Genomic DNA, 144,179 nt, shown 5'->3' on the forward strand with positions numbered 1-144,179 from the left:
TTACATTATGCCCACCCAGATAATCCAGAATAATCTCCCTATGTCAAGATCCTTAATTCAGTCACATCTGCAAAATCACTTTTGCCATGTAAGGTAATATTCACAGGTTGGGGGGAGGATTAGAACATGGACATATTTGGGGCCATTATTCTACCTACCTTGTGAATATATTTGCACAGATGGGGCCATCAGTCCACAAAAATAAGGCAAAAGGAAAATATCCCTTTAATAACATCCTTTTTTACTTTTTCTTCTTAGCCCCGTAAGTCACTTTTTAAAAAACTGCAGTATATTTTGCACATTTGTCCAAATCCTTGGTAAAAGTAGATGTCATTAATCCTCCATTGGTAGGACATCAGTTTTGATTTGTCCTCCAGCAGCCGTGAAGAGCTCCTGTTCATCCATCTGTCTCTCCTCCTCCTTCGTTGTTTGTCACCAACAGCACAGATTTTACAGGATCGTACCCAGTTGTAAAAAGCAATGATCATAGTTTCCCACGATGCATTACTCTGCTGTCCAAAGACCTCAGTGTCTATAACACGTATGCACATTATTGGTTGGAAATTACATTGCCAGAGTGAAATGAAAAAAATTAAATGTTCTCTAAATACCCTTGCCTATAACTGTGTTTACTTTTTAGTTCATTTATAAAACCAAGGTTTTCCCATTCTTACTATTTTCAATGAGGTATAATAAAATTTTTGATGTAAAGTATGTTGTGTAAAAAGGTGTTTAAAGCTGTCTGTTCTAATCCTAAACTATGGATTGGTTGCATACTAAGTTGCAGGTTGGCTTCTAGGTATACATTTTTATTCTTTCTTTTTAAAGGATGGAATAGCAACAGCACCTTACACTCATTAAGCACTTACTCTTGTCCAGTGTTTTACATGTATTAAATTATTTAGTCAAATCTATGAGGCAGGTGTGTTGCTATCATCATAGCATATGCAACCTCCATATCAATAGGTAATAGTGGGAATTCCCTGGTGGTCCAGTGGTTAGGACTCCGTGCTTTCACTGTGGAGATTGAGTTTTAATTAACTTAATTCCTGGATGGGGAATTAAGATCCTGCAAGCATGTGGCTCGGCCGAAAAAAAAAAGAGAATAGTAATAGAGATGACATAGCTGCTAAGCAGTGGAGCCAAGACTTAAATCTAGGAAACAGATTATGGAGCTTTCTGTTTTAACAAATCATTTTGTACAGTATCATAGTGTTCTGTTTGTTTGTTTTTTTAAGGAAGAAAAAGTTGAATATAATGATTTCTCCAAACCCTGCTCCTAACCAGATCATTTTCTCCAAATTGGCATATAGCTGAAAAACTATAATGTCAAAAGACTGTGATACATACAGTGAACAGAAATTTTAGAAGCAGCCTAAATGCTGCACAGACTTAGTAACTCCAAGTCCTATTGAATGCACATATGATTAGAGCCCAGGACATTTCAGACTCCAGTTCATCATTGCTGCTGTTGAAATCATCCCTTTAATTTGATAGCGTGAATCAGGGAGAATGTACCAGTAGCTCCCAGCACAGTTATCTAGTTTACCATTGGCAGTTACTTTGCCATAATCGAGGACATCTGCTGTCAAGTTAGGCATTTGCTATGATTTGAACGTTAGTGTTTCCTTAACATCACGTGTTGAAATCCTAAATCCCTAAGGTGATGGAATTAGGAGGTGGCACCTTTGGAAGGTGCTTAAGTTATGAAGCTGGAACTTTCATGAATGGGATTATTTCTGTTATAAAGGAGACCCTCCAGGGTTTCCTAGTACCTCCCACCATGTAAGGACGCAGAGAGGGATGATAGTCTGCACCCTGGAAGGGGGTCTTCACCAGAACTCGACCATGCTGGCTCCTGATCCTGGACTTCCAGCCTCCAGAACTGTAAGAAATAAATTCCTGTTGTTTATAAGCTACCCCGTGTGTGGCATTTTGTTACAGCAACCCAAATAGATTAAAACAGTATTATTTCTCCAGTTCTTAGAAAAATCCTGGAAGAAAACTTGGGCAAATAAATTTTGGCTGCCTCATAACATTCTATTTACATCTAGTCAGAAAGAATGCTCTTCATGTTTACTTTATACATTTCAGTACTTACATATTTCATTTATAGAAACATGTAAATTTTTCTATTCCAGAACACTCAAATCCAAAATATTTTTATGTTGAAGTTCATAGATATTTCTCATACTTAGTTTTAGAAATCTGTAAGTCTAGACAAATTGGAAAGGGAGAAAATGAATTCACTTTATATCCATGTTTGTACAAGTCTTTGAAAATGGATACACTCAGCAAGAAAGAACATTATTCAACATAGTTGAATGTTTTGGAATAAAATAGATGAAGTATATGAAATGTGATTTATATAGTCTAATAAAATACACATAATCTAAAATTATTCAAAATGAATTTATATTATGATCTGAGAGTAAGTTTTGTCAACATATATATGACTGTTGTTGTTGAGTCGCTAAGTCGTGTCTGACTCTTGTGCAACCCCATGGACTGTAGCCGCCAGGCTCCTCTGTCCATGGGATTTCCCAGGCAAGAATGCTAGAATGCCTAGCCATTTCCTTCTCCAGGGTATCTTCCTAACCCAGAGACCTAACCCATGTCTCCTGCATTGTAGGAGTATTCTTTACCACTGAGCCACCTGGGAAGCCCATATATATGACTCAGTTCAGTTCAGTTCAGTCGCTCAGTCGTGTCCGACTCTTTGTGACCCCATGAATCACAGCACGCCAGGCCTCCCTGTCCATCACCATCTCCCGGAGTTCACTCAGACTCACGTCCATTGAGTCAGTGATGCCATCCAGCCATCTCATCCTCTGTCGTCCCCTTTTCCTCCTGCCCCCAATCCCTCCCAGCATCAGAGTCTTTTCCACTGAGTCAACTCTTCGCATGAGGTGGCCAAAGTACTGGAGTTTCAGCTTTAGCATCATTCCTTCCAAAGAAATCCCAGGGTTGATCTTCAGAATGAACTGGTTGGATCTCCTTGCAGTCCAAGGGACTCTCAAGAGTCTTCTCCAACACTACAGTTCAAAAGCATCAATATATATGACTACACATGACTAATTTCTACTAGATTGCTAATCAGTTGGAAGTGATTTTCATAAGTAGTCTTGTCTAGCAATAACTTTAAAGAAATAGAAGATAGTTTCCTGAAGGACCAATAAAAATGTTTATGTACAAGTATGATTAATACTAGGGACTTCCCTGGTGGCTCAGATGGTAAAGCGTGTGTCTACAATGTGGGAGACCTGGGTTCAATCCCTGGGTTGGGAAGATCCCCTGGAGAAGGAAATGGCAACCCACCCCAATAGTATTGCCTGGAAAATCCCATGGACAGAGGAGCCTGGAAGGCTACAGTCCATGGGGTCGCAAAGAGTCGGACATGACTGAGCGACTTCACTACAGTTAATACTACGTTATCTGTAATAGAAAAAAAATAGGAAAGCCCTAAATACCACATCAATAGGGAAGCAATATGGCATTGTGGTTAAGAATTGCCTGGATTCAAATCCCATCTCCACAATTTACTGTGTGATCATGGACACATTATCTCACTCTCCAATTAGTTTGCTTGTGCTCATTCACTAAAGTAGTGTCTGACTTTTTGTGACCCCATGGACAGTAGTCCCCAGGCTCCTCTGTCCGTGGGATTTCCCAGGCAAGAACACTGGAGTGGGTTGCCATTTCCTTTTCTAGGGGCTCTTCCCAGCTCAAGGATCGAACCCTCATCTCCTGCATTGGCAGGCAGGTTCTTTACCACTGAGCCACCAGGGAAGCCCCATTTGTAAAATGAAGCTAATAAAATTTACTCCACTGGTTTCTTATAGTACTTAGAATAGTTCCTAGTCCATAGTATATACTCAATACATTTTAGTTATCATTACTGATAGGGAATTGGGATACATCTTGGTAGAGGCACACGAGGGAATACTAGCTAACTTTTTTTAAAAAGACAGCTGTATGCATTACTTAACTAGAAGACAGTCTGTTGCCAACTCACTTTGTCTCCCTCTCTCCAGTGCCCTGCAAAAAGCTTAGCTAGAGAGGGGATGAATTTTGTGCATATATATTGAAGAACAGAGAGCAGACTTGGGGGGCCTCTGGTGGAAAATATAAATTTTTGGTGGGGGTGCGTTATAGGAGGAGAAAGGGAAGAGGCTTTGGGGCAATGTGGATTGTATAGAGAGAAAAGACCTGCCAGCTTTTTTTTCTTTCTAGGCAAAGAAAACTGATGTTTATTAAAATGTTCATTAGGTGACATGCACTTTGCTGCCAGCTTGATGTAAGTAAATAATTCCATTTAGTCTTTGAAGTAACCCTAAGAGGTGGGTGTTACTGCTGGTTGACCACAAAATTATAGAGGTGAAATGGTTTGACTGCCACACCTGGAGCTTAACTATGCTATGCGAAGCTCAAAACCTGTATTGACTTTATGACTTCAAGATACTTCTCTCAACTCAACGCCCTTCACTTCAGTGCCTCCAAGAAAAGTGTAAGGTCTTTCATGAAGCAGACCACATCATCTGGCATCCATTTTGTCAGAGCTACTTCCCATTTTCCCAAAAGGGCATCTGTCCTTGCTCGCTGTGCTCCTTCTGTCCACTTGACTTATTGCTACTCAGCCCACAGGCCTCCTCACAGTAGGCACTTCCTCTCGGAAGCCTTCCCTGATAGCTCTTGATAGCCTCCCAGTCAGGGCTGTCACAAACGTGTGTTCCCTGCTATTCCCAGGGGACCTTGTTCTGTCACAGCACTTGCACATATATGCAATCATCAGTGACTCTTCTGCCTTTGCCACTGAAGACAGGGTCAGTCTCCAACACCTGTATAGTCCCCAACCACTGGTAGTTGCTCCATTAATGTACAGGAACTAGGGATGAATATGTCCCCTCTCCTTGGGCTAATTTTTTAATTGAAGTATAGTTAACTTACAAAATTATATTATTTTCAGGTGTTCAACAAAGTGATTCAGTTATATATATGTATCAGTTCAGTTCAGTTCAGTTCAGTTCATTTGAGTCGCTCAGTTGTGTCTGACTCTTTGCAACCCCATGAACCACATGCAGCATGCCAGGCCTCCCTGCTGCTACTGCTAAGTCACTTCAGTCGTGTCCGACTCTGTGCAACCCCATAGGGCTCCGCCGTCCCTGGGATTCTCCAGGCAAGAACACTGGAGTGGGTCGCCATTTCCTTCTCCAGTGCATGAAAGTGAAAAGTGAAAGTGAAGTCGCTCAGTTGTGTCTGACTCGTCGCAACCCCATGGACTGCAGCCTACCAGGCTCCTCCATCCATGGGATTTTCCAGGCAAGAGTACCGGAGTGGGTTGCCATTACCTTCTCCCCAGGCCTCCCTAGTCATCACCAACTCCTGGAGTTTACCCAAACTCATGTCAATTGAGTCGGTGATGCCATCCAACCATCTCATCCTCTGTCATCCCCTTCTCCTGCCCTCAATCTTTCCCAGCATTAGGGTCTTTTCAGATGAGTCAGCTCTTCGCATCAGGTGGCCAAAGTATTGGAGTTTCAGCTTCAACATCAGTCCTTCCAATGAACACCCAGGACTGATCTCCTTTACGATGGACTGGTTGGATCTCCTTGCAGTCCAAGGGACTCTCAAGAGTCTTATCCAACACCACAGTTCAAAAGCATCCATTCTTCGGCACTCAGCTTTCTTTATGGTCCAACTCTCACATCCATGCATGACTACTGGAAAAACCATAGCCTTGACTAGATGGACCTTTGTTGGCAAAGTAACGTCTCTGCTTTTGAATATGCTGTCTAGATTGGTCATAACTTTCCTTCCAAGGAGTAAGCGTCTTTTAATTTCATGGCTGCAGTCACCATCTGCAGTGATTTTGGAGCCCCAAAAAATAAAGTCTGACTCTGTTTCCCCATCTACTTCCCGTGAAGTGATGGGACCATATGCCATGATATTTGTTTTCTGAATGTTGAGCTTTAAGCCAACTTTTTCACTCTCCTCTTTCACTTTCATCAGGAGGCTTTTTAGTTCCCCTTCACTTTCTGCCATAAGAGGGGTGTCATCTGCATATCTGAGGTTATTGATATTTCTCCCAGAAATCTTGATTCCAGCTTGTGCTTCTTCCAGCCCAGCGTTTCTCATGATGTACTCTGCATAGAAGTTAAATAAGCAGGGTGACGATATACAGCCTTGACGTACTCCTTTTCCTATTTGGAAACAGTCTGTTGTTCCATGTCCAGTTCTAACTGTTGCTTCCTGACTTGCATACAGATTTCTCAAGAGGCAGGTCAGGTGGTCTGGTATTCCCATCTCTTTCAGAATTTTCCACAGTTTATTGTGATCCACACAGTCAAAGGCTTTGGCATAGTCAAGAAAGCAGAAATAGATGTTTTTCTGGAACTCTCTTGCTTTTTCCGTGATCCAGCGGATGTTGGCAATTTGATCTCTGGTTCCTCTGCCTTTTCTAAAACAAGCTTAAACATCTGGAAGTTCACAGTTCACATAGTGCTAAAGCCTGGCTTGGAGAATTTTGAGCATTACTTTGCTAGTGTGTGAGATGAGTGCAATTGTGTGGTAGTTTGGGCATTCTTTGGCATTGCCTTTCTTTGGGATTGGAATGAAAACGGACCTTTTCCAGTCCTGTGGCCACTGCTGAGTTTTCCAAATTTGCTGGCATATTGAGTGCAGCACTTTCACAGCATCATCTTTTAGGATTTGAAATAGCTCAGCTGGAATTCCATCACCTCCACTAGCTTTGTTTGCAGTGATGCTTCCTAAAGCTCACTTGACTTCGCATTCCAGGATGTCTGGCTCTAGGTGAGTGATCACACCATTGGGATTATCTGGGTTGTGAAGATCTTTTTTGTATAGTTCTTCTGTGTCTTCTTGCCACTTCTTCTGTATATATCTATATTATTTTCTAAAAGTTCTTTTCCATTATTGTTTACTACAAGATATTAAATATAAAATGAATATAACATTGAATTAAAAATAACAAATGAACTTGATAAATCTAAAAATAAAATTACTCTTGAAATGAGATGAAAAGGAAATTATTCTTAAAAAGCTCAGTACTCAAACAACCACTTTTGATTTTTGGGGGGTTGTAATTGCTTTCTGTAAGAAACTTTCAAGTTGTTGTATAATTAATAAGACTGTATTTAGTGGAAACACGTTAGAAGTTGGGAGTTTGAGTCTGATATAAAGGGAGAACTGTCCCCTAACAGTAGCTTGATAGAATAAATTGTTAATGAACTATTAGAAATCAAAGCCTGTCTAATTAAAAAATAAACATTTGCTCTTAAAAAAAAAGATATTGAATATAGTTCCCTGTGCTATGAATCTTTATTGTTAATCTGTTTTACAAATAGTAGTGTGCATCTGTTAATTCCCTACGCCCAATTTATCCCTCACTGACCCCTCCCCTTTGGTAACCTTAAGTTTGTTTGCTGTGTCTGTGAGTCTGTTTCTATTTTGTAAGTAATTTTATTTGTACTATTTTTTATTTACTTGTGGCTGCACTGGGTCATCGCTCTGCTCGGGTTTCTCGAATCGTGGTGAGCTGGGCTACTCTTTATTGCGGTGTGCGGGCTGCTCCTTTTGGTGGCTTCTCTTGTTACAGAACACAGTCTCTAGGCATGCAGGCTTCAGTAGTTGTGGCACACATGCTCAGTAATTGTGGCTCAGGGGCACTAGAACTAGGGCTCAGTAGTTGTGGCACACAGGCTTAGCCGCTCCAAGGCATGTGCAGTCTTCCCAGACCAGGGATCAAACCCATGTCCCCTGCATTAGCAGGTGGATTCTTATCCACTGTGCCACCAGGTAAGTCCTGTACTGTTTTTTAGATTGCACATATCAGTGATCTCATGATGCTTGTCTTTCTCTTTTCTCTCAGAGAAAAGACAATCCTAAGTAAGTACATACTAAGTGAGTACTTCACTTAGTATGATCATCTGTAGGTCCATCCATGTTGGTGCAAATGAGCAGTCAGTGCTTTTGATGTATTACTTTGGTGGGTGAGACCAGGGAAGAATTATGGGCCCCACAGGAAACTGGGATGTGGTATCTTTTGGTTCACTAGATACATACACACATATATATGTCTGTGTGTGTGTGTGTGTGTGTGTGTGTGTGTGTGTGTGTGTGTGCTACTGCATCCAGAACTCTAGCAGACAATATTTTCTCAACTGTTTATTGTGTATAAGCATGATGAGTCAGAGGTGAGTTAACCCTGCTCTCTGGGAGGGAGATGCTCACCAGCGAGAAGGAATGACTTCCTGGGCTGCAGGGCTGACTTAGGAAAATTCCTTGCCTAGAGCCCTAATCAGTGTCTTGGTGCCTAGGAAAAGTGAAGTGTTATTTCCAGGGGTGAGCAGTTGATTTGGTCCATTCAGTCTTGAGGATTATACATAGTAATCCTAGTTAACATCACAATGTTCAAATTTAAAAGCACACTGGGTACTTCCCGGAGGAAAAACACTGAGCAGGCCCAGTCCTTGCCTAGTAGCCTTAGTTGTAAGTTAGTAATGATAAGAGCAGGTTGGTGTATTAGGAACATAGAACTTCCTAATAATTTCTTGGTAGTTTGTCTAGCAGAAAGATCCCTGCCCCCTTTTAGGGTGGTTTTCATTTCCCTTCTGAAAATTGCTTTTCTTGCAAGGGACTTAATTAAACCACAAAACATGAAATGGAAGAACCAATTCCAATCAAAAAGATCTTAGTGGAATAAGATGTGGACTCTCAAGATCAAACAGGTTATTTAAAAAGATCAGGTATCTCTTTTCTGGCAATCAATCGATTTGTACAGGATACCACCCTTTCCTAAAACCACTCCCTTATAAAATTATTTTCCTAATACTCCAGTTTTGGATAAGAATTGTTCCAGTTTTACCAAAGGGCACTGTATTTTATATGTGGAGTCAAGATGAAAGAAAGGTACGGAATACATGAGATGACAATGGCAAGTGTGAACCTGTAGAAAATGCGCTTCATATATGACTGGGAAGAGTACAAAAGTATTAGCTAAGAACATTCGGGAAAGGGGTCAGGGTGCATCCTGCCTCTCATGGAACAAAAAGGCTTGGAGAAATGGACACACGCACTTAACTAGAAAGCGAAGCGTAAGCAAGGAGAGCACAGAGGTAACGGAGTAAAGACGCAGACACAGTTACTGAGGAACAACCCCAAACTCCCAAGAAAATGCTGCTGCCCCTCCCTCCTCATTCCTCCCAGCTTGCAGATACAAAACAAGCCCCATCTCAAGAAGGGGTGTAGCTGTTTAGTGCCAGCTACTAAGCAAACCATAAATTTCCACTTTATGTTTTATGGGAATTGGAGTTTGGGGGACCTACCAGAAGGCTCTATTATGATTTAACTTTATCCATGTAACAATATATCTCAGATAAAGTCCAGGTTCCGGGGGGAGGGGATGGACTGGGAAATTGGGATTGACATATATACACTGCTGCTAAGTCGCTTCAGTCGTATCCGACTCTGTGCAACCCCATAGACAGCAGCCCACCAGGCTCTGCCATCCCTGGGATTCTCAAGGCAAGAACGCTGAAGTGGGTTGCCATTTCCTTCTCCAATGCGTGAAAGTGAAAAGTGAAAGTGAAGTTGCTCAGTCCTATCGGACTCTTAGCAACCCCATGGACCGCAGCCCACCAGGCTCCTCCGTCCATGGGATTTTGCAGACAAGAGTGCTGGAGTGGGTTGCCATTGCCTTCTCTGAATATATATACACTGCTATGTATAAAATAGATTACTAATGAGAACTGACTATATAGCACAGGGAACTCTAATCAATGCTCTCTGGTGACCTAAATGGAAAGGAAATCCAGAACAGAGGGTTTATATGTAAACATGTAGCTGATTCTATATATGTACTTTGCTATACAGCAGAAACTAACACAATATTGTAAAGCAAGTATACTCCAATTGGGGAAAAAAAAAAAGAAAGACCAGGTTGCCTCAGTTTAAAAAAAAAAAAAGAAGCAGAAACAGGCAAAAAAATATTTGGGCTTTATTTTTCTTGGCAAGGCAAATTGAGATTAATGAAATTTAATCATGCTTTATTGCTCCTTTTAGATTTCCAACATTAACCCAGGGCTTCCCAGCAGCAAAGTAGATTGCTTCTGTTCTAGAACAAAGGGACAAGGTCACCCTAACCCTTGGAACATGAGGAAAATTCCCAAGTCTTCAAAGAGTTTAAAGATCTCCATAGACTCAGTTCTTGTCCTCAAGATTTGCCACTTTTTTTTTAAATTCAGAAAATAATTTATATTAATTACAGTACATTTTCTAGCAGGGAGGTTACTTACCCTACTGAAGAATATAGTAAATCCTGTAAAGTGGAAATGGAATAGAAGACACTGAAAAACTACACTTTGGGTTCTACTATTGTACTCAGACTGTGATATTAAATCTATTACTTGAGGAACATTACTCCATCTGGCCTAGTACTTACTCAATCTATAGCAACCCAGACTGGACAATCTGTGAGGAAACTCACAAAGGCTCATTTCCTCCTATAAATAGCCTTTATGCCCCCCAAAGCATCTCAGTTACGGGTGCCAATGTCCTGTAAATAGCCTTTATGCCCCCCAAAGCATCTGTTACGGGTGCCAATGTCCTGTAAATAGCCTTTATGCCCCCCAAAGCATCTGTTATGGGTGCCAATGTCCTATAAGTAGCCTTTATGCCCCCCAAAGCATCTCAGTTATGGGTGCCAATGTTCTTGGGTTATATTTAAAAGCTTAAAGAATTTGAGCCAAAGGAAAGGGTCTTCATTCTATCTTATATATGACAGGAGACTTACCAACTCTATACTGGATACAAAAGCAGTTGAGTTGTGCTAACTAATGAGAAAACAGGTATAGATTAATTGGTATGTTATAGAAGCTTCTCTTTATAATTCATTACAGTCTTTTTTTCCTGCATATCTCCTTCTTCACTACTGCAGTAGGTATCATAGGGCTTGTCTCCCAATGTCTATTCTTGTGGTTGTTTTAATCATTTTACCCTCCTCTCAAGAGGAAGGGTGTATGCTTTCTTTCTTTGAACCTGGGTGGGCTCCGAGACTGGCTTGACCAATAAAGCACAGTGAAGTGATGCTAGTTTCCGAAGTTGTCATCAAAAGCCTTGCAGCTTCCCCCTTGGCCTCTGGGAACACTATGGTTCTTGGAACCCTGAACCACCCTGTGAGTACATCTGTCCTGGGACTGTCGTGCTGAATGTTCTGGAAGATAACCCCCTCTGAACCTGTCCTTCCACCATTCCAGCCCAGGAGCCAAGCATGTAAGTGAAGATGCTCTCTGGGGATTTAAGGTGCTTCAGCCAGAGCTTCTCTAGCCCCCAGCTCTTTGAGTCATCCCCCAATACTCTAGTCACCCAGCTGAGGTTCCATCTTGCTGTGCCCTTTCTACATTTTGGACCTATGGAATCTCTTGAGTATAATAAAAGATTGTTGTTTTACACCACGAAGTTTTGGGGTGGTTTGTTATACAGCAAAAGATAACTGGAACATCTCTTGGAATCTATTTTAGTTGAAAAATGGCTGTTGAGCTAAAGGCTATATTTTCCAGCATCCGCTCTTGCAGGTGAGTGTGGTAATGAGTCTTGCCTGTGGTGTGTGAGTGGAAGTGATGTAATTTCCAAGTCATGTCAATAAAATGTTAGTGCTGGTCCTCTACCTGCCCTCCCTCACTGCTTCTTGTTGACTGAGATATAGTGATAATTGAAGCAGCTATGTAGGATCCACAGATATTCCAGAAGGCTGTAACAGACTGAATTCCCCAGGGAGCACATACTGAGAATTCAACGTGCAAAACACTCATTAAATAGTTCCATGGGGATCAACACCAGTAAAGAAGGGGAAGAAGGCAGAAGTGGGCAGAGGGCAAAGTTAAACTGCAATGCAGGGCCAATGACATCCTGAGTCAGGCCCATAGAAAACCTGGACGCTTAAAAGAGCCCTTCACATTTGTCCTCCACTAGGTCTAGATGGCCAGGCGTTTATAATCCCACAAGTCAGTTATTAGATTTGGGTGACTCTAGGCTTTGCCTCGGAGAAGGCAATGGTACCCTACTCCAGTACTCTTGCCTGGAGGAGCCTGGTGGGCTGCAGTCCATGGGGTCGCGAAGAGTTGGACATGACTGAGTGACTTCACTTTCACTTTTCACTTTCATGTATTGGAGAAGGAAATGGCAACCCACTCCAGTGTTCTTGCCTGGGGAATCCCAGGGACGGGGGAGCCTGGTGGGCTGCCGTCTATGGGGTCGCACAGTCAGACACAACTGAAGCGACTTAGCAGCAGCAGCAGGCTTTGCCTAGATGTAATCATAGTGTACTAGCTATTTCTTTTTTTTTTTTAACATTCATTTATTTGGCTGTGTTGATTCTCATGGGCTCTTTAGTTGTGGCACGTGGTCTTAGTTGCCCCACAGCATGTGGGGTCTTAGTTCCCCAAACAGGGATAGAACCCAAGTCCCCTGCATTGCAAGGTGGATTCTATTAACCACCACGGAAATCCCTGTACTATTTCTACATAACAAAATAACGTAAAATTAAATGGTTCAAAACAACAAGTATTTATTAGCTCATAATTTCTCTGTCAGGAATCCAGAAATGTATGGGGTTGCAATTAAACTGTTGGCTAGGGCTGTAGTCATCTCAATTGGCAGCCAAGATTCAGCTCACTTATAAATGGTGGCTGGAAGGCTTCTTCCTTACCACACGAGATCTCTCTGTAGGCTAAGTATTCTCCAAGATGGCAGGTAGTGATCTGAGAGGGAGAGAATCAGAGCAAACCCAAGACCGAAATCACAGATTAAGTTAAAAAAAAACCAAAACCTAATCTCAGCACAAACATCCCTACTCATTAGAAGCGAATCAGGAAGTCTGGCCCACACTCAAGGAGAGATGACGACAAAGCAGAGGGAATCCCAGGAGGCAGGGGTCACCGGGGCCATCTTAGAGGCTGCCAAGCACAGAGAGGATGCATACAATTTTGTATCCTAGTTTTAGCTTTCATCAACTTAAAAGTTTTGTTTTGCCATTGTTCGTTTATGTTTTAAGAAATTATAAAAGCAATATATTCTTATTGTAAAAATCTTCAAATAGTCGTGACAGAAGGGTACTGTCTTCTTTTTTTGCCATATGGCAATGTGGGCTCTTAGTTCCCTGACCAGGGATCAAACTTGCGACCCCTGTAGTGGAAGCAGAGTCTTAACCATTGAACCATCAGGAAGTCCTGACAATCCTTTTCTTTAAGCTGTTTCCTCAACTAGTTCAACTACCCTGAGGTAGTTGCATCTAAGATACTTTTCACACATAATAAACATGTATGTATGTTAACAATACATACAATAAAAATGTGTGTATGTCTCTTGTAGTCCTAGTACTTATTACACCTCACACAGCAGATACTCTGCAAATGCTAAATAAATGTTGGAGCTGAACTGAAGGCTTTGAGATGTCACTGAACCAGGAGTCAGAGGGCTGGTTCAAATCACAAAACCTCTCCCTAATTTACCCTCATTCTCTTTGGCCTCCAATTCCATAATTATCAAACACATGTGTAATGCTAGATTTTTTCCTAGTCCTTTCCAGATTTGAAAATACATGTCTAAGGAAATGGCTCAGAAGGTAAACAAATCTGCCTGCAACACGGAAGACCCTGGTTAATCCCTGGGTAGGGAAGATACCCTATAGAAGGAAATGACAACCCACTCCAATATTCTTGCCTGGAGAATCCCTGGACAGAGGGTCCTTGAGGGCTGCAGTCCATGGGGTTGCAAAGAGCCAGACACCACTAAGTGATTAACACTTCACTTTCACTTTCTTTCAAGAAGGAAATTGTTATTCATCTTATGATCTCTTTATAAACCAATTCAAGTTAAATATTATAATCACTAGTCCTAGGCCATGCATTTTACCCTATTTTTCAATGCCCACATATATTTTTCATTTTAAAAATTATACAGATGTCAAAGATTCTGAACGTCAATCACAGTTTGAAGATCAGTTTCAGGTAATTAAATCTTGAATCTTTTGGGTTTCAAAAAGTCTCTATCAAGGTTCATTTTTTTTCACGAGTACTTGTTTCCAAAAGTTGGGTCACTCACAAACCTACGGTCTAGCTATAAGGTAGGATTAGCCTTACAAAATGTCCTAAAAAATTGTCATGCATATCATTTATTTCTGCTTGGACTCTTTCCCAGCCACACTGGGCCTTTGGTAACAGGCGTTTTTAACGATTTTGCTGCCGCTGCTGCTGCTGCTAAGTCACTTCAGTCTGTCTGACTCTGTGCCACCCCATAGACGACAGCCCACCAGGCTCCCTCGTCCCTGGGATTCTCCAGGCAAGAACACTGGAGTGGGTTGCCATTTCCTTCTCCAATGCATGAAAGTGAAAAGTGAAAGTGAAGTCACTCAGTCGTGTCCGACTCTTCGAGACCCCATGGACTGCAGCCTACCAGGCTCCTCCACCCATGGGATTTCCCAGGCAAGAGTACAGGAGTGCTAGTGACATTTTAACAGTGGTCATGAATGACGTTAACATTAAAAAAAAAAACAAAAAAACACCTTACCTCTTACCACTGCTTTGGTTGCTAAGTTGCCTCAGTTCTTCTCTCCTTGGGAACTTGAATCATGGTGGAGTTAATTTGTTTTGGTAACAATAAAGCTGACAGTTTATATTAGCCAAAGGCTTATGCCAGCAAAAAAAATCCTCCTGTCCCCTTTTATGCACATCAATAGCTCTCACACTCCTTCTGTTCCTTTTCTATCAGCATAGTTTTCCCTCTTCTGATAGCACTGCTTTATCTTTTTGCTTTCAGAGTAATCTCTTTTAAGGGTTAGAATTCAACAGATTCAGTAAGTCTTATTCTAATAAAAATTCCATCAAAATTTGCAGAATTCTGCATAAGTTAATCTTCACAACCCTGGTGGACAGTTTGTAGTAGCAATATTCTGTTTACTGGATTGACCTTGGATAAGTCATTCAATTCTCTTCAATTAAATAAATAGTTTTCTTTAGGAAAACAGAAGCTAGAGGTTTTATTAGGCTTGGCTTTCCCTCACACTTGACAGAATTGAGTTTTTCTCTTGGTTCACTTAGAATGGGGACTTTAAGGACTCCCACTGATGGTTAGCTGCAACTTCCTGAAACTCAGCAAAATTTTGAACACACCCTTTCCCTATAATGATGGTTCTCAGTTATTAACCACACTGAACATTTACTATATGTCAAGAAATAGCCTAAGAAAGTTTTAGACTTTCTAACTTAATCCTCATTACAACACCGTGAAGTTCAAAGTAGGTACAATCATTAGAATTTTTATCATTTTACAGATGATGAAACAATCTTCCATTTTTCTAAGTAACATTTCCAAAGTTGAACAAGATCTGTCTGACCTGGCAAGAAATGGTGTTTAAAAACCTCAGCAACAAACAATAGTAAATTATTGCATACTGAGTATTATTAATGCTTTTATTAATGTATTCATTATAATACAATTCACAATAAATTTGAGGGGCATTCTGTATGGAGTTAAGGCTTTTAAGATTTTTCCTGTGTATCTATTAATTGCCCACAACATTTTTTGAGGCAAAATGGAACAGTAAAAATATCTCTAGTTAAACATTTTTGCCTTTAGTCTTTAACTGGGTAAAAATGGGCAAGTTATTTGATATTTCTTGGGTCTTAATACCGATCATTAGCATGGCTTTAACTAGACATAATGTACTTAAAGCTCTGATGACACACATTAGTGGTCCTCTCTAAATGGTACTATTCCAGGGTCTTTCCAGATTGCCATCTTCACCTAAAAGGACTCGGCCTTGATTCTTTGCAGTTTTTTCATTGTTGACTCCCTCATTGCTTACAATCAAAATTCCATCAACAGTGTTATTCTTCTTATCTATATGTATTTTTCTTCTATCTGGATCCATTCTTCAGAAAGTCTTGCAACCAACTTCAATGTTTATGCTCATGATAACCTTAATATGGGCTCTTCCCTGGTGGCTCAGATGGTAAAGAATTTGCTTGCAATGTGACAGAATGGAGAAGGAAATGCTACCCACTCCAGTATTCTTGCTTGGAGAATTCCATGGACAAAGGAGCCTGGTGGGCTATACAGTCCATGGGGTAGCAAAGAGACAGACACAACTGAGTGACTAACACTTTCACTTTTCAACCTTAATATTTTGTATTAAGTGACTGATAGGTGCACATGGGACAGACTTTCATATTTACTTTATGCAAAAACCAACAACTTTAATGAGTACTACTTAGCCCAGACAAGATATTCTTTATGAAACTACAAGTTCAACACATGCTGCCTAGAAGGCAGCCCTAGGATCCTGGACCATCTTAGTCATATCACCATTTCTCCATCTGAATGCAACATTCCCTCACCAAGAATCCTATGAAGTATATACTCATTCACTGAAGAGTACTGTGTAAAATAAAAAACCGCAAGTGTCTGCCCCTGTGAGTTCAGCAACAGGCTAAGGAGTAAAGAAGGTAGAGAGATAAGAAGTTTGTATTAAATTCAAAGTCTTTTAGGAAGAAGTTATATTTCAGGCAACTGAGAATTTAAAACAAAGTACACAACTTTATGACTGAAATGAATAAAATAATTCTGAAAAAGCTGTTATGGGTGACAAATTCTGAGCAATTTTTGAAGATGACAAACTATATTTTAAAAATTTTACCTCTTATATCAGTAAAATTGCAACCTATAGTTGGGCTAATAAATCTCTGGTGAAAGCAAAAAGGATTAAGATTATAAAACAAATGATTCTGAACATAAGATTTCAAAAAAAGTTAATACAGCATTAGATCATCTCCTAGATTAATTGTAAGTTTTTTACTTTTTTTTGGACAATTGAAAATTATGAAAGCTGTTAGTTTTGTCTTTTATTACTGGAGTAATTTAGTTGACTTAAATACTACAGATGGTGTTAATATAATAAATATGGAACATCAATGAGAACCTAAATTATATTTCTTGAAACCTCACTCATTCCAAGGGATGTGTGTGCAATCTATTATACAAAGAAAAAAATCACATAAATCACCATGACATTATATTGTATAAACAGATGTAAGAAAAAACAGAAAAATGTGTTATCCATTAAGCTTCTCAATACTAATTCTTAGAGGTAACAACCTAAGGAATTTGTATTAATGAGAGGAAATTATGTCCAACACTTAAGGACAATGGGCTTTGAATTTGAAGTCAGAGAACCAGGTTTGATTCTATGACTTTTTTTGCTGTGGACTCAGGCAAACTATCCAGTATCTCTGGGCTTCAGTTTCTTCACCTGTAATATGAGATAATACTGTCTCACACGGATGTAACAAGGACAAAACAAGATGATGCAGGTAAAACCAGAGTGCTTAGTATATAGAAAATCCTGAATAATCAATCATTAAGCTATCATTATTAGAGTTGTTCAAGATACATACCTGATATATGATTATATGTATTTTTTCTATTTACCCAATTGACAGAATACTTAAATCTTTTCTTTAGCACTAGAACAGGAGCAATGGAAGCTATTCTTATTTTATCCACTTTACAAGCATAAGTGATCAATGAAGATAAAAAAATTCATATTTTAAGGACCTTCTTTTTTATGTCACAAAGATTATCAGTGCTTTTACATGAAAAGTCCTCTATATAATGTTTATTAAACTATTTAACATTTACATTCAACACATTAGTTGTTTTGAAACCTCAAAGTTCTCTGATAATTGCAATATAATTTTCAAATAAAGCATGGTACAACCTTAAATATTACATCAAGATTATTTTTTAAAGAGATACACCTTCAAGAGATCGTGCCAACATAACTGTCCATTAACTAGCTGGGCCTTAGATGTTTCAGCATATGGATGGTTCCTCTACTGCATGGGCACCCTCTGTAACAGCTTTGACACATTTAGCCATTGTCTGTGAGGCTCTGCTAATTGAATCTGAAAGATATCAAGAAAATGTGCATTTTGATAATATAACTTCAACAGAGGCACAGAGTAAAACTTTCCTATTGCGCATATTCAGGAACAACAAACAACAAAAGGACTATAAAAGTCTAAGTAAGAACATGTAAATATTGTAAAAATCAACTTATAACTTCAGAATATAAGCCCCATAACAGCTAAATGGTTTTGATAAGTACTCATAGGAATGACTAAATAATTATATATAGCCATACAAAGGGCCAGTATGCAATCATTAAGAATATTATAGAAAAGTGTTGAATTAACAACAAAAAAAGAATATGCATATATACTGTTATTGAAAAAAAGGTTACAGAACAGTGTACTAAAAGCCATAAATCATACACTTTATGGGTGAATTTTATGGTATGTGAATTATATTTTGATAAAGCCGTACAAACCCTCCCTCCCAGAGTAAATGAATAATCTCATTTATATTTAAGTAAATACATGTGTATATCCCTGGCTGATTGGCCAAAATGTTAAACATAAATATAGTTATTTCTGGGATGGTAGTGTTTTTCTGTTGTTATGGTGGCCTTAGGTAAGTATTCTACAATGAACATAACTTTTACAATATAACTAAAAATCCTATTAAAACAATCTTGGATACAAACTGTACCAAAAACTTAAAAATATCTATCTGCTTTTAGACAGAAAATTGTTTTAAAATGTCTATCAACTACCTCATAACCTAGAGACCGACATGTTCTAGCATGTATTATAAAATCTGTAGGTTAGTCTGCATTCCTTAAGAATATTCTTAACAATTTATATCAGAAGCACCATTTAACATGGTTCACATTTTAGTGTTTTGATTCTTCTACTGTAATTCTCAGAAAAAACCTTCAGTTTTTTGCCACTCAGAAAATTATCCCCATATTGCTGTATAGTAATTCTATATATAATAGTAAAAGTTTATATTTAAAATCTGCTAATTCTTACTGGATTTTCAAACTCTACTTACATTTCAGAAAGAAAAGAAATTAGAGTAAAATCAGAATATATAGTTATATTAGTTCGATATTTGAAAAATCTTGTGAGAGTAGACATATCAAATACTACCACTAGCAGGTGAGAATCATAACACTAAATTAGGTGATGATATTCCTTCCCACCTTCCATTCACGGCAGTCATGCTAACAACTGCATACCTGTCATGTAGAAGTCTTTTATTGTTAGCTGAGGTGGAACAAGTGGATCAGCAAGAAGCTGCTGGTTCACTAGCTGCAAAAACAGGAATAAGAGATCAGTAATAGTATTGAAAACTAGTACTGCTACACCAGAGGATACATTATTATGAAAACTGCAAAGAGACAAGTTTTTACCTTGGAAAGCTCACTTGCTTGCTGGAAATAATTAGCTCCTTCAACATCATCATATCGAACAAGATTAGGAGAGACTTCTTCCAGTCTGTTTCTCACTTGATCCAGAGTATCATATGGAAGAGTCATACCTGCAATCTATAACGTAACAGGTTCCAAAGCATTAATACTTATAAATTTCAAATAATACATCATTGCAACTATGGTAAAATAAGGCAGTACTAGTATGAAAAATATACTGGTGTCCATTTGCATGTATATTAAGTAAGTGGCTAAGTGGGGAATATTAGAATATTCTTCTAATTCATAAGTAGCTGTCAACACATTAGTAATTTATTTTTAGAAAACAGAATGATTATGAAATAAATGCTTTGCTAAATCTGAATATTTCAGCTAACTTGTCATTGCTCATATACAAGGTTTATAGACAACTATATTATTACTTTAAATCTCATATGATGCTTCTTTTTATAATAAGAGTTGAGTCTTTTTAGGCAAAAGACAAGTCGAAAATAAAAAACACCAGTTTCTAATTCCCATTTTCTTTTTCGCCAAGTCACACAGCTTGTGGGATCTCAGTTCTCTGACCAGGGATTAAACCAGTGCCTTCGGCAGTGGAAGGACTTGGAAACTCAAGAGTCCTAACCACTGGACCACCAGGGAATTCCCTAAGCCCCTGTTTGAGGTTTCTCATGTTTCCCCCCCAGATTGTTTAAATCATCTCTGCATTTCAGACCTGCATCCCTCCTGACTCTGGAAATCATTCTGACAAGCTAACATGTCAAACATCCTACCAGCAGCATCACTAAGGACAAATACCTCAGAAAGGGCTCTTATAATTTTCCAGTCTTCTCTTGCCAAGCCGGGAGGCGTCACTGCTACTTTTGTCTGCTGAGCTCGGCCCTCGGTATTGACATAAGTAGCAGACTTCTCTGTGTAAGCAGCGCCAGGGAGAATAACATCAGCTATAGGAGCTCCCACGTCGCCATGATGTCCTGTGAAAAAGATAGAAAATGGCAAACCACATTTTAGCACAAAACTGATTACGTATTAAACACAGTAGATATCCTTTTAAAATTTCATTTTTATAAGCGTTAAAATTCCATTTTATGAAGTGTTTAAAAATTTATTGTTAAAAAATTAAAACAATACCATATTGAGTATATGGAATAAAAATTAAAGCCCAGTGGGTCCACAGTTAAACTCCCTTCTCCAAAAAAAGGTACTGTTAAAGCCTTTGGTATGTATCTTACCAGATCAATTTTTGTAAATACACAAATACATAATACCACACAGATACATCTAATGGGCAACTAGGTATATTATCTCACTTGATGGTTACAAAGTGGAGATGCTCAGATGTCTGCTAGCGAGATTTGGTAAAGTAAACTGAAATGGTGCAGGAACAAGAAGTGTGTGACAGGGGCATGACAGGAATAATACTAAAAAGAGCATGAAGAGAAGATTACAGAAAACAGTATGCTAAAGACTGTCACTCATTAACTAAACTGTTGGAAGAAAAGAGGAACTTTGGTTAAGTGAAAGGAAGCTATAGAACAATACATAAAGTTTGATCTCATTTACGTACTTTTGTATACGTATAAAAAGATGTATGAAGCATACATATCTAAAATATCATCAATGATTATCCCTGGATAGAACTAGGACAGGATTTTAGTTTATGCATTTTGGTTTATCAAACAAAATATTACATAATGCTTTTATGTGGCATGGCAATAAAAAGCCTATTATAAATTAGTGTTGTTTCTGTATAAAACAAGGTTTCCCTGGTAGCTCAGCTGGTAAAGAATCCACCTGCTATGCAGGACACCCCAGTTCGATTCCTGGGTTGGAAAGACCCTCTGCAGAAGGGATAGACTACCCACTCCAGTATTCTTGGGCTCCTCTGGTGGTTTAGGCGGTAAAGAATCCGCCTGCAATGCAGGAGGCCTGGGCTTGATCCCGGGGTTGGGAAGATCCCCTGGAGGAAGGCATGGCAACCCACTACAGTACTCTTGTCTGGAGAATCTCCATGAAGAGGAGCCTGGTGGGCTACAGTCCATGGGGTTGCAAAGAGTTGGACACGAATGAGCATGCATGCACACAAAGTGCAAAATTTAACAAAGGACTCATGATTTTTTAATTTTTACAGTTTATATAAAAGTGCTAGCCCTTTAATATAGAATCACACTAAATATTCTTTGAAAAACTGAATTTAATGCTATATAATATTTCATAATCTAAATTACTGTTACTGGGGGCATTAGGTTTCTTCCAATTCTTTGTAATTAAATAATGTAAGGTGATGATTCTTAATAGCAATAGCAACTATATAACTAATAAAGCCTATTTTAAAAAATAAAAAATCTATAAAAATACATATTGTTTTGAAACTGGTGAGCGTATAGGGAAATTCTCAAATGGAAAATATTATTACACTAAATATACTGCCATGCAGTTTCTAATATACAAAACGTACTATTCTCTTCTGTTTCTAATGTCACAGATGCTACTAACCTTGATAAACAATGAAACAATCCTTTGGCAAATCCTGTCGAGTGACACAACCTCCATCTGCTCCCAGGAGAAACAGCATTTTAGGAGGATTCTTCCGAATTGCTTCCACCCCAGGCTTATACCCAAGATCCAAAGCAGCTACTTGGCTTGCAATCCTGTAAAACAATTATGGGATTTCAGCATACTTGCTGTTTTCATTATAAAAAATTGAATGTGATTCTTGAATAATACCAAGTTCTGTTCGATGCTGTCAAAGATCTTCCCTCATTTTTTTTACCCATGTGAAATAAATGTCAAAATCAGAAAAAGCAGTCTTTCACTGTTTTAAGCATGCCAAACGAAGAAATAAGATGTTGAGGACACTGTTTCTTCATGACATGATACTTAATGGAATAATTCGGGAAACTATGCCAACCGCAATTGTCTTAAGTTGATTTTTATTCAATATAGCAAGATTTGATGAGTCAAAGACAGTCATTAGAGAAAAATTAGAAGACTTTGAAAACCTAAAAGGAAAAATTAGACACCACTCATAAAACTGTAATTCAGAGGAAACTATAATTAGTACACTGGTGTATGTCCTTATGGAAGTTTTTCAATGAATATATATTGTTACACAAGCAGATAAAAATCTTTTAAAGAAGTTTCAAGTAACTATACTTTGAACATTTGGGAGTTTTTGCTCTAGTTAGGTATTATCAATTTTCTTTATAGAAACAGTAGCCATTTTGAGAAGCTACTATGAATAAAGCTAGCTAATCTTTACCTGTTAAGGGAGGAGGGCAGATCAAACAAACTCCCACTAGATGCTGCTTGCTCTGTAAAACTCTCTAATAGGACATCAAAAGAATACTTTGAGAATATTTAACAAAAGAAGCGTTAAGATTTATATGATGAAAATTACAAAACTCCAAAGGAAATTAAAGACCATAACAAATGGAAAGACATCCTATGTTCATGGATTGGAAGACTTAATGTTGTGAAGATGGCATTACTCCCCAAACTGATTTATAGATTTAATGCAATCCCTATCAAAACTGACAGCTGAGTCCTCTGCAGAAACTGACAAGCTGATCCTAAAAGTCACATGGAATGCAAAGTGTAAGTGAAGTAAAAGTCACTCAGTCATGTTCGACTCTTTGCAACCCCATGGACTATACATTTCATGGAATTCTCCAGACTATGATACTGGAGTGGGTAGCCTTTCCCTTCTCCAGGGGATCTTCCCAACTCAGGGATCAAACCCAGGTCTCCCGCATTGCAAACAGATTCTTTACCAGCTGAGCCACAAAGGAAGTCCAATGCAATGCAATGGAATGCAAAGGACCCTGAAAAACCAAGTCTATCTTAAAAATGAACAAAGTCAGAAAACTCAGACTTCCTAAATTCAATTTCAAAACTTAGCTCCTCTTGTCTCTCCACCTATACAGTATTTTTTTTAAAAAAAACATCTGTCATTCTGAGCCTTGATGTCTCACAAAGATCTGAGCAGAGACTCACACTAACTCATGACAGAGGCCACCTCATCTTGGAAAACAAAGTGGGTAACGTAAGTTTGCCTCTGAGAGAATGATGAGTAAAAAAAAGAAACTACAGGCTGATTAAAAGATTCTTCAAGAATGAGAAATTATGCTTTACTATGAAATAAACTTACTGTAAGAAATTTTAAAAAGGTTTATAAATACTCTTCATGTTCTCAACAAGCATTAATCAGAAGGTATGTCTTAACAAACTGCATTGAAACAAGCTGTTCTCATGAAAATGAAATGTTATGTAAGAATGAAATGAAATTAAAAAACAAGTCTAGTCAATAAAAAATTACAATGGCATTAGTGCTCTCCATAATCAAAGCTCACAAATGACAGAAGATAAATAAGAAATTCTCCCTAAACACAGGAAAAAAGTGAGAAAAATTATGAGTGAGAAGAGACAAAAGTCTGAAGGGCCAACCAGGGCATAATAGATAGAAGCTTCTGCATGAGAGCAAACAACAATGTAAAAGTAGACAAACTGGCTTTTTCTGAACTTACACGAAAAAAAACCTTTCAATTTGAAAATGGAGAGTTCTATGATACTCCCAGGCAAAGGTGATGTCAAACAAATGTCACTTAGTTATATCCCAGTATAATTTTTTTTTCTGGCCAGGCTGTACTGCGGAGCATATGGGATCAGATTTCCTGACAAAGGATTGAACCTGTGTTCCCTGCACTGGAAGCATGGAGTTGTAACCACTGGATCGCCAGGAATCCAAACGGTGGGCAGGCAGACAAGAACACATACATACATAAAACCAGGTTATCAGAGACAAAAACCCACACAAAAAAACGGATGAGATGAGATCCTCTCTAAAATGTGAAAGGGTGAAAAAAATACTGAGCATTAAAGGAAAAAAATCTGTGATTTATGTATTTAGCCAAGTGGTCCTCAGTGAAAAGGAACCATAAAGACCTTGTTAGACATGCAGAAATTTTTCTTAAAAAGTTATTATGTTATTGTTTTTCAGACAAAAACAGAAACGAAAAATATTAATCAAGACATATGTTCAAAAGTGAACTGAATTCTAAAAATTGTGGCTAGAAAGGATCTGAAGGTGATCAATGCAAATAAACTATTTAAAAAACAGAAGTTTTAAAAAAATGTTTACATGATGACCTACGATGCCAAATTAATCTATTAAGAGGGGAAATGTAACACTGAAATGAATGTTTAAGAATGCATTTGAATACTTTTAAAATAAAAAAATTTGCTTATCATGGAGCGTTTATTTTACTGTTGTTCAGTTGCCCACTCATGTGCAACTCTTTGTGACCCCATAGATTCTCCAGGCAAAAATACTGGAGTGCAATGCCATTTCCTTTCTCTGGGTGAGTCTTCCCAACCCAGGGATCGAACCTGCACCTCCTGTTTGCATCTCCTGCATTGCAGGCGGATTCTTTACTACTGAGCAACTGGAGTGTTTACCCTCAATCTTTAAACAAATCTGAAGATTCAAAAAGTAACACTTAAGGTAGAAAGAATTGTGTAAAATGGGAAACTCGTTCACTAACGCAAAATTGGTACAATCTTCCTAAAGTAAGTTGGAAATATGCATTAAAAACCTCAAAAATGTTCATCCTGTTCACTGTAATAGTTCTACTTTCAGAACAATTCTACTTTATAAAGAATTTATAATCACAGGAGGAAATTCTTATTTCAATTTTTGAACCCAGTATATTAACATGATACAAATTTTCAAGATTTTTTTCCAGCACTTACCACAATTTGGATATTTTAAATATTATTTATTATCTTGGGTTCTTCTCACACAAAATAAAAGTTGCTATTTCACATCTGCTGAGATGTCACTAAATATTAATTTGTTTTAAAAATAAACGTGACAGTGTACAGGAACACATATACACACAATTACAGATTACAAAACTTACCTATGAAGGATATTCATAACTTTCCAATCACCAGTAACACCACTACTTGTCCGAATCTTTTGAGCAATATTGGAAACAGCTGCAAGAATTGCTGCACCATCATTTCTCTGGAGTGCAGAACTGCCTAAAACCACCATTGGTTTTTTAGCTTCCTGTAGGACCTATTTTTAAAAAGAACTTTGAATTAAAAAAAAAATTAGAAGTAACTAAATCTAACCAAATTTGTATCTACAATATGCTGTCCCAAGCTTTAGTTCTAAGATGAACATCATGATTTGCTAGTCAACATATGGATATACATAAAAACCGTGTTTACTCATAAACCTCTTACCAATGCTACTGTGAAACAGCTAAATAAGTATTAGATAAAATAGTTTCAATAAGGAAGCACTGGGAATAAAACTTTCTCCAAGGCAGGCTTCAGCAATACGTGAACCATGAACTTCCTGATGTTCAAGCTGGTTTTAGAAAAGGCAGAGGAACCAGAGATCAAATTGCCAACATCTGCTGCATCATCGAAAAAGCAAGAGAGTTCCAGAAAAACATCTATTTCTGCTTTCTTGACTATGCCAAAGCCTTTGACTATATGGATCACAATAAATTGTGGAAAATTCTGAAAGAGATAGGAATACCAGACCATCTGACCTGCCTCTTGAGAAACCTATAAGCAGGTCAGGAAGCAACAGTTAGAACTGGACATGGAACAACAGACTGGTTCCAAATCGGGAAAAGGAGTACATCAAGGCTGTATATTGTCACCCTGCTTATTTAACTTCTATGCAGAGTACATCATGAGAAATGCTGGGCTGGAAGAAGCACAAGCTGGAATCAAGATTGCCGGGAGAAATATCAATAACCTTAGATATGCAGATGATACCACCCTTATGGCAGAAAGTGAAGAGGAACTTAAAAAGCCTCTTGATGAAAGTGAAAGAGGAGAGTGAAAAAGTTGGCTTAAAGCTCAGCATTCAGAAAACTAAGATCATGGCATCTGGCCCCATCATTTCGTGAGAAATAGATGGGAAAACAGTGGAAACAGAGTCAGACTTTATTTTCTTGGGCTCCAAAATCACTGCAGATGGTGACTGCAGCCATGAAATTAAAAGACGCTTACTCCTTGGAAGAAAAGTTATGAGCAACCTAGATAGCATATTCAAAAGCAGAGACATTACTTTGCTGACTAAGGTCCGTCTAGTCAAGGCTATGGTTTTTCCTGTCGTCATGTATGGATGTGAGAGTTGGACTGTGAAGAAAGCTGAGTGCCGAAGAATTGATGCTTTTGAACTGTGGTGTTGGAGAAGACTCTTGAGAGTCCCTTGGACTGCAAGGAGATCCAACCAGTCCATTCTGAAGGAGATCAGCCCTGGGATTTCTTTGGAGGGAATGATGCTAAAGCTGAAACTCCAGTACTTTGGCCACCTCATGTAAAGTGTTGACTCACTGGAAAAGACTCTGATGCTGGGAGGGATTGGGGGCAGGAGGAGAAGGGGACAACAGAGGATGAGATGGCTGGATGGCATCACTGACTCGATGGACATGAGTCTGAGTGAACTCCAGGAGTTGGTGATGGACAGGGAAGCCTGGCGTGCTGCGATTCATGGGGTCGCAAAGAGTCGGACACAACTGAGCGACTGAACTGAACTGAACTGGGAATAAAAGCCTAAACCAAACATCCTTTAGTCAGAATGACTATGGATAGGTCCCAGAAAAAAATGGAGAATATATGCACAGAGGTTCAGATGATGCAACGTTTAACAAGAGAAATCAAGCTGAAGTACCATGTCTACCGTCTTCCATCTACTTTCTATGTTCCAGACAGGGAGGAAAAGGTAGGGAAAGCAACGGACATAGATCACAATGCAGAATATTTTAAGGGCTTTGTTTTAAACCACAGTAACTTCCTGAATATTAGAAACTGAGAAGGAATGCATCCCAAGTGCAAAAGAAACTGCAGATATGGTGGAGGACAGAAAAATTAGAAGTAAAGCTGTAGACTGTTACAGTTCATTCTTCTGCCCATCCATTCTTTGATAAAGGGCTGGTCCCAATCAATGAATCAGCATGAAAATCATTTCTACATACTACAAAGAAGAGGACATTCATCTTAAGAGGAGTTTCCCAAGGAAATGTGAAGAGTTTTCAATAGCCTTAAAAAAATGAGAAACAGTTTTCAACAGCCTCTAAGAAAATGAAATATTTTTAAAAAGAGCTCAGAGAAGTTACATGATAGATAATATCACAGAGGATTTTCATCAGAAAGTTCAAGAACTAAAAGATAAAGCAGAGATGAACATCATTCCAGAAATGACAAAAAACAAAATTTAACATGACTTGTAAATACAGGAGCAAGAAGTATATAGGAAATTATATAAAACAAATTGAAAAATAACAGAGGAATAAAGAAATAAGTGACAGAAAAGATAGAAAAAGGGATTCAATATCTGCATTAAGAGTTCTTAACAAACAGAACAGAAGTAACTAATGAAAAATACATCTAAATCTATTATAAAAGAAAACTTTCCTGAAGAACACTCATCACCTTCTGGTGAATGGGGAAGGGAACTATAGAGAAGAGAGGGCTTCTTCTCAATAAAATTTTTTAAAAATATTTTTGATGCTAGTAATAATAAAGATGTTATTCAAAACTGACAATAAAGGAGTTGGGTTTGGCTGCTTTGTCCCCTCACACTTGACTTCTTCGTGCCTACACCTGGAGGTGTAAGTGAAGCAAGCATCTTGACATCACGAGGAGAGGCTCACACATGAACACGTGTGAGTGAACTAGTACACTGAGGACAGCAAGCAGGAAGGCAGGCTCCTGCCTTGATTAGATCCGTGGACAGCTGCACAATAGGTCAAACTGCCTACCTTCAGAATCGCTGTTACGTGAGAAACAGAAAACTTTTTCATATTTTTTTAAAATAATCACTAGCCTGCACACCACATACAAGCACACATGCAACTCCTAAAATAAAGAGGACCTTGAATATTCAAACTGAAGGAGGCTGCATATCCCATTAAAAAAAAAAAAGAAAAAAAGGGTACGGAACCGCCATTATTAAGATATATTCTAGTGAAGTCACTAAATTTCAAAGATAAAAAATCAAGTATGAAATAGCAACAAAAATGTATCTAGACAACAACAATAAGACAGGGTTGAAACAGAATAATACCTCAAATCAGGATTCTCCACAATAACAAAAGGCAGTGTCTAGACATCCTTGGTGGTCCAGTGGCTAAGACTCTGTCGTCCCAATGCAGGGCGCCAGGGCTCAATCCCTGGTTGGGGAACTAGATCCCACATGCCACAGTAAAAGATCCTGCATGCTGCAACTAAGGCCCGGCACAGCCAAATAAATACACTAATTTAAAGGGGGAGGAGGGCCCATATCTATTAAGTTCAGAGGGAAAAACAGAAGTATAACCCAAGATCTTTACATTCTGCCAAGGCTCTCATCAGGAATAAAATAAACATTTTCAAGCAAGAAAGAACTTAAGAAATGGTATACCTACATCTCTTGGGAAAAAAAAAAAAAAACAAAGAAATAAGAAGCCTAAAAGCTCTGAACTTCAGGTGGCAGATAAAAAAAAATTAAATAAGGAATTTAGTCATGAAAAGGTCATATAAAAAGACCAGTGAAATTTCTTTAAGGAATAATAACTCTTGCTGTAAAGAAAGACTTCACTGAAGTTTAAAATTTAATTCTTTCAGCTTCACATCATTTTCTTTTTTGATAACTTCAAGTAAAATTAAACTCTGGTTAAAAAAAAAAAAAGAGCCGAGTCCCAGAGAATAGCAAGGAGAGATAAGAAAGTCTTCCTAAGTGATCAATGCAAAGAAACAGAGAAAAACAATAGAATGGGAAAGACCAGAGACCTCTTTAAGAAAATCAGAGATACCAAGGGAACATTTCATGCAAAGATGGGCATAATAAAGGACAGAAATGGTATGGACCTAACAGAAGCAGAAGGTATTTAGAAGACGTGACAAGAATACACAGAACTATACTAAAAAGATCTTAGTGGCCCAAATAACCACGATGGTGTGATCACTCATCTAGAGCCAGACATCCTGGAATGTGAAGTCAAGTGGGCCTTAGAAAGCTAGTGGAGGTGATGGAATTCCAGTTGAGCTATTTCAAATCCTGAAAGATGATGCTGTGAAAGTGCTGCACTCAATATGCCAGCAAATTTGGAAAACTCAGCAGTGGCCACAGGACTGGAAAAGGTCCGTTTTCATTCCAATCCCAAAGAAAGGCAATGCCGAAGAATGCTCAAACTACTGTACAACTGCACTCATCTCACACGCTAGCAAAGTAATGCTCAAAATTCTCCAAGCCAGGCTTCAATAGTATGTGAACCGTGAACTTCCAGATGTTCAAACTGGTTTTAGAAAAGGCAGAGAACCAGAGATCAAATTGCCAACATCCACTGGATCATCAAAAAAGCAAGAGAGTTCCAGAAAAACATCTACTTCTGCATTACTGACTATGCCAAAACCTTTGACTGTGTGGATCATGACAAACTGTGGAAAATTCTTAAAGAGATGGGAACACCACACCACCTGACCTGCCTCCTGAGAAACCTGTACGCAGGTCAGGAAGCTACAGTTAGAATAAGACATGGAACAACAGACCGGTTCCAAATTGGGAAAGGAGTATGTCAAGGCTGTATATCATCATCCTGCTTATTTAACTTATAGCCTGCATGCTGCAGTCCATGGGGTCGCAGAGTCGAACACAACTGAGCGACTGAACTGAACTGAAATAAAAATGTAGAGTATAATTTCATTTTTTGCTTACCTATCCATCCATCCTTCTCTATATAAATGAGAGATGACCATAGGACGTTTCATCAACAGTCATTTGTAGTGGGATCTTTGATTATGTTTACTTTCTTATATATTATTTTCTATACTGTTATACATATATTTTAACAGCAATCTCATAGTTATCACGAAAATAATAAATTAAAAAAATAAGACTTAAAAATCATATACATATAACTTTAAAATATTATAAATGTAACTTAAGAGCACCTGGCTGAATGGATGGCTACCCGAAGCAATGTCTTGAAGAATTTTGGGAGAATCTCCCAGATGGTCATATCTGTAAGTGAGATCCACTGGGCTGCCTATAAGGGCCACTTTTAAGTCATTATGAAGCCAGCTGAAATAAAAACAATGAAGTTTTTAGAGCTAAATCACTAAGTCAGTACAGTTACTGGTCTCATCAATGCTAAGTGCTACATCTATTTAAATTTAAAAATGTTAAAAAGCATTAAAGCTTTCCCCAAACATTAACAGATATTATTGTGTACTTTTCAAAATAAAGTGTTGTAAAAATACAGGTATACCTGCGTTTGGTCGCAGACCACAACAATAAAGCAAATATCTCAATAAAGCAAGTCACACACAGTTTTTGCTTTCCCAGGGCATATACAAGTTATGTTTATACTACACTGTAGCTTATTAAGTATATAAAAAGTATTATGTCAAAAAAACAATATATACATCTTAATTAAAAAATACTTTATACTGAAAAAAAATACTTTATTGCTAAAAAATGCTAACCATCATATGAATGTTTAGCGAGTGGAAATCTTTTTGCTGGTAGAGACGCTTGCCTCAATGTTGAAGGCTGCTGAATAATCAGGGTGGTGGTTTACTTAAGATTAGAATGGCTGTGGCAATTTCTTAAATAAGACAACAGTGGACTTTACTGTATCAATTAACTCTTCCTTTCATAAGCCATTTTTCTGCAGCATGCAGTGCTATCTGATGGCATTTTATTCACAGTAGAAATTCTTTCAAAACTGGGAGTCAATCCTCTCTAATCCAGCTGCTGCTTTATCAACTTAAGTGTATGTCACATTCTAAATCCACTGTTGTTATTTCTACAATTTCTTTATAGAATCTCTACCAGGAGCAGATCCTGTATCAAGAAACAACTTTCTTTTTGCTTATCCTTAAGAAGCAACTCCTCATCCATTAAAGTTTTACCATGAGACCACAGCAATTTAGTCACATCTTCAGACGTCAGTTATAAGAACTCTAGCTGTCTGTTTCCACCATATTTGAAGGTACTTCAACTGAAGCCTCTCAAAGTCATCCAGGAAGGCTGGAATCAACTTCTTCCAAACTCCTTTTTAACACTGATATCTTGACCTCTTCCCAAGACTCAATGTTCTTAATGGTATCTGGCATAGTGAATCCTTTCCAGAAGGTTTTCAATTTACTTTGCCTAAATCCATCAGTAGAATCCTATATATGGCAGCTACCTCATGCGAAGAGTTGACTCATTGGAAAAGACTCTGATGCTGGGAGGGATTGGGGGCAGGAGGAGAAGGGGACGACAGAGGGTGAGATGGCTGGATGGCATCACGGACTCAATAGACGTGAGTCTGAGTGAACTCCGGGAGCTGGTGATGGACAGGGAGGCCTGGCGTGCTGCAATTCATGGGGTCGCAAAGAGTCGGACACGACTGAGCGACTGAACTGACAGCCTTCTGAATAAGTATTTCTCAAATAATAAGACTTGAAAATTGAATTACTCCTTAATCCATGAGCTGCAGAATGGATGCTGTGTCAGCAGGCACAAAACAAGATTAATCTCACTGTCTATCTTCATCAGAGTTTTTGGGTCATCAGGTACAATTATCAATTAGCAGTATCTTAAATCTTTTTTCCTGAGCAGTAGGTCTCAACAACGGGCTTAAAATATTCAGTAAACCATAATGCAAACAGATGTGCTATCAACGAGGCTTTGTTGTTCCATTTATCAAGCACAAGCAGAACAGGTTTAACAAACTTCTCAAGAGCCCTAGGGTTTTCAGAATGGTAAGCTGAGCACTGGCTTCAACTTAGAGTCACCAGGAGCATTAACCCCTAACACAGCCTATCCTTTGAAGCTCTGAAGCCAGGCACTGATTTCTCTTCTCTAGCTATAAAAGTACTAGGTGGCACATTTTTCCAATAAAAGGCTGTTTTGTCTACACTGAAAATCTGTTGTTCACTGAAGCCACCTTCATTATCTTAGCTAGACCTCTGGGTAACTCGCTGCAGTTTCTAAATTAGCATTTGCTGCTTCACCTAGTACCTTTATGCTATGGAGACAGCTTCCTGCCCTAATCTCATGAACCAACCTCTGCTAGTTTTGACTTCTCTTCTGTAGCTTCTTCACCTTTAGAAATGAAGAGAGTTAGGGCCTTGCTCTGGATTAGGCTTTGAGGGAATGTCATGGCTGGTCTGATCTTCGATCCAGACCACTCAAACTTTATCCACATTAGTAATAAGGTTGTTTTGCTTTCTTATCATGCACTGCGCACTTTGGAGTAGCACTTTAAATTTCCTCTGCATTCATGACCTGATTGTTTGGCACAAGAGGTCTGTTTTTTGGCTTATCTATGCTTTCAATATACCTCCTTCAATAAGTTTAATTATTTCTAGCGTTTGATTTAAAGTAAGATGTGCAAGACTTCCTTTCACTTGAACACTTATAAGCCACTGTAGGTTATTAATTGATCTACACTCCACACTGTTGTGTCTCAGGGAATAAGGAGACCCAAGAGGGACAGACATGGAGGAATGGCCAGTTGGCAGAGTGATCAAAACAAACCAACATCTACTGATTAAATTCACCATATTATATGGATATGGCCTATGGTGCCCCAAAACAATTACAAGAGTAACAGCAAAGATCACCAATCAAAGATCACCATAATAAAATGTAGTAATAATAAAAAAAAGTTTGAAATATTGTGAGAGTTATCAAAATATGACACAGAGACACAAAGTGAGAAAATGCTGTTGGAAAAATAGCACTGAAAGACTTACTCAACCAACAGCTGCCATAAACTTTAAATTTGCAAAAAACAGACTATATCTGCAAAGTACAATAAAGCAAAGTATAGCAAAATAGGGTCTGCACACACCAAGTAAAGTCAATGAATTAACTTGCTGTGTTAGAATGCTAACTATAAGCTAGCTATAAACAAAGACTTTAATTTTAGAATAAGTGACGTTTTTATTTTGCCATATTTACACAGCAGAGTCCTAATTATCTGTTAAGATCATTTAAATAAAAGTTCATAAAAAACAAACTACATCATTCATATTTATTGTCTATTGACAAGGAAGTATGGATCCAGCTCCTCCAAAAATATTAATAAATGTGGTGACCATATATTCTGGTTTGTCAGAGACAGTAGGGGTTTTTATCTGTCACCCTGGAATAATAAATCCCCTTTCTACTCTCAACATTGTCCCAGTTTAGACAATCAACTATATGGTTGAGCTATTACAAGTCTCTAAGATACAAAAAGATAGAGAGGCATTTTACAAAATAACTGGCCTGTAGTCTTCAAAAAAAAAATGTCAAAATGCAAAAAATTATGGAAAAAATTCAGTGAAATTTAAGCACAAATAGATAATAATACTATATCAATACTAAATTCTTGATTAAATAAAGAATCAAATTCTTAAATGGAGAATGTCCTTGTCCTTAGGAAACCCACACAAATGTGTTTAGTTTGGGATTAAAAGGGCATACAACCTACTTTCAAATGATTATGTTCACACAAATATATAGATGGAGAGAAAAGAAATATAAACATTAGCATCGATTAATCTGGGTGAATACTACACAAACATAGGTAAACAAAGTTGAGTTATTTCAAACTAAAAAGATTAAAAAAATGAGCAGCAGGGAAGAAGTGGGAAATGGAGCTGTTAGAAACTGCCCTTCAATTATCTTTCAGAATCTCACTCCCACTATTAGGAATCAGCTAAGACAGTCATTTTTCATATATAGAACAAATTATCATGTAAATGTTTTTATAACCCAGAATATTATTACTAACCTCTTTCGAATTCTAGCATTAAATAGTGGTGCCTCAAAACGTGGATTTGTACCAACCAGAAGGACAACATCTGCCTCCTCGACACCAGCGATTGTAGTATTAAGAAGATAACTGGAACGTAGATCTGTGCTAGGAACATAAAATACAAAATTCAAGTTTACTTTAAAATTAATAGACTGACAATCCACGAAATACTCTGTCATTAAACCCATGGCTCACTGCCTGACAAAAAAATTTTGGAAGTAGTCTTAAACTGCATCAAAAGTTCAAATACTTTATTAATAATTAGATTTTCTAATAGCTCCTGGTTTGACTTTGGTCTATACGTGAAAATAACCAGTAGGTATGTTGGAGTATCCAAGCTGTCACATATAAGTCACTGATGCCACAGATGTGTTGATTTATAAACAGAAAGAAAAAAAGAAAGAAGAAAACAAAACACCTAGATCCTAGCCTCAAATTTCTCACCCAGCTCCTGCAGTGGGGAAGACCTCTTCAGTGCACAGGGTGTCAGAATCCACTCTATTAAGTAAATCCTTGAGAGCTATGAGGGCTTCAGCATCCACCAAGCCACCTGCAACTGCTGCCACATCGTTGCCTTGACAACTCTGCAACTAGAAATGGATGAAAAGGCTATCACCAAGAAATCTTCGTTCAGAAAAAGACCACAATGACTCATTCAGAAAACAAAACAATAACGTCATTTTCAAGTAAAATAAAAGCAACAAACTTCTGACAAAAAAGCTTTTCACACTAATTATTAGTCTGAAAGTGAGAAGCAGAAAAGTGTATGTGGGGCCAAGGATAACAACATCTGCTTGTAATAAAGTTGTTTCTTTTAAATTAGGAACAAAAGGCCTCAAAATGAGGTCTGGAAGATGAAGACTTTGGAGTTATAGAGTTAAATACAATCTTCTGAAGCATCTGTCATTCCTTCAAGCCCTTTATGTATCTTGCTCTGGCAAGCCTGTTATTGGCTCATCTACTAAAGAGACCATCAAATGCATTCTTCATTCTTGGTAGTATTTCTGATCCCTAGCATTTGTCTTTTGTTTTTTCTTAGAATTTCCATCTCTCTGCTAACATTGTTCATCCATTTTTGTATGCGGTCTTCTCTTTCCAATATAGTCTTTAACATTTTAGTCATAGTTTAAAAAATACCTGGTCTGATACATCCAATAGTCTTGTCACAGATGACTCTGGGTCTAATGCTTGTTCAGTCTCTGCAAGCTTGTGTTTTTACCTTTTAGTACGCCTTGAAAGTCATTGCTCAAAAATGAATGTGAGGTACTGGGTAAAAGGAACTGAGGTAACAGGTGTTTAGTAAATATGGTGGTGAGGTTGAGTGGGCAGGCAAAGTATTTTCTAGTCCTATGATTAGGTTTTAGTCTCTCAATGAGCCTGTGCCAGTGGGCAGTGAACTATCAGTTTCTCTCATCCCCTCCCTGACATGGTATAGGACTGCAAGAGGTGGCTGAGGTTAGGTATTTCACTTCTCTCGGGTAGGCTAGGCTCTGATTAGAAACCCAGCAAATTAGGATCAGGGCTTCCTAGGTGGTTCAGTGGTAAAGAGTCTGCCTGCCAATGCGGGGGGCTTGGGTTATGACCCTGGGTCAGGTAGATCCTCTGGAGATGGAAATAGCAACCCACTCCAGCATTATTGCCTGGAAAATCCTGCAGACAGAGGAGCCTGGGGGAGTCTAGAGTCCATGAGGTTGCAAAGAGTCAGATATGACTTAGCAACTAAACAAAGAAGTCATCTTACCTAGGTAATATGGTAGCCCTGGTAGACATCCCTCCAATGCGCTCTTTCATATATCATGTTCTGCATGATTACCCAAAGCAACATACAATAATTGCCTACTAAATGATTGTGGAAGTAGGAACCATGTGCTACTGATCTTTATATCCCTACATCTAGCATGACATCAGATGGCTCTCAATAAATGCTTGTTAAATGGAAGGTAATCCTGGTAATGTGTGGATCACAATAAACTGTGGAAAATTCTGAAAGAGATAGAGCACCTGACCTGCCTCTTGAGAAATCTGTATGCAGGTCAGGAAGCAACAGTTAGAACAGGACATGGAACAACAGACTGGTTCCAAATAGGAAAAGGAGTACGTCAAGGCTGTATATTGTCACCCTGCTTATTTAACTTATATGCAGAGTACATCATGAGAAATGCTGGGCTGGAAGAAGCACAAGCTGGAATCAAGATTGCCAGGAGAAATATCAATAACCTCAGACATGCAGATGACACCACCCTTATGGCAGAAAGTGAAGACGAACTAAAAAGCCTCTTGATGAAAGTGAAAGAGGAGAGTGAAAAAGTTGGCTTAAAGCTCAACATTCAGAAAATGAAGATCATGGCATCTGGTCCCATCACTTCATGGGAAATAGATGGAGAAACGGTGTCAGACTTTACTTTTTTGGGCTCCAAAATCACTGCAGATGGTGACTGCAGCCATGAAATTAAAAGACGCTTACTCCTTGGAAAAGTTATGACCAACCTAGATAGTATATTGAAAAGCAGAGACATTACTTTGCCAACAAAGGTCCATTTAGTCAAGGCTATGGTGTTTCCAGCGGTAATGTATGGATGCGAGAGTTATACGGTGAAGAAAGCTGAGCGCCGAAGAATTGATGCTTTTGAACTGTGGTGTTGGAGAAGACTCTTGAGAGTCCCTTGGACTGCAAGGAGATCCAACCAGTCCATTCTGAAGGAGATCAGCCCTGGGATTTCTTTGGAGGGAATGATGCTAAAGCTGAAACTCCAGTACTTTGGCTACCTCATGTAAAGTGTTGACTCGTTGGAAAAGACTCTGATGCTGGGAGGATTGGGGCAGGAGAAGAAGGGGACGACCGAGGATGAGATGGCTGGATGGCATCACTGACTCGATGGACGTGAGTCTGAGTGAACTCCGGGAGTTGGTGATGTATAGGGAGGCCTGGCGTGCTGCGATTCATGAGGTCGCGAAGAATTGGATACGACTGAGCAACTGAACTGAACTGAATCCTGGTAAGAGGAAACAAGTGAAGAGAAACAATAACCCCTCTTCATTAGAAAGATGTTCCCTGTGGGACTTTGCTGGTGGTCCAGTGTCTAAGACCTTATGCTCCCAATGCAGGGGGCCTGGGTTCAATCCCTGGTCAGGGAACTAGATCCTACATGCCACAACTAAAGAGCCCACACGCTGCAACAAAGATAGAAGACCCTGTGTGCCATAATGAAGACCTGGCACAGCCAAAAAAAAAGATGTGTCTTGGAAACCACAAATACAGTTATTCTATATTTCAATTGTTTACCATTCCAGCTACACGAGAGAGTGCATCCTCCCAGGTGGTATGTGTTAAAAGTCCCTTTTCATTTCTGACCATCGGTTCGGTAAGTCTTTGACGTTTTAGCCCATCATAGGCAAATCTAGATAACAGAAATTACACCATTTGTGGAATCTTTCTAAAAGGCAACTATTTTCAAATTTAAAATCTAAAAGAAATGTTATTTAAATACAGTGTTGGTTAAAAGTAAAACAGAAGAATAAATACATGGATACAAATAATTATTCCAGATTTCTTTGGAGATAAATTAATATTTCACAAACATTATCTGAAACTCAAATGCCACCTAAAATGTCTGAGTTCTTATCATTTATTTTCAGCTACCCAAAGAAACTTAAAATTATAATACGTTTGGTAGCTGAGAAAGCCAAATCATTTATAAAACCTGAGTATCTCTAGATATCTCATCAAAATTATGTTATGCAAACTCAAACTTATATTTAGCTTCTATTCTCCAATGAAAAAGAGACAAACTGAAATAGATTAAGTATCTTAATTTACTTCAATTTCTCCATCTAGGAGAAAAAAAAGATATTTCTGAATATGAAAGCCAGTAATATACCCAGGATTATTATTGTCAGTTTTGTCCAGTTCACTATATATCCTAACAATCCCGATTTCAACAGTCTATAAACAGTAATTTGCAAATATAAAAGACTGTTCCTTAGAATGAAATTATAAAATTTCCTTTAAATCAACTGCAAAAGTTAAAGGAAAAAAACACAGCACATACCTGGTTTTATCAGAGATCCACTCTTCATTGATGTCCTCATGCATCCTTGGCAAAATCCTCATTACCTCTCCAGTTCTTGTGCTGACCACAATATTACTTCCAACTGCATCCATTACATCAATGGATTCTGTCTTTCTAAGAAAATAAACACATATATTTACTAGTTGATTTTGAGAATAAATGGACAAAGTTTCTGTTACCTGGTTTACCAAAATCAAAAAACTTTACATATACTTTCCTTTCCTTACATATATACACACACACTCTCATATTTGAGCAGACCATAACACAAAAACAGAAGCAAGTTATCTAAAACAGTTATCTAGTAATCTGAAACAGAAGCCAGTTGGAAAGGCTGTAAATAGCCAAACTGTGAAAACTTGACTATCAAAATAAATAAATTTTTGGGTATGGCTGATTAAGGAGCTTGACAAATCCTCCCTCCAAAAGCAAAAATAAAGCTAGACAAAACTGACAAAAGTAACCAACTCAACTCTCTGGAGAGCTAACAAAAGCAAAAACATCATGTGAAGGTTTTATGTTTAGAGAAACTGCTGAACTTCCAGAAAGAATGGTGGAAACCAGTGGTGTTCTGGCTTGACACTGTTCTTATTGCCCTTCTCACCACCTTGAACTGGAGGTTCTGGTAGGATGGGGCAGGCTATGAAGACAGGGGATTTTTTCTTGCAGACAAAGACTCACTTGATTTGGAGAAATGAGAAAAGTTGTCTGCAGAAGTGATACCTTGGAGGTCACTGAGCTGAGGAGCGTCAAGGACCTACTAGCATGAGGCTGCAGTCACAGTCAGGGTAAGCATTCCTAGTGGAGGCTGCACAAATGTGACCAGAGACAGCCCAGGCTATTCACACTCTCCTGGACAACACAGAGACCCAAAAGACCTAATGTAAACTACAAGTTGGGCAGACTTGAAAACAGCCTGAACTCTGAATATGCTTTTCTATCCACACACAAGGGCAACCCACATGACTCAGCGGTAAAAGAACCTGCCTGCAATGCAGGAGATGCAGGTTCAATTCCTGGGTCGGAAAGATCCCATGGAGAAGGAAATGGCAAACCACTCTGGCCCATATTCTTGCCTGGGAAATTCCATGGACAGAGGAGCCTGGCAGGCTACAGTCTATGGGGTCCCTAAAGAGTCAGACACAACTTAGCAACTAAACAGGAACAACAATCCACGCACAGATCCACTGGCAGAGGATGGAAGCTTTACTGGCTCAAGGAATTTGAGCATGATCATTATCTGACTACAGACAGAGAAGCAACTCCTAAGAAGCCCTGCTTAAAACTAAAAACAAGAATATTAAAATGTTCAGTGAAAGAAGGAAAGTCATGTTTAAAGATGAAAGAGAAGAACTTCCCTGGTGGTGCAGTGGTTAAGACTCTGAGCTCCCAATGCAGAGGACCTGGATTCAATCCCTGGTCAGGGAACTTTAGATCTCACATGCCACAACTAAAGATCCTGCATGCCACAACTAAGACCTGGCACAGCCAAATAAATAAATAAAAATAACTATTAAAAAAAAGATTAAAGAGAAATATAAAACCATGAATCAACAAGTGAAGATTCCCAGTGAGGATACAAAAATTTAAAAAAAAAAAAGAAACAGAAATTCTGGAGTTGGAAAGTGTAACTGTAATAAAAAGCTGACTGTAGCAGTTCAACAGAAGATTTGGGATGGTAAAAGAATGAACTTGATATAAGTCAACAGAATCCATCCAATCTGAAGAACAAAGAGAAAAATGTTTTAAGAATAATGAATAGCGTCTCAGAGATCTGCTGCTGCTGCTAAGTCACTTCAGTCGTGTTCGACTCTGTGCAACCCCATAGACGGCAGCCCACCAGGCTCCCCCGTCCCTGGGATTCTCCAGGCAAGAACACTGGAGTGGGTTGCCATTTCCTTCTTCAATGCATAAAAGTGAAAAGTGAAAGTGAGGTCCCTCAGTCATGTTCGATTCTTAGCGACCCCATGGACTGCAGCCTACCAGGCTCCTCCGTCCATGGGATTTTCTAGGCAAGAGTACTGGAGTGGGGGTCTCAGAGACCTATAGCACATTAAATGTACCATCATATGTATTATGGAGAGGAGAAAAAACTCTCTACTTAAACTTTTCAGTTATGTACTGTCTTTTTTTATACATAAATACATGGTTCAAAGCCTGGAATTTTAAGATGCTCCCATATACTCTGGTAGGAGTTTAAAATTAGAGGGCAATTTAATATGTTTCTAGAACCTGAAAAGTATTCAAATTTATTTCAATGATTTAATTTCTTAGTTTAATCAGAAGAATCAGAGAATCAGAGAAAATGTAAATATATTTATCATAGACTTGTAATTATACAGAAATAGAAATAAACTAAAGGTCTAATAAGAACTGATTAAATAATATATGATATGTATACATGGTTGAAAGTTTAATATACAATGAGAGGAAACTATAAATTTTAAAAAATCAACACAATCTTACTCTTTGGAAGAAGTAAATAATTTTGTGATTAAGTACTCTGGAATTAATTTCCAAGGAAACAACAATTGACTTGCACAGGCTCATCCTATCTATCTAACAACCTACATTCCAGTAAAAGGGTTTTACTTTAAGCAAACAAAAACTTCGCAGACCAAAACAATTAGAACTCAGGAAGAAAATGAATCTTAAATTTTTTTTAACAGTATTGAAGTAAAGGACAAAAAATACAATGATAAATACCTTGTTTCCCAAGGCCGAGCGGTAAAGGCATAGGGCTTAGAGGTCAGGGCACCTACAGGGCAGATGTCAATGATATTGCCAGAAAGTTCAGACATGAACATCTTTTCAATGTATGTGCCAACTTGCATATCGTTTCCTCTGCCTGTAGTTCCCAAATCATCCACTCCTGCAATCTCACTTGCAAACCTACAGGATAAAAATGCACCAAACAACTGGTCAAAGCCGCAAAATTACCTCCTTTCTTATTATTGCAAAGATAATGATTTTCAAAACACTAAGAAAGTTGTCTTCAATGTTAAGTGCAGTCCCTGAATAAAAATTAGTAATAAATGCTGGCATCTGAGGTATAACACACATACAGAAAATTGTACAAATCGTGTGTACAGCTCAACAAGTTATTACAAAGTTAATGCTTGTAGAGTCTGACTTTTAAATCCAACTGAAGTTGCTATTAATTCACTCTATTGGCTTATGTAAAAAGCAACCAATACAACATCCCTCTTTTCCACCAAATAAAAGTCGCTATCGTTTCCAGTGTTATTATTCCACCAAGTTTTGTGAATATTAGAGCTAAGAATACAAATGATATTCCAAGAGACAGAAAAATAATTACCTGATGCAGCGAGTACACTGTATACATCTAGTCATAATGGTTTTTACCAATGGCCCAATGTTCTTGTCCTCTACAGCACGTTTCCCCTCTAAAAACCGGCTCCTATCACTTCCAAACATCATGGACTGGTCCTTAAGTAGATTACAAAAGAGTCAACCTAATTTTGCTAACAAAATTAAAACCTGAGACAACCAAAAGAATTAAGAAATTAAGACTACACACCTGCAGATCACATTCACCTCCCTGGTCACAAATAGGACAGTCCAGTGGGTGATTTGCTAATAAGAACTCCATCACACCTTCTCTGTAATATATAAACTTAAGTAAATTGCTGGCATTCAAAATGGTTTACATACAGGGTATTTAAATAACTGTGACAAGTGTATGTTCTCATTCAGTTAGCATGGATTTTATATTTACTATCAGAAACACCACTGTTAACTATCATAAAAGTATTATTAAATACATAATTTAAAAAATGTTTATGAATCTGGAATAAAATATCATTGGAGAACCTAGAAAATTATGAGTTTTAACAACACAGAATTATCAAAAGTTGCTGAATAGGCCTCAGAAAACTCAGGCATTAATTCAGAAAAACATGAACGCAAAGCAAAAACAAACATGATCAGTGCCAGTACAGTACAGTATCACTGCAATAATCTCAGATCAGTAAGCCCCAGACCCACTGCCATCATAAGCTGAGCAAAGTTCTAAACAAGGGTTTTTAATGCTGATTCCAGCACAGACTCAAAAACATGAACGCCCGACTTCACCTCCTCTATGTGTACTTAGTTCCAACTGCTGCTAGAAGCCAAGCACAACTTCTTCAGAGTCTGATACTGAATTTCTCATCTATAGGAAGGTCTACATTTTGAGATGTGCAATTTTCTGCCAAGAAAAGTCACTATGCTGAGTTAACAATAAAGTACCTGGCTTTCTTAGTTTTCTCAGAGTTTGTCAGGATATTCCAACCTTTCATTACTGGCATGGCACAAGCAGCTACAACCTGGAATTTCAATGGAGAAATCTCTAAGTATTTGTAATTACACAAATTTTATTTGTAATTATAAGTAATCCAATATATAAAAATATTAAATCATATATTTGAAAACAAGCAAAGAACAGAATATTTTTGAAGACTGAGTTTTTTAGTTTTCATATTTATGATAGTCTGGCACTTTACATTTCTCTTAAAAATAAGACATCATCTTAATTTTATTATAATAATTAATATGATGTTTTAATAAGAGGCTCTGAAACAGAACATCAAATAACTGTTTTGATGAGCAGGCACTACTGAACTAAAATTGCATAAGCCAAAACAGAGTTAAATTGAAAGTGAACCTTTTCACTGCAAGCCTTTTCTCTAGTGAAAAATGGCACAGTATAAGCACTTCCAGTGTGTGTCATACAGTCATTTGGAAATACTGACTGCTCTAAGAGGATCTCTTTAATTTCTAAACATTACAATTCTATAGGACTTGCACTTATACAGTACTTTCTTCAATGTGTTTCCAGTTGTGAAATGAAGAGAATCAAGCACACAGAAAATAAATTTATAGATAGAAGTAAACAGGACCAGACTCTTGGTTACAACAATACTGATTTTAAATAAAGTTTGCTACATAATTTAAAGTTTTCTACCTTCTACAGCATGGTGTGTAATTTTAGGTATTAAGTACCTTAGGAGCTTTCTCAATTTCAACAAGGCACATCCTGCAGTTTCCAGCAACAGACAACCTTTCGTGATAACAGAATCGAGGAATCTGCATGCCAACCTTCTCACAAGCCTAGAAAAGTAAAAAATATTTGCAGTAGAATAACCTGACCTCATTTGTGTCTTGTCTAAAACACAGGAAAAAGAAAACAAACAAAAATCAAACAAAAAAATGAGGCCATCCACTACTTATCTAATTACTCCTAACTCCAAATATCTGCGTCTTCATTCTACCTTCATCCTCAAAGAGATTTCCCTCCTTTTCTTTGTTCTTGACTCCAACCTCTGTCTGCTCTGAAGATACCTCTTTAAAGATCCTGACCATGCCTAAAAACTGGATAAAGCATCCTCAGACTGTGTTTGACTACTCACTTCTCCTCTGGACCATTCTCTACAAAGATTCCTCATTCAAACTCTGTCCCAGTGGTTTCATGTCCCTGGATTTCCTCATTGACTAGCTTTCCTCCTTTAGATTAGACTTCATTTCACACCACCTAGGTGACTATAATCTGGTTCTGTGTTTGGTCCCATATATCCCACTCAGGACTCCCCACTGTTGGCTAAGGGCTCTTCTCAGTTCCCATTTGCCTAGTGAGGGGGATTAGTTCAGCTCTGCCAATAATCCCTGCTCCTTCTCTGAGCCTATAAATGCACTTAAATTTCGAGAGTTAGTTATTCCATCCTTAGCCCTCACTCTAAAGTAATCTCATCAATTTTCAATATTTTTTAACAACTTGATAAAAACGCACCGAGTCTTCCTGTGTGCTAGATGCAGTGGGTCCTGTCCCAACCTTCACACTAGCTCATTTTACATACTGATTACATTCGAACCTTCATCTGCAATCCTGACAGTCTTCCACTTCGTGTGCATGTTCTTTAGACAGTTAAAATTCAATCTATTTCCGTCCCCTACGTCTCCAGGGGATCTTCCCCACCCAGGGATCGTACCTGGGTTTACCGCATTGCAGGTAGATTCTTTACCATCTGAGCCACAGGCAAGCCCTGTCCCCTCCTATATATCCCCAAATAAGATAACAAAGCCAGAATTCACAAAAACTCCTCTGCTCTTTATCATTCCAAAAGGCCTGTCTATCTACATCTCACTCTCTCATGAATATACCCTTTCGTTTCCATTTCCATTGCCACAATTTTGGGCCTTCTCATTTCCTGCTCCACTAATGCAAGATATACTCTATCCTTGTCTCATGCTAATCTTAATCTCCAAACCACCATCCTCTACAGTGAATGTTATACTGCTTAGTAGCCATGAAAACTCTTGATGGGCCAAACTACAAGCTCTTTAACATTGCACTGACTATCTTTAATGACTAGACCTTCTCCAACATCACAGTTCTGATTTCCTGTTATCTCCTCTTCTACACATACCTTGTTTCACCAGTACTAAATGACCTGAAGTTTCCTTGTCCACATAGAAACATCTATTCATCCTTTAAAAACTTCTCAGGGATCATCTGAGATATTTATGACATCTCTTCTACCACCTCCTATTCATGCCAAAATACTCTCCACTGTATGCGGAACATATTTTTGTTATATATTTATCGTTTATATTTCTACGCCTGACGGTGCAAAAGTTACTGCTAAAATGAACAAAGAGCATTTAGCTCTGCAATAATTTACAGTGGAATAAAGCACTACTTCTCCATGACCAATTTTGTTAGTTCTGGAAGAAGCTGGAGATATTAAGTGTTTGGGGCAAAATTCAAGAACCTACTACCCTCCATTTACATGCTTTGTAGGACACCTTCCTAGAAACATTGTTAAAAACAGGAAAGTTACGTAAATGTGCATCAAGCAGGCTCACAACAAAGATTACCTTTCTCCCAAACTTACTCATATTAACTAATAATTTATTTCACATAACTTGAAATTTCTAAATAGGAATTTATTTGTAAGGCAGAAGTGAAACAAAAGAATTGCTATAGTTTATTAAGAAAGTCAGAAACAGAAAAGCTCGTTCTGATATGCCAAGATTTCAAATCAAAGTTATTTTCATATAATTTTACTATCTACAGTTCTTTAAAGAGCATTTGTCAAGGAATCTTGAAAATTTTAGAAGTAAACAGTATCAAGAAAATAAGTTGTTTTTTTTTAATCAGATTATGCACAAAAATAAAGAATTAAAATTAATGCCTACTTGAAGGACGGTAGTTCCTGGTTCCACCATGACAGACTGACCATCAACAAATACTTCAATCAAGTTGCTTGCTGCTGTGGCAGTTGTTCGAACTGATCATCCAAAACATTGAGGTGAAGATGAAATTAGCAGAGGGTAGTGGATTACATAACTAACCTACAGGTCTAAATTTTTTCCTCATTTTATACTATTCCCTTCTATTTCTCTAGATGCAGACTTTTAAAATAGTGAATTAGAGGAAAGCTTTTCCAATCCTTAATACCAAATGGAATATAGTTGTCTGTTTTTAACAGCAGTTTAGGCTGTAACTTTTTTGGCCCTGCTGTGTGGCATGTGTACAATCTTAGTTCCCTACCAGGGATTGAACCATGCCTCCTGCCACTGTCAGTGTAGAGTCTTAACCATGGGACTGCCAGGAAGTCCCAGTTATAACTTTTAATGCCACTGAACACATGTTCCTGGGAAGATCACTTCTCAAAAGCAGAACAACTGCTTTTTCCATTCTGGCACTGATGGGCACTTCCTGTTACTTTCCATTTCTATGAACTGTTTAAAGCTGTATTATTCTATTCAACTATTCTATTCTATTTTTAATAAAAACTATTATATTTTTAAATAAAAATAAACCACTGACTCAACATTGTTTCTATTTTTATTTAAAATCTATTATGGATTTAGGGTCTTTCAAGAAACATTCCATAAACCTATAAATTTACAAAGACAGACAGTTTAGTGCCCACAAAATTGCAATTAAAAAAAAAGATACTCACCGCATCCTTTAGAAGACTTGGAAAGGCCTACTAAGGCCTTTTTTACAGGTATCCTTAACATACTGCTAAAAATAAAACAAAGAAGGGCTATGTTATGATAGAAAAAACAATCCGAATAACAAACTTTTCAGTAATATTTTATGGGTTTAAAGCACTTCATATACATATTTTATTCCATCGAACATTTCACAAATCCTAATATTGTTTCTCAAATTATAGAGATGAGAATACTCCATCTCAGCTAAAGTAACTGACTTTTACATCATCAAGAAGCTAAGGAAGAGCTGCTAGTATATAAATATGAGCCTTCTAATTCTATACAAAGGGCAGTTTTGTTGTTTTTAATTATAAACAAATGGTCAAACTTAAATACAACTATGTAGTAAAATAAATTCCAAGAATTAGCTTATCATTAGTTGCTATGTAAAATAAAGCCTACCTTTCTGCCTTCATTTCCTGCTAATGCGCATTCCAAAATTCTATGTTCTGAGCAGTTATCTACTAAATGCTCCTGAGATATTCTGAGCCTAAGATATTCACAAGTCTAAGCTTGAAAAAGTCTGGAGTGCCATTTTCTGTGTCAAGCAGTACATTTATCTTTCAGATTTGCAATTATTTGTTTATGTGCTTGTTCTACCCCTACACTGTATCATGAACTTCTTGAATCTTTCTATCTCTACCCCCAAGGATTGCGCACAGTAAGCTCTAAAAGAGTGGTTCTCTACAAGACACAATTTTGTTTCCCAGGGAACATTCAGCAAGGTCCAGAGAAATTGTCTGTGGTCATGATGAGGGGAAACCTATTGGCGTCTAGTGGGTAGAGGTCAGGGTGCAATTAAAGATCCTACAACGCTCAGGACAATCTCCCATAATATAGAATTACCTAAAGTGCTGCAGCTAAGAAGCCCTCTCTACAGGATTTGCTGAATTACTGAAATAAATTAAAGTAGGTTACATAACTTAACAACAATTAAAGGTGTACATAAGCAAACACTGAAAAGTTATTTGATCTTTTACTTTCCTGTCCATTCACTTGATCATATGGACAAAGCACTGCTGAATCAGAACAGGACAGATTCAAAATCAACCATCAATATTTCATACAACTGTGTAAAAATTTTTAATTACTATTTTATGTCCAATACAATATGAAGCTGGTGCCTACTTTAGCTAGAAAATCCACGAGGACTATTTGTATTGAACACCCAGCATCAAATGGAAGACTGCATAACCTCAACATAAGAAATACAGATTTGCAAAACTTTGGTTAAGTGCTTTACACTTATTCGGCTACCTTGCAGGAACAGAAAAAATCAAATAAAAGATGGGAACGTGCTAATGATGACTCACTTCTAAAACTAGACTGAACATGTTTTGGTAGAGGGATAGATAATACCACTCCACATTCACCATGTACCCTGCATCCATCCACTTCCCTCCCTCCAAGGTACTATCCTATTCCAAGCCACCATCATCTCTTGCTTGGACTATAAGAGCAGCCCCCTAACAGGTCTCCTGGCTTCCACACTGCTCCCATTGCCTCTCCCATCTTCCCAAGGGCTGTGGCCTCAGACTGAAATGCTCTTTCCTCAGATCTTCCTGGGCCCTCCTCATCTTTCAAATTTCTGCCTTAAAAGGCATTCCTCAGGGAGATTTTCTTAGACCAGTCTAACTAAAACTATCCTAACTACTCTCCAGTCATGTCACCCATTTAATTCTTCCTTGCAGACTCACTTCTAGTTTATAACAGACGTCCAATAACTATTTGTTCTATCTCTACCATCTGGCCATCACTTCCACTTTCCTGGCATTAGAGTGTAGGTGCTCTGGCAGTCTTGTAACACGCTGCTTAAAGATGCACATACAATTCAGTGGGAAAAAAAGAAGACTTTCAGTAAAAAACCAACCTGATGTTTATTCATCAGCAGTTCACGTTACAGCTTCTATACTCTCAGAAAGCTCTGTTTCGGAGCAGAGCTGTATCTGATCCATGCTTTTATAGTACATGTGCATGCATTAGATCTCCCAAATTTAAACAACGTAGCTTTGTCATTTGCAGTGCAACCTTTGGGCCAACTGTTTAAATGTCCCTTTCTTCCCCATCAGTGAAAATGCTAAGAAGTGCTACCCAATGCAGCCCTTGCACAAAACCAAAAAACAAAACAAAAGGCGTGTACAGTTGCTAAGGCAACAGCGGCCAAAGATGCCCTGTAGCAGGTATGTGTTAATTTGGGAGGAAAGGCTCAGTCTTTAGGCCTAAGTCACTGACACAGGTCCTCTCCAGAAAGGGGACTGTCTTGCATTTCCGTGCAAAGGGAAGGTCACCCACAAGGTGCACTCGGGCCAGCGTTCCCCAGGGCCTCCAGGTTTCCTCCTACTCTCTGCTCCATCAAACCAGAGATCTTGCCTAACAGTCCTCACCTGCCGGCTCTCGGGGGTTCCCCGAGGAGGCGGGGTGGGACGCGGCGCAAAGTCAAGGACAAGAGGAGAATGAGTGGGCTGAGACAAAGGAAACAGTCTCGTCAATAAACAAACGCCGGGCGCTGGGGCACCTCGGCCTTCTCACCCAAACACGACCTCACCTTCTCCCTGGAGCCGCGGAGGCTACCCTGCAGAACTGTCTGCAATACACCGACCCCTTCAGAGGCCGGATTGCTTATTCAATATGGCGGCCTCGGGTATCTCCGCCAGCCGGGCCTGGAAGAACGGAAAGCCGGGAGGGACTAGAAAGCCCAGTTCGACAATTTCCGGCTGATAGAGTTCGGCAGCTTCCGTCGGCTTGACAGAGGGCGGGGCGGAGGGCGTAGCACCCGGGAGGAGGCTGGGGTGGGGTTGGGGGTGAAGGGGGCCTGCTCGGACCCGCAATTCCGCCGGAAGTGGCCTGTCGGCTGAGGCCGAGCGTTTTCGGCTATCTCCGGCACCTTCAGAGGGCGGGTCCTAGAGTCTTCGAAAACCTTGGAGGTAGCAATTTAAGAAATACCCATTTTATTAATTGATTTCCAAACGCAAAGAAAGGCCAAAGGATGAATTGCGGGCCATTAATTTAGAGCCTTTGCTTTTTACGTTGAAGAATCTTAACGTACTTTGACCTTTAACCTGCGGCCGGGGGCCTCGGAGAGAAACGCCTCCTTTTCTATATAAGGGATTTCCGGCCTTTTGCGGCCCTTTTTTCCTCTTAGCGCTGGGCGCTGAGCGGTTGCGCGCCTCTTTCTTCGCTGCCTCCGAGTTCTAGATTAGCCGTCGCCATGGGTTTTGGAGACTTGAAAAGCCCCGCTGGCCTCCAGGTGCTCAACGACTACTTGGCGGACAAGAGTTACATAGAGGGGTGAGCGCATTGGCCCGGGTCAGGCAGGGCCGGGTTGGTGGGGCCACGTGGCGCCGTCTCGGCTGCGGCTAGAGGAAGGGAAACCCGGTCCCAGGGCTCTCCCGGGGGAGGGGGTTGCGAGGGAACAAGGGTTAAAATATGCTTTTTCCGCATGCTTATCTCCACCAGGTTTTTCCACGTCTTTGCTCCGTTAACAGATGTAAGCCTGTAGCTCCATGTTAGCAATTGTAATTTCTGAAGAGGTCTACTGAGTGGCAAGCATGCCTCCGGGTATCGCGGAGACCAAATAAATGATCCCTGATCCTAAGAAGCTTATTTCTTACAAAAGACAAAGCAACTTAGGTACCCCGGTGACGAAAGGGCGAGTTCGTAGTGTTTGTCATTCATTTGCTGGTGTTTGTATCTCTCCGTATAAAAGTGTGTGTAATTGCGTTTGTATCATCGGCAGGTATGTGCCATCACAAGCAGATGTGGCAGTATTTGAAGCCGTCTCCGGCCCACCACCTGCCGACTTGTGTCATGCCCTCCGTTGGTATAATCACATCAAATCTTATGAGAAGGAAAAGGCCAGGTAAATTATCTGTGTTTGCTTGAAGAATAGAATACTTTCGGAGCTTAAACTCGGGGTTTTCACGTGACAAGTTAGGGTTCGGGGTATTATAGTTTTGTTGGGATATTGTGAGCTAATTTCTCCATGACTTGAGGAGGGCCAAGAGACCGAAATCCTCCGGTTTTTTCAGGTAGCAGGTAGAACGTGACCATATTGAAGAAAAAAATTGGTCAATCTAGGAAATAGAAAATTTTATTAAAGCCACACCGAGGATTATAACCTCTGAAAAACTCTTCCGAAACCTGACAACTGTTCCCTCCACATAAGTAAGACAAGGCTGTACATTAATTAACGTATTATTTAATGACGGTTTATATAATCTAGATCTACAGGTGGGAAGCAGGTCATGGTTCATCATGACCCAAGATTAAGAAAAAATATTTCTTTAAAGAGGGTTGATTAATGCACATATACAATACAGCCTAGAGGGGAGGGAGGTGGTTCAAATGGACCAAGAAAATTTTTATTTTGTCTTGCCACAAAATATGAATTTTACTTGATCAAAAACAGCAATTCACCTTTTCCCCACACTGCCCTGCCAATGTGCCTGACCTTGACCTGGGAGCAGGGGAGGGGGGCAGACCTCTGAGATGAGCGGGTCCTTCAATCTTCGGAAACTGCCAACAAGAATGGAAGTTTGGGGGGGTAGACTCCAGTTCACTAAGAATGGAACTGAGCATACTTAATGAAATCTCAAGTAGAAATACTCATTCTGAAAGTATGTCATTGTCCGTATTGAATATAACGTTTCACATGGTACTGATGATGGTTGGGTGAGAAGCTAAACGTATATATAAAAGTATTTACCAGGGAGGGTTGAAGGGTAAATTCTTAGTACAAAAGAGATTCTTTAATTGTAATGAAAACAAGTTCTCATGTGTTACGTGAAAGGGGACATCATGGTGACCTAGTAATATTTGATTAATTTTTTTTTCAAGCCTGCCAGGAGTGAAGAAAGCTTTGGGCAAATATGGCCCTGCTAATGTGGAAGACACCACAGAAAGTGGAGCTACAGATAGTAAAGATGATGATGACATTGATCTCTTTGGATCTGATGATGAGGAGGTATGGCATAAATTGACTTATGTGTGTATCACTGCTTAAGCACAGGCTCTGTAGCCAGAATCCCTGGGTTTTAACCCTGGCTTCACTTAAAATTACCTGCCTTTTAAAAATTCTGACTGGCTACATGATGAATCAAATCAAATCACCATCTTTCGGCTGAGCTCGTGATGGATTTGCTTTTTTCTGACAAAGCCAGTCTTTGTTACAACCCACCAGCTTTAAACTGAGGAACAACCCACTTTGTGAAACACATGAAATTTTTCCTTTACAGGAAAGTGAAGAAGCCAAGAGGCTAAGAGAAGAACGCCTTGCCCAGTATGAGTCAAAGAAAGCCAAAAGTAGGTCATTTTATAATTCATGTCTAATTGACTTAATAGATTTCAGAATGTGAATAATCTTTTTAAAAAACTAACCTCCAAAGTAATTTCCTTTCCTCCATATTTTGTTGAATTAGAGCTTCAAAACTTCCACAGCTACTGGTCTGCAGCTGTTCTTAAAGGTAGCAGCTGTGGCATTCCACTGTGGGAAAGAAACTGTCACACAACTCAACACCTCTTTCTCAGCACAACAGAAAGTGGGCATGTGTGTGACAAACACAAGGTGTGTGTTCTGTACTTTTGTGTGGCTAAGGAGATGATCCACTTAGAAACAAATTTAAGATTTGTTAAGTGACTGGGAGTAGGGCAAAAAGAATTGTTTGAACAGTGCTGTTTCCTGTACACTTTTTAAATTTTTTTTAGAACCGGCACTTGTCGCCAAGTCTTCCATCTTACTAGACGTGAAACCTTGGGATGATGAGACCGACATGGCAAAACTAGAGGAGTGCGTCAGAAGCATTCAAGCAGACGGCTTGGTCTGGGGCTCTTGTGAGTTTAGTCTTCTCTTTTTTCTTTTTGACACTGGCATCTGCATAGTTTCCAACTGTGTCAGTTCTAAAACTTTTTTCGATCTTCTTTTCAGCTAAACTAGTTCCAGTTGGGTATGGCATTAAGAAACTTCAAATACAGTGTGTAGTTGAAGACGACAAAGTTGGGACAGACATGCTGGAGGAGCAGATCACTGCTTTCGATGAGTATGTACAGTCTATGGATGTGGCTGCATTCAACAAGATCTAAAATCCATCATGGATCAGTGCCCTTAAATAAAAGTTTGAAAGACAACCCTTGGCTCTTGATTTCTAAATAAGAAGGTGGTACTTATATTCCGTTTTTGAGGGAAGAAATTCAATGGCTAGGTAATTCATAAATAATGTAAATTTAGGTCAGCATTGTCATTCAACATTTAGCCAAAAAAGGACTACCTGTTATGAATACTATGGCTACGTGTACATGTAAGGTAGAGTTTATAAACAAAAGTGGACTTAGGACAACTTCTCTACCTGTTAGTGACGTCCTCTGTAAGTGGTGATACAACTTTCACTGCAGTATTTCAAGTGTTCATATTATTGGAGAGGTGTACTTGACTGAGAATTTGTACTAAGAGGTTTTTTTTTTCTTTGACCACATCACTTGGCTTTTGGGACTTTAGGTTACCCAGGTCCAAGGCAGTTAACTGCCAAGAGTTGATTTTAGATTAATTTGGCCCATATATAATGGCTCAGTTACAAAGTTCTCCAATATCTGAGCTGACTCCTCGATGAGAATATTCAGAATATCTTGAATCATAAGAAATGAGTGAAAAACAGGCAACGTGCTTATGGTAATACTAGGCACGTGGCAAATATAGTTTTGTTGGATAGTTAAACATTTGGAGTTAAAGGAATTAAAGGCCAAGACTAACTCATTTTGTAGTTGGTGACAATGGCTGACAGTAGTTTGTTGTGACATAACTTTTCACTTTCATGCATTGGAGAAGGAAATGGCAACCCACTCCAGTGTTCTTGCCTGGAGAATCCCAGGGACGGCAGAGCCTGGTGGGCTGCCGTCTATGGGGTTGCACAGAGTTGGACACGACTGAAGCGACTTAGCAGCAGCAGCAGCAACAACATCTTCAAGCTAGTGTCTACTTGTGATTAAAATCACAATTAAAAGTCCCAGCTAAAAATGTTCCGTGTTACATGAGAGTTAGGATGTATGTGATTTACTAAAGGATACCTACCAAACCCAGAGCTTGGTTTCCCAGTGGTGCTAGTGATAAAGAACCTACCTGCTAATGCAAGAGACTTGGGTTCAATCCCTGGGTTGGAAAGATCCCTAGAGAAGGAAATCACAGCCCACTCCAGTATTGTTACCTGCATAATCCTATGGACAGAGTAGCCTGGTGGACAATGGTCCATGGGGTCACAAAGAGACATAACACAAAGTGATAGCCTGTAGGCAACCTGGAGGAGGGGAGGAGTCCCAGAATTTGCCATGAATTGCAACCTGTATCAAGGCAACATTGTCAATTTTAAGTGATGCCTTCTGTACTGTTCAGGGAGAATTTGTGTACCTGTGTGGTAGTGTGGAGAGGGAAGCAAGGGTAACAGTGATAGACTTCATTTTCTGCAGCCATGAAATTGAAAGATGCTTGCTTTGGAAAAACGCTATGACCAAACTAGACAACATATTAAAAAGAGATATTACTAACAAAAGTCTGTCTAGTCAAAGGTATGGTTTTTCCAGTAATCATGTATGGATGTGAGAGTTGGATCATAAAGAAAGCTAAGTGCCCAAGAATTGATGCTTTTTGGTGTTGGAGAAAACTCTTGAGTCCCTTGGACTTCAAGGAGATCAAACCAGTCAATCCTCAAGGACATGAGTCCTGAATATGCACTGGGAAGACTGATGCTGAAACTGAAATTCCAATACTTTGTCCACCTGATACAAAAAACTAACTCCTTGGAAAAGACCCTGATGCTGGAAAGATTGAAGGCAGGAGGAGAAGGGTACGACAAGAGGATGAGATGGTTGGATGGCATCACCGACTCCATGAGATGGTTGGATGGCATCACCGACTCCACGTTCATGCATTTGAGTAAGCTCCAGGAGTTGGTGATGGACAGGGAAGTCTGGCTCGCTGCAGTCCATGGGGTCATCTCAGAGAGTCGGACACGACTGAGCAACTGAACTGAACTGTGTAGTAGTGTTTGGGAGGGAGGCCTAAAGCTGGGTGATTGATCCCTAGGCTGTGGTTCATGAGTCTAGCTTGAGTGAGGAAGTGGGACATTCTACCTGAATTTGTAAGTCTGACTAACTGTCAGGGTGGGGGATCTTCAAAACAGATGGTGCTACGGTCAAATGAATGTACTGAGAGGAGAGTGGTACTGTAGTCCAGTATTGGAAACAGCTGCATGTTAACAGTTTGCAATATACTGAATGTTTGAGTATATATATATATTATATATATATATATATACATACAATGTTTTTTACTTAACTTGCCTGTAGCCGGTCTTGGTTGCAAGAGGGGACAACATGATGAGATGGATGGCATCACTGACTCAATGGACATGAGTTTGAGCAAACTGGGAGATGGTGAAGGACAGGGAAGCCTGGTGTGCTACAGTCCATGGGCTCACAAAGGCTTGGACACGACTGAGCAACTGAACAAGAAGTCTTACATGTGGCATGTGGGATCTAGTTCCTTGACCAGTAATCAAACCCAGGACCCCTGCATTGAAAGTGTGAGGTCTTAACCACCAACCACCAAGGAAGTCCCTTGATGGGACTTCCTTTTTATTCTCTCAGTAGTATTTATATATATATATATATATATATATATATATATATATATATATATATATATTTGTTTTTTTTTTTTTTGCAGTAGTAGTTTTCAGAAAAGTAGAGCTTGGGAATTGTAGACCTCCAAAAATGTTTATTTTGTAGTCTATAGGTGAAAGAGATTACAACAGACCCAGTCTGAAATCACTGGAGATATTTTCAGGTTGTCACGATTATGGGAGCCAGCAGAGGGCAGCACTTGATTTTGTGGTGAACAGTGGAGCCTGGGGATTCTGGAAGTGATTGGAAAAGCAGAGATGATAGTAGCCTAGTGAATAGCCAAAAATAATTCACAGTCGCTTTAGTACCAGATAGCTTGAGTACCAAGTAGCTTGACCAAAATGTTAAGTATGAAAAGTCATTAATTTTAAACTAATGATTAAAAATGTTTGTAAGGGGCTCCCCTGGAATCCAGTGGTTAAGGCTCAGTGCTTTCACTGCAGGGGACATGGATTCCTGATCTGAACCAAGATACCACAGACCACGCTGCTGAAATATAGGAAAAACAATGGTTAAAAGTAAGAGTTAAAAAAATTTAGAATACTCAATTCAAACCACAGCTCTCTGGTAAATCTTAAAATAATGAAGCATATGACTTTAAGATCTTGACTCCATGGTCTTGAGTGAAAAATTAATGGTATCTTTTAATGTCATTTAAAAAGATTACATGTTAATATCATTCAAAATTCTAGAGTTTATACAGTGAAGTCTTCCCTGTCCCCCAGGTCTCCCATTCACTTTCATGAAAGCAACCAAGGTCACCAGTTTCCTAGGTCTTTCCCGAGCTAGTCTAAGCATGTGTAGAGACAATTGTAGCGTATGATGCAAATTTCTGCGTCTCAAATTTTTTCCATAGAAATAGACTTGGATATCTTTTATTCTGTAATGGTACATAAAAGACTTCCTCATTTTTTAAATAGTTATATAATCCATTTTCTCATATCTTACTTAGTCTGGTTATTGGATCTTTAGGTTGCTTTCAGTTTTTTTGCTGTTATGAGCAATGCTCACATATTCACATGAGCCAGTATACTGAATTGTTTTTTGGAACCAATATGTTCAGAAGGCATAGGTATACATAGAGAAAGAGATTTTTTTTTTCCTGTTTCTGGCTTTGGAATAAGAACCCCATCTTTTTTGATATGTTCCCTAAGTGATTAGCTGATGCTGAAACCTTATTTCTTTTTTCATATTCATCCAGTATAAGAACCGGGCACAGTGTGGGAATTCAAAACTGATTCATTCAGTGTCACTATGTTAGATGTTATAAAATTACAAAAGGAGTAAGAAAATAGCCAAAGGGAGGTGGTTCAAACATCCTTAAAATTGTTGAGTTATTTTGTGATTAAACAAGTACAGTCATCCTTCAGTATCCAAGGGTGGATTGGTTCCAGGAACCACCCCTAAACCTCAGGTACCAAAATCCTAAGATGCTCAAATTTCTTATATAAAATGGCATAGTATTTGCATATAACCTACTAGCATCCTCCTGTATTAAATCATCTTGACTATTTATAATACCTAATACAATGTAAATGCTATGTAAATGGTTGTCAGCACGTGACAAATTGAAGTTTTGCTTTTTGCAACTTTCTGAAATTTTTTCTTCTTTCAGATATTTTTGATCTATGGTTGGTTGAATCTGCAGATGTAGAACCTGCAGATAAGGAGGCGTCACAGTAATACAAAAGTCCAGCGACTCAGGGAAGGCTAGAATTGAATAAAAGTTCTTTAGAAGAGTTAGGACTTGAGTCGGATAGATCTTAATCAGTCATTCATTTAAAAAAAAGAAAGTTCCAGGATGGTGTGAAAGGCAGAATGAGAAGCCAAGAATGAGAACAGTTTGGGGAGGCAATTAGACCAGTTTGGCTGGATTTTGTAGTGTCTTTTGGGATTATTAATAGACAGGGCCAGGTTGTAGAGACATCTGAGTTATAGGCTGGCTCATTCTGTGAGGGCAATGGGGAGCCTGGTTTCCAAGCCAGACAATGACAAAGGCAGAGCAGAGGTGGGAGTGGGAGTGGGTGGGAGGGGTGGAGGGTGGTGAAATAGATGAAAGGAATTAAAAGGGACAAATTTAAAATAAGTCACAGCAATGTACAGTGTAGGGGATATAGTCCGTAAAATTGTAGTAGCTTTTTATGGTGACAGGTGTTTACTAGATTTAATATAGTGACCAATTTTAATATACATAAATGTCGAACTACTATGTTGTACACCTGAAACTAATATAGTATTGTATGTCAACTATATTTCAGTAAAAAAAAAAAAAAAAGTCTGATCTGGAGATCTGTGGACAGAAGCAGGGAAATAAGAGGACTGTTTAACAACAGAAAGGGCTAAATCATGGCATATGTGAAAGTTTTTATAAATTTAATACATTTAGTTTAGAAAGTAATGGAGACTATAGCAGCAATGAAAATGCTTGATTTTTTCACTGACCATAACTATGAACTATAAGCTTATGGACAAAGATAAAAAAAGAGTTGCATTAGTGTTTTTGAATGTGTGTATAATTTTTTTCCAAACAAATACATTTGGTAATGACAGTTATTGTCCATTGAACAAGTGTAAAAAAAAAAAGAACAGTGCATGCCTCACATACTTTGTCTAATATGAACCCCATTATAAGCCAGTGAGATAAAGCAAACACTGCCATCAGCACTTACAGATAAGGATACACCTCTGAAAGATCATTCCCCAGTTATTCACCTAGTAAGTGAGACAGAAGGAATGAAAGCCCATGTCTTCATGGGCCAGGTCGTATATTGGCAACAGAATGGAGAAAGTTCTTCATTCCTGCATTTAGACAATTTGATCCTGTTTCATCTAACCCTTGCTTGATACCCTCAACTAGGAAAAGTAAAACAACAGTATCACATAAGGATAAACTTAAAATTAAGAAAGATAAACAGATATTCTCTCCATACATGCCCTGTATGGATAATAGTTGCATCTAGAAAATGTCCCAAATGAAAGTCTGTCATTTGAAATGTCATTATCCTGAACAGCTTTTAGTAAAGTGAAGTGAGGGAAAATCACTCAGTCATGTCCGACTCTGCATCCCCATGGACTATACAGTCCATGGAATTCTCCAGGCCAGAATACTGGAGTGGGTAGCCTTTCCCTTCTCCAGAGTATCTTCCCAACCCAGGGATCAGGCCTGGGTCTCTCACACTGCAAGTGGATTCTTTAGCAACTGAGCCACAAGGGAAACCCAGCTTTTAGTAAAGTGAACATCAAAGAAAACTGTCAACAGGCTTCTAAGTGTGCATCCCCAAGGAACTACTCTCATGTGGAAGAATATTGAGTGGTGAATTACTATTCAAGCCTGACTCCAACCAAGTAGATTCTTTAGCAACTGAGCCACAAGGGAAACCCAGCTTTTAGTAAAGTGAGCATCAAAGAAAACTGTCCACAGGCTTCTGAGTGTGCATCCCCAAGGAACTATTCACATGTGGAAGAATATTGAGTGGTGAATTACTATTCAAGCCTGACTCCAACCTGGGAATCTTCTATCCTTGCTTTGCCCCTAGAAAATGGGACTCCTCTCTTTTCTGAACACAGTCTGTTTTCCGTCCTCTAAACATATGCTCTTGTGGTGCCACGTACCTGAAATACTTTTTCACCTGCACTTGTTAAAATTAGTCATTCTAGCTGCACTTAAATCACCTCTTCTAATGTCTTTCATTCTATTCCTGCCTCTTGTAGCCTCTCACCATATAATATCCTTTTATAGTATTTCTAAACTTTATAAATTTTAAGAAATATTTATTAATTTGGCCACAATGTGCAGCTTATAAGATCTTAGTACTCAGACCAGGGATTGAGCCTGGGGCCTAGGCAGTGAGTGCACAGAGTCTTAACCACTGGACTGCCAGGAAATTCTTAATAAATACACATTTTAAAATAAAATTTATAAAATTTGAAATTCTTTGTATAAGTTCCCTTCTTCCTATGAGATTTTTTAATATTCATTCAAGAGGTGAAATGGCTCTAACATTAATAAGTAATTACTAGTGGATCAGAGGTTAAAGCATCTGCCTGCAATGCGGGAGGCTTGTGTTCGATCCCTGGGTCAGGAAGATCCCCTGGAGAAGGAAATGGCAACCCACTCCAGTATTCTTGCCTGGAGAATCCCATGGATGGAGGAGCCTGGTGGGCTATAGCCCACAGGGTCGCAAACAGTCGGACACAACTGAGCAACTTCACTTTCTTTCACTTTCACTATGTCAGAAGATGCTGAGAGTTTCACTGAATAAGTATAATACCAGGTAATATTAAGTATTTATAGGACTAAGCACCCACTTGAAGTACTTTACCTTTGTCAGTTCATCTAACTTTCACAATAACTCTATATAGTAGGTACTACTGTTATGAATTCATTCTGCAGATAGGGTCAATTTAGCCAAGGTCATCAGTTCAGTTCAGTTCAGTTCAGTTCAGTCGCTCAGTTGTATCCGACTGTTTGCAACCCCATGAATCGCAGCACACCAGGCCTCCCTGTCCATCACCAACTCCCGGAGTTCACTCAGACTCACCTCCATCGAGTCAGTGATGCCATCCAGCCATCTCATCCTCTGTCGTCCCCTTCTCCTCCTGCCCCCAATCCCTCCCAGCATCAGATCTTTTCCGATGAGTCAACTCTTCGCATGAGGTGGCCGAAGTACTGGAGCTTCAACTTTAGCATCATTCCCTCCAAAGAAATCCCAGGGCTGATCTCCTTCAGGATGGACTGGTTGGATCTCCTTGCAGTCCAAGGGACTCTCAAGAGTCTTCTCCAACACCACAGTTCAAAAGCATCAGTTCTTTGGCACTCAGCCTTCTTCACAGTCCAACTCTCGCATCCATACATGACCACTGCAAAAACCATAGCTTTGACTAGATGGACCTTTGTTAGCAAAGTAATGTCTCTGCTTTTCAACATGCTATCTAGGTTGGTCATAACTTTTCTTCCAAGGAGTAAGCGTCTTTTAATTTCATGGTTGCAATCACCATCTGCAGTGATTTTGGAGCCCCCCAAAAATAAAGTCTGACACTGTTTCCCCATCTATTTCCCATGAAGTGATGGGACCAGATGCCATGATCTTCATTTAGCTGGGATAAATTGGGAGTCATAATTCAAAGCCAGATATCCTGCCTCAGGAGGCCCTGAAAACTGCACCCTGTTTGACTGTTTCCTTCCATTGAGAAGGAATCAGATCTGTCTTGCTGGGTTCACGCCCCAGTCCCTGGGAGCCATGGGATTCTTTACTCTTCTGCCAACTAGGCATTGAGCTTCCTTGCTTCCTCCTCAGATTGCCCCAGTGCAGTCCTCTTCCTCTAGCCCCCTCTGTCCTTTCATTCATTCATGCTATTCATTAGAGGTTATTAGACCCCTGGAGAGCCCCACTATCCAATTCCAGCTGCCAGGGGAGGAGGCTTGAAGTCTCTAAATCTGGGCCCAGCCTTGGGTCCTACTATGCTCTGGATCTTCCCTCAAGTTGAGAATAAAAATGAACTGTTTCTGCTAGAAAATGCTTGCATTGGTTGCTACTTTCTACTAGTAGATTCCTGTAAGTTACACCCAGGCTATCAGCTATTTTATTTGTTTTTGGCTGTGCTGGGACTTCGATGCTGTGCTTGGACTTCTTATTGTGATGGTTTCTCTTGTTGCAGAGCATAGGCTCTAGGGCACATGGGTTTCCATAGTTGCAGCACTTGGGCTCAGTAGCTGCAGCTCCCCGGCTCCAGGGCACAGGCTCAATGGTGGTGGTGCATGGGCTTAGTTGCCCGCATCATGTGGAATCCTCCCAGACCAGGAAGTGAACCGTGTCTCCTGCACCACAAAAAAGACTCCTAACCACTGGGCCACCAAGGAAGCCCCGTTATCATCTATTTTAAAAGCCACTAACATTGGAGTTCTTTGCCTGGGGTACAAGGACTCCCTGAAATTTTATTTAAAAGCATTTTTTCTGGGGAAAGGACCCATCACTTTTCATTAGACTTTCAAATAATCTCAGAATATTTATTAATTTTGACTTTTCAAGTTTCCCTTTTTAATTTTAGAGACGATATTTTTTCAGGATCTCAAACATTTTCACAGGCCCTTGGAAAGCTCACAGGCCTTAGACGCCGTTCCCCTAGCATGGGAAAAACCGAATTGCTCTGCACGGGTTCCTAACTCACAAAGCTTAGGAAGCACTGTCCTGAACTTCCAGACCACCACCTGCTCCGTAATGTACTTTTGACCCTGGTATCTTAATTGCTTTCCTTCCTACTCCTCAGCCTTCTTTCTCCCCCAGCCTTCAGAGTCAGTCTCTCTGCCCAAACCAGGGATGAACCTACATAATTCTCTTTTCTTTCTTGGATCCTCCAGCTTTTCTCCTGATCCTGGGAGCCCATCCTTTGAGAGTTGAGGGGTACACCAGAGTGAAATACTGCAAACCCTCCTCATGCAGGGGCAGGGTTCAACGGAGCACAGAGGGCTAGAAACTCACAATGAGCCTTTCTCCCCAATCTTCCCTTAACCTGTACTGGGTATGGCAGGAGGCAGGAAGCTTGGGAATGGCAAAAGTTTGGGATATGCTGAGCTATGCCACGTATTTTTTTTTTCTTGGAATAATTTCCAAATCAGATCTGATTGTCACATGGGGCTAACAGTAAAGAACATAGCCAGTAAATGATCTGATATTAGCATTTCTAAAAACTAAGATGAAATTTAAAAGATACATATCTTCCCTCACAAATTTCAAATAAAATCAAGAAATTATATAAAATTAAGTATTTTAAAAATTGCAGTGAGTAGCAGAGTTCGTATTTATAAAAGACAAGAGAACCAGCAGAGAGATGGAAAAGGAGAGGCATCTTTAAGAAACCCCAATGCCAAGGACATAGATTTGCAGTGCTTCTTCACTGGCCCACTGGAGCCCATCTCTTTCCTCTCTGAACAGGCTACACTCTTCTTGGCTCTCTTATAGTATTTTTCCAAGCCAGGCTTCAGCAGTACGTGAACCGTGAACTTCCAGATGTTCAAGCTGGTTTTAGAAAAGGCAGAGGAACCAGAGATCAAATTGCCAACATCTACTGGATCATGGAAAAAGCAAGAGAGTTCCAGAGAAACATCTATTTCTGCTTTCTTGACTATGCCAAAGCCTTTGACTGTGTGGATCACAATAAACTGTGGAAAATTCTGAAAGAGATGGGAATACCAGACCACCTGACCTGCCTCTTGAGAAATCTGTATGCAGGTCAGGAAGCAACAGTTAGAACTGGACATGGTACAACAGACTGGTTCCAAATAGGAAAAGGAGTACGTCAAGGCTGTATATTGTCACCCTGCTTATTTAACTTATATACAGAGTACATCATGAGAAATGCTGGGCTGGAAGAAGCACAAGCTGGAATCAAGATTGCCAGGAGAAATATCAATAACCTCAGATATGCAGATGACACCACCCTTCTGGCAGAAAGTGAAGAAGAACTAAAGAGCCTCTTGATGAAAGTGAATGAGGAGAGTGAAAAAGTTGGCTTAAAGCTCAACATTCAGAAAACGAAGAGCATGGCATCTGGTCCCATCACTTCATGGCAAATAGCTGGGGAAACAGTATCAGACTTTAATTTTTTGGGCTCCAAAAGCACTGCAGACGGTGACTGCAGCCATGAAATTAAAAGACGCTTACTCCTTGGAAGAAAAGTTATGACCAACCTAGACAGCATATTAAAAAGCAGAGACATTACTTTGCCAACAAAGGTCCATCTAGTCAAGGCTATGGTTTTTCCAGTGGTCATGTATGGATGTGAGAGTTGGACTGTGAAGAAAGCTGAGCGCTGAAGAACTGATGCTTTTGAACTGTGTTGTTGGAGAAGACCGAGAGTCCCTTGGACTGCAAGGAGATACAACTCGTCCATCCTAAAGGAGATCAGTCCTGGGTGTTCATTGGAAGGACTGATGTTGAAGCTGAAACTCTAATACTTTGGCTACCAGATGTGAAGAGCTGACTCATTTGAAAAGACCCTGATAATGGGAAAGATTGAGGGCAGGAGGAGAAGGGGACAACAGAGGATAAGATGGTTGGATGGCATCACCGTCTCAATGGACATGGGTTTGGGTAGACTCTGGCAGTTGGTGGGCAGGGAGGACTGGTGTGCTGCAGTTCATGGGGTCGCAAAGAGTTGGACACAACTGAGCAACTGAACTGAACTGAATAGTATTTACTACTCTCTATCTTGCTTTAGGATTGTTCTTATCCAAGTTTACTCTCACTCTCTATAAGTACCTTATTCATCTTGTGTGTGTGCTAAGTTGCTTCAGTCATGTCCAACTCTTTGCGACCTTATGGACTATAGCCAGCCAGGCTCCTCTGTCCATTCTCCAGGCAAGAATACTGGAGTGGATTGCCATGCCCTCCTCCAGGGGATCTTTGCAACCCAGGGGTCAAACCCACGTCTCTTACATCTCCTGCATTGGCAGGCAGGTTCTTTACCACTAGGGCCGCCTCTTGACATCCCTTAAAATATCTATCTACTAAAGTTTTATATAACTGTTAGTCATCTATTTGCTAAAGGGATAAATGAATAGAAGTCAAAAATACTATTATAGTCTTAAATGCAACAGATTTGTATCATGAAAAGGTCATTGACTTGAAGGTATACTTTATTGGTCTTACACTGTTGTCTATACAAATATAGAAATAGAAAGTGGAAATATCATACATGCCTTCTTTTCCTGAAATCTTTCTTATATTGGGCTGGCCTACCTACTATCTGGATGTGTTTCATGTTTATAGCAAACTTCTACATATTTGCACATATCCAGAACTTTCCAGAAAACTTTATATAAACATTTATATTTATAATATTAGTGCAGGGGTTTAATTGGGCATATATCCCAACTGAGAGATGGGGTCTATGTCTCCTCTCTTTGAATCTGACCTGGCTAGTGACTGCTTTGATCAATAGAGTACAGTGGAAGTGTGCAGTGTCTGGCATAGCTGTTAAAAGGAGTGGAAGTTTCCACCCTGGTCTCTTAGAGCCCTGTATTACCCTAAGTCTGGCTTCCCTGAGGTGCCATGCTGGAATACCCATGTGAAGAAACAAGAGGAGAAGATACAAGAAACAAGGGAAGAGAAGAGGGCGGAAGGGAAGAGAGCTGCTCGGCCCATCCAGCTGAGGCCCCTGATACTGTGAAACAGAGAGACGAACCTCCCTTCTGTGCCTTGTTTAAACTCCTGATTCTCAGAATTATGAGAGATTATAATAATAGTTATTTTCTAGATTTTGGGGCAGTTTACAAAGTATTCATATTTAACTGGAACAATTTTAACCTACTATAATCAACTATCACTTTAATTCATAAAGGCACATATACAGATTACATGAAATAAAGAAATTAAGTACATATGTTGCATTTTAAGAATAAGTCTAATAGGTTACTCATACAGAATTAAAGTGAGCTTAAACACACCTATTTTTATATTTTTGAAATCAATCATACATTTAATAGTAAAATTTAGAAGTTTCAAAAAGTCATTAAAATTAGAAAAGTTGTGTTGGTTAATCCACTATGGTATAATTAGCAAGAATAAGATAATTTAAGTTGGTGAAAAGAAAAATGAAGATCCTTCTTATGTTTTATATCTAAAGAAAAATAGGATGCCAATAAAATTACCAAAAAAATAAAAAGATACAATGAGCTCTATGTCTTGGAACCAAATAATCTGAAAGCATGTCAGGGGAACCACACAAAAGTCGTGTGCTGATGGGTGGGAGGGCAAGAATTCACTGGGCTGTTTCCAGGAGACTCGGATTCTTGGTTTCAGAGTTCCTCAGCTGGTCACTCAGGGTGCCTGAACAGCTCACCTCCCACAGAGTGTATTTTAGTATCTCAGCCACTGAGGCCCGGAAGCGCGCTTGGAACTTCTTACTAATCAGGACGTAAAGGATGGGGTTCAAGCAACTATTGAGGAACGCCAGGCCAGTGGAGAGGGGGATGCCAGCCTGTAGCACTTGGTGGAAATAGCTATTGTGGTGAATCGTGAGTTCCCAAATGCTAAACAGGTGATAAGGAGTCCAGCAAATCAGAAAGGCCATGACCACAGCCAGGATGGTCCAGAAGTGCTTACTGTAGATCAGGATGCTTCGCTTCTTCACCTTGAAGATGAGGCACAAGTAGCAAATGCTCATTGTTAGCAGAGGGAGGAGGTACCCAACAATAACTTTCACCCAGGTCAGAACATGATGCCTCATCAATCTGAGGTCCACATCATGCTCATGGAAGTTGTTATAGCAAAGAGTGTGGTTATTCAACTCCAGAGTGTCCCGGAAGTACAGAGCTGGCCCACCCATTAGTGAAGCCAAAAGCCAAACAACTATAATAACAATCAGAGAGTTCCTGAGGGTACGGTACCGATGAGATAAGACAGGGCAGATCAAGTAGATATAGCGGTCCAGGCTTATTACCATCAGGAAGAAGACACTGGCAAACATGTTCAGCTGGGCAATGAAGGAATTGGCCTTGCATAGCCAGATGCCGAAGGGCCAGTGAAAATTCATGGCCACATATGAGATGTACAGAGGTAGGAAGAGAAGAAAAATGAAATCTGCGATGGCTAGATTGAGGAACCACAGAGTGGTGACTGTCTTCTTCCACTTGAATCCCGTGAACCAAATGACAGTGGCATTTCCTGGAATGCCCAGGACAAATGCCAAACAGCACAATACCAAGGAGACCCAGTGAATGGCTCCCAGGTGTGCTTTCTCCTCTGAATCAGTCTCTGGGGAGTAATATTCCAGGGCATAGGAGTAGTTCTCAAAGTCTTCAAATAATGTCTCCTCTAGATCTTCCATGGTCTTGCAGAATGAACAAATCTATCAAAGCAAATTTAAAAAGAAAGAAAACAACTTAAAAAATTTATTTATAGAAAACAACTTATAAAAGAAAAAATGTTTAGTAAATAATAAAGGACATAAGGATAAAAATACTTTATCTTAATAGGCACTAATAACAATTTAGGGACAAAAGGGAGACATAACTATAGAAGCAGAGATTTTGTATGACCCCCGCCTCTTACAGTAATGGAAATAAAAACAAAAGTAAACAAGTGGGACCTCATTAAACTTAAAAGATTTTGCATAGCAAAGGAAACTATAGGCAAGGTGAAAAGACAACCCTCAGAATGGGAGAAAATAATAGCAAAAGAAACAACTGACAAGGGATTAATTTCCAAAATATACAAGCAGCTCATACAACTCAACACCAGAAAAACAACCCAATGAAAAAGTGGGAAAAAGACCTAAACAGACATTTCTCCCAAGAAGACATACAGATGGCTAACAAACACATGAAAAGATGCTCAACATCACTCATTACTAGAGAAATGCAAATCAAAACTACAATGAGCTATCACCTCACACTGGTCAGAATGGGCATCATCAAAAAGTCTACAAACAATAAATGCTGAAGAGGGTATGGAGAAAAGGGAATGCTCTTTCAACATTGGTGGGAACATAAATTGATATAGCCACTATGGAAGATGGTATGGAGGTTCCTTAAAACACTAGGAATAAAATCACCATATGACTCAGCAATCCCACTCCTGGGCATGTACCCTGAGGAAACCAAAATTGAAAAAGACTCATGTATCCCATTGTTCATTGCAGCATTATTTACAGTAGCTAGAACATGGAAGCAACTAGATGTCCCTCAGCAGATGAATGGATGAAAATGTTGTGGTACATACACATAATGGAATATTACTCAGCCATAAAAAGAAATGCCTTTGAGTCAGTTCTAATGAGGTGGATGAACCTAGAACCTATTATACAGAGTGAAGTAAGTCAGAAAGAGAAAGATAAATATCGTATTCTAACGCATATATACGGAATCTAGAAAAACAGTACTGAAGAATTTACTTACAGGGCAGCAATGGAAAATAGACATAGAGAATAGACTTACGGACATGGGGAGAGGGGAGGAATGGGGGAGATGTATGGAAAGAGTAACATGGAAACTTACATTACCATGTGTAAAATAGATAGCCATCGGGAATTTGCTGTATGATTAAGAAACTCAAACAGGGGCTCTGTATCAACCTAGAGGGGTGGGATGGGGAGGGAGATGGGAGGGAAATTCAAAAGGGAGGAAATATATGTATACCTATGGTTGATTCAGGTTGAGGTTTGACAGAAAACAACAAAATTCTATAAAGCAATTATCCTTCAATTAAAAACTTTCAAAAAAGGAAGTAGAGATTTTGTAAATGAGAGAGAACTATGAAAAAAAATACTTACTTGAAATATTTGGCAAAATATTTCTTAGGAAAAAATGTATTCTTCCAAGATGGACACAAGTAGAAACAAAACCTGAACAGACCTACAATCATTAAAGAAATATCATGAATTAAAACATTTTTTTCAGACTTTCCTGGCAGTCCAGTGGTTAAGACTCCTTGTTACCAAATGCAAAGGGCTTCAAAGTCTGATCAGGGAACTAAGATCCCACATGCCACACGGTGTGGCAAAAAAAAAAAGCATTCTTTTTCATGTTATGAACTAGAAATAGTATATTTCTTGGTAGGACTTGTGATTAACACTCTAGGTGTCCAAGTCTTGATGGACCTAAATTTTGCTATAATCATTCTCAAAGCATGGAAGTTTATTTTTGTAAAATATTCAATAAGTGCTAAATTAAAATGATTCACACTATAGGTGTAATTTCTATGTTCATAATGTTTGCAGGGCTGACTCAAGAGAATCTAAAATTCAAGTACTTATTAAGTTCTTACCAGGTATTTTTATTTTATGGAAGATGCAAAAGAAAACAGATTAACATTTATGTGTGATGACTTCAACCTCTTTATTTGCATCCATGAACCTGTTTACAGAGAAGAGAAGGAGACACAGACATAGAGAACAGACTTAGGAACACAGCAGGGGAAGAAGCAGCAAGAAGAAATTGAGAAAGCAGCAGAGACAATATATACACTATCATGTGTAAAACATATAAACAGCAAGCTGCTATATGACACAGGGAGCCAGCCTGGCACTGTATGATGACATAGAGAGATGGAATGGTGGGGGGAAGGAGGCTCCAGAGAGAGGGGCTATATATATAACCGTGACTGATTCACTTTGATGTACAGTGAGGCCACTACAACAGTGTAAAGCAATTATTCCTCTAATAATAATAATAAAAGACTTCTGATAAAAAACTTTAGTACTTTGACTTCTTAAGACCTGGACAGAGTTCCACTTGCTTCCTTGGCTTACCACCTGGATGTCACAGGCAAGCACTGGAGATTTTGACCCTGTTTGGCACTCATGGATGTTCTGATTCTGTGTTCATGAATTCAAATATGTTCATCAGAATTATATCAATATGGAAGACTTTTCAACTAAAAGATACATTTTGGAATGAACTTGACTATGACCACTTAATTTCTACATTAACTTCCTGTAGAGTGCATTTAAGGGAAAGGCTGCCCACTCCAGTATTCTGGCCTAGAGAATCCATGGACTGTAATAGTCCATGGGGTCACAGAGAGTCGGACAAGACTAAGCGACTTTCACTTTGAAACTTTATTTTCTTCTGTGGTCTCTTTTTTCTTTCCTGCTATCAAGTCTAGTTTCCTAGGCTAAGAAGACATAAATGTCAATTTTTCAACTGAAACAAAGCTTATTGGGTACAACTCTAGCTTCATCAATTTGTTTTGCTATTTCTATCTGTAGTATTCAAAATCAAGTAGAAAAAATATTAGTAGTTATAGTCATCTCATGGAGCTATAATCACTGATAGAGTAGATATATAAGATTTGAGATTATAGTAGAGTTATAATGAAGAGGTCAAAACATTTTGTATTGCTCACAGCCATCTCAAGGTCAGTTTGACTAACACTGAAGTCATCATCTTATCTAAATTCATTTGAGGAATCTGAACATAATAAACAAAAGCAATTCATTAGCATCTTCCCAAACCCAAACTCAGCCAACTTCTCTTTATTTTTCATTATTCAGCTCAAATGCCACCTTTTCTTGGGAACATTTTCTAACATTACCTCCCCTCAGATAATTATATTAATAAGACTTAATCATAACTATTAACATATGCAGTAGTCAATGCTGTTGGGAATTTCCTAGGTGCTAGGCAGGTATGATCTAATTTGATCCTTGAAAAAAATCATATAAAGTGTATAAGTACTACTATTTTCCTATTTACAAGGAAAAATACTGAAGCTTTGAAAAGCTTAGTGACTCTCCCAGTATCACGGCAACCTATAATTGGAGAGTCAGAATCGAAACTCAGCTCCATTGAATGCAGATCCTGAGCTCTTAACCATGTGACATTCCCCTCTTCCATCACACTGCTCTTACCGTACTTAATACATTACGCTTTCATTGATTTCTCTTTGATTTCTGCTCTACCAAACTGTGAATTCTTCAAGAATGACTGTCATCTCTGGACCCTACAGTGCTTAATACAGGGCTTAATTTGCTGTGCTTAGTTGCTCTGTCGTGTCTGACTCTGTGACCCCACAGACTGTATAGCTTGCCAGGCTCCTCTGTCCATGGGGATTCTCCAGGCAAGAATACTGAAGTGGCTTGTCATGGCCCCCAGGGGATCTTTCTGACCCAGGGATTGAACCTGGGTATCCTGCATTGCAGGCAGATTCTTTACCAACTGAGCCACCAGGGAAGCCACTTTTTTTGTGCCTGTGGCCTATTCTTTAGGCTATTAGCAATCCTGAAACCAGATGGCCTGGAATCACCTTACAAAACCCGAAGGAATGAGTAGATGGAATCTCATTCCCCAAACATAGAAAAGCCATTGGAGGACCTGTAATTGCACACAACCACTATTTTCACCAAGTCAGGAGCTGTCACTGCTGACCCTGCTGGGCCAGAATGGTCATAGGGTCTGCTGAAGGATGCCAACTACCCTTCTTCCCAATTCTCTTGGGGCAGGAGAATTACCTTGAGGATGAGTGATCTTTCCAAACAGAATCCCTTCTAACAGAAAGCCCTGTTCCAGAGAAACTGCTAATCTTCCAGAAAGCAGATGCATAGCTTAGACGCAATGACCAGTTTAGGCTTGGAGACAGATCTTCAAGAGGAGCTGCATACTGCCCAGCTGAAGCCTTCATAGGAAATATAAGCTAGGAATTCCCCTGTGAGTTATAGCAGATGTTTTTGTGTGTTGGTGATGGTGAGAGGGAGGGGTGGGATGGAGAAAAGAGAGAAGTAAGGCAGAATTCAAAGACTACCCTACCAAGTCCTTGGCTAGACAGTTAACCCTTGAGGACATATTCTTAATTATATGCCTTGCTTGTATTGGGTTGGCCAAAAAATTTGTTCAGGTTTTCTGTAACATCTTACAAAAAACTCAGATGAACTTTTTGGCCAATCCAATACTTTGCTTTACAGTTTACAGGTGCCTCCAGATCGAATTAAGTTTCCAAATGGTACTTAGACCTATCCAAATATCTACAGGCTAACTTTATTAGATTCCTAGGGCTGCTGTAACAAAGTGCTCTATGTTGAGTAGCTTAAAATTACAAATTTTTTGTCTCAAAGTCTGGAGATAACTGTTCTCTAGGTGTAGGCAGTCAATTCCTTCTGAGGGCTATCAGTGACAATCTGTTCCATGTTTCTTGCCTGGATTCTGGTGATCCGTTGGCAAACTTTGGAAGTCCTTGGCTTGTATACACAATAAGATGTTTAGACCTCTTGATTCCATGCCAGTGTCAGGCCTTCCCCTACCCTCTTTCTCTTCTTCTTATTGGCTGAATGAGGATGCAGTGATGAGCCATCATATACCAGGTGGATGAGGAAAAACATGATGGTTCACAAGATAGAAGCCTGGGTGCCTGGATGATCTCATGGGGCAGTTTTTGCCATTGACTATGACGGGCTGGTGAGACTCTTGTTTTATAAGGAAATGAGGAGCAGATCTAGAGTTGTAATAGACCTATGTGACTTGGGCAGAGTTAAATGACCTCTGCCCTTTATTTCATAATTTAAATGTCACAAGGGCAGGTAACTTTAATGGGTACAATAGTCCAAGTTGGGGAGATAATGGGATTTGAGTGAACCACAAAACAGTGGACTTGCTTTCAATGGAAAGTAGCTACTCAATTCCAGCCAAATGTTTCCATGTGGGAAATGAGGGCTTAGTGTTGCCACAGTTTTGGATGAATGGATGAAAATTTATACATATATACATACACACTTACATATATATTTTAAGGTATTTATTTTATTTATTTTTTTGGCCATGCCTTGCAGCATGCTGGATCTTAGTTCCCCCCAGGGATTGAACCTGTGCTTCCTGCAGTGGAAGTGCACAGTCTTAACCACTAGACCTCCAGGGAAGACCCTGAATATCTGTATTTTTAATGTGGAAAGTTCCCAACTCTTAAACTACTGTTTTAAAACTAAATAGCTGTGGGCCATATTCAGCCCAGCTATAAATTCGTGACCTCTGGGGGAGGCAAACTCTTTGAAGACTGAGCTTTTCAACAGTGAAGGAGAGGAGGCTATATGTTAAATGGAAATAGAAACTCTGAGTTGGCCTCTGAGAATGACTTGCCCCTTGGTGCCAGTGAGGCAACCATAAGATTTAATGCTACTCAGGGCCTCTCCACAGACCCTCATTTTAACCTTCTCCAAATTGATATAAGAATCGAGATAACTCTTCTTTTCTCTAGGAAAAAAGATGCTATGGACAAGTTCCTGACTGTGCTGGGTTTCTGTTAGAGTTATTAAAGAGGATCCTGATAAGAAAGGCAAAACAATGGATCATTACTAGAAGCAGAGTCCTTCCATGGAGCTGTAACAAAGCTCCTGGTTCTCAAAAGGGGATGATGAGCAAATTCCCTGATAATGACCCTCACCCTGCATTCTGCCATCTCTGGTTAGACCACTATTTCCCTGCCCTCATCACTGTTCTAATTCTCACAACTTGGGCTTTCAACTTCCACCTGTAAGCTCTGCTCTGCCCCAAACTTGGACTCAACTATATTTCTTGTTCGAAATGTAACTTGAGAGCTGTCCTGATCCATGGTTCTATTTCTACTTCATTCTCTGGTTTGAATAACTGGGTTATTGCCTTGTTCCTAGTCCTTACTCCAGGTTCCAGCTTTGGATTGCTATACCTTTGATCCTCTAGAGAACACTGTTACCACATTTCCATCACGCTGTTTCTTTCTTCTCTAGGAAGATCTATGCTTCTCTCCCAACCTTGGTTAGACTATCCGCTTGCCATCCCAGGGGTCAGTGCTTTGACACCAATTGTCCATCCCTGCCACAGTCTACACCTGTGGATCTCAAACTGGGAACAACTTTGCCTCCCAGGGGATATTTGACAATAACTAGAGACACTGTTGATTGTCACAACAAAGAATGGAGGATGAGGGGGAAAATGCTGCTGCTATCTAGTGGGTAGGGACCAGGGATACTGCTAAGCATCCTAGAATATACAGCCCCTTACAACAAAGAATCATATTGCCCCAAAAGTCAAGGATGCCAAAGTCAAGAAACCCTCATCTACACACACTAGGCTCAGTCTGAACTCCTTTCTTCTATCTCCTGCTGCTGAATCTGCTCTCTATCTGTGGGCACTCTCACCTGGGAGTCCTGGCTTGGTCTGGTCCACTCTACCCCACTAAACCAACTGCACTTTGTAGAGACTGCAAACGTATTTGATTTGGTTTAAAAAAGTGTTAAAAAATGTACATTAGATGTCAATGCTAATATTAAACATTAATAGACTTCACAAAAATAGTTGCAATTTCTAGCTTCTTTGGAAAATGTATATTATCTGGTAATAACGGGCCTGTATTTCCTATAGCAGCATTTGGATTCCTCTTCAGACAAGGGATGCATTCTCTCATTTGTCATGGTTACCACTTCTAAATCACTCATTTATGACACTTTCCAAGATGCTGTCAATACTTGAATATGCAATCTTTGCTAACACTATGCCTTGTAGATAGTAAGAAATAAAATTATTGAAAAAATAAAAGCTATACACATGTGAGAATGCAAACAAACTGTATGATAATGCAATCTCAAGAAAACACCTGCAATCTCAAAGTAAAAATGTGGTCTACAGAGAAAGGATATTACCTTGGCCATTTCTGCCAATTTAAATTTAAGGGCCTATATTTAAGAACAAGTATTTTTAAACTTTTTAAAACTGATATTCAAGCAACTATACTCCAATAAAAATTCTAAAAAAAAAGCCCCTGACATTCTGCTGTATCATCAAACATACTGTGTTATACTTATCTATTTATTCTTGATAAGAGAGAAAGAGCAAAAAGAGATACAGAAAGAAAACATGGGGGAATTGTTCTTCAGTTTCACCATGTGTATACACACATACAGGGCTTCTCAGGTGAGACAGTGATAAAGAAACTGCCTGCCAATGCAGGACACACAAGAGATGTGGGTTTGATCCCTGTGTTGGGAAGATCCCCTGGAGGAGGAAATGGCAACCTACTTCAGTATTCTTGCTGGGAAATTCCACAGAGGAGCCTGGTGGGCTACAGTCTATGGGGCTGCAAAGAGTTGGACATGACTGAGCACATATACATGCTACACACACACACACACACACACACACACACACACACACGGGTATATTTAGACACATAAAACTTTTCTGCTTTTGAGAAGAGGAGATGTGAATGAAGACTCAGATGAAACTGGAGGGGTGTCTGAACAATAGAAAAAAACCCTGGCTAGGCAATAACCAGAAATGAAGATGCGGAGCAGGCCAACTTAGAATCCAGATTTAAAGGAAACTTTCACATTCATTAAACAGGAAAAATGAAACTGTCTTGGCTGGCTGTGGCTTTCCACTGAGACGTCATATATTTTTCTCAATTTGGAGGTGCACAAAACATCGCCAAGATGAGTCCTTTTGACTTGACTGAAAAAGAGGAAATAGCTACTGTATTTGTCTTAAACCATATGTGCTGCTAAAAAGCGAATAAATAGTTCTGACTGAAATAAAGACAGAAAGATCTTCATGATCTTAAATCTTCTGAGTAGCCACTGAAGTGAGTGCCAAGCTGTATTGTGGACATGAATATAAAAAAGGTCCGCCTGAGTCCATTAGAAATGTGTGAAAAATGCTTGCTGTGGAGCAAAGTTCAGAGAAGCACCCCCTGAAGTTCGTGGTTTGGTTTCCAAAGAATGTGGTGAGGCATGTTTACCGCAGGGATTCAGCTGCTGTGGGGAACCAAGTTGTCACATTCCTGGGTTACAGTTACATTGACACTCAAGTGACAAATATCTACTTCTAGAGCACAGAGCAGTTTATTGAATTAAGCCAATTGGTTTCTGATCTATGCAGACTTACTAGATGGTAAGGCTGAAACTCTTTCCTGAATAAATAGATTTCAGTACAAGAGTCCTGGCAGAAAAAATAGTGATAAACATTCCATAAAATCCAGATGATTTGGGGAAAGAACATCTGGTAGAAATGTGTATCTTTAAACATTTAAGTGTGGTTTTAAATGAGACTTGACTGTAGAGGGAAACTTTTAGTTTATTTACCTTGACAAAACACAAAGATTCCTTCTGGCAGAACATTTGGTGAATGCAAAGGAATTTAATTTAGTTTCATATTGTTGAGTTAGATGGGTTGTCATGGACCACTGCAAAAATGTATACCTAACAGAATCTTAAGAAAATTTAGGTCTAATCTGCTTCAACCAGAGAGAAGGTTTGGATGTTGCTGACCACTGTCTGCCTGTGTAGAATTTCCCATGTTGTTGTTTAGTCACTAACTCATGTCTGACCCTTTCGCAATCCCATAGACTGTGGCCCACCAGGCTCCTTGTGTCCATGGGATTTACCAGGCAAAATTACTGGAGAGCGTTGCCATTTCTTTCTCCAGGGAATCTTCCCCACCCAGGGATCAAACCCATTGGCAGGTGGGTTCTTTACCACTGAGACACTGGTAAAGCCCCAGAATTCTCCCATTTATCCTGATAAAGAACTCAAGAATACAACTCCTTTGAAATGTATCTCCCATGAACCTTGAGGGTATCTATACCCTGCTTCTGATTAAATGACAAAAATAAGCAGGAAGAATCAATGGACATGAGAGAGAAACTCTTTGGTGAAAACCAAAAATCCATCAATCAGCAAACATATGTGATCAGCATACTATATCTCTCAAAAGCTGTCTACTTAGGGAAGAGACTTTGTTCAAAAGCATGTGTGTGTGTGTGAAAGAGAGAGAGAGAAGGAGAGTGGGGGAGGGTTATTTGAGGTCATTGCTCAATATTTTTCACTCACTATCAAACATAAACAGTATACCACACCCCAGTTTGTGCTCAAGATGTTTGGCACCAGCAGAATATTTTGTTGCCCTTTGGAAAAATGATCTCTGCTTGGAAGGTGTTGGGACACAGCAGTATTTTATAAAGATTCCCTGTTTATTCACCCAAGAGAAGCAAGGGAGTTTTAAACGGAAACTGAAGGTTGAGTGTGATACTGATGGTTAAATGGTTATTTTTGGATTGCTCCTTTCCACCCCAACCCCTGGCAGAGCCTATCCTTGAATAAGAGGCATCTAGGCAATGGCACCCCACTCCAGTACTCTTGCCTGGAAAATCCATGGATGGAGGAGCCTGGTGGGCTGCAGTCCATGGGGTTGCTAAGAGTCAGACACGACTGAGCGACGTCACTTTTACTTTTCACTTTCATGCATTAGAGAAGAACATGGCAACCCACTCCAGTGTTCTTGCCTGGAGAATCCCAGGGACGGGGGAGCCTGGTGGGCTGCTGTCTATGGGGTTGCACAGAGTTGGACACGACTGAAGCGACTTAGCAGCAGCAGTAGCAGCCTATCTATCTGTAGCTCCCATGTCATTTATTCCTTAGGGCCACACATTAAAACAAATGTTAATATTCCTTATTAGGAAAATGGGCATATTAGGATAAATGAAAGTGTTTTGGTTTGACTGGAAAAGACACAACCAATCAAGGGAATGTTTTGGTAATGAAGGCCTTTGAAAGTCATGCCTAAGTAGTTAAGATTTTATTCCATTGTGAGTTGGGAGCAAATAGAGCTATTTGTAGTAGTGAGTGTCATCACTGAATTTTTGTAAAGATCATCTGGAGGCAGTTTGGGACATATTGACACACTTGAGGTCAAAGATGGAAGGGCCCCTAGGCAGTGAGAGTTAGAACGAAGATGAGGGAGACATATTCGAAGGACATTCATTTAGGAAATTAATAGAATCTTTTAGGAAGCTGAGCTAAACTAGGGTAACACTCACAATAACTTTTTACTGACTTGGCATTGAAACTCAATCCTGGATTTAAACACTAGCTAATTTCAAGGATTTCCCTGGTGATCCAGTGGTTAAGCCTGTGCTTTCACTGCAGGGGGCATAGTTTGATCCCTGATAGGGGAATTAAAAGGCTTTCTAGGTGGCACTAGTGGTAAAGAACTAGCCTGCCAATGCGGGAGATGGAATGGATGTGGGTTCCATTCCTGGGTCAGGAAGATCCCCTAGAGAAGTGCATGGCAACCCACTCTAGTATTCTTGCCTGGAGAATCCCATGGACAGAGAAGCCTGTGATCCCATGGGGTCACAAAGAGCCAGATATAACTAAAGTGACTTAGCATATAGGGGAACTAAAAACCCACAAGTCATAAACAAATGGGGGTAGGAACCCTCTTAAATTGTTGGTGGGAATGCAAATTAACACAGCCACTATGGAGAACAGTATGGAGATTCCTCAAGAGACTAGGAATAAAACTACCGTGCTGCTGCTGCTGCTGCTAAGTCACTTCAGTCAGGTCTGACTCTGTGCGACCCCTGAGACGACAGCCCACCAAACTACCACACAACCCAGCAATCCCACTATGGGGCATATACTCCGAGGAGACCATAACTGAAAAAGACACATGTACCCCAATATTTGCTGCAGCACTATTTACAATACGGGGACATGGAAGCAACCTAGATGTCCATCGACAGATGAATAGATAAGGAAGTTTTGGTGCATGTACACAATAGAATATTACTCAGCTATAAAAAGGAACACAGTTGAGTCAGTTTAATGAGGTGGATGAATCTAGGGCCTATTATACAGAGTGAAGTAAGTCAGAAAGAGAAAGACAAATATTGTATATTAACGCATATAAATGGAATTTAAAAAGATGGTACCAATGATCGTGCAGGGCAACAAAGGAGACAGACAGACATAAAGAAGAGACTTTTGGACTCAGTGGGAGAAGGAAAGGGTGGGATGATTTTTAGAGACTAGCACTGAAACATATGTATTACCATATGTAAAATAGCCAGCCCCTGGGAGTTTGCAGTATGATGCAGGGAACCCAAAGCCAGGCCTCTGTGACAGCCCGGAGGGATGGGATGGAGAAGAGGTGCGAATGGGGTTCAAGAAGGAGGGGACATAAGTATACCTCTTATTGATTCATGTTGATATATGGCAAAACCCAGCATGATATTTTAAAGTAGTTATCCTCTAATTAAAAATAAAATGGGGAGGGAGGTGGGAGGGGGGGTTCATGTTTGGGAATGCATGTACACCCGTGGTGGATTCATGTCAATGTATGGCAAAACCAATACAGTATTGTAAAGTAAAATAAAGTAAAAATAAAAATTAAAAAAAAAGATCAATTGTAAAAAAAAATAAAAATAAAAACAATAATAATAATAATAATTTTAAAAGAAATGGGTTTAGGGAAGAGAAAATTTTTTCTTTAGTTAAAAAAAAATTGAACCAAGTGGACATGAAGTGATACCTATTTTCACTCTGTTGGGATCAAGGTCTTTTCATAAAAGGCACTTGCTGACTGATTTGCAGGTCTAACCCTCATGCTTCATTGGGACAGTTCAAGAGAACACAGCACACGTTTGAAAGGTCAGTGCCTACTTACACAACAGTTGATTTGACGTTCCACCCAGAGGTTTATGTCCTGATTTGCACAATCTGTTGAGCTCTGTGGATTTGGGGGAGGAAAACAGAGTGAATGAATAACCTTAGGTTAAGGAGAAATTTTCAGGCTTAATTCTTTTTGCAAGACTTTAAGATAGTTAATACATGGGTATAATTTAAATATCAGACCATAAAGGGTTCTATTGCCTCTGGAATCAGAATATCTGACTTCAAATCCCAGTCCTATCTCTTCTGGCTGTGGATTTTTGGACAAATCACCTACTACCTTGAAACGCCAGTTTCCTCATTTGTAAAATGAGAGCAGTAATAGTTCTAAGTCATAGTGTTGTTATGATGATTACATAAGGAAATCCTCAAAAAATGGTTAGCTCAGTGCCTGGCACACAGAGCATGCTCAGTAATTATAGCTATTTATCACTACCATTTTTTAAATGTTTCCTTGTGATAAAGAAAGCAGAGTGCCAAAGAACTGATGCTTTTGAACTGTGGTGTTGGAGAAGACTCTTGAGAGTCCCTTGGACTGCAAGGAGATCCAGTCAGTCCATTCTAAAGGAGATCAGTCCTGGGTGTTCTTTGGAAGGAATGATGCTAAAGCTAAAACTCCAATACTTTGGCCACCTGATGCAGAGAACTGAAAAAGACCCTGATGCTGGGAAAGATTGAAGGCTGGAGAAGGGGACAACAGAGGATGAGATGGTTGGATGGCATCACTGACTTGATGGACATGAGTTTGAGCAAGCTCCAGGAGTTGGTGGTGGATGGCGAAGTCTGGCATGCTGCAGTCCATGGTGTCGCCAAGAGTCAGACACAACTGAGCCACTGAACTGAACTGTGATGAGAACTCTTAGGATTTATTTACCTTTTTAATATTTATTTAGCTGTGCCAGGTCTTAATTGCGGCACTCGAGATCTTCCATCTTTGTTGCACCCTGCAGAAGCTTTAATTGAAAGATGTGGGATACAGTTCTCTGGCCAGGGACTGAACTCAGGCCCCCTGCTTTGGGAGTCTTACCCATTAGATTACCAGGGAAGTTCCAATTACCACCAGTTTAAGACTAAAAGCAGTACACAATAGAAGGTTAGAAGGAAAGTAGAAAGATAATGGGATTTCTTTACGTCACTTTAGGAGAAGAGTGAGAAGACTTAAGGAGAGATTTCAAAACTTGTTTTGTTTTGTGCGCTTTATGTTATGAAAAATACTTCATCTGGACTGAGATCACACATTGTCAGATGCCTGTCCTCCAAAGGAAGTTGGGGAACCCTTGTGTCTAGCCCCAAATGCTAGTACTATCCCTATACCTGACCAAGAGTGGTGAGAAAACAGAACACTATAAAGCATTATATTTCTCTTATTCTTTAAAAAAGCTATTTTTCACCTTTTATTTAAGATCTAGGTCTTTATCTTGCTTTTCTCCAATTTTTTTTCTTTTCTTCTTTTGCTGTGCCACATAGCACATTGGATCTTAGTTCCTCAACCAGGGATTGAACTCTGTAGTGTAAGAGCAGAGTCTTAACCACTGGACCACCAAGGAAGTCCCACTTTTCTCCAAATTTTGTCTGGAATCTGGGAAAGAATCACCACAATTAACAATGTAATGTTTCAAAGCCTTGGTCAGAGCAAATTTTAAAAATGTTCTTCAAAAAGGATTCATGTATATGAAGATAATTTTTTAGCAGGAAGAAGTGGGCACTTAATTTGGAAACCTTGATGCTAGAGGACTTCTGTAACTTTATTTTTGTAAGGCATATGACTAGCTAGCTATTGGAGATCTGAATTGTTCAATTTATGTCATGGATATATCTATCCATATAAGCAATCAAAACTAGAGCTTTAACCCTTTTTACTGTCTTCTGGGCAATGTTATGTTTACTGAAGAACTGATTTTGGAAGCAAAAATCACAACAAGGTACCTACCAGATTATAAAACTTCTCATAGATGCCATCCATGGTTTAGTCAGTAAAAAAAAAAAGGTCGAACATGACTATGTTGGTGTGCATCAAAAATCTTTAACCATGACCTGACATCTCTGCAGACAAACATATGCTTCAGAAAAGTCAGGGACACACAGTAGAAGTTTGTGCTGCTACTATAATACACTTCTGTTTTCTGAAGCCTTGGCACTACTGATGTTTTGATTTAATCACATATTGCTGTGACATTGACAGAAATCTAGGAGAAACATCCAGTTTAGGGTAGAAACTGAATTAGCCAGCTACTACATGCTTATTTCAATTTTTATCAAGATATTTCCTTTCTTTAAAAAAGAAAGGTGGTGGAGGATTCCCTGGTGGTCCAGTGGTTAAGACTCTTAGCTCCCAATGGAGGGAGCATGGGTTCAATCCCTGGTTGGGGAACTAAGATCCCACATGCTTTGTGTCCAATAAATAAAATAAAACAATTTTAAAAAGAAAGAAAGGTGGTGGTGCAGTGGCTGAGACTCCAAGCTCCCAATGCAGAGGGCCCAAGTTCAATTCCTGGTTGGGGAACTAGATCCCACATACCCAATTGAGAGTTCACATGCCACAATTAAGATCCCACATGCCACAATTAAGATCCCACATGCCACAGCTGAGATCTGGAGCAGCCAAATAAGTAAGTAAATATTTTTTAAAACAAATAAATGCCTAATAAAATTAAAAAGAAGAGAGAAGGCTAGTCTCCAAAAGGAGAAAAAACAGTACTCAAGTAATTCACAAAATATATTGAAGTTTCAGCCACTTCACAAAACAATACTATTCATCATACAGAGAGATGGTTAGTGAACTTGGTAAAGTGGGGGGAAGGGAAACTTATTTTGGTAGCAAAAGTAATGTTTTCTCAAGATAGCAGCAAAAAAGTCGGAGGAGGGAGGGATAACAGTTCTAGAAGGTTATGCCTGAAAATATTTCTGCCGTTTTTTTCACTTCGAGGAGATAGAAATGTGTATAGGATCAAACGTAGTAATGGAAGGTAAAATAAAGCACCAGTTGAAAGATTTGCCCATTGATAAAAACCAAACAGTTGGATACCAAAGTCAATATTGCAATGGTTTAGAAACATTCTTCCGGAACACTTTTAATTATTTGACGGTAGTGAAAGTAAGCTAGCAGGCTCAGCACTCCACTTTATCACTGTCAGTCTATAGGAGGTATAGTTGGTTGAAGTCTGCAAAAACAGATTTTGAGAAGATCATTGGAAAAAGAAGCAATGCAAAAGAAAGGACTCAAGACTAAATTACATTTGTTGGAATGGTTGAAGGAACCAGTAAGAAAGGAAGGCTGTTTACAATAGCCAAGCCATGGAACCAGTGTAAGCGTCTATCAACAGTTGAATGGATAAAGAAGATGTGGTGTATATGTACAATTGATATTATTTAGTCATTTAAAAGAATAAAATGCTGTTTGTAGCAAAATGGATGGAACTGGAGTCTATCAGACTGAGTGAAGTCAGACAGAGAAAGACAAATACCACAAGATATTGCTTACATGTTGAATTAAAAAAAGTGATACAAATTAACTTATTTATAAAACACAGACTCACAGATTTAGAGAATGAATTTATGGTTACCAGCTGGGACAGGTCGGGAGGAGACATAGATTGGGAGCTTGGGACTGACAAGTGCACACTGCTATATTTAAAACAGATAACCAACAAGGACCTACTGTATAGCACAGGAAGTGCTACTCAATATTCTATAATAACGTAAATGGGGAAAGAATTAAAAAAAAAAAAAGACTTGCGTATATATATATATATAACTGAATCACTTTACTGTACACCTGAAATATACTCCAATATAAAAAAATTAAAAATAAAGGAGGTCTGAGAGCTCTTTTCACATACCTGAAGATGAAGAAAAAATAAAACATTTATTCTGTGTGGTTCCAATGTAGAAGCTAGGGCAAAAAATTACTTGGCACAATAGCTAGGAAAAGTTTGGCTTAGTAGAACCCACAACTTACAGCCGTTCAAAATCTATCAGCCAACAAACAAACAAAGAGATCCATGGCACAGGGTGGGCACAAAGGGGGCTGCATGGCTGCTGATGGGGACATTTTAGAAGGTATTGACATCTGTATTTAGAGGGTCTTTAACATCATCCATCAAGGACAAGAATCTATGATAATAGATATTACTTTTGAGCTTTTATTCTCTACTTACTGATTGGGAAACTGAAGGTGAGGAAGCTTGAGGAAATTGCAAAAACCATTCAGTTGGCAAGTTAGAATGGTTAGATTCTTACTAAAATGTGTAAGTGCCCAAGTTCTTACCCTCTAGGCACCCAAGGTATAAGAATCCTTTCTCCAGAGTGTTTAAAGCAATAGTTTCTAAGTACAACACTGAAATTAGAGAATAATTCTACTTTTCTTTTCTAGAGCCATAATTGGCTGAATAAAAAGCAAAATAAATAAACCCCTCTTCCTTGCAAGTGAGGAGGATTAGACAGGAGGAAGTTCAGAATGACATAAGAAAAGAAAGGTGCTTTGGGGACTTCCCTAGCCATCCAGTGGTTAAGACTCTGATCTTCTGTTGCAGGGGGCACGGGTTCAATCCCTGGTCATCCCTGGTCAAGGACTTGAAATCCTGCTTGCCATGAAGCAAAAAAAAAGTAGCTACACTGTTTTTTAATCAGACCCTTTCTCACCATTCCTCACCCCATACCCCCACCTCCAGGCCGGGTGGACTCAGCTTATGAGAAGTTTTTGTCTTTGAGCTTCTGTTGTGGCTGCACATTAGGGCTGCGCCAGAGATTCATATTTACCCAGAATCTGTTCTATTCCTGGGCTTGGTTCTAACTCTGCTGTTACAGTTACTGCGAATGTAGAAACGTGAAGAACAAAATTACCAGACCAGGAACCTAAACCAGTGCTCACCCAGCCATGGCAGCTGTGTTCTGAGGACATCCAGGAAATGCCTATTCTTTAATGCTCCACCGCAGGCCAAGTCTCAAGTCCCCTTGCGGCCTGGACCACATAGGTACTGCATTTGCCCAAGAGCCTCTTCTTTTCCCCCAGGACTCCACTGTGATTTCTTCTTGTCCTACAAAGGGCAAGAGTATTTTCAAATGGTGTATATCTAGGACCTGGACTATCACTTCAAGCACAGGACATGGGTGAGAAAGAGAAGAAAATCAGAAAGAGGAAGAAAAATTTAACCCAGTTTCTAGTTCTGATCAAAGCCCTCCAACCAAACCTCATTGTGAGACTCTCATGACTCCACTTTGTCCTCACCTTGCAGAGCTCATGAGGGAAACGGGGTTCTTGTCCCCTAGAGGTTAGCATGACCCACCATCGCATCTCAAGTTTTTCCTCTTGTCTTCAATATGTGTCTTATTGAAACAAATGAGAGCTATTTTATCTCAGTACACTACTACGTGGATCGTGTGTGATCCATCTCTGAACATCTGGACATGTGACTCTATTTACATCCCAGTCCCAGAATATTTTCATATTGGCTTTCCCCATTGGTCCCTCCACAAATTCAGATTACATGATATAGGGCCAAGACTTGGGTGAGGCAAGTGAAGTTGGATCATGCAAGTACAGGGTCAGATCCTGACTCCACTTAAAATTTTGATATTTTGTTCAGCATGAACTTCTTGTATTCGTTTCGTTTACTGAGATTTTTGGTGTCATGATGCTTGACCCCATTGATGTTCATTGGTATTAGGTAGCCTGGTGTGTTGAAAGAACATTGGAACTCAGGAAAGATGTTTCTAAGTTTTTGTCCTACGTGTCATTAGTTCTATGACTTTGTATGAATTACCTTCCTACTTAGGATCCCAGGTGCCAAATCTGAAAGATACAGGTGACATTGAGTTTAAACTTTTACGAGAAGATCAAATATGGCAGTACAAAGTATTCTAGCCCTTTTATTCTCTGTGCCTCCAAGTAGCATCAAATCTGGTGCTTTGCCTAGAGTGAGTATTCAAAAAATGTCTACTAGCAAGTGGTGTTTTTGAACACTGGAATGCAAATATGGACCAAAGCCCAAAACAAAAAGCCTACACAAATTAAAAACACTTTGCAAATGAAAACAAAACCTCCCCAGACAAGAATGCTGTCCCTCCCTCATTCTCTTAAAAAAAAAAAAAGGATTTGAATTCATTTAAGTGTGGCAAAATTTTGTTGCTTTTTTTTCCCCCCAGGAAATATTCTATTCAAATATCTCGGGTTCTGAGTGAACCAGACTTGTGTAATCCTTCATCCCTCAGAGATTTCTTTCCATCTAGACACTAGTACCACCCTTGGTGAGTCACAGTTCATAAAATGTAACATCTGCAAGAAAAGTTTATAAACACACAGCCATGCCTGAAATTGTCATAGAACTGCAGAAAACATGAGACTCCCCCTTCCTAACTAGATCTCCATACAGTATTTAAGTTTGCATAATTGGAAAGTAGGGAGAGACAGTATTTATTCACATAGCCCATATTCCTGTTTATTTCCTCCTCTTTTTTCCTGGACAAATGACAGAAGGAAGGAAAGGAGGGAGGGAGGAAGGCAAGAGGGGAAAGACAAGGGAGGTAGGAAGATACTGATAAAACATATGATTTTATTTTGAAAGCTATTTTCCTTATTCTTAGCTCATTTTAAAGTATGGCCATTTTTAACATTTACTTACTCTCTGACCAGTGGTAGAAAATCGAGGCAAGAACCACTTAAAAAAAATACATATATATGTATTTTATTTATTTGGCTGCACTGAGTCTTAGCTGCAGCATGTGGGATCTTTAGTCTGGCATTTGAACTCTTTGTTGCAGCATGTGGAATCTAGTTGCCTGACCGGGGTCAAACCTGGGCTCACTGTATTGGAAGCATGGAGTCTTAGCCATTGGACCACCAGGGAAGTCCCAAGAACCACTTTTGAGACCTCAACTATGTTATTTTGCACACTGGTTCTGAACACAGTAAAAATATTCAGTAAATAATTTTAATATATTTAATTTGTTTCTTTTATATTTAGTATTAGTCACCTTGCCTCAGAAACACCTTGCCTCTGGTACTTCAGGAAAATAAATTGATCTTCTCAAGGTCACTAGTATGGTGGTTCATGAAAAAGACATAGGTATATATCTGGTATATGTAGGCATATATGATCTCAGTACAGATCTTCCTTGATCAGGTTTATATCCTGATGGTGAAAAAGTGAAAGTATTAGTCATTCAGTCATGTCCAACTCTTTGCAACCCCATGGCCTGTTGCCCACCAGGCTCCTCTGCCCATGGAATTCTCCAGGCAAGAATACTGGAGTGGGCAGTCATTCCTTTCTCCAGCGGATCTTTCCTAACCAGGGATTGAACCTGGGTCTCCAACACTGCAGGCAGATTTCTTATTGTCTGAGCCATCAGGGAAACCCATCATAACTTGAAAATATTTTAAGTCAAAAATGCATTTAATACACATAACCTTAGGAACATTACAGCTTAGCCAGCTGACCTTAAAAACATGCTCAGAATACTTAGCCTACAGCTGGGCAAAATCATCTAACACAAAGCCTATTTTATAATAAAGTGTTGAAGAGCTCATGTAGTATACTGAATACTATGCTGAAAGTGAAAAACAGATGGTTGTCTGGGCACGGAGTGGTTGTTTACCCTGGAGATCACTTGGCTGCCTGGGAGAGGCTGCTGCCGCTGCCCAACATCACAACAGAGTATAGAAGTATATCATACACTATACACTGCTAGCTGGGAAAAGATCAAAATTCAAAGTACAGGGACTTCTCTGGTGGTCCAGTGGCTAAGACATAGTTCAGCACAGGGCACCTGGTTGGGGAACTGGATCCCATATGCTGCAACTAAGAGCTTCTATGCTCCAACTAAAGGACCCCACATGCCACAGCAAAGATTGAAGATCCCGCATGCTGCAACTGAGACCTGGCAGACCCAAATAAAAAAATAAAAATAAACATTAAAAAAAAATCTTTAAAAAATTGGAAGTAGAATTTCTACTGAATGTGTATCACCTTCACACAATTGTAAAGTGAAAAAATCGTTAAGTTGAATCATTGTAAGTTGGAGACAGTCTGTACTTTGGATAATTCAAAAGCCAAGTACTTCTCCAAGTACTCAAGCACAAGGGAGCAGTCAGAAAATATCTGGGCACGTATATAAATAACACAATATATGTATTAAATGAACAAAATGTAGGCAGTATATTTCCTGACAAGGAACTCGGATGAAACTCAGTAGCAAACCACTTGATATCCTTGATGCAATAAAATCTCTTTTTAAAAATTCTAGTTTTAGAACAAGTTCCTCTTTCTTTTCTGCAAATCACAGATATTCTCTAACAAGATAAAGTCAGATAAACTACTTCAAGTCTAAAGTCTGATTCCCTGAAACTATCTTTAATAACTCATGTGACTATTTATTAAAAGAAAAAACCCTGGCATTTCTAAGCTCCACTTCAATGACACTTAAGAAGAGTCATATAATACTAACCATAGATACCTTGAGTCTAAAACACTTTAGTTTTGCTTTCATTCAACATAAAGTTTTGAAGGTTCTAGAGAGATATTCAGAATTGTTATTCTACTGCTTTTAAAAAAGTCTAATTCCACCATACTGACCTGGAAAATGGGGCTGAAAGGCAGTGTCCAGAATGTCCTTTAGAATTTACCTATCTTCTTTCACTTCAGAACTCGCTTGTTAAGCAATACCTGCAACTGAACTTTATGCCAGTTACAGCACAAAGCAAATCATCTTCTCAGACAGGTTTTCCCGGCTGTGATGTGCTTAGACAGCAGTCACAGGACTGAATTATTTCCCTAAAATGGATTTGGTAAGCCTACATTAAAGAGATACATACCTATGAACTAAGAGATACATACCTATGAACTAATGGTTTATTCCATGCCTTTACACCATCCATGAGGAGGGAGGTTTCCCCTCAGCCCCCTTCACCTGCATTTCCATGGGATGGGCACCATTCACCAAATGTACTGAGATCAGTGCCCTTGGGTAACCTCTTCTGACCTCTGGACATGCTAAATTTCTGCCTAACACATGCTTTCTCCTTGACCATGAGCTTAATGAAAGTTAAGAAAGGGATGCGGCAGTTTAGAAAAACAGAAGGAGTGAATTTGCCCTTGGCTGTTTTGATAGAATTGAGGGAGTATTTGTCCAACTCTGCTTGAGTTGTCAGAATGCACCTGGAGGTACTGTGTTCTTTCCTGGAAATTCAATTTATGAAGAAGGATACACTGGAACATGTCCAGAAGAGAGGGAACAGGATGAAGGGAAAGCTTAAAATGACATCATGGGAGGAGTTTTGGATGACCTGGTTCTAGCTATTTATTCTGGAAAAGAAAGAGCAGGGTAACATTTTTTTCATGCAGATGCGGGAAATATTTTATCTGGCCAGAGGGTAAAGCTAAGACTATGAGGGAAAGAGACATTTTAACTCAATATAAAGCAAAACTTTAAGATTATAAATAGCTGTTAAAAGTGGCATTTGTTCATTTAATAGGTATTTTCTGAATATCTCCTATCTGTTCAAGGCCCCGGTGAAACAGTGCTGAATAGTAATGAAATGAAGCCATGGAGCTTTCGGTCAAGTACAAAGCTTTGTCAGATGATGGTGCAGATCTCATTCTTAAGAGATGTTTAATGAGACAACAATAAGCTGAAGGTTTTTCTGACATCAAACGTGACTGGACTTAATGTCTAAAGTTCTGCCAACCCTGTAGAGTACTTGGTACAGTTTGATGGCACTCCGGGCTAGGGATCAGGATGTACAGCTGATTCTGTGGCTTAGCCATGGTCTTCTATCCATCTACATGTTTTATTTTTTTTTAATTAATTTTTTCTGCTAAGTGTTTAAGATGGATAGGGTAGCATGAAGGATAGAGAGAAAAGACTAGAACAGTTCTTTCATATGTGATGTGCAATGAAGGGAAACAATCTTCTTATATCCCATCAGTTCAGCTCAGTTCAGTCACTCAGTCGTGTCCAACTCTTTGCGACCCCATGAATTGCAGCACACCAGGCCTCCCTGTCCATCACCAACTCCCGAGTTCACTCAGACTCACCTCCATCGAGTCAGTGATGCCATCCAGCCATCTCATCCTCTGTCGTCGCCATCTCATCCTCTGTCGTCCCCTTCTCCTCCTGCCCCCAATCCCTCCCACCATCAGAGTCTTTTCCAATGAGTCAACTCTTCGCATGAGGTGGCCAAAGTACTGGAGTTTCAGCTTTAGCATCATTCCTTCCAAAGAAATCCCAGGGCTGATCTTCAGAATGGACTGGTTGGATCTCCTTGCAGTCCAAGGGACTCTCAAGAGTCTTCTCCAACACCACAATTCAAAAGCATCAATTCTTTGGCGCTCAGCTTTCTTGACAGTCCAACTCTCACATCCATACATGACCACTGGAAAAACCATAGCCTTAACTAGATGGACCTTTGTTGGCAAAGTAATGTCTCTGCTTTTCAATATGCTATCTAGGTTCACCCCCAAATATCTGGTTGTCATTTCTGTTACTTTTATTCTTTTTCCATTATTGTTTGTGGAATGAGAGTTCTCTTCCCTTACAGATGAGTTTCAATTCTTTAATTTCTTTGAAAGTGGTTGGAGTCAGGGTGGCTAAACACCATAGAATCATAGTCCTTGAAGTGAGATAAGATAATAGAGACAATCTACTCTAGTCTTTCCATCTTATACACAAGAGAAGAGAAATTTAGCAGAACAATTTAAAACACTGAATACAAAGGACAGAAGCACCAATAACCACTCAAATTTTAGGCAGATTATTGATTTTTGGAAAAGAAAGTTTTACAAAGAATCAAATAGAGGGATATCCCTGGTGGTCCTGTGGTTAAGACTCAGAGCTCCCAATGCGAAGGCATGGGTTCCAACCTTGGTTGGGGAGCTAAGAACCCACACGACATGGCCAATAAATAAATAAATAAAGTAGTACTTTTAGAAATTACAAAGTTAACCTTGGAATTTAATTTAGTGGATACACAAAATTGTAGTTTATACCCAGTTGAAGGGAGAATGTAAACTAGAAGACACATCTGAAGAAGTTATCCAAAATGTAGCATAGAAAGATGATGATATGCAAGATATGAAAGAAAGGCTAAAAATGAGGAATGGAGAAGATCTAATATGTATCAACTCAGAGTTTCAGGACCTGGAAATTTCCTTAAATGCCTAGAACCAACAAGTATCCCAGCTTTTGGTGAGAGGCTCTATGTACGTGTTGGGAGGGGGGGTGCATTTTTCAGCTCTGCCTTAGCCTTCACCTCCCTTACACAGAATCTTAAGGTCATCGAGAGGTGAGAGCTTAGAGCCTTTTCAGGTCAGTCTTGGCAATGCACAGAGCCGTGGGCATGAGCACAATCCATACATGTGTGTGGCCTTCTTGATTCAGAAGCTTCAAAAAGACCCTCTGTATGTCTCATTCCCAGTTTTTAATTTTTTGGTTAGTCTAATGTTTTCACCCAACTGGTATCCATCACCTCAGGCAGCTGCAAAGTTAAGTAACTGCCTGTACTTTTTTTGAAAAATGCTTATGGGGAAAAAAATTTTCACGCTGAATGAGCTCTGAGTTAAGTCAAATAAATCACCCAGCAAGTGGAATTTTCCAGGGAAAATTCCTATGCAACAGACAGGCCATACCATAATTCTCTGGGGATGAAGCTTTGAAAGAGCTTCAGCCCCTTTCTGTCCCTTCCCTTGGCTCTAAGGCTGCTGTTCTTCACCCTTCACCAGCAGGCTGTTGGGTTTTAAGAATATCATAAAGCAGGAGAGTATGAGATGGGACTAGGGAAAGTTAAAAATGCCACAGAGGGACTTGCCTAGTGGTCCAGAAGTTAAGAAACCATGCTTCAAATGCAGGGAGCATGGTTTTGATCCCTGATTAGGGAACTAGGATCTTACCTGCTGAGTGGTGTGGCCAAAAAATTTAAAAAAAAAAATTTTTTTTAAGACAGAAAACTCATTTCTTTCACTGAGATTGAGCTGTTTTTCCTCCTCTCCTTTCTCTTCCTCCTCTTTCTCTCTGACAAACACTCCCCAGATTGTTGCAAGTCTTTGGGTAATTTCCAGAGTTCTGAAAAATTTGATTCTGACCATTTGCCAGTTTATTGCAGCTTCTGTGAAAAAGAATTTTCTGAGATCCTTACTCTACTAATTTTGCTCATGTCACTAATTTTGCTCATAGGGAGTTTGAATTGGCATATTTTGTGTGTCTGGAAACCATTTGACTGAAACAGCATGGTGTTCTTTTAAAAATTCAGCTTATGAAATCAAAGAAGAGGAATAACCACTTAATAAATCTCTATGGAAAAACATATATTTTTCCCACCATTTCCTTCTCTTTTCTAAACTTGCTTTAGTTCTAGACACCATAAAAATGAATGAATAAATAAATGAATTAATGAAATTTGTGACTCACACAGTACAGGGACTGTACAGTCCAGTACAGGAACCTAAACATAATCGGCACTCAAAGAATGGTGCTGAACCAAAATAGATTAGCTCAAAACAGGCAAAATTGACCTGCTGTCTATTATATTTTATCCTATTCATAACATTAAATATTTAGTTTTATATTTAGGTTTCCCACTTCTTTTAGTTTTTATGGGATATATCTTAGTTTGGGTAAAAATATAGGTTTAATGGTAAATTCTTTCTGTTAAAAATAGAAGAAAGGAGAAAAGAAGGAAGAGACAGAAAAGTATTCTTGTTAGCTGAAAAGATGTGGCAACAACAAATTTTGCAAGTGTTCTGATAAACACCTAGCAGAAATAAACTTATTTTCCATCAGAAAATTCATAACTAGCTCAACTGAAGGACATTAGGTAAAAAAAAAACCTGTTTGGAAATAATCTGAAAACATTCTTGCGTCTCATACCTTTCTTAATCTGTTATAATGAATGAATCATAATATTTTAAGAAGATAAGAGCTGTTCATAATGAGTGCTAAGTTGAAAGGACTAAAAATCTTTAGTAATATGATTATGAAACAACATAATATGATAGGGTGAGATAATGAGTCTTTCATTTCCTGTTTTAAAAAATTATAGAAATACTAAGTAGCTTTTTATTTTGCTTTACTTTTTGTTAGAGAAGATGTGAAAGTTAAATAGAATCTAGTTATGTTTTCACATACAAACACACTTGTGCACAAATATTGACTAAATTTTGTAAAAATGTAATAAAAATGGTATAAAAACCATTTTATCTCTTTATTCCTCTTTGACTCCCTTTAATTAATAATGGATATAAAGTAGGCCTTCAATTACGATTCTAAAAAAGATTGTTGTTGCTCACTCAGTCGTGTCTGACTGTTTGTGACCCCATGAACTGAAAGGAGTATGTCAACGATGTATATTGTCACCCTTCTTATTTAACTTGTATGCAGAGTACACCATGAGAAATGCCAGGCTGGATGAAGCACAAGCTGGAATCAAGATTGTCAGGAGAAATATCAGTAACCTCAGATATGCAGATGACACCACCCTTATGGCAGAAAGCAAAGAAGAAATAAAGAGCCTCTTGATGAAAGTGAAAGAGGAAAGTGAAAAAGCTGGCTTAGAACTCACTCAACATTAAAAAAAAACTAAGATCGTGGCATGTGGTCCCATCACTTCATGGCAAATAGATGGGGAAACAATGGAAACAGTGAGAGACTTTATTTTGGGGGGCTCCAAAATCACTGCTGATGGTGACTACAGCCATGAAATTAAAAGATGCTCCTTGGAAGAAAAGCTGTGACCAACCTAGACAGCATATTAAAAAGCAGAGACATTACTTTCCCAACAAAGGTCTGTCTAGTCAAAGCTATGGTTTTTCCAGTAGTCATGTAAGGACGTGAGAGTTGGACTATAAAGAAAGCTGAGTGCTGAAGAATTGATGCTTTTGAACTAGGGTGTTGTAGAAGACTCTTGAGAGTCCCTTGGACAAGGAGATCCAAGCAGTCCATCCTAGAGGAAATCGGACCTGAATATTCATTGGAAGGACTGATGCTGAAGGGGAAGCTCCAATACTTTGGTCATCTGATGGGAAGAACTGACTCATTAGGAAAGACCCTGATGCTGGGAAAGACTGAGGAGAAGGGGACGGCAGAGGATGAGATGGTTGGATGGCATCACTGATTTGATGGACATGAGTTTGAGCAAGTTCTGGGAGTTGGTGATGGACAGAGAAGCCTGGCGTATTACAGTCCATGGAGTCACAGAGAATTGGACATGACTGAACAACTGAACTGAACTGGACTGCAGCATGTCAGGCTTACCTGTCCTTCACCAACAAAGATAGTTCACATCTTTCAAAATTATTTCATCTGTATTAATACTTAAAATCATCTAAGAAAAAGCAATCCTCAGTTCTTGCAACATTAAGTCTTATGACTCTTAAATTTGAAAAAAAAAAAAAAGCACTCAAAAATAGGAAGGTTCTTCAAGACATCAGACCCCATCTCCTTAGAATGGCTTTTGTCATGGAAAAAGAGTGATTATTCTAGTTAAAAAGAGAAAAGGGAGTTTAATATGATTAGCAATTTAATATGATTGATTAGATACTGATTTTAAAAAGCTATGAAAGATATTTTGAGAATAATAGGGAGAATTTTAATATGAATTGAATATCATTAAGATATTTTATTCATTTTCTTAGGTATGTTAATGATATTGTTTTGTACGACAATCTTCTTTATTCTAGGTAAATGCTGAAGTTTTTAGGGCTGAAGTCTACAATCTAACTTTCAAAAGATTCAGAAAAGCGCTAGGATAAACCATAATGGAAAAGAATGTTAAAAACTGTATATATAACTGGGTCATTTTGCTGTATAGCAGAAATTATTGTAACTCAACCTTGTAAACCTACTATGTGCATGCATATGTGCTAAGTCACTTCAGTTGTGTCTGATTCTTTGTGACACTATGGATCATAGCCCATTCCAATAAAAAAGAAAATATACATGTATATGTATACATATACATAGCAGTCATCCAGATAGAAGTGAAAAAATCTGATTTTAATCGTGAAATGTGGTGAATGGAAACACATTCTCCAGATCCCTCTATAAGGACAATCTTGTTGTCCTCACTCCTGGAAGAGCTGTCAAGAGAGTGCCTCCGTCTATAAATAACAGCCCTTCAGAGACTTCTACTACTACGTAGAGGCCCTTGGCCCAAGGTCCTACCCTTCTAGAGTAGCCAACTGCCAACAATGATTAAGATGGAAGTAGGAAGGCCTGGTCGCCTTGGACCAGTGAAGGGTAATTCTGATGAGTCCGTTTTAGTTTCAGAGGTCCATCGAGAGTCAAATATGGTTGTCACTTCTACCTTACAGCTTAATCTCTCCCTCTGCCTGGTTGTGTTGTCCCCCATGCCCACCCCCTCACCTCCCATTCCACATGTAGATGTTGATTCTAAGGGCATAACCTAGTAAACATCTGACCATTAAACTCTGTCTTAAACTAGAAGAAGACCATTAAAATTTTCTTCTAGGAGAACTGAATCTGCAATGCAAGATGGGTATCAGACAAACTTCAAATAAAGAACATTTTTTTTTTTAAAGTTCTGTTTTCATTAAAAAATGTCAGAGTCATCAAAGTCAAAAAAGCCTGTGTAAATGTTCTGGATTGAAACAGATTAGAGAAACATGGCAGTTTTAATGAGACATGTGATACTGGCATGTATCTTGTACTGGAGGAAAATAAAAAGCCAGAAAGAACATTGCTAGATCAATTGACAAAACTAGAATATGGACTATAGATTAGATTTTAAAAAGGATTGCATCAAAACTATTACACATAGAATGGATAAACAACAAGGTCCTACTATATAGCACAGAGAACTATATTCAATATCCTGTGATAAACCATAATGGAAAATATATTAAAAAGAATGCATATATATGTATAAATGAATCACTGTGCTGTATACCAGAAACTAATACATTATAAATCAACTATGTGTGTGTGTATGCTCAGTCACCCAGTTGAGTCCGACTCTTTGCTACTCCCTGAACTACAGACCACCAGACTCCTTTGTCCATGGAATTTTCCAGGCAAGAATACTGGAGCAGGTTGCCATTTCTTTCTCCAGGGGATCTTCCCGACCCAGGAATCAAACCTGCATCTCTGACACTTCCTGCATTAGCAGGTGGATTCTTTATCATTGTGCCCAAAATACAGCATCAATTTTAAATTTACTGTAATTGGCAAATATACAGTGGTTAGATAGGAGAATGTCCTTGTTCTTAAGAAATAGGCACTGAAAAATATGGGGGAAAGGGGACGTAATGTATGCAACTTTCTCTCAAGCAATTCAGAGAAACAACATATACACATACATATAGTAAAACCAAATGGGGCAGGGAAGTGCCAGTGGTTAGGACTCTGTGCTCTCACTGCCCAGGGCCTGTGGTTGATCCTTGGCTCCTCTGCCCATGGGATCCGCCAGGCAAGAATACTGGATTAGGTTGCCATTCCCTTCTCCAGGGGATTTTCCCGACCCAGGGATTGAACCCCTATCTCTTATGTCTCCTGCTTTGGCAGGCAGGTTCTTCACCACTAGCGCCACCTGGGAATTTCAGTATAGATGAATAATTCTATCTATTACACATCAGCTCCTATCATTATGGCCAAAAAAGAACTTCGTTTTACTGTTTTTGGTTACTTTTTCTTTCTTACTGTAAATTGAGAGAATTGGAATTCTGTGATCATTTCAACTGCCAAGTAGTTAATCTGGGTGGAGCTGAGTTGAGAAGCAGTTTGAGGTAATGCTTCTGGGTTCCTGGAGGGGGCAGCAGAGAGCCTTTTGAATGCAAACCTGTTATGGCGCTCAGGTACAGGGTGACCTTGAGGAAAAAAGAACAATGGCAACTAAGGGCTTAGGAGGAGAGGACCCACCACCGCACAATTTCGAGCTGACTTGAAACTAGGAAAACCAATGCTCCACTACATGTGGAGGAATGAAATCAGGAAGCTACATGAAGCCAACACATCAAAGCCTGTAGTTTATTTATTAATAAATGGTCGATACTCAACGAAACCAGAAATGAATAACGCTGCAGGGGACTGAACAGTCAGGAATCAGAATGCAGAAATCAGGACTGGAGCAAGAACCAACAGGAAACTAAACAGATGTGGAAAAAGGGCACAGTAGCCGGGGAGGGGGTGGGTGGATGGGGGGATCCATTTTGTCCTATTTGGATATTTCCCCACCTGGGCCTGGGTGGAAGTGTTAACCATGAAACAAATGCTTTCTCATGATCATGACTTCCTTGCAGACCACTGAGGCTGATAGTGCTGGTGGCTAACAGGGCTAAAGTGTCCCCCAGAAGCGTACACTGTGGTTGTTTCAGGGCACGCTTTTTATTCTGCTCTTCTAGCCTTACTATTTCTACTTCCAGTTTAGAAACAGAGAACGTCAAGCGAAATATCACTAAGAGACTTCAATTTTTCATCTTTAGCTTCCCGTCCAGCACCCACCTTCTCATTTTCAAATCTAAAAAGCTGCTTGCTCCCTAGGCAACTTTTATCCAAAATAATTTGTTTAAATTTGTAATTAGTTATTTTACATGGAGTAACCTAAAAATGGCAGCCCACTCCAGTATTCTTGCCTGGAGAATCCCATGGACAGAGGAGCCTAGTGGGCTATAGTCCATGGGGTTGCAAGAGTTGGACACAACTTAGTGACTAAAACCAACAACCTAAAATTATCCTTGTAAATAAGATCAGCAAATTATCTAAAGTGTTTTCAAAGTGATATCTTACCATACTGCTCAAAAAGGACCATAATCCTCAAGTTCTTGACACACTGAGGTGGAACATTGGAGATAAAATCAGTAAGTACAAGTGGTCTTAATACAGAGGTACACTGTCAGACACGATTTATGATATATAGACATCCTGAAAAACATGATTTATGGTGGGGCTTTATTTCAGGTTTTCTCTGCTTGTCATTGTCTTTTGTGTATTTTACAATCATGAAAGTTACAGACAACTTTTCATAATGCAAATAATCTCCTCCAGAGAAATACAAATGAATTGTATCTAGTGAGATGCAATTGATTATTGTCCTATAAATATTGACCAGTTTTGCAACTGTTTATAAATCCATTTCAACAGTCCTGATGGTCTATACTATATATGTGTGAGAATTTGAATTCTCCTTTTAACCCATTTAACTGATTGTATCATTAATTAATGAGTTAAGTAAAAGCCTTTGAAACAGGTTAACTTTATATTTGTATGTGAGTCATGATTTACCTGTTTGTTTGTTTTTTTCAAATCAGGTCTTTTAATAGGTCTTTATTCCAACAGTATTAGTCTAACCTTGGGAGGACAAACGGAAGTAGGAAGAGGGAGGTAGGGATGTGGTAAGGTGTTTTTAAAAGTGTCTATAAAGTTTCTTTCTGGCCATGAATTTCCAAAATCTAAATTTACCTTCTACTCCTAGGGTAATGATACCACTAAACATTAGGACAGGGGGACACATTTAGAGGAAGGGGTGAGGTGGGGTCAAGGGCTTGGTTGAAGTACAATACCAGGCAAGCAGGGAAGGGTTGAAGGAGAGAAAATCTGGATACCACCACAAGGTTGTACTGCTGAAGCAAATTCTTCCTAAATTTAGGGATCTCAGACTCTTTTCCCTTCGCTCTTCATTCGTATCTGCTCTCTTTAAGAATGGTATGTTAAAGCCAGGCCCTTGATATGACTGTTGGAAGCTTAGTACAATTGTTTTACACAGCCAGGACATTAAGACAGCATTCAAATATGTACAGCTTTCATTTTATCTCTCTTGCTTTCTCTTTTTTTGCAGTCGGACTGAGGCCTCTTAATCCCTTCAGCCACTACTCAGAGAAGGGGAACCAAGCCAATGTTCTAGCCACCTCCAAACTTCAAAATAATTGGCTAGCCATGGCACTTTGCCTGGTCAGCGCTGCAGCTGGAGAACACAGGATGCCTTCCTCATCCTGAGGATACACCATTTGCCTCACCAAAGCAGGATGAAGAGAAGTCCCAGCGGCCACCCAAGAAATTTCCGTTCTATGAGATCAGCAGAGAGACCTGCCCTGCCCTAGCTATTCCCTGAGATAACTAAACCCATGAGGGTGTTTATGTAGAGTTGACTTTTACTCCTACACCCCCTTCTCCAGTCTTCCCTGCCTGTCTTCTTTCTTCTTGTTACCCTGGGTAAACTACCTTCTTCCCTACCAGTCCCTCCTCACCATGTGCTTTGATGTAATCCAGAAACAATCAGAATCCTTTCTGGGCCACATTTTATGATGGGTAGGAATGACAGCCCTGGAGTCAGGCAGACCTTGGCTTCTAATTGCAATGCCACTTTGGAGGCAGGAAATAGATGGGCTCCAGGCTAGGCATTTACAGCTAGCCTACATTTTACAGTTCTGAGCAAGGAGGCCGGTAGGCTCTGGGCTAGATATTTACTTCCATCTTGGAATGCAAGTAACAGCTGGAGTTTGCCTCCTATGGACACTTTAAGATAATGGTTATGGCAGGGACAGAGAGAGGCTAAACTCTGTTGGAATAACAGACCAAGAGGTCCCGTATTTCCCATTCTCGGGCCAAGGGAGTCACTGCACATGTGTAGAAAGTCTCCTTAGGGGTCAAAAAGGAGGTGGTACCACCCCAGCATAGGTGATGCCAAGGTCCCTCCATAGGCCCCTGGGCTGGAATCCATCTTGGGAAAAAGTTGCACATGCATGTTGGGGAGGGTCCTAGGACAGATAGGGGGTGGGAGAAGACAGATAATTGGCCAAAGGTAAACAAAGACCCAGAACTGCCCTACCTAAATGATTTAACCACCTCTTTACCACACTCCTCCTCATCAGCCATGATGCTCACACCCTTTCTCTCCTGGTGTGTATCTCTGTCTTGCTTCTGTCTTAACGAAACAAACTATTTCTCTGTGTCCTCTGCCACTTGGTGTACTGTATTTCTAAAAATAAACTTTGTACCTGTTTCTACAGTTTTTGCCTCCTTGAGAAATGCACTTTTCAAAGGGGGCAAGGGCCAGGGGAATTTTGTTTCTAGCCTCTAGCCCCTGGTGAACTAGTGGCTGGGATTCCTGATTTTCAACCCAGGTCTAATTCCTGGGCAGAGAACTAAGATCTGGATTCTCGCTACCACCCACTGCTATCTCTCTGTCTCTCACCTGTGTGGCCTTGGAAAGTCAGTCAAAAGCTCTAAGCAGACAGGGTTATCGTTCCATCTATTGTAAAGTAAAATAAAGTAAAAAAAAAAAAAAAAGCTCTAAGCAGCAATTTCTCCATCTGTAAAAATAGGGTTAATATAATAATAATATCTATCGTATCAGGAAGTTGTGAGGAGAAAAACTTGGCAATGGAGTGAAGCTCAGTGTCGGATACATAGCCGTCTATACTTCTGTCTCCAGTCTTCTCTCTGTTAATAGTGTACTTCTATTTCCTATTTTGTTATTTGTAGGTACTACTTCACATTTCCCCCCTCAATCCAACATAGATACTGATGAGGTTCTACTGCTAGCCCAAAATAATGGCACCTTGGCATATGCAATAGTTTAAGCTGAAGGAGTATGAGAAACATCAGGTGCAAGAAGGATTTCTGACCCTCCCCTGAGTCACAGGACATGAGATTCTCAAGTGAAAGGTGCTCTCCTTATGCTCTAAGGAAAGGAACATCTTTATCTCCAAAGAAGGAAGGATACTGAGTGGAATCTGAATAAACAGCCTTGCTAGTTTCCCCCAATTTACTACTCTCAGTTCACATTCATTTTGTCCTATCACATATCTCGATGACTCTTCACTTTTCATCAAACCTAGTATGCATAAAAACACTCAAACTTAACTATTTCGTTAGGTCTTCATTTCCTTGTGAAGGCTCGTATGTCATGTGAAACTTATATTTAAAAATCTGAATGCTTTCCTCCTATTAACCTGTATTTTTTATAGGTGCTCCAGCTGAGAATCTAGAAGAAGAGGAAGAAAGATGTTTTTCTTTTCTCCTCCTCTACATCAGCAAATCAATAACAGTGGTCACAGGTACCATATTTTTTTATTACAAACATCTACTTCTGCTTCATTGACTACACTAAAGCCTTTGATTGTGAGGATCACAACAAACTGTGGAAAATTATTAAAGAGATGGGAATACCAGACCACCTGACCGGCCCCCCTGAGATATCTGTATGCAGGCCAAGAAGCAACAGTTAGAGCCAGACGTGGAACAACAGACTGGTTCCAAATCAGGAAAGGAGTAGGTCAAGGCTATATACTGTCACCCTGCTTATCTAACTTATACACAGAGTACATCATGTGAAACGCCAGGCTGGATTAAGCACAAGCTGGAATCAAGACTGCCAGAAGAAATATCAATAACCTCAGATAAGCAGATGATACCACCCTTATGGCAGAAAGTGAAGAGGAACTAAAGAGCCTCTTGATGAAAGTGAAAGAGAGTGAAAAAGCTGGCTTACAACTCAACATTCGAAAAACGAAGATCATGGCACCCCGACCCATCACTTCATGGCAGATAGATGGGGAAACAATGGAAACAGTGACAGACTTTATTTTGGGGGGGTGCTCCAAAATCACTGCTGATGGTGACTGCAGCCATGAACTTAAAAGACGCTTGCTCCTTGGAAGAAAAGCTATGACCAACCTAGACAGCATATTAAAAAGCAGAGACATTACTTTCCCAACAAAGGTCCGTCTAGTCAAAGCTATGATTTTTCTAGTGGTCATGTATGGATGTGAGAGTTGGGCCATAAAGAAAACTGAGCACAGAAGAATTGATGCTTTCAAACTGTGGTGTTGGAGAAGACTCTTGAGAGTCCCTTGGACTACAGGGAGATCAAACCAGTCAATCTTAAAGGAAATCAGTCCTGAGTATTTATTGGAAGGACTGATGCTGAAGCTGAAGCTGCAATACTTTGGCCACCTTATGAGAAGAACTAACTCATTGGAAAAGACCCTGATGCTGGGAAAGTTTGAAGGCAGGAGAAGGGGGTGACAGAAGGATGAGATGGTTGGATGGTATCACTGACTCGATGGACATGAATTTGAGCAAGTTCTGGGAATTGGTGATGGACAGGGAAGGCTGGTGTGCTACAGTCCAAGGGGGCCACAAAGAGTCAGACATGACTGAACCACTGAACTGAACTAAATTTTAGTTTCTTCATCTGTGATCTGGGGAGGAACACCATCAGCAAACCACTCTAGGGTTGTTGTAAGAATTACACAAGATAATGTATATAAGTGCCTAGCACAGTGCCTGGATCATAGTAAGAGCTCAGGAAATATGCAATATCATTTTTATATCTTACTTTATGAATGCTTTTTTATTAGGGTGTATTATGAAATAATTCACATAACTAACATATGGTTTTGTTGAAAGGTAGAAAATTCTTGGGCTTCCAGCTAGTTTAATGATCACTGGTTCTAATCAGAGAGCTCATTTGATGTTATTATTTGTAATTAGTTTAGATAACATTCTGGATTTGTGCTTCATCCTGAAAGAAAACATCAGTTGAAAGATACCACAGGAGCAACAAAATAATGGTTTCCTGCTGGGACAGTAAAGCTACATTACTCTCATTCCTTCCTTTCCAAAGGGGAACATTTTGATCCTGTGATAATATTCTATTTAAAGGAGTGTATTTGTTTTATGTCAAATGATTTATGTAGATCAAGTTCATTTCTTGTGATAAAGATGGGAATGAAGTAAACTGGGCTTCTTGCTGAAATCTCTGTGACTTGCTGTGATCCAACTGGTTAGGAAATACACTAATTGTCTGACTAAGCAAAAATTTTAAAAAGCCCCACAAAAAAAAAAACACAAAAGAATGAGCTTTTCCAAAGAAATCCTGTTTGGGCACTCTCTTCAGTTTGATGAATGAGTTATTTACTGACTGCTTGAGAAAAGTGTAAAAAGGAAGTTGTCTTTTTTAGAAAATTATTGAAGTGTACTCAGTACAAATTTCATTTGTCAAGGTTTGAAAATAGGCCTAGTTTTTAACAAATCAAGCTTTTGTTTAATTAAGACTGAAATAAATGAGTGTGAATATTCTTATAAATAATCTAATAGAAAGTTAAAATGAAGAGAGACTCTTCACAATCATTTCCTCCACCTGCTCCTACGTTCTGGGGGATAGAATACATTTGTAAGGAGATATGAAAATACACTTTTAAATGCTGTTTGGTATATTATGATCCCTCCCAAGAGATAAACCGTGTTAGGCATGTTCTGAAGTTCCTCCTTCCCTATTCAATCTCTTAGAAATAAGAAAGCAAACCAAGGAGAAATGCCTCCTTATACCATCCCAGAGCAAGGCACCTCTCCCAAACAAGGAAGAATTTAGTCATTTTACTATCTTCAAAGTTTTCCATCTTCTTGGTTGTTAAATGTAAAAAACTGAATTAAATATACATTTTATGTCTGAGTGTGTTGATAATGATGGAATTACCCTAGAGGTGAATGGTCTTATTTTGAATAGTTAATGAAATGAAAGCCTATATGGGGCAGAATGACAATCAAAAGAAGAGTCACATTTAATATTATCTATACATTATCTAATACAATAAACAATTTCTATAGACTTAGTATTTCCCATAAATTAACCAAACAATTGATTTGACTAAACTCATTTCCTGAACTTGCTGGTGGTTTGGAATTGAGGAGAAAATCATCAGTTCTTCTAAAGGGTAAGCTATGTTTTTAGACATTTACTTTCCTAAGTGATTTCTTTCCTGATCTCCACAAGTCTATCCCCCAACCTAAATCAAGGTCCCTGCTCTACACTCTTCCTTTAGAATTTTTATATATTTGAATGTTTGATGAATCTCTCTGCTCCACCAGAGTGTTGCTTCGCTTCCCTCCATACTCCCAGATACTTCCTTCATACTCCCTTTGCTCCCCAGGTGGCACCAGTGGTAAAGAATCTGCCTGCCGATCCAGTACACACAAGAGACACAGGTTGGATCCCTGGATCAGGAAGATCCCCTGGAGTAGGAAAATGGCAACCCAGCCCAGTATTCTTGCCTGAAAAATTCCATGGACAGAGGAGCCTGGAGGGCTACAAAGTGTCAAACATAACTGAGCGCACATACACAAATATTTATTGGCTGGCAGTAAAACTATTCAGTGGGGCTTAAAAAAATATTTATTTACTTGGCTGCATCGGGTCTTATTTGCATCACTTGGGATCTTTTGTTGCAGTATGCGGGCTCAGTAGTTGTGCCACACTGGTTTAGTTGCCCTGCGGCATGTAGAAGCTTAGTTTCCCATCAGGGATGGAGCCCACACCCACGCATTGCGAGGTGGATTCTTAACCACTGGACCGCCAAGGTAAGTCCCATATTTGGTGGGTTTTGAGAAAAGGCATTCACGGTCATGGGCATCTTGGCAACAACTAATATTTATATTTGCCTGAAAGGCAAAGGTGAGTTTGAGAAGGAAATTTCAGCTCTTAATTACCATCAAATCCATTAGTTCTTGTTCTCAGGTCCTCTTTCTTATTAATGGTGTTAAAAGAATGATGAATCTCACTCCTTAGAGATGTTTTAAATCTGTTAATTAGATCAGGATTTTTGAATGAAAACAAGTCCCACTTACCGGGAAAGATGATGAGATTTTTCTCTAAACTATTAACAGGAGCAAATTACATCCAATAACGTATGGCTTATTATTAAGAACAGTTTACCTAACTATATTTAAAAGGAAGCAAACGAAGCATAGGACATTACAGACACCTAATTATACGACACCATTTAACACATCACAGTAATACGGTAACATCTCCTGAGTACTTGTTATGTGTACTACAACACTAAGCAACTGCATTTTCACATTTCATTCTCACAACAACCCTGTGAGGTACTATAATTATCTCTATGAGGCTAAGGGAGGTTGGGCAATTAACAAAAGTGGTGAAGCCCAGACAAGACTTCTGGGTCTGACTTCAGGGACTTCCTTCTTAATCCTTGTACACATGCTCTCTATAGTAACCACCTGTTTGTGTGTTTATCTCCCTTGCTAAATGTTGAAAGTCTCAAGGGCAAGGTGATAAAGATAAAGCTTTACTCATTTGTGCATATCAAATACATAACAGAGAGTGCAGGAAACATAGTAGGTACTCAATAAAATTTAGTGAATGAAGGAGGAAGTGCTTTCTCCATCCTCAAAACTATAGCATGTTGAGTACAGTTTTAGTGTTAGACATAGTTAACTATATAATGCGTATAAATAAAATATACAAATCAAACAAATATTTATGCAATAAAATAAATAATATAGATATATCTATTTTATTAAATTAATAATCCATATTTTATGTTGAAGCATATGACATTTCCATTTTATTAGTCAAAAATCATCAAGGACAAATAACAGCACTTTTAAATGGTACAACCTCATTAAAAAAAATCCATGTCAACTCTTCAGTTACACAATAAGCGGAATGCACCATTACCATATGTTTTCCACTGAAATAGAGGTTTATCATTAACTGCCAAAGAGAAAGATTTATGAAAATTAAGGATGTCATATCTATAAGCACTTTCTAGTAGGTCTAAGGATCTAATTTCACATACAAATTATATTTCATGCCCTTAGGTCCTAATGAAAATTCAACCCAGCACATATTATTAGACTTAACTTGGATTCTCTCTTTTCTGAGCTGCCAGGTTGCACAGTCCATGCAAAAGTCCTTCTTCATAAAGCCCTCCCCTTTTAGTATTAACTCTGCCTTTATTCCAAGCCCTGAGGCACCCCCTGCTGCTGCTTCATGATTCCTGAGAGAAGATTATGACTTCTTTTTATTTAACTCTTTATATGCTGAACTTCATTAAATAAATTACTTTCTTGAATGTTGTCATCTAGTGGTTACATTCTTGCCAGCACTACCAGTAAGGGCTCTCTTTTTTGGTGTTCTAAAAAAGTCCTCCTAAACCACTGAGGGGTCTGAATTCTTTTTCTACTCTACTTCCTTCTTCAATTTAAACACTATACCTCAGTGAGTGAAAGTCGCTCAGTCATGTGTGACTCTTTGCAACCCCATGGACTATACAGTCATGGAATTCTTCAGGCCAGAATACTGGAGTGGGTAGCCTTTCCCTTCTCCAGGGGATCTTCACAACCCAGGGGTTGAACCCAGGTCTCCTGCATTTCAGGTGGATTCTTTACCAGCTGAGCTACCAGGGAAGTCCCAAGAATACTGAAATGGGTAGTCTATCCCTTCTCCTGAGGATTTTCCTGACCCAGGAATCGAACCAGGGTCTCTTGAATTGTAGGTGGATTCTTTACCAGCTGAGATTCCAGGAAAGCCCAGGCTGAAGGAAGGACTGCATAATTCCTAGCAGAAAGCTTGTGCCTGATTCATGTTTACTTATTTTTTACTGACACTATTTTCTTTAACAATGAAGAGCATTTTTCATCTTTGAGTATCATGGAATAATCAGTACATACTATGAGAATCAAAAAATATGAAAACATAGAATCTGAATAAAAATTTGTTTCACTAAATATTTATTAGGTATATACTGTATGTGCAAGGACCCCATTATATATATCACATTGAACAATGACTTAATAAGCAGAGTTTGGAAAAAGGGTAAGAGGTGAGACTGGGGGGCTCGAAGGAACCTAGCCCATCAGGTTTATTTAAAACTAAAGGAAACTGAGTTCCAGGAAGTTTGCTCAGCCTCAGGTCACAAAACAAGTTAGAGACAGAGCTGGGATTAAAGTCTGGGGTGACAGACAATTTCAAAATAGCAAGTTTAACAATGCTATGCAGCCATAGATTTGGGGAATGTTTCGAAATGGTCTTATTTAAGAGGGTGTTGTGTTATTTATCTGCATTTAGCTAGTTTTGCTTTTTTCCTATCTTTAAAATTTTTTTACTATCAGTTTTTATTGTGGTTTTGGCTTTTACTACTTTCATTAGAAGATTTGTGAGGCAGTAGGAGTGGGGGACGGAGAAGGCAGTGGCACCCCACTACAGCACTCTCGCCTGGAAAATCCCATGGACGGAGGAGCCTGGTGGGCTGCAGTCCATGGGGGTCGCTAGAAGTTGGACACGACTGAGCGACTTCACTTTCACTTTTCACTTTCATGCATTGGAGAAGGAAATCGCAACCCACTCCAGTGTTCTTGCCTGGGGAATCCCAGGGACAGGGGAGCCTGGTGGGCTGCCATCTCTGGGGTCGCACAGAGTCGGACACGTCTGAAGGGACTTAGCAGCAGCATCAGCAGGAGTGGGGGGAGGAAGGATTGGAAGTTTGGGATTAGTAGATGCAAACTATTACACATAGGATGAATAAACACAAGGTCTTGTTCTATAGCACAGGGAACTGTATTCAATGTGCTGTGATAAAACATGGTGGAAAAGGTAGGAAAAAGGATATATGTATGTATGTATAACTGAGTCACCATGCTGTATTGCAGAAATTAAACACAATGTTGGTAGTCAGCTATACTTCAGTACATTTTTAAAAAGACATCTCATGAGGCAGAAACCTTTGTTCAAGTTAATGTCACCAAAGAAACTGGATGAATTAGAATAGAAGAGCCTCCACCATATTGATGGGTTTAACTTTCAGATCTTCGGGTTAAAGACCTGAAGAAAAAAATAGGTGGGAATTCTCAATATTATAAAATTTTAAAATTATACAAATAATGGACTATTAGTGAGAAAGTTTGGGGAAAGAGAAAGGATATATCAGCTGACGGGGTCCAGCATGCGCCACTGTGGCATAAAAATTATCTTGAACAGTGGGCATGTGAGGTCCCAAAAGAACTCAGTTGTTGTAAACCCCCTCCCCAGGAGCAGCAAGGAAAGGTTGACTCTTAACCTTCATGGACGAGAAGTCTCCACAACAGATCCAAACAATGTCACGCAAACTATCCTGTTGCCCATCTATTCTCTTAAAGGCCCATTTATGCTTCTCAAAAGTCGTTTGTTTTCCCATAAGTGCCCTTTCTCCACCTCCTCCTTCCTTATTTAGATATTTAAGAAGTCACTTGTGTTCCTGTAAGTGTCCTTCTTTCTCCTCCCTTCCCTTTAAGATGATGTGAAGTTGCTTAGTCGTGTCCGACTCTTTGCAACCCCATGGACTGTAGCCTACCAGGCTCCTCCGTCCATGGGATTCTCCAGGCAAGAGTACTGGAGTGGGTTGCCATTTCCTTCTCCAGGGGATCTTCCTGACCCAGGGATTGAACCGGGGTCTCCCGCCTTCCAGGCAGACGCTTTAACCTCTGAGCCACCAGGGAAGCCCTTAAGATGATGCACCAGCCCCCAATTCCAGCCATCCCTTTGAGTGACATTTTTCTGTGAAGTCTGACACCTGTCATTTATTAGTTTAATTCATGAGCCTTCAGAAACTGAATTCAAGAGGGTAGAGGAAAAGTTTTTCTTCCGCGACAAATCATCAGTTCACCATTAGCTTAACACAGCTATGGTGTGTTTCAGTTTTGTGTGTTTTTCTTCAATTTTTTCATCTCCACTTACTTTTTACATAATTACAGTCATTGTCAGTATTATATTATGAGCACTTGTCCATGATCCAACATATCCCTCCAAATTATTATTGCCTAATGACTTAAACATTTCACTGAAATAATATATAAGAAGCTTAACTAACTTTATTTTCTTAATGATTTGAGTATAATTGCTTTACAATGTTGTATTAGTTTCTGCTGAATAACAACGTGAATCAGCTATATATATATTATATATATATAAATATAAATATATATATAATCCCCTCCCTCCCACCCACCTCTTAAGCAGCTTTCTACTGCTGGATATTTAGATTGCTCTTAGTTTTTTTTAATTGTAAACAATTCAGAAAAAAAGTCTTTGAATACAAGACTTTTATTTCAGAACTACTTCTGTGAGTTAGCTTCAACGGCTGTAGCCTTTGAGGGGGAATGTTGGGTTAAATAACTGTCTCTCAGGGAGATGACAGTTAGTAGTAAAGTAACACAGAAAAGGTATGACATTCTTTATAAACTAAAGAACTTAAATTTTAGGTAAAATCATAAATAATATCTGTGAAAAAAACTTAAAAATCATTCAGTGTCTGGAAGAAGTGCAAACATGATGAGTATTATACAAAAAGAGAAATTACTTGAACTAGGTAATTTGAGATGACTGTTGGCTTTTTCACAAAACAAAACATACTAGTGGATTAATTTAGCAACAAGTTGGTGGAAGCTTGGGCAAATGAGTTTGTTTGAAGGAAGAATGGCCAACTTAAGAGAGTAACTGATGGTAAAAGTTCTATTATCAAATTTTCATTTGGTTTTCATTAGTTTTCATGTAGGGGAAAAGAATAAACTATTGTTGACAAAGAGCAATTGGTGCGCACAGTTATCTGACCACCCAGGGTTAGCCCATCCTTTTCTCCCACATACCTCCCTTCAATGAGCCATTCGTCCTGCATTAGATGAGCCCAGATACGAATTCCTCTAACAGGCAATTGATAATGAGATTTCAAAAACACAGCAGCAACAAAGAAATGTTGGTAATGAAGAACCGAATGCTATTCATCTCAAAAAGGAGAAAACCAAGCCACATTACAACTCAATTTAAAACTTTTTTCCTACCATCAGTTTTCATCTCAGAGCACCATTTCCTCCTACTTGATTTCACTACAGTGAGCTTTCCACTAATGATGTTAGACATTTCTGAGTCATAACTGCATTTTGAGCTGTAATTTTCTAGGTAAAAGCTGATGAAATGACTGAAAGTTCTTCATTGCGCCTTCCCAATTGCACCTGCCCAATTCCCCCATCCCACCCCAGCAACCTAGTCCTGTTCTCTCAGTGTTTGAGATTTAATCACAGCTGTTGCAAACCCAGTTACACTCTTCCTAAACACTTTTGACAGGACCAAAAATATGAATTTGCACAGAGAGTGTTTCATAAGCTATCAGGAGTCCTTTTCCTTTTTGTTTTTTGCCAGCTGGTAGTTAGTCCAAATACTGCTTTGTAAATAAATCATCTGCAGGCATCCTCATCAGGTCAGCTGCAAACGTGTCAGTGTGAGGAAAACAAGAAAGCACTTACCAGTTAATTTTCTGTGAGGAGAGAAGCTTTTGTGATGTCTGGGTGTAACTTCCCTGCTCCAGAATGAAATGGAGAGCGGTTTTCAGAACAGCTACGTTGGACACTTTCCCCAGCCTCCTCACTGGGCTTTTATCTGGCTTTTGAAATGACACTGTAGAGGAGAATGATGTAGGGTTTCGCGTGAATGTGGTTTTTCCCTTCCTCCTCTACCCTCCATAAAAATTCATCATGTATTCCAGGAGAAAAGTAAGCAGTGAACACACTGCACAGATTAATTCTTCTGCTCAGCATGTACACGTGTGTATCAGAGGTTTGTTCCCTGAAAGGAGATCATTGATGTTGGCTGCAGCGCCTCAGGCTGGAAACCAGCGATGGGGGAGGCACCAATCCCTCCTTTGTTTGAATGGGCTTTTGCTTACTAAAAGTCAATTTAAAGTTCATTCCAACGTTAGCATGAAAAGAACCATAGAATCTAAGTAGAGCTCTTCACTGTACCCAGGGCTCATTAGGAAAGAGATTTTATTTCCTAGGTTTCAGTGGGAGGAATCAGAATCACACAATAGTTGAGTATGAATTAATATTTTAATTTTTATTTCTTTATTGAGGTGGGTTGAGAGAGAATTTTCCAGGTTTGGGGGAAATTAAAGATCCGATTCTTATCTCTCATTTCATCTGTGATGAGGGCAGATGAGGGCAAGTCTGTGTACCTGAAGGACTCAGAGAATGAGAAGTGTGGAGGCTGATACTTCACACTAGGAAGTCAGCCCTGATGCAATTAGCTTGTCCATCTGTAGAGCTAACTCGATTTTCTTTAAGGTCAAACATCATCTTGTGAATGTGAACATTACTAGGTCTTAAAACGTTAGCCAAGCAAAATTGAACACTGTGAGGTGTGAGAAGCCAGAAAACACAATTTGTATCTGATTGCTGTGAATTCTGAGGGCTTAGGAGAATGGGTCATCCTGAAAAGTGCCTTGTTGAAGACTAAGAATTATTTTGAGACTTTTATTTTAAGGAACTTCAAGCTCAGGAAAAGCTTGGAAAACTGAGTAGAAGTTACCCATTTGTAAGGGAAAGCTTACATTTGTAAAGGAAATTTACATTAGAAAGGGGGCCGTTATCAGGAAGACAGTGATTCCTCTTTTCCATTTGAGACTTAACTTCTGGACCCAGCCAGCTCTGTTTACCAAACAATTCCTGTTTATACCAGGAATTGCCTTCCCCCACCTTTAAGCCCAGACTCCATCCTTTTCCTTAGTTCAGGATGGAATATTATCTTCAATCTTCTTTTAAGTGGGGTTTCTGTATGTCAGCTCAGTTCAGTTGCTCAGTCATGTCCAACTCTACTATCCCATGAATCACAGCACGCCAGGCCTCTCTGTCCATCACCAACTCCCAAAGTTCACTCATACTCACGTCCATCGAGTCCATGATGCCATCCAGCCATCTCATCCTCTGTTGTCCCCTTCTCCTCCTGCCCCCAGTCCTTCCCAGCATCAGAGTCTTTTCCAATGAGTCAACTCTTCGCATGAGGTGGCCAAAGTACTGCAGTTTCAGCTTTAGCATCATTCCTTCCAAAGAACACCCAGGGCTGATCTCCTTTAGAATGTATGTACAATGTTTCTGTATGTACGTAATTTAAAAATTTCCCCCTGTTAATCTTTTATTTGCAGTGGCGGATTTAGCCAGAGATCAAATTGCCAACATCTGCTGGATCACGGAAAAAGCAAGAGAGTTCCAGAAAAACATCCTTTATTTCTGCTTTATTGAGTATGCCAAAGCCTTTGATTGTGTGGATCACAATAAACTGTGGAAAATTCTGAAAGAGATGGGAATACCAGACCACCTGACCTGCCTCTTGAGAAATCTGTATGCAGGTCAGGAAGCAACAGTTAGAACAGGACATGGAACAACAGACTGGTTTCAATAGGAAAAGGAGTATGTCAAGGCTGTATATTGTCACCCTGCTTATTTAACTTATATGCAGAGTACATCATGAGAAATGCTGGACTGGAAGAAGCACAAGCTGGAATCAAGATTGCCGGGAGAAATATCAATAACCTCAGATATGCAGATGACACCACCCTTATGGTAGAAAGTGAAGAGGAACTAAAAAACCTCTTGATGAAAGTGAAAGAGCAGAGTGAAAAAGTTGGCTTAAAGCTCAACATTCAGAAAACTAAGATCATGTCATCCGGTCCCATCACTTCTTGGGAAATAGATGGGAAAACAGTAGAAACAGTGTCAGACTTTATTTTTGGGGGCTCCAAAATCACTGCAGATGGTGACTGCAGCCATGAAATTAAAAGACGGTTACTCCTTGGAAGAAAAGTTATGACCAACCTAGATAGCATATTCAAAAGCAGAGACATTACTTTGCCAACTGAGGTCCGTCTGGTCAAGGCTATGGTTTTTCCTGTGGTTATGTATGGATGTGAGAGTTGGACCGTGAAGAAGGCTGAGTGCCGAAGAATTGATGCTTTTGAAGTGTGGTGTTGGAGAAGCTCTTGAGAGTCGCTTGGACTGCAAGGAGATCCAACCAGTCCATTCTGAAGGAGATCAGCCCTGGGATTTCTTTGGAAGGAATGATGCTAAAGCTGAAACTCCAGTACTTTGGCCAGTTAATGCGAAGAGTTGACTCATTGGAAAAGACTCTGATGCTGGGAAGGACTGGGGGCAGGAGGAGAAAGGGACGACAGAGGATGAGATGGCTGGATGGCATCACTGACTCGATGGACGTGAGTCTGAGTGAACTCCAGGAGTTGGTGATGGACAGGGAGGCCTGGCGTGCTTCGATTCATGGGGTCGCAAGGAGTCGGACACGACTGAGCGACTGAACTGAACTGAACTGAATGAAAGGTTGAAGGAGAATTATTTCCCCCCCCTACAAGATGAAGTCCAGAAAATAGAAAACAATAATCCTCTGTTGAGGGGCGTTGGTGAGACAGGGGTGGGCGCAGACTGGGATAACACTGGGGGATAGAGTGGCTATGATTTTTCAAACTACAAATGTCCCTCAGCCCCCTAGGGATGTACACTCTCCCATGTTTGCCCCCAGTCCTTGATTCCACAGAAATATCACTATTAATAATCTTGGCATATTACTTGTCAATGTTATCTGAGTCATTGAAGGAGGTGATACCTGCTGGAGGTGATATCCACTCACTAATTCCTACCCCTTGGCATCAGCTATATTTGTATTTACCGAGTTATATGTTATCTTCTATAATCACACAAAAGCACAATTTCATCCATAAGAGACATTTTTTTAGAAGAAGGTTTTTCAGGAAGTTTTGGTTACCTTACATGGCTTTAGATTTATTTTCTAGTAGTGAGTGTAAAGTATCAGGTAGCAAAAAAGACAAAAGAAATGACATTTCACAAGCATTTACCGTGCTCCAAGTACAGTAATCATATTGAAACCCAGGAAAGGATCAGCCTTTTTAGTTTTCTGTTTTAGTTACCACCTAAAACAACAAAGTTGTGACAGACGCTTACTTAGCTTTGAAATTGTTCCCCCACAAATCAAGGATAGTAAATAAAATCTCTCTCCTAATCAGCCCTATACTCTATGCTCTGTGCCTGAGGAGCTCCGCTTCAAAGTCCTAAAGCTTGCCTTATACTTGATCTTTTATTCAAAAGTAGTTAAAACTGAAGTGCTCAGGTATACTAGACATTAACTTACCTACACTGGTTAAGCTGATGAGTCAGGTCATTGGGGATCTGTTACGAGAGCCTCTCCTGTGAGTTGCAGAGTTGGAGTTCAGTCCTAGGCATTCTGATTCCAAATGCCACACGTTTAATGTAACTGGGAAGGGTTAATTTTTGACTCCCTGCGGGATCTGTTTCTCTGACTTTAACCCTGTTTTTGCCGTTTCTGTTATTATAATCATACATAATGGCCTGCCTCAGAGAGCCCTGCCCCCTCTGCCTGACCCTTAAATTAAAGTGCCTTTGGTTAGCTCACAGGGAGATAACCTGACCTGGCCCACCATTGAATGACTGTAAGTAAGAGAAACTAACATATCCCCCTGCCTGAGGCTTGCCATTCTAGGAGATAATTGCAAGAATCAAATGGTCTTTTCACTTTGTTTCCTGACCTCCCCCCATCTCTGATCCATAAAGGAACCTGGCATCCAGGCGCCAACAAGATGGTTATTTTGTGACATTAGTCAGCCATTTTCTCAGTCAGCCTCAACACTTCATCTTTCAGATTTATTGGCCTCTGGTGCAGTACAGAGAGTGAGCTTGGACTCGGTAACATTAAGACACTTAGCTCCATGAGAAGAGATGTTTCCAGAATCAAGTGACTAGGAGGAAGGGGCAGGAATAACTTCTGCCAAATAAAAGACTTTCAGGACAGTTCCAGCATTTTCTAAATCAGTGCAAGTTCTCTGAAGCCTGCTGTGGTCAGGGTTTCAAGGGGTCTTTCTAGAGGGGTGTGTGTGTATAAGCAGGTCTAAATGGCCAGCTAGGCTCAGTGGGAAGATACACAGTGCCTCTATCATACTGTTTTTGGGGAATGGGATCATTCTTTAAAAATAGTTTTTCTCCACTGATACTTGACATGTCACTCTTAGAAAATCAGTCTTTTGAAGAGAGTACATTTTATAAGAGGTACTTTGTATTAAGTGAGGTTCTAGTAGTTAGAATGGACTGGGTACTTTTAAGATAACTGTCCCTTCTCCTTACTCCAACCCCTCCAGAAAAAACTGGGATCAGTAACTTGGTCTCCGCAGAGGATGAGATGGTTGGATGGCATCAACAACCCAATGGACATAAGTTTCAGTAGACTCTGGGAGTTGGTGATGGACAGGGAGGCCTGGCATGCTGCAGTCCACAGGGTTACAAAGAGTCAAACATGACTGAGTGACTGAACTGAACTGAACTTGGTCTCCCATATCTTGTGATGATCAAGAATATCTTTATTCTTTTCCTTTCTTGTATGACGATAAAATAGCAAATTTACCTCAAACACCTAAATACTCTGATGATAGAAATTTCAGAAACAGACATTTGAGAGAACACAATAGGTCACATTGGTTTTTGTTACTGACCATTTCTAATATTTTTGTTGTTGTTTGTAAAAAGGAAAAAAAAAAAAAAAGGCCCAGAACATAACTGCTGGGAAAGAGACAATATGATAGCGATGGATATTTTCTTTTAAAAGAAACTGATCTGTGAAAAAGGCAAAAACCTCACTTCTTTTGAGTTTTTTTCCTCTTGTCATACAGGGAGATGACCATCTCCTTGTGTAAATGCCCTTCTTAGGCCTGTTTCTTTGGGGTAGGCAGAGTCAGAGATTATACTTGGGGGCCTTTAGTGGGTTGACAGTGAGCTTTTCCTTGGGATTTAAGTGGCAGATTCAGTTCTTCAGGAGGTCACAGCAAGGAGCCATGCCAACATGGCCATATAGGGCAGCTTCCATGCACTTAAACCAGACAATTCTTAACAGCCACAGAAGACAAAGCCAGCTTCATATTCTTGCTTTAAATTTTGTATGGCCCCTGCAGGAACCCAGCCTGAGGATACTTAGTAAATCTGTCAAAGGAATTAAAATATAGCTTTTTAATTAAGATACACAAAGCTCTGTGGAAATGAGGGGAACAACTTCTATTGTTGTCTTTTACTTGAAAAAAACCTCTTTTAATATGCCCAATGCCAGCTCAAATGAAATCTACATACTGAGACTTAGAATGCTGTTCTTAACTACCTATCTCAGAGGCTCTGAGCCTGAAACCTTTGGAGGGCCAAGCAAACACTCACCCCTTAGACGGTGCCCATGCAGTGCAGCGGCAAGGAGTCGGGGGGGGGGCCAAGGCTTCCAAGCTCCGCGCTCTGAATCTTTGAGGTAAATAATTTCTCTGGAAGAACTGGCCGCAGCTACCCAGAGTCTTGGAAGAAGTATTTCTTCTTTTTGTAACCAAGGGAGGTAAATAATCTTTTAACTCATTGCCCTACAAAGAAAAAAAAAAGTGGTTGCCAGTAGTTAAATAAATCTGGTGTATATCACTTAGTTCACAGGCATCTGGGTGACACCATCCTTGGCCCTGACTCAAGAGAAAGGAGGACTCTGGGAGTTCAGGCCACTCCCATCTATTTACTGTAATTATGCTTCTTTTCTCGTTAAACTGCAGATTATGGATGTGATGTAAGTGTAGCTGGATTTTTCTAAAATATCACATTTGGGGAAAGGAGGAATCAGAAAATAAATTATATTTTCTCAACTTCTGTAACTGATTCAATCACTACTTGCATTTTTATTAGGAATTTAGTAGCCTGTGGCTGAACTGCAGCTGCGGACCTGTTTTGTTTGCGTCGCAGTGTTTTTCTAGAGTTTGAATTAATTTCCGTCTTTTAAAAATCAGAGGATATTACAAAGACATCAGATTGTCAGCTCCTCATGAAAAAAAATTGCCAGAGCTAGGTAACTATGGGCCTGTGTCCCACAAGGATACAGCTGGGGAAGGCTGAATAGGAGCTGCTCCTGGTGTCACCTGCCACTTGCAGCCGGGCATTTCTATTCATTTCGATACCTTTCTCCCCTGCCTTCTCACTCACAATGTTCATGTGGACCCTCTAGGAGTTTGAGCTTGCAACCCTCATGTTCTTTTCCAATTCTTTTCCTGTTGAGTTTCTTCAATTTAGGACAATTGCGTACACAGAAAGATAAGTCATCGTGCAATCGTTTTTATTGCATAAGGAATTTTAGGTTTGGTCATTTAAAAACTATGAATCCCCAAAGCTTCCCTCATAAAACCAGACTGCATTATAAAATATGATTAAATCAATGAAACCAGCTTTAACTAGCTTAACTAGTGGGAGGTGCAAAGGGAGAGCAGTGGGAGCAACCTGCCCTATGTAGGCAATAATGGAGTGCTGTCTTTAGGGAATTTCAACCCAATAATAAAACCAACTAAAGCCCTTCTGCTTTTTGTGATCACTGTGTGCCAGAAATTCCAAGCAGGTGATGAAATACTCTCCACCTCAAAAAATCTTTAAGTTCTAGAAAATTGCTGATATTATATTAGTGGAACCACTGACAGAAATTGTCTGCCCTGGCCAGGAACAATAGTAATGACTTGCATAAGTTACCTTACAACAGGAATTCCTGGTAAGGAACGCAGAACTTAGAAGCAACCACCAAGCAGAAGAATTTGGCAAAGGTCAGAAGGAGAGAGGGGAGGCCAGTCCATATGTCCTACCAACCTCAGAATCCTTCTCGTTGGAATCCATCTTGACTGAGCAATGCACAAGCCACCAAGAAGCACCTTGAGTCAGAATGATTGGCCAGAGACAACCCGGAAACTAACCCCCACCACCATGAAACCCAAGACTGCAAGCCAAGTGGCAGAGCAGTTCTCCTGGGTGTCCTTACCCTGCAGCTCCCTTCCCATTACAGTCTCTTGCTTCGTCAGCACATGTACCTCCTTGGACAATTCATTTGAGTGCTAGACATGAGCCCACTTTTGGGCTCTGCAAGGGGTCCACTTTCCAGCACCAATTATTTTGAGTTTTAATTACATATACATATTTTTTATTACATATACATTGCCTTATTTTTTAAATAGGCGATGTGCTTTATATGAAAGCTACTTATTCTTAATTTCTGTTCAGTTCAGTTTAGTTCAGTCGCTCAGTTGTGTCTGACTCTTTGCGACCCCGTGAATCGCAGCATACCAGGCCTCCCTGTCCATCACCAACTCCCGAAGTTTACACAAACTCACGTTCATTGAGTTGGTGATGCCATCCAGCCATCTCATCCTTTGTCGTCCCCTTCTCCTCCTGCCCCTAATCCCTCCCAGCATCAGGGTCTTTTCCAATGAGTCAACTCTTTGCATGAGGTGGCCAAAGTATGGGAGTTTCAGCTTCAGCTTCAGTCCTTCCAATGAACATCCAGGACTGATCTCCTTTAGGATGGACTGGTTGGATCTCCTTGCAGTCCAAGGGATTCTCAAGAGTCTTCTCCAACACTACAGTTCAAAAGCATCAATTCTTTGGAGCTCAGCTTTCTTCACAGTCCAATTCTCACATCCATACATGACTACTGGAAAAACCATAGCCTTGACTAGACAGACCTTAGTTGGCAAAGTAATGTCCCTGCTTTTGAATATGCTATCTAGGTTGGTCATAACTTTCCTTCCAAGGAGTAAGCATCTTTTAATTTCATGGCTGCAGTCACCATCTGCAGTGATTTTGGAGCCCAAGAAAATAAAGTCTGACACTGTTTCTACTGTTTCTCCATCTGTTTGCCATGAAGTGATGGGACCAGATGCCATGATCTTCATTTTCTGAATGTTGAGCTTTAAGCCAACTTTTTCACTCTCCACTTTCACTTTCATCAAGAGGCTTTTTAGTTCCTCTTCACTTTCTGCCATAAGAGTGGTGTCATCTGCATATCTGGGTTATTGATACTTCTCCCGGCAATCTTGATTCCAGCTTGTGCTTCTTCCAGCCCAGCATTTCTCATGATGTACTCTGCATAGAAGTTAAATAAGCAGGGTGACAATATACAGCCTTGATGTACTCCTTTTTATTCTTTAATGGACAATGTCTTTACATGCATGTGCTTATATATCATCAAAAGGGGATGAACAAAGGGCAGTCTATTTCAAATTCTTTATTCCATGAAACCACTTGGAATTTTTAGTTATATTTAAAATGTACATTGGTAAAACCAAGGGGGAACTGCAAGCTATGCTATTTTTTGTTTTTGGCAAATGTAAATTTTAGTCCAGAGATAATTTTCTTTTTTCACTGAATTTGAATAATTTTTAAAAAATTGAAAATCATTCAAGAAAAATGTTTGTTTTAAAATGACTGATTTGGGCTTCCCTAGTGGCTCAGTGGTAAAGAATCCACCTGCCAGGGCAGGAGACATGAGTACGATCCCTGGACCCGGAAGAACCCACACGCTGAGGGACAACTAAGCCCATGGGCCACAACTACCAAGCCCATGTGCTGCAAATACTGAAGCCATTGTACTCTAGGGGCCCATGCCCTGCAATAAGAGAACCCACTGCAATGAGAAGCCGAAGAACCACAACCAGGGAAGAGACCCACTCTCCGCAACTACAGAAACCTGCAACCAGGGAAGAGACCCATTCTCTGCAACTACAGAAAGCCCGCGCACAGCAATGAACAACCAGCAGAGCCAAAACGAACTAACTAAATAAATCTTAAAAAAAAAAAAAAGACTGATTCAAGAAGTAAAAGCATGGATAGCAGTGATGTGACTAAATAGTTGCCTAGGACTTCCCTGATGGTTGAGTGGTTAAGAATCTGCCCTGCAATGCAGGGGACACCTATTGGATCCCTGATCCAGGAGGATTCATGGAGGCTGGGCTTTGAGACAAGCCACTGCAATGAGAGGCCAGAACACTGCAACAAAGAGCTCCCACAGGCCATAACCAAAGAAAGGACTTGTGCAGCAACAAAGGCCCAGCACAGCCAAAAATGAAATAAATGGATAAACGTATTAAGAAAAAAGTTGCCTAAATTGTATCTTCAGCAGGCATACCAGTTTTAGTAAAATTAAGCTATTAATTGTTGATATAGGGCAGGAAAAGAATCTTTCACCCCATCCATCAAAAGAGGTCCCTCTAACAAAAGACAGATTAACAACAAAAAACATAAAAATTTACATAATTTTAGATTTACATGACTTGAGAGACTTCATAAAAATATGCAGGCCTGAGGGAACAGTTGAACCTGAGTGTTTTTATGCTTGGTTTGATGAACAGCCCAGTCTTGAGAAAATTAGATGGGATAGAAAAATTATGAACTAAGTGCAGTAAATTGGGGGAAATAGCAAGTCCCATCTGTTCAGATTCCCTCGGTGTCTTAGAGATGAGAATGCCCCTTTCATCAGTATAGGAAGGGAACCACGCACATGATGGTTTCATGGCTCAGGAGCAGCTCAGGACAACCTGTTTCTTAAATTCCTTCAGCTCAAAATATTCAATATGGCAAGGTGCCATACTTTGGGGTGATGTATCCTGAGCCATGTCACTGGACAATTATTTGCAGAAAATATTACAGTGGGGGTTCCCTGATAGCTCAGTTGGTAAAGAATCCGCCTGCAATGCAGGAGACCCCAGTTCAATTCTTATGTCAGGAAGATCCCCTGGAGAAGGGATAGGCTGCTTCCTTTGTGGCTCAGCTGGTAAAGAATGCATCTTCAGTGTGGGAGACCTGGGTTCAATCCCTGGGTTGGGAAGATCCCCTGGGGAAGGGAAAGGCTACCCCACTTCAGTATTCTGGCCTGGAGAATTCCATGACTGTATGGGGTCACAAAGAGTCAGACAGGACTGAGCGACTTTCACTTTCATTATTACATCAGACTGTAAACAAAGGATCTACAGTCAAATTGTTAGATATTAAAAATTGTTGAAGAAACAGTTCAATTTTTCTGCTTTTGTGTTATAACTATGTATTTATTTTCCACTTTGTTTCCTGGCATAATTATGTAGCCAAAGTTGAGTAAATAAAAATTCTCACTACCTAGATTTCTTTTTGTTTCATTTCATGACATTGCTGGAAATTATTTGGTCATATTGAGGGGTATGTGTGTGTGTTAGTTGCTCAGTCATGTATGACTCTTTGTGACCCTATGGACTGTAGCCTGCCAGGTTCCTCTGTCTATAGAATTCACCAGGCAATAATACTGGAGTCAGTTGACATTCCCTGCTCCAGGGGATCTTCCTGACTTGGAGATCGAACCTACGTCACACGTCTCCTGCATTATCAAGCAGGTTCTTTACCACTAGTGGACCTGGGAAAGTGAAGTGAAAGTGAAAGTCACTCAGTCGTGTCCGACTCTTTGCGACCCCATGGACTATACAGTCATGGAATTCTCCAGGCCAGAATACTGGGGTGGGTAGCCTTTCCCTTCCCCAGGGGATCTTCCCAACCCAGGGATCGAACCCAGGTCTCCCACACTGCAGACGGATTCTTTACCAGCTGAGCCACAAGGGAAGCCCAAGAATACTGGAGTGGGTAGCCCATCCTTTCTCTAGGGGATCTTCCCTACCCAGGAATTGAACAGGGGTCTCCTGTGGTGCAAGCAGATTCTTTACCAATTGAGCTTTCAGGGAAGCTCCTTTTTAAAACTTGTTAAAGACTAAGTTAAATAAAAAATCTTCTTAGCTGTGTAAGGATAAACAAGAGACAGAGACAGGGAGAGACTCTCTACTTGTCCCAAGAGATATTGAGGAGGAGATTACTAAAAATCAGTGTAGTCCAGGTATCAATGTACTCGTACACCATTCCCATCCACATAGGGACCATCCAGATAATGTTACAGAGGAAAAACTTCTCTCTCCCCTCTTAGGTTTCTTAGTGAGGCCTGTGAATTAAACTGACAAAAGATATATTAATAGGAAGAAAGGTTATTTCTCATGCACACAAGGACCTCACAGAAAAGAAACAAAAGCCTAAAGTAGTTAAGCCTGGAAATTATATATCATTTTAACAAAGAGCAATAAGTTAAGGAGAAGTGACTAGGCTAAAAAAAGGTGAGTGATTGTGCTTTTTAAAAAATAATATTTATTTATTTATTTGGCTGTGTTGAGTCTTGGCTGCAGCATGTGGGATCTAGTTCCCTGACCAGGGATCGAGCCCAGGGTCCCTGCATTGGGAGCAGGGAGTCTCAGGCACTGGACCCCAGGGAAGTGCCAATGATTGTGCTTTTGTAGATGATACACTGAGGAAATTTAACTAGAAAATTTAGTGTGGTAGATAAGATTGTTTAGTAAGTGCTATGGTCTGAATGTATCCCTCCAAAATTCATACACTAAGATAGTATTAGGAGAGGGGGCCTTTAGGGGGTGGTTAGGAAAGGAAGCAGAGCCCTCATGGGTAGGATTAGTGCTCTTATAAGAGAGGTACAGAGAAATGCCTTCCTTGCCCTTTCTGCCTTTGAGGACACAGCAAGGTGCCAGCTCTGAACCAGGAAAAGGGCCCTCATCAGAATACCACCATGCTGCCAGCTTCATCTTGGGTTTCCCAGTCTCCAGAAACGTGAGAAATACTTGTCTGCTGTTTGTCAGCTGCACAGTCCGTGGTCTTTGTCACAGCAGCATGAATAGACCAAGACGTCCGTCAGGTTTATTATGCAGACTCACGTCAGTGCCATCTCCAGTACTAAGAGTCATTCTCTTCCTGGTGCAGGACGGGAGGCACCTGTACCAGTGGAAGATGAACGCCTTGCTTTCAGGCAGAAAGAGGGAGGGCAGAGAGTTCCTCCTGTGTCTGCTGCATCTTAACTGCTTTCAGGTAAAATAATCCTTATGCCAAAGGGCATATTCTGGGTTGGCTTATGCTGATCCCCTTCAGTTACCTCATGGGCTCATGTGTCTGTCCCTGGATTTGTTCTGTGTTGGAGTTCTCAGCGGTTTAGTCGCTAAGTCATGTCTGACTCTTGTGATCTCATGGATGGTAACTTGCCAGACTCCTCTGTCCATGAAATTTTTCCAGCAAGAATACTGGAGTGGGTTGTCATTTCCTTCTCCGGAGGATCATCCTGACCCAGGGATCAAACCTGAGTCTTGAACCCAAGTCTCCTGCGCTGCTGGCAGATTCTTTACTGTGGAGCCACCAGAGAAGCCCCTGGAGTTCTCTGTACTCCATTTAATCTTTTTCTTTTTATATCTCCCAGATGTGTAACTCTATAACTATTAAACAAGAACTCCCATTTTTGTTGTGATTTTTTCCCCCCACTGCACCACATAGCTTGCAGGATCTTAGTTTCTCAGCCAGGGATTGAACCCAGGCTACAGCAGTGAAAGTACTGGGTCTTAACCACTGAACTACAAGGGAACTCCCATGTGTGCGTGTGAATTTTTAAAAGAAATTTCAACTGACAGTTTAGGTAGAGGGAGGACCCCTGGCTAAGTAACCAGCATGGAGAAGGGCAATGTGAGGGGTGAGGGAACCAACATCACACAGTGCCCATGGAGATAGAAAGGACGATATGAGCAGATCCGACAGGGGAAGCCTGATTTGCCAGGTACGGCAGTCTTCCAGGTGGAGTTGTTGGAGGGGCTAAAAAGAGGCCAGGACCACTATTTCTTTCAGCATTTGAAGACGCTTGGTGTCCTCATCCTGAAACGTCCATGGAATGAGACATCAGCGGCCAGTTAAAGCTTGATCACTGTGCTGTCAGTGTTATGACTGACACCTGACACCCACAAAGTCATTTTTTAAAATAATAACATTTTTCAATTGAGTAGTATGCTTATCATAAAAAAATTCAGAAAATGCAAAAGAGCATAAAATGAGAATTCATCTTTAGCTTCACCATTTCAAGAAATCAAAGCCTTGGAATTTTGGCATAATTCTTTATTTTAAAAATGTTTATGTGAGATTAGATTGTACTTACAGTTTTATAACCTGCCCACTTTGCTTACTCCAGGAGCATTTTCCATGGCATTATAAGTTACTCAAAAATATGTTTTTTAAATGACTGCATAATATCACAATCTACAGATTTTAAGACATTTTTAAAGATGGCAACTTTACTGCCATCCTAGAACACAAAAATTGCAGTACCGTCAAGCCTGTCTTCAAAGTAATTTCCAATACATCTTATACTGACACAAAGTTCTATCAAGTTTGATACCAAAAATGAGCACATTTTCAGAAATATTAAAATGAAACATAAAACCTCAGCACAGGCTGCAGTTTAGACAAATAGAATCTGGTATTATCTGTCAACAAACAACTTAGAAAACTTTTTCCTAGAATTAAATAATAATTTGATGTGTTATCCACTATATTTGTAGCAGTATAATTACAATAATGAGATGTATTTAATATAATGAGACTATATTTTGAAAAGGTTAAGTCATGGCAAACATGCTATTTGGTGGGGCCTAGCTATTAAGCCATTTAATATTTTCCATTTAAATATTAAGAGCAAAGGAAGCAAAGTGGGGAGAAATGTTGAATTACAAGCATATTGAAATGGAATAATGAGAACTTCTCTATCATCTTCCAGAATTTATTAGCAACAGAGCTGCAAGTTATTTGCTTCAGTTAGATTCATGAACCCACTCCAGTGAAGGCAAATTTATGGCATTTTAAAGCATAAATTAAAAAGCATACTTAATTCTTTCCTATCATATCAGCTGTCAAAATACTGCAATAAAATCACACTTGGAATTTCCCTGAAAAAAAAAACCACCCCAAATTATTATGGTAGGAAAGCACATAAGGGTGATCAATGCAAAGACCAGGACACCTGTGGCCAAAACAGAACGTGGAAACGGAACTGAAGAAAGTACCCATTAGGAGAAAAAGTAGATTGATTAACACTGCACTTTAAGATAAAGAGCCCAGTCCTTAGAAAGGCATGGACCACACATGTTCTAGAATTCTTTCCTCTCTAGGATAGAAGTGTTCAATTTTGTGTTTAGTCACTTGTTTCAGAAAAGTAGAACATACCACATATTGACTGCAAAACATTGGGCATTAGGAAAACCTGGTTTTCTGATTCCATCTGCTTGCCCACTGACCAGCTGAATGACTTTAAGTAAGTTTCTGAAATTCTTTAAGCCCTGATTTTCTTATCTGGAGAATGGGATAATGATACTATCTATATCATGGTGTTGTGAGTTTTCTATGACATATATAAAGCCACATAAAGAGTAAGGTCTCAATAAACGTTTATATTATTACTTGCTCTGAATTGCCCAAGGTGCTGTTCACTTACACAATCTGTAAATGAAGTGCTTTTATTGTCCATACACTATGTGACAGGGACCACAGTTACCTCCTCAAAATCCATTCCTTTCTTCTTTCTTATTATCAGAACCACAATTTTATTTAGCAAATAAGTATTGTTGTTGTATTTAGATAAATCAGATAAAGGTCTCAGTTTCCACAGATGCTGAGAATGACCATTAAGACTTATGCAGAAAACATGGGCTGGGGCTTCAAGGAAAGCAAGCTCTGCTTTGGAGTTATACTTTGGAAGGCAACAAGATGACTGAAGATTCAGCAGCTCTTTAGGAGCTATAAGGGAAGGAAAAGTACAGGAGAGATGTTTCAAAAAGCCTATACTTCTAGAGACCTCAGTCTTGAAATTCTTGAGACACTAAGTGCCAGCAATCTTCTACCTCCAAACTTATTGTTTATTAGAAATATAAGCCTTTATGTGTCTGGGTCACTCCTACTTTGAGTTTGTTGCTGTCATATTTTACCAAATCAAATGATAACTCACATACACCAACACCATGCTAAAATCCCTGAAAAATACTGATGACTTCATTACTCAAGGTATCATTATAATCATAATAAAGTCTCATTGTATGAGGTAAACTGAGTAAGTCTGTCTTGAAACAAACAAACAAACAAACTCTGAGAAGTTACCTGACAGTGCTGTAAAGATGAAGTGGAAAGAAAGCAAGCACATAAAGTGACTTGCCTAATAGAGTCCCTGGTATGTGTGACTATTTGGTTTGTAGTGGCTGACATTACAGGGCTATCACAAAGGGAATCAAGCTACAGATGACTTTGCCTTGTCCTTGGAGTAGAAAGTAGGGACAGTTATTTTTATAGCTCATCAGTTGGCATTTTATATTATTGTTTTTCATCTGATGCATTCAATAGGATTTCAGCTCAAGAGTGATTGAGAAGACAATCAACAGTCCAGTGGCTAAGACTCTACACTCCATTGCAGAGGGCCTGGGTTCAATCCCTGGTCAAGGAAATAGAATCCCACATGCCTCTACCAAGAGTCTGCACACTGCAACTAAAGACCCCACATGCTGCAGTCAAGACTGGAGATCCCATGTGCCACAAATAAGACCTGACACAGCCAAATAAATAAATAAAAATAGCAAACTTTTTTTTTTTTTTTAAAGAGTGATTGAGAAGGCCAGGCACAAAGGAGGGTCAACAGACTTCCTGAGACTGGAAGCTCAGAAGGAGTAACTTTGTACTCAGAGTATATCAGGCAACAATTTATCATCTCCTGATGTGTTTCTGGACTATGAGAGAAATCACATCATTGTACCCTGAACTGACTGTGTCATGGTTCAATGTCTAGGTAGGATGTGTATTCAGAAAAGCACAGCTGTGCCTGGTCCTGAGACGTTGGCTCATCACTGCCTGTTTCTTTACTCCTATTTGCTGGTCATACAACCAGCACATCACAACACACAACAAGAACGAACTCAGTAGCTCTGTGCATTTTTGAACAGTGGAAACATCTACAAGGATTGTCTCCCCAATCTACAATGCCCAATGTGATTAACAGATGACTCAAATGGCAACCCACTCCAGTGTTCTTGCCTGGAGAATCCCAGGGACAGGGGAGCCTGGTGGGCTCCTGTCTATGGGGTCACACAGAGTCGGACACAACTGAAGTAACTTAGCAGCAGCAGCAGCTGAAACTTTCAGATGAACTGTCATTGCCAAAACCCTAAGTGAAGTCACAATTTATACACTGAGGAGAATTTTTTGGGGGGGGGGGGGTTAGTCTGTTTTAGCATTATATTCTTTTTAGTTAAACTGTAAAAGAGCAATAAAATGCCAGAGACAGCTCCCAGGTAATGTATATTTATCTTGTCTTAAGCTTATTCTCATTGGATTTAGGAGACAGGCCTCTCTGAAAATTACTATGTCATGAGACATTTTTGTGAAGCCATAGTGTCCAAAATGCTGTACAAAACACATAAAAGATAAGACTACTGCTTTCCCAGCATTTTGTCCTGTTTATCCAAACAGTGGCCTAATTTAAGTGGAAGGAAACATTTTCTATAGCAGTCATTCATAGTTAGGGTCATAAAGAGATAGTATAAGAATTGGTAACCGCATTCTAATGTCATAAATTGTTTTATGATGTTAAAAAACAAGCTAACAATTCTGTGGTATATATAGGAATCACCCCTAAATCAAAGAGATTATGTTACCTCCATATAATGGAGTCTTCTGCAGGTGAGAAAGGAATAAAGAATTTCTCTATAACACATCCTAACACCATACACAAAGATAAACTCAAAATGGATTAAAGACCTAAATGTAAGATGAGAAACTATAAAACTTTTATAGGAAAATATAGTCAGAGTACTCAATGACATAAATCAAAGCAAGATCCTCTATGACCCACATCCTAGAGTAATGGAAATAAAAACAAAAATAAACAAGTGGGACCTGATTAAAGTTAAAAGCTTTTGCACAACAAAGGAAACTATGCTTCTGCTGAGTCGCTTCAGTCGTGTCCGACTCTGTGCGACCCCACAGACAGCAGCCCACCAGGCTACCCTGTCCCTGGGATTCTCCAGGCAAGCACACTGGAGTGGGTTGCCATTTCCTTCTCCAATGCATGAAAGTAAAAAGTGAAAGTGAAGTCGCTCAGTCGTGTCTGACTCTTAGCAACCCCATGGACTACAGCCTACCAGGCTCCTCCATCCATGGATTTTCCAGGCAAGAGTACTGGAGTGGGGTGCCATTGCCTTCTCTGAAAGGAAACTGTAGGCAAGGTGAAAAGACAACCCTCAGAATGGGAGAAAATAGTAGCAAATGAAACAGCTGACAAAGGATTAATTTTCAAAATATACGAGCAGCTCATAAAACCCAATACCAGAAAAACAAACAACCCAATCAAAAAGTGGAAAAAAGACCTAAACAGACATTTCTCTAAAGAAAACATACAGATGGCTAACAAACACATGAAAAGATGCTCAACGTCACTCTTTATTAGAGAAATGCAAATCAAAACTGTAATGAGCTATCACCTCACACCAGTTAGAATGGCCATCGTCAAAAAGTTTACACAAAATAAATGCTGAAGAGGGTGTAGAGAAATGGAATGCTCTTGCACCGTTGGTGGGAATGTAAATTGATACAGCCACTATGGAAGATGGTATGGAGGTTCCTTAAAAAACTAGTAATAAAACCACCACATGACCCAGCAATCCCACTCCTAGGCATATATCTTGAGAAAGCCAAAACTGAAAAAGACACATGTATCCCATTGTTCACTGCAGCGCTATTTACAATAGCTAGAACATGGAAGCAACCTAGATGTCCATCAGCAGATGAATGGATAAAGAAGTTGTGGTACATATATATAATGGAATATTCAGTTAAGTTCAGTCGCTCAGTCATGTCTGACTCTTTGCGACACCATGGACTGTAGCACAATAAGCCTCCCTGTCCATCACCAACTCCCGGAGTTTACTCAAACTAATGTCCATCGTGTTGGTGATGCCATCTTATCCTCTGTCATCCCCTTCTCCTCCTGCCCTCAGTCCTTCCCAGAATCAGGGTGTTTTCACAGGAGTCAGTTCTTTGCATCAGGTGGCCAAAGTATTGGAGTTTCAGCTTCAACATCAGTCCTTCCAATGAACACTCAGGACTGACTTCCTTTAGGGTGGACTGGTTGGATCTCCTTGCAGTCCAAGGGACTAGCAAGAGTCTTCTCCAACACCACAGTTTAAAAGCATCAATTCTTCATTGCTCAGCTTCCTTTATAGTCCAATTCTCACATCCATACATGACCACTGGAAAAACCATAGCCTTAACTAGACGGACTTTTGTTGGCAATGTGATGTCTCTGCTTTTTAATATGCTGTCTAGGTTGGTCATAACTTTCCTTCCAAGGAGCAAGCATCTTTTAATTTCAAGGTTGCAGTCACCATCTGCAGTGATTTTGGAGCCCAGAAAAATAAAATCTGCCACTGTTTCCACTGTTTCCCCATCTATTTGCCATGAAGTGATAGGATCACATACCATGATCTTAGTTTTCTGAATGTTGAACTTTAAGTCAGTTTTTTCACTCTCCTCTTTCACTTTCATCACGAGGCTCTTTAGTTCTTCTTCACTTTCTGCCATAAGGGTGGTGTCATCTGCACATCTGAGGTTATTGATATTTCTTCCGGCAATCTTGATTCCAGCTTGTACTTCATCCAGCTCAGCATTTCTCACGATGTACTGTGCCTATAAGTTAAATAAGCAGGGTAACACCATCCAACCTTGACGTACTCCTTCCCTGATTTGGAACCAGTCTGTTGTTCCATGTCCTGTTCTAACTGTTGCTTCCTGACCTGCATATAGGTTTCTCAAGAGGCAGGTCAGGTGGTCTGGCATTCCCATCTCTTTCAGAATTTTCCACAGTTTATTGTAATCCAGTCAAAAGCTTTGGCATACTCAGTAAAGCAGAAATAAAGAAAACTCTCTTGCTTTTTTGATGATCCAGAGGATGTTGGCAATTTGATTTCTGGTTCTTCTGCCTTTTCTAAAACCAGCTTGAACATCTGGAAGTTCACGGTTCACGTATTGCTGAAGCCTGGCTTGGAGAATTTTGAGCATTACTCTACTAGTGTGCATTGGAGAAGGAAATGGCAACCCACTCCAGTGTTCTTGCCTGGAGAATCCCAGGGACGGCAGAGCCTGGTGGGTTGCCATCTATGGGGTAGCACAGAGTCAGGCACGACTGAAGTGACTTAGCAGCAGCAGCAGCTACTAGTATGTGAGATAAGTGCATTGTGTGGTAGTTTGAGCATTCTTTGGCGTTGCCTTTCTTTGGGAATGGAATGAAAACTGACCTTTTCCAGTCCTGTGGCCACTGCTGAGGTTTCCAAATTTGCTGGCATATTGAGGGCAGCACTTTCACAGCATCATCTTTTAGGATTTGAAATAGCTCAGCTGGAATTCCATCAACTCCACTAGCTTTGTTTGTAGTGATGCTTCCTGATGCCCACTTGACTTCGCATTCCAGGATGTCGGGCTCTAGATGAGTGATCATACCATCATGATTATCTGGGTCTTGAAGATTTTTTTCATATAGTTCTTCCATGTAATCTTGCCACCTCTTCTGCTTCTGTTAGGTCCATACTATTTCTGTCCTTTATCGAGCCCATCTTTGCATGAAGTGTTCCCTTGGTATCTCTAATTTTCTTGAAGAGATCTATCAGTTCAGTTCAGTCGCTCAGTCGTGTCCTGATTATCTGGGTTGTGAAGATCTTTTTTGTACAGTTCTTCTGTGTATTCTTGCCACCTCTTCTTAATATCTTCTGCTTGTTAGGTCCATACCATTTCTGTCCTTTACTGAGCCCATCTTTGCATGAAATGTTCTCTTGATATCTCTAATTTTCTTGAAGAGATCTCTAGTCTTTCCCATCCTGTTGTTTTCCTCTATTTCTTTGCATTGATCACTGAAGAAGGCTTTTTTATCTCTTCTTGCTATTCTTTGGAACTCTGCATTCATATGCTTATATCTTTCCTTTTCTCCTTTGCTTTTCGCTTCTCTTCTTTTCACAGCTATTTCTAAGGCCTCCCCAGACAGCCATTTTGCTTTTCTGCATTTCTTTTCCATAGGGATGGTCTTGATCCCTGTCTCCTGTACAATGTCATGAACCTCATTCCATAGTTCATCAGGCACTCTATCTATCAGATCTAGGCCCTTAAATCTATTTCTCACTTCCACTGTATAATCATAAGGGATTTGATTTAGGTCATACCTGAATGGTCTAGCGGTTTTCCCTACTTTCTTCAATTTGAATCTGAATTTGGTAATAAGGACTTCATGATCTGAGCCACAGTCAGCTCCTGGTCTTGTTTTTGTTGGCTGTATAGAGCTTCTCCATCTTTGGCTGCAAAGAATATAATCAATCTTTTTTCGGTGTTGACCATCTGGTGATGTCCATGTGTAGAGTCTTCTCTTGTGTTGTTGGAAGAAGGTGTTTGCTATGACCAGTGCATTTTCTTGGCAAAACTCTATTAGCCTTTGCCCTGCTTCATTCCGCATTCCAAGGCCAAATTTGCCTGTTACTCCAGGTGTTTCTTGACTTCCTACTTTTGCATTCCAGTCCCCTATAATGAAAAGGACATCTTTTGGGGGTGTTAGTTCTAAAAGGTCTTGTAGGTCTTCATAGAACCATTCAACTTCAGCTTCTTCAGCATTACTGGTTGGGGCATAGACTTGGATTACCATGATATTGAATGATTTGCCTTGGAGACGGACAGAGATCATTCTGTCACTTTTGAGATTGCATCCAAGTACTGCATTTTGGACTCTTTTGTTGACCATGATGGCTACTCCATTTCTTCTGAGGGATTCCTGCCTGCAGTAGTAGATATAATGGTCATCTGAGTTAAATTCACCCATTCCAGTCCATTTTAGGTCACTGGTTCCTAGAATGTCGACGTTCACTCTTGCCATCTCTTGTCTGACCACTTCCAATTTGCCTTGATTCATGGACCTGACATTCCAGGTTCCTATGCAATATTGCTCTTTACAGCATTGGACCTTGCTTCCATCACCAGTCACATCCACAGCTGGATATTGTTTTTGCTTTGTCTCCATCCCTTCATTCTTTTTGGAATTATTTCTCCACTGATCTCCAGTAGCATATTGGGCACCTACTGACCTGGGTAGTTCTTCTTTCAGTACCCTATCATTTTGCCTTTTCATACTGTTCATGGGGTTCTCAAGGCAAGAGTACTGAAGTGGTTTGCCATTCCCTTCTCCAGTGGACCACATCCTGTCAGACCTTTCCACCATGACCCGCCCGTCTTGGGTTACCCCACGGGCATGGCTTGGTTTCATTGAGTTAGATAAGGCTGTGGTCCTAGTGTGATGAAATGGACTAGTTTTCTGTGACTATGGTTTCAGTGTGTCTGCCCTCTGATGCCCTCTTGCAACACCTACCATCTTACTTGGGTGCTCCAGCAAAGCACAGCCACTGCTCCTTACCTTGGATGAGGGGTGTCTCCTCACTGCCACCCTTCCTGACCTTCAATGTGGGATGGCTCCTCTAGGCCCTCCTGCGCCCAGGCAGCCACCGCTCCTTGGACATGGCGTTGATCCTCTCGGCCGCTCCCCCTGGCCTGGGGTGTAGGGTTGCTCCTCCCGGCTGCTGCCCTTGGCCTCAGGCGTGGGGTGGCTCCTCCTGGCCGCCCCTGGCCTTGGGCGCCGGGTGGCTCCTCTCGGCCGCCGCCCCTGACCTCGGACTCGGGGTGGCTCCTTTTGGGTGCTGCCTCTGGCCTCGGACGCAGGGTAGCTCCTCTCGGCCATTCCTGCGCCGTCACAGCCTGGCACTCTCGGCTTCTGCCCCTGACCTCGGACGTGGGGTAGCTCCTCTCGGCCACACACTCACCCATAAAAAAGAACACCTTTGAGTCAGTTCTAATAAGGTGGATGAACCTAGAACCTATTATACAGACTGAAGTAAGCCAGAAAGAGAAAGATAGATATCATATTCTAACACATTTATACGGAATCTAGAAAAATGGTACTGAATTATTTATTTACAGAGCAGCAATGGAGAAACAGACATAGAGAATAGACTTATGGACATGGGGAGAGGACAGGAGAGGGTGAGATGTATGGAAAGAGTAACATGGAAACTTACATTAGCATGTGTAAAATAGATAGCCAAAGGGGAATTTGCTGTATGGCTCAGGAAACTCAAACAGGGGCTCTGTATCAACCTGGAGGGGTGAGATGGGGAGGGAGATGGGAGGGAGTTTCAAAAGGGAGAGGATCTATGTATATCTATGGCTGATTCATGTTGAGGTTTGACAGAAAACAACGAAATTCTGTAAAGCAATTATCCTTCAATTGAAAAATAAAGAAATTTTAAAAGAAAAGAGAGAAAAAAAGAAAAGAATTTCTCTATATACTGATGTGGAGTATTCAGCAAGATAATTTCAGTAAATTAAAATAAAATAAAAAATTGATGGGTCCAAAACTGTGTTACAGTGTACTGCTTTTTGAGTACGTGTTGGGCTATATCCTTCTGGCCTACAAAGCCTGCACTTCCTCAGCTTCAAGACCAAAGAAAGAGCCCCGAATCAGCAGCAGAGATATCAGTGATCTAATACAAAAAAGATCTTCACGACCCAGATAATCATGATGATGTGATCACTCATCTAGAGCCAGACATCCTGGAATGTGAAGTCAAGTGGGCCTTAGAAAACATCACTACGAACAAAGCTAGTGGAGGTGATGGAATTCCAGTTGAGCTATTTCAAATCCTGGAAGATGATGCTGTGAAAGTGCTGCACTCAATATGCCAGCAAATTTGGAAACCTCAGCAGTGGCCACAGGACTGGAAAAGGTCAGTTTTCATTCCATTCCCAAAGAAAGGCAATGCCAAAGAATGCTCAAACTACTGCACAATTGCACTCATCTCACACACTAGCAAAGTAATGCTCAAAATTCTCCAAGCCAGGCTTCAGCAATACGTGAACCGTGAACTTCCAGATGTTCAAGCTGGTTTTAGAAAAGGCAGAGGAACCAGAGATCAAATTGCCAACATCTGCTGGATCATGGAAAAAGCAAGATAGTTCCAGAAAAACATCTATTTCTGCTTTATTGACTATGCCAAAGCCTTTGACTGTGTGGATCACAATCAACTGGAAAATTCTGAAAGAGATGGGAATACCAGACCACCTGACCTGCCTCTTGAGAAATCTGTATGCAGGTCAGGAAGCAACAGTTAGAACTGGACATGGAACAACAGACTGGTTCCAAATAGGAAAAGGTGTACGTCAAGGCTGTATATTGTCACCCTGCTTATTTAACTTCTATGCAGAGTACATCATGAGAAATGCTGGACTGGAAGAAACACAAGCTGGAATCAAGATTGCTGGGAGAAATATCAATAACCTCAGATATGCAGATGACACCACCCTTATGGCAGAAGTGAAGAGGAACTAAAAAGCCTCTTGAAGAAAGTAAAAGAGGAGAGTGAAAAAGTTGGCTTAAAGCTCAACATTCAGAAAACGAAGATCATGGCATCTGGTCCCATCACTTCATGGGAAATAGACAGGGAAAACAGTGGAAACAGAGTCAGACTTTATTTTTTTGGGCTCCAAAATCACTGCATATGGTGACTGCAGCCATGAAATTAAAAGACAGTTACTCCTTGGAAGAAAAGTTATGACCAACCTAGATAGCATATTCAAAAGCAGGGACATTACTTTGCCGACTAAGGTCCGTCTAGTCAAGGCTGTGGTTTTTCCAGTGGTCATGTATGGATGTGAGAGTTGGACTGTGAAGAAGGCTGAGCGCCGAAGAATTGACGCTTTTGAACTGTGGTGTTGGGGAAGAGTCTCGAGAGTCCCTTGAACTGTAAGGAGATCCAACCAGTGCATTCTGAAGGAGATCAACCCTGGGATTTCTTTGGAGGGAATGATGCTGAAGCTGAAACTCCAGTACTTTGGCCACTTCATGCGAAGAGTTGATTCATTGGAAAAAACTCTGATGCTGGGAGGGATTGGGGGCAGGAGGAGAAGGGGATGACAGAGGATGAGATGGCTGGATGGCATTACTGACTTGATGGACATGAGTCTGAGTGAACTCCGGGAGATGGTGATGAACAGGGAGGCCTGGCATGGCTGCGATTCATGGGGTCACAAGGAGTCGGACATGACTGAGCGACTGAACTGAACTGAACTGAAAAACAATCTCTATCTGGGGCCTGGGGCAAGTATGTAGGAAGATCAGTCATGTGAGTCATAGATGAAGCAGGCACTGGTCAGGCAGAGGATGTACAGAGAGCAAAGAACAGCCATCTTGAACGGTCTGACCATACAGTAAAATAGGGCATGTGTGTATCTGTATGAGTGTGTAGGTATCTATATATTGACAAAGATGCCTCACTTGACCGCACTTTATTCCATTTCACCTGAACCCTCTCCTCAACAAGGATTTGTTTTCCAAAATCTTGTTTTAGCAAGAATCTGCCAGTTTAAGAGAACTCCTCACAGTGCTGTTCCTGATACATATGCTAAATTAGTAGCCTCTTTCTCAACCACTCCCCAAATTTAAATAGTTTCCAAGCTTTTGGAATATACCCCTAGGTCTCATTTCAAGGCCCTAGATTCATGGCGGGATTTTTCACCCTCCCTTGAGAAAGAAAACGTCTGTCACATCGTTTTTTTTTAAATTGAGATTTAGCTGACTGTGTTAATCTCTGCCATTCAGAAAAGTGCCCAACCCCTACAGTCACTCAACCGTGTCTGACTGTGTGACACTACAGACTGCAGCATGCCTGGCCTCCCTGTCCATCACCAACTCCCAGAGTTTACCCAAACCCATGTCCACTGAGTCAGTGATGCCATCCAACCACCTCATCCTATGTTGTCCCCTTCTCTTCCTGCCCTCAATCCTTCCCAGCATCAGGGTCTTTTCAAATGAGTCAGCTCTTCGCATCAGGTGCCAAAGTATTGGAGTTTCAGCTTCAACATCAGTCTTTCCAATGAATATTCAGGACTGATTTCCTTTAGGATGGACTGGTTGGATTTCCTTGCAGTCCAAGGGACTCTCAAGAGTCTTCTCCAACACCACAGTTCAAAAGCATCAATTCTTCGTTGCTCAGCTTTCTTTATAGTCCAGACACTTCAAAGTTTAGTTAAGTGTATAGAGCAGCAATCCTCAAGTTTTTCGGCACCTGAGACCAGTTTCATGGAAGACAATTTTTCCATAGACCAGGGTAGGGGTGGAGGGAAGGTTTCAGAATGGTTCAAGAGCATTACATTTATTATCTACTTTATTTCTATTATTATTACATTGTTATATATAATGAAATAATCAAACAAGTCTCCATCACTTGCCACTCACTAGGGTTTTGACAACCCAGAAACTAATCCCATCACCATAAAACCCAAGACTTTGAACCACGTAGCAGAGCAGTCCTGCTGGGTCCCCTTACCTTGCTGTTCTCCACCTATCCCTTCCTAATAAAGTCTCTTGCTTTGTCAGCACGTGTCTCCTTGCACAATTCATTTCTGAGTATTAGACATGAGCCCACTCTCAGGCCCTGGAAGGGGTCACCTTTCCTGCAACACTTAGTTCTTTGATTGAAAAGTATCAAAGAATTGGGGGAATGGAAACCAAGCAGAATGCTGTGGGGCCTAAAATCCTTCCGAGCCTCCCATTTCTTATTTGTAAAAAAAAAGGCATTAGTCCCTTAGGTCTTTCCTTGGTTCCAAAAAGCACTCAAGCAGTTACTAATTAGAGAAATGAGGGAAAGCAGAAACAAAGGAAAAGCAGTTAAATAGGAAAAGTAATGATAGGTTAAACAATGTTCACTGATAAAGCAGAGTGCTGGTTCCTCTTAAATAAATTTACATAACAATTGGAGGCATATCTTTCAATTGGAAACGGTGACTACTGCTGACTAGAGTGTGTAGAGCCCAGACTGTTTGGAATCTGAAGGTTGGTGATTAAAATTCCGTAAACGTCATGCTGTTGCCTCACCACCAACCAATCAGAAGAAAGTCCCCAAGCTTCAACCCTTGCCCCAAATGTTGCCTCCAAAGCTATTTAGGAACTTGGGTCTTTTGAGAAAGAGCTACTCTTCTCCCTGTTTGACTTTGCAATCACTGCTATATTTTCCTTCACCATAGTCTGGTGCCAGTTAAGTTGGCTTTGCTGTGCGGCAAGAGAATCCAAGTTTAGTTCCACAAAAATTGTGGTGATTACCGAGGGAGAGCAAACCTGAGTGAGTATCTTACCTTGGCACACGGACTCCTTACTAGCTACGTCACTTGGATCCTCTCCAGCCAAGCCTGGACATGTTTGCCTCACAGAGTGTCCTGAGTACTTGCCGCGAACGCACATCTGCCTATGTGCTTTCCATTCCCATATTCCCTGATGAAGGAAACAAAAGATCCTGCTGTGTAAGATACTTCTGGTAAGAGGTGGGGCGACATCAATGTATTTTTTGCTACTGGGGTTCCTTGATTGGAATTTTCCTCTTTGGGGGGTTGGTTGTGAGAAGAAAGTCATTTAAAAAAATATACATTTTATTCATTTATTTTTTGGCTGTTCTGGGTCTTCACTGCTGCATGGGCTTCTTTTCTCCATCGCAAGTGGGGGATGCTCTTTCTTGTGGTGGGTGGGCGTCTCATTGCAGTGGATTCCTTGTTGTGGAGCCCAGGTTCTAAGTGTGTGGGCTTCAGTAATTGTGGAGCTCAGACTCATTAGTTGTGGGTCATGAATCATGTCTGAATCATCCTGGATCAGGGACTGAACCCACATCCCCTGCATTGGCAGGCGGTTCCTATCCAGTTTACCACCAGGGAAGTCTGGTCATCTGATTTTGAGCAGAGCGCTGCTAACACAGGAAGGGGGCACAGGTACATGCTCAGTTGTGTTCAACTCTTTTGTTACTCCATGAACTGTAGGCTGCCAGGCTCCTCTGTCCACGGGGTTTTTCAGGCAAGAATACTGGAGTGAGTTGCCATTTCCTCCTCCAGGGGATCTTCCAGACCCAGGGATCCAACCCATGTCTCCTGCACCGTATCAACTAAAAAGATGCACAGTGTGAGAGCTGTAACTTAAGTTCTGTTTGGGGCAAAGATGAGGACTGCAGCCCAAGAGATAGGACCTCAGATAGCTCTGAGAGACTGCTCCAAAGAGGCAGTGAGGATCAGTATATGAGATTTTGGTGAAGAGGGAGGGAGTTCAATGCAATTAAGTACTTCCTTTACAAAAGGTTTTCTACTAGTCATGAGTAGCTAATGTCACCCTGAAATGATTTAGTGCTTTTCTAGATATGGGGAGATGCAAGGACTGAGATCATGAAATCAATCCCTGAAAATATCTAACTGTCTAAAGACCTGTTGCACCAGTTTCCCTGGAGCACAGAGTGCCTTACTCTCCACCCTGAATTCCCCTTAGGGGGTGTGGCAGCAGCAGGAGCCCAGGGTTCAACCTCCACAGATTTTGCAGATGGTAAATGTCCTTTTTGTCATTTTCCAGTTGTTGGCAAATGCTCTTGGCAAATGCTCATTTGTAGTTGAAAATAGGCAGGTAGATTCTTTACTACTGAACCACCCGGGAAGCCCCACAGGAAGGGGGGACCCTTTCTGAAACAGCTAGGAAGGGGGCAGGGCACAAACTTTATTTATTTTTTATTTTGGCTGCACTGGGTCTGTGTTGCAGTGCATGGGCTTTCTCTAGCTGTTGCACTTGGGGTCAGTAGTTGCAGCAGAGGACAACCATCACAGATCAAAAAGTGGGTGCTGGCCCAATTTCTGTAAATTCCTGCCCCTTTCTTAAAATAGTTTGAATAATCCTCCCACTAATTAGTCTATGAAATTACCAACCAGTAAAAACTTACCATGCCATATTTCGGGGCCGCTCTCACTTTCTGAGATGGCCCACACACTGTGGAGTGCGTTTCTCTCTAAATAATTCTACTTCTTACCTATCACTTTGCCTCTCACTGAATTCTTTCTGCAAGGAGACATCAAGAAGCTGAGCTTCATTAAGTCCTGAGACCAGGTGTGTGATCTCAGTTAAAAGACTGTGGGTTCAAGTCGATATCCGAGTAGCATGGTTTCATCATTTAAACTGGATTTTTACTTCTGGGTTGAGGAGTTCCTTGGCCATCTGCCACCACTTAAGTGGTAATTGGGAAACTCCCAGCTAGATTGAGGCTTGTTTGCACTTTTGCCCGGAATGGCAGGTAGGAAAGTTTCCATCCTAGCGCTAGGGAACTTGCTACCCTTAGAAGTTACCAGACATGGATCTGCCAGTCTGTCTCTAGTAATAGTGGCCATGACTAGAAACAATTCCACCTTGTAGTCCCCTAGCAAGTATTTTGCAAAGCTGGGAGATCTTCAGCTATGTTCCCATGGGGAAAAAAAAAATTGTATTGATCATAATACTCCTTAGCTTCAGTACTCCTTGGTATCTGGAGAACAACAGCCCTTTATACTTCAATGACTCTTTATAATACTATCTTCCAACTAGAAATGTCTTGTAAAAGGGAAAGAAAATCGGATGAAATTCCGTATGCATAGGCTTCTTTGGCTGCTATATCAAAGTGAAAGTGTAGTTGCTCATTTGTGACCCCATGGATGGTAGCCCACCAGGCTCCTCTGTCCGTGGCATTCTCCAGGCAAGAATGCTGGAGTGGATTGCCATGCCTTCCTCCAGGGGATCTTCCCAATCCAGGGCCTGAACCCAGGTCTCCCGAATTGCAGGCAGATTCTTTACCATCTGAGCCACCAGAGAAGCTCTATATCAATGTGAGCCTTTTGGAATTGGTTTGGCTTTCATCTTGGATATTTGAGTATTTCTGTACTTGAGTCAGAATCTTATTTTTTCTTGGTTTTTACTCTCATTAGGGGTCCTGGTTTGGGGGAAGATTCCACTGGTGAGAAAAAAAGGAACTGAGAAAATTAGGCATTCTCAGAGACACTCCTGGTACTGAGGAGGACACTCCTTACAGGATCCTGATAACTTGTCAGGCTGTTGAATGTTCTCCTAGGCTCATCTGCAAACTTTTTTCTATAATGCAATTTGGTAATTTCACCGAAACCTCCCGCCTTCCAGATTTGATCACAGAGTCCTAACCACTGGACCAGAAAGCAACTCTCAAGAAGAATTCTTTTGCTTAAATTCTTCTTGAATATGAACATGAATTTTATTTCACGAAGCATCATGGAATAGTCTTCTTTATGGCTGCACCATAAGGGATACCGCGACACCTTGCGGCGGAACTGCAGCGCCGCACTGGGGTCCAGCACATTGTTTTGGATTTCGGAGTCTGGTGAAGCTGTGGGCCGTGGTTCCCTAAGTGATATAGTTAAGCCCCCTTCAAGCTGTGGACTCTGGATACGAATGTGCGTCGGTATGTTCAGTCATGTATACTGTTAAGGTGTGCACCCTCTACGGCTGGTTTTGCTTTTGTGCACTTGTACAGTACAGTAACATATAGGGTATAGTAGTGCAGTATCTTTATTACAAGCCCAGAATATCCAGAAGCAAGATGGTAGAGAGAATTGAATCCAGCAATGAATCACCTATGGTGTCAACATCAGGCATGAGTGAAATTATAGCATGGCTCAGACGGGGAAAAAAAAATCTGCCTGCAGTGCGGGAGACCCGGCTTTGATGCCTGGGTTGGGAAGATCCCCCGGAGAAGGGAATGGTAATCCACTCCAGTATTCTTACCTGGAGAATCCTTGGACAGAGGAGCTTGGCAGACTACAGTCCATGGGGTTGCGAAGAGTCGGACACAGCTGAGTAACATTTTGACTAGTGATATATCAGCTCTACCATTCCCCAGGATAGAGGTTTGGGGCATTTCTCTTTTTAATATTTATGTTTTGATTTATTTTGGGCAGCATCGGGTCTTAGCCGCGGCACTGGGAAACTTGTTGCCGCATTCTTTTTTTTTTTAAATATGTATTTCTTGGCTACCTTGGGTCTTAGTTGCTGCACCCGGTGTCTTTAAGTCGCAGCTCATGGGCTCCTCGTTTGGGGTACTGACTCTAGAATGTGCAGGTTCAGTAGTTGTGACTCAGGCTTAGTTGCCGTTCAGCCGGTGGAATCTTAATTTCCCAACTGAACCTGTGTCTTCTGTATTGGAAAATGGCTTCTTAACTATCGCGCCAACAAGGAATCTCCTCTGGGTACTTGTGTATGCGGTTCCCGCATGTGGCTCAGAACTGGTCTACACAGTCTGACGCTTTGACACATTCCATTCCAGAGATCCCCAACCTTTTTGGCATCATGGACCGGTTTCATGGAAGACAGTTCGTCCATGAACGACAGCGTGGGCATGACGGTTCAGAGAGTAATGAGAGGGAGGGAGCAGCAGCTGAAGTTTCCCTTGTTTGCCGGCAGCTCACCTCTTGCTGTGAGGCCCGGTTCCTAACTGGCTGCGGACCAGCAAAAGGGAGATTTCCTACTGAACTCTCCTTTGGCAGCGTCAGTCCGTGCTCTTTCTTTGGATCCATGGGTTCATCAGCCACCAGCTCTGCATTTCTTGCAGAAACCTACAGCGGCAGTACTTTTTGATGGAGTGTGTGTGTGTGTGCGTGTCCATGGGTGCTCAGCCGCTTAGTTGTGTCTGACTGTTTGCAACCCCATGGACTGCAGCCCACCAGGCTCCTCTGTCCGTGGGATTTCTGTGGTAAAATAAGTGCCAAACTTTCTTTCACTGAAGGCAGGAGTTCACAGAGGGGCTGGGCAGGGTCCCCCCACCGAGTGCCAAACATGCCTCCACAGCAGCCAAGAACCCACAGACGGGCCCTGTGGGGTGCCCCAAGTAGTAAGTGCTGCGTGCTACTCTCCAACAGCCAGGGGGCCAAATAGGGGCTCTGCAGACTCCCCTCAAAGTGCCAGGGAGGTAGGCTGCTCCACAGCGCCAGAAGTCTGCAGTGGGGCTCAGGGGGCTCCCTCCCTGAGTGAGCTCCCTCCCAGCACTGCCTGGTCCTCCACGGCAGTTATTAGTCTGCAGACAGCTCCGCAGGCCCCGCGGAAACCTGACCAATTACACACTGTCCTCCTCAGGCACCGGGAGCCCACAGAGGGACTCGGCAGGATCCCCTCCACATGCCTAGTACGCCATGGTCTCCTTCACCAGCCAGTTTATGGAGAAGGGCTCAGCCAGGTCCCACTCCCAAATGGCCTGTGCCCCAGGGTTATCCACAGCCAGAGGGAACACACAAAGGGGTTCAGAGGGGTTCACAGGGCTCCGCCCACGACCGCCCAGTGTCCCACCGTTTTACACAGTGGCCAGGAGTGCACAGAGGGGTTCAAGAGTTCTGCCCACACCTGCCCAATGTCGCAGGACTTTTCAGAGTGGCCAGGGGCAGACAGAGGGGCTCAATGGGCTCCCCCTAAACCTGGCCAATGCTGGAGGTTTTTCCAAAAGCAGCCAGGAGCACAGCTGCCGAGTGCTACAGAGTTTTCTACAGAGGCTAGGGGCAAACAGAGTGGTTCAGAGGGCTCCCACTACACCGGCCCAGGGCAGGAGCATTTTTCCAGTGTTCAGGGGCATGTAGGGAAGTTCAAGAGCTCCCCCCAACACCTGCCCAGTGCACCAGCATTTTCCACAGCATTCATGGGTACACACGGGTTCAAGAGCTGCCACTAACCTGACCGATGACACAGGCTTTCTACAGTGGCCAGGAGCGCCCAGAGGGCTTCAAGGGGCACCTCCCCACCAGCCCCCCCACAGCTGCCCAATGCTGCACAATCTCCCACAGTGGCCAAGGTAGAGCAGAAGGCTTCAGCAGGTTCCTCCCACCCCTGCCCAGAGCCATAGGGTTCCCCACAGCGGCCAGGGGCGCACACAGGCGTTCAGCCGGCTCCCTCTATACCTTTCCAGTGACACAGTGCTTTCCACAGTGTTCAGGTGTGTGCGGAGGGGTTCAGCGGGCTCCCCTACGTCTGTCCAGTTCCCCTGGGTTTTCCACAGTGGCCAGGAGCCAGCACGGGGGTTCGGAAGGCTCTACCAACGTCTGCTAATTGCCGCAGGATATTCCTCACAGCCGCTACAGCGAAGCGCAGCTGCCGCTCCTCACCGCCGCGCAGCCGCAGCTTCCGCACCGCGCAGCCGCCGCACTGGTCATAGCAAACAACTCTTCCAACAACACAGAAGACTCTTCACATGGACATCACCAGATCGTCAAAACCGAAATATTCTTTGCAACCAAAGATGGAGAAGCTCTACACAGTCTGCAAAAACAAGACTGGGAGCGAACTGTGTCTCAGATTAGGAACTCCTTATTGCCAAATTCAGACTTAAATTGAGGAAAGTAGGGGAAACCACTAGACTATAAAAAATCCCTTACGATTATACAGTGGAAGTGAGAAATAAGTTTAAGGGATTAGATCTGATAGATAAAGCGCCTGATGAACTACAGACGGAGGTTCCTGACATTGTACAGGACAGGGACCAAGACCACCCCCAAGAAAAAGAAATGCAATAAAGCAAAATGGCTGTCTGAGGAGGCCTTACAAAAAGCTGTGTAAAGAAGAGAAGCGAAAAGCAAAGGAGAATAGGGAAGATAAACCCATTTGAATACAGAGTTTGAAAGAATAGCAAGGAGAGATAAGAAAGCCTTCCTCAGTGATCAGTGCAAAGAAATAGAGGAAAACAATAGAATGGGAAAGACTAGAGATCTCTTCAAGAAATTAGAGATACCAAGGGAATATTTCATGCAAAGATGGGCACAGTAAAGAACAGAAATTGTATGGACCTAACAGAAGCAGAAGATATTAAGAAGAGGTGGCAAGAATACACAAGAACTGTACAAAACAGATCTTTAAGACCCAGATAATCAGGATGGTATGATCACTCACCTAGAGCCAGACATCCTGGAATGCGAAGTCAAGTGGGCCTTAGGAAGCATCACTACCAACAAAGCTAGTAGAGGTAATGGAATTCCAGTTGAGCTATTTCAAATCTTAAAAGATGATGCTGTGAAAGTACTGCACTCAATATGCTAGCAAATTTGGAATACTCAGCAGTGGCCACAGGACTGGAAAATGTCAGTTTTCATTTCAATCCCAAAGAAAGGCAATGCCAAAGAATGCTCAAACTACCGCACAATTGCACTCATCTCACACACTAGCAAAGTAATGCTCAAAATTCTCCAAGCCAGACTTCAGCGATACGTGAACTGTGAACTTCCTGATGTTCAAGCTGGTTTTAGAAAAAGCAGAGGAACTAGAGATCAAATTGCCAACATCCGTTCGATCATGGAAAAAGCAAGAGAGTTCCAGAAAAACATCTATTTCTGCTTTCTTGATTATGCCAAAGCCTTTGACTGTGTGGATCACAATAAACTGTGGAAAATTCTTCAAGAAATGGGAATACCAGACCACCTGACCTTCCTCTTGAGAAATCTGTATGCAAGTCAGGAGCAACAGTTAGAACTGGACATGGAACAACAGACTGGTTCCAAATCGGGAAAGGAGTACGTCAAGGCTGTATATTGTCACCCTGCTTATTTAACTTCTATGCAGAGTAAAATGCTGAGCTGGATGAAGCACAAGCTGGAATCAAGATTGCTGGGAGAAATATCAATAACCTTAGATATGCAGATGACACCACCCTTCTGGCAGAAAGCAAAGAACTAAAGAGCCTCTTGATGAAAGTGAAAGAGGAGAGTAAAAAAATTGGCTTAAAGCTCAACATTCAGAAAACTAAGATCATGGCATCTGGTCCCATCACTTCATGGCAAATAAAGGGGAAACAGTGGTAACAGTGACAGACTTTATTTTCTTGGACTCCAAAATCACTGCAGATAGTGACTGCAGTCATAAAATCAAAAGATGCTTGCTCCTTGGAAGAAAAGTTATGACCAACCTAGACAGCATATTAAAAAGCAGAGACATTACTTTGCCAACAAAGGTCCATCTAGTCAAGGCTATGGTTTTTCCAGTGGTCATGCATGGATGTGAGAGTCTGACTCTAAAGAAAGCTGAGCACCAAAGAAATGATGCTTTTGAACTGTGGTGTTGGAGAAGACTCTTGAGGGTCCCTTGGACAGCAAGGAGATCCAACCAGTCCATCCTAAAGGAAATCAGTCCTGATTATTCATTGGAAGGACTGATGTTGAAGCTGAAACTCCAATTCTTTGGCCACCTGATGTGAAGAACTGACTCATTGGAAAAGACCCTGATGCTGGGAAAGACTGAAGGCAAGAGGAGAAGGGGATGCATAGGATGAGATGTTTGAATGTGATCACCGACTTGATGGAATAAACTCCAGGAGTTGGTGATGGACAGGGAGGCCTGATGTGCTGCAGTCCATGGGGTGGCAAAGAGTTGGACACGACTGAGCAACTGAACTGAACTGATTCCACAGCTGCCAGGGTGAGCAGAGACGTTCAAACCCTCACACCTTCCCAGTGTTGCTGGGTTTTCCACAGCCTTAGGCCTGGTTTCCCACGGTGGCCAAAAGCCTGAAGAGGACCCTGGCAGGCTTCTCTTTCACCTGCCCACTTCCCCAAGGTACTTCATGACAGCCAGGAGCCCAAAGTGGGACCGGGCCCCAGAAAAAGGGCCCCGGGGGTTACCCCACCACCTGCGCAGTTCCACCGGATCTCTCACGGCAGAGGCCCCACAGTGGCTCAGTGGTCTTAACTCCTTATCACAACTTGCCCAGTTCCCCACGGTCTTCCACATTGCCCATAGACCCACAGAGGGGCTCAGAGGTCTTCTCCCTTTCACTTGCCCAGTGCTACCCAGACCTCCATGGTGGCCTGGAGCCCAAAGAGGGGTCAGTGGGTTTCCCTCAGGTGTCCCGTGCCAGCGTGTCCTCCACGTTAGCCAATACAATATCATGTTTGTTTCAGATGTTTCTAATAGTGATTCAGTATTTTTACAGATTATACTCCTTTCTTCCGTGTAATGTTTTATAAATTGGTCCACCTCTTGGGGAATTTTGTGGCTAACTTGAACCAGTTACTCCTTCCCCTTCTTTTCATTAGCCTTAGTCTCCGAAGATGCAATCCCTAAATCTCACTGAGTTGGGTGACAGTCACAATAGCAACAAGGCAGACAACAAGTTTTCACAGCATTTGTTCAGATCCCTGATGCTTAAAGTGGTGTGTGATGACTCTTTGTGTCTCTGGGACCAAAAGTGATAGAGATTGAGTAGGATGATCAAATAGTTAGCTTAGAAACCCCATTAGGGAAGCTCCCATCGGAGATAGAGAAAGGGTAAGACTAATGATCCCTTAAAGGTGTAATGGGAAAATTCTGAAACAATGTGGGCTTGCTTGACTCATGAAGCAGAACAAATCGCTGAGCATCAAAGCCAGATTGGCTTGCTTAATTAATCAAGCTAACTTGCTTAGAAACTGTTGACTAAAAAATATAGTCACAACCTGAAAATAGAGAGTTATTTTATTTGGTGGTAATGTTTAGGACGGAGAAGGCAGTGGCACCGCACTCCAGTACTCTTGCCTGGAAAATCCCATGGACGGAGGAGCCTGTCGCTGAGGTTTGGACACGACTGAACGACTTCACTTTTCACTTTCATGTGTTGGAGAAGGAAATGGCAACCCACTCCAGTGTTCTTGCCTGGAGAATCCCAGGGACGGGGTAGCCTGGTGGGCTGTCGTCTATGAGGTCGCACAGAGTCGGACACGACTGAAGTGACTTAGCAGCAGCAGCGATGTTTAGGACTCCCGCGCAGGAGACAGTATCTCAGTAGCTCTGAGAAAACTGCTCCAGGGAGATAGGAGGGGAAGTCAGGCTGTATGCAACAAAGGGAGCAGGCAGTCAAAACATCAAAGGTCAGATATTAAGTTAGGGAATTTAGCCTCCTGTGTATGGGAAGATTCAAGCCTCTGGGCTTACTGAATTCATTCTTTTCATATGCACCTCAGCTACCTGGTAGGGGGCGAATCCTATTTCCTTATTCACCTTGTTTCTTGCATTCCCTCCGCTCCTCAGCAATCACTGTGGGGACTGGCAGCATGCACTGGATTGCAGTTTTGGGTGCCCTCATTCACATTTGGAGGCCGGAAATCACTGATGGCTGTGACATTTCTTCTTCATTAATATGGCAGGTGCGTGCTAAGTCGCTTCAGTCATGTCTGACTCCTTTTGACCGGATGGACTATAGTGCTGGGGTCCAG

General features: G+C 40.4%; 3 protein-coding genes and 2 non-coding genes across 8 annotated transcripts; 3 read left to right on the forward strand and 2 right to left on the reverse strand.

The window, feature by feature from the left end:
• Positions 1-16,750: 16,750 nt before the first annotated feature.
• Positions 16,751-48,896, reverse strand: NDUFS1 (NADH:ubiquinone oxidoreductase core subunit S1). Of its 2 annotated transcripts, none has more exons than XM_052656354.1 (19): positions 48,772-48,896; positions 46,190-46,254; positions 45,420-45,511; positions 43,227-43,334; positions 42,474-42,550; positions 41,764-41,845; positions 41,542-41,672; positions 40,929-41,114; positions 38,202-38,336; positions 37,436-37,550; positions 34,597-34,742; positions 34,129-34,257; positions 30,308-30,437; positions 25,270-25,430; positions 21,845-21,999; positions 20,147-20,322; positions 19,331-19,465; positions 19,157-19,229; positions 16,751-17,978 (listed from the first exon to the last, which is right to left on the reverse strand). In XM_052656354.1, exons 2-19 carry the CDS (start codon positions 46,248-46,250, stop codon positions 17,887-17,889), a joined length of 2,184 nt encoding a protein of 727 aa, XP_052512314.1. In that variant the 5' UTR covers positions 46,251-46,254; positions 48,772-48,896; the 3' UTR covers positions 16,751-17,886. The 2 variants fall into 2 exon arrangements, with proteins under 2 accessions (XP_052512314.1, XP_052512321.1); XM_052656361.1 differs by having other exon boundaries at positions 46,190-46,251; positions 48,772-48,846.
• A 450-nt stretch (positions 48,897-49,346) lies between these two features.
• On the forward strand, positions 49,347-52,349 carry EEF1B2 (eukaryotic translation elongation factor 1 beta 2). The gene is made up of 6 exons (XM_052663748.1): positions 49,347-49,514; positions 49,963-50,085; positions 51,063-51,189; positions 51,461-51,527; positions 51,930-52,055; positions 52,150-52,349. Exons 1-6 carry the CDS (start codon positions 49,435-49,437, stop codon positions 52,302-52,304), a joined length of 678 nt encoding a protein of 225 aa, XP_052519708.1. The 5' UTR covers positions 49,347-49,434; the 3' UTR covers positions 52,305-52,349.
• On the forward strand, positions 51,306-51,384 carry LOC128044053 (small nucleolar RNA SNORD51). The gene has a single exon (XR_008199032.1). It is a non-coding gene; the product is annotated as a small nucleolar RNA SNORD51 (small nucleolar RNA).
• On the forward strand, positions 51,655-51,788 carry LOC128044055 (small nucleolar RNA SNORA41). Its single transcript, XR_008199034.1, has one exon. It is a non-coding gene; the product is annotated as a small nucleolar RNA SNORA41 (small nucleolar RNA).
• Positions 52,350-64,492: 12,143 nt separating the features above from the next.
• Positions 64,493-113,664, reverse strand: CMKLR2 (chemerin chemokine-like receptor 2). Of its 3 annotated transcripts, none has more exons than XM_052636005.1 (3): positions 82,672-82,794; positions 77,797-77,859; positions 64,493-65,741 (listed from the first exon to the last, which is right to left on the reverse strand). In XM_052636005.1, exons 1-3 carry the CDS (start codon positions 82,699-82,701, stop codon positions 64,653-64,655), a joined length of 1,182 nt encoding a protein of 393 aa, XP_052491965.1. In that variant the 5' UTR covers positions 82,702-82,794; the 3' UTR covers positions 64,493-64,652. The 3 variants fall into 3 exon arrangements, 2 of the variants coding, with proteins under 2 accessions (XP_052491965.1, XP_052491966.1); XR_008198965.1 differs by lacking the exons at positions 64,493-65,741; positions 82,672-82,794 and adding exons at positions 67,223-67,245; positions 113,592-113,664; XM_052636006.1 differs by lacking the exons at positions 77,797-77,859; positions 82,672-82,794 and adding an exon at positions 67,164-67,237.
• Between the last annotated feature and the right edge of the window lie 30,515 nt (positions 113,665-144,179).

This window comes from Budorcas taxicolor, chromosome 2 (assembly GCF_023091745.1).
Source record: "Budorcas taxicolor isolate Tak-1 chromosome 2, Takin1.1, whole genome shotgun sequence".
NCBI lineage: Eukaryota > Metazoa > Chordata > Mammalia > Artiodactyla > Bovidae > Budorcas > Budorcas taxicolor.

Excerpts from the sequence above, each read along its gene's own strand:
- CMKLR2 (XM_052636005.1), bottom strand. The coding sequence starts at position 82,701 with ATGTCCTCAGAACACAGCTGCCATGGCTGG. Across the intron at positions 77,860-82,671 it reads AACACAGCTGCCATGGCTGG|AGCTCAACAGATTGTGCAAA; the intron begins GTGAGCACTGGT and ends CCAAATCCACAG. Across the intron at positions 65,742-77,796 it reads AACGTCAAATCAACTGTTGT|ATTTGTTCATTCTGCAAGAC; the intron begins GTAAGTAGGCAC and ends TTGCTTTGATAG.
- NDUFS1 (XM_052656354.1), bottom strand. The coding sequence starts at position 46,250 with ATGTTAAGGATACCTGTAAAAAAGGCCTTAGTAGGCCTTTCCAAGTCT. Across the intron at positions 42,551-43,226 it reads AAATTGAGAAAGCTCCTAAG|GTTGTAGCTGCTTGTGCCAT; the intron begins GTACTTAATACC and ends TTGAAATTCCAG. Across the intron at positions 20,323-21,844 it reads TTGTTTCATTGTTTATCAAG|GACATCATGGCGACGTGGGA; the intron begins GTTAGTAGCATC and ends TCTTTTTCACAG.
- EEF1B2 (XM_052663748.1), top strand. The coding sequence starts at position 49,435 with ATGGGTTTTGGAGACTTGAAAAGCCCCGCTGGCCTCCAGGTGCTCAAC. Across the intron at positions 49,515-49,962 it reads GACAAGAGTTACATAGAGGG|GTATGTGCCATCACAAGCAG; the intron begins GTGAGCGCATTG and ends TATCATCGGCAG. Across the intron at positions 52,056-52,149 it reads CGGCTTGGTCTGGGGCTCTT|CTAAACTAGTTCCAGTTGGG; the intron begins GTGAGTTTAGTC and ends TCTTCTTTTCAG.